This window comes from Protomyctophum parallelum (assembly GCF_964188405.1).
Source record: "Protomyctophum parallelum genome assembly, chromosome: 5".
Classification (NCBI taxonomy): domain Eukaryota; kingdom Metazoa; phylum Chordata; class Actinopteri; order Myctophiformes; family Myctophidae; genus Protomyctophum; species Protomyctophum parallelum.
In genome coordinates, this window is record NC_139702.1 from 25,781,073 (window position 1) to 25,925,251 (window position 144,179).

Below are 144,179 nucleotides of genomic sequence, written 5' to 3' on the forward strand. Positions count from 1 at the left end.
GAACAATGACACCTGAGTTAAATGTGTTTTTGTATGTGTTTATGTATTTTGAATTTGTTTGTTTTTTCTTTATGGCTCTTTGTACATTTGTTTTAATAATTGCACTGTCATTTTCTGCCATAAGCAATTAAGGGGCTGGTGTAAGAGCCATACGGTGACTACTGATTTAAGTGATTTTAATGGTGTGTGTATATGTATGTATTGATGACATCACAGCAGGGCATGGGCGAGGCCAGGGTTGCCATGGTTACCCAGGGTATTTAAGCCTGGTCCCTGATTGAGCACAGGTGTTGCTGATTGGCAGAGGCACACAGTTTTCAACTGTGCTCTTGGAGCTGTGGTCTGAGTATGTGTATTGTGTAGCGTTTGACCGTTTATTTATTGTATTTATTGTGCTGAAGTATAGGACAACGGCGTAAATAAATATATTGTATTAACTCAACAACGGACAACGTTTTGACTTCAGTTCATTTGATCACACGTCTGAACAACCTCCTTGCCATCAGTTAACCAGTGTCCAAGCATAGGGCTTGGACACTACATATATTATAGCTATTTTTATATAGCATTGCTGGGATGCTCCCTGGCTATATTTGTTCCATGATGGAACTGAACAATAGCACCTATCACACCGGCTCTAGTGATTTCTTAAGGCTCAAGACAGCTTTTTTGGTCAATGGCCCAGCAACTTGGTGGAATGAACTCCAAAACTCTTTCAAACTGAGCTCCCTGCCATCCTTCGGTCAGTTCAATAAAGGAATGCTCCAGAAGCCCATGCGGTGGCGTAACCGTCTGGGCACCCGACTGGTAATCCAGTCGCAGTGTGCCGCGGGTTCGACTCCCGAGCCCGACACGGCCTTTACTGCATGTCTTCCCCCATCTCTCTCCCGTTTCCTGTCAGCCTACTGTCTGTCCCTTCAAAAAAAAAAACAATAAAAGCGTAAGCCGCAAAAATAAATCAAAAAGAAAGAAAAAGGAATGCTCCAGAACATTTTTCACCATGATTGCTCAACTGTATTCCATAAATAAAGGTGATGATGATCAGAGCCGAAGAGTTTTGATCAATCCTCAAGGGGGCCCGTCCGTTCCCCCCCCCCGCAGCCCCGCCTCCCCGCACCCCCCCCCCCCCCCCCCCCCCCCCCCCCCGCCGCAGCGCGGAAAAAAATAAGTTGTTTTCGCTGGTACTTTTAAAGCAGCTTCTATAGGCCAATGTCCAAGCCAAGGTGAGGACTTTCAGGACTATATTATTATTATTATGAGAGAGAGAGAGAGAGAGGGAGAGAGGGAGATATAGAGAGATACGGAGGGAGAGAGAGAGAGAGAGAGAGAGAGAGAGAGAGAGATCATAGGCGGCGGGTGCGTTTTACCTTTGGGTAGGCTACAGAATTGCGTTGGGGGGGATTGTCGCGGCCGAGCGAAGCGAGGCCGCCGCCGCGGATTTATTTATTTATTTATTTCCCAAATGGTCTAAAAATGAGTTCTTTAGCATACTTTTACCAATGAATTAGCCTATACACAGACAGCGACTGATCAGCCTATTTTGGACGATATGGGTCTTTTCTCGAGTCAGTGTGTAGTCTCACTAGTCTGTGGTTAGGTCTCTTACTCTCTTTGGTGAATTCTTGATCAGTGTTATGGGCGCGTTCGGAAATAGCGCACTGAGCCCACTGTGCAATGCAAACTAATAGGCGAGTGTGCTCCGGTGTGGTATTTCCGAACGCGCCCTTTATGTCACGCCTCAAGAACAACTACAAAAGAAACCCGATTAGCACTTTTTAACACCTCTTGGACGGCCGGTGTCTCTCAAGACAGACTGTTGCCTGAGGAACAACAGGGGAGGCGCTGTTTTCCCGAATATTTGACGATGGGATTCTCAGATTGCCGGCGGAGAGGTCCAAAATGTTCGGAATTCCCAGAAAATATGTAATGTAAATGTAAAATGTCCACGAAAATCTTCATGGGGACCGAAAGGGGCCCTAGGATTCTTCATGGGGGCCATGGCCCCGTGGCCCCCACAGACTCTACGTCGCTGGGGGCATCTAAAGAAGTCAAGAGACTAAAGTGATTTCACTTGCACCCATAAGGGGTACGTCACAAAAGTTACAAATCACTGTCAGGGTTACGAAAAACATCATTTATTTTTTCACCAAACTAAGCACACAATTTATTGGTCTTGTGCATCCTTCAAACAGGGTTTTGGGAGGGGAAAAGAACTGGTTGGAATAACGTGTTCCTTCCACGCGCTACGTCCAACCAGGGAAACTCCCCCCTGTCAGGCGTAAAGGAGCAACTTGGACGCTCAGGCATGAAAGAAGCATGAGTTCAAGTCCGTTGCTCTCCCCTTGTCCCCCATATATGGGGACTAGGTTGGTGGAGGGTGTAGAGCCCAGGATCACATTAGATGATTGACACTGGGGTGAAAAATGGGTTACAAAATCGTGGGATAAAAAAAAGAAAGAAAAAACAGGGTTTTGATTACAGCCTACACCCATTACAAAATGTGTGTCAGGCGAGTTTGCCTGTAATTGTATTCATGAATTTGTGGGCAGGGCCTATATTTCTTAAAATACAGCAAAATAAAATGTAAAATTGGAATAAGATGTTGAGGGACCTCCAAAGAGCACGCTGCCCATAGGGAGCACAACAAATGCGCAAACGTTGCTGTCGAGCAGAAACCTCTAATATCTCCACATTCTATAACCCTTTGTGTTTATTTTTCATAAATTAACTCCCTATACTTGATCATACTACAGCATGATACAAAGGCATCGTAAGTATAGCATATCTACAAGCTCCCCTCCCTCGCATCATAACGGCCTGAAACGCGCGGGACTTACACACATGGCCAGGCGAACCCAATATGTTCTGTGAAACACTTTCACAATGTACTGCCAAATGTTTCTCTTGTCTGTCGCAGCGGTAAAGCATTAAAGTTGATTAGAATGGACCCTTCACACGCATGTCATAGCAGGGTGAAGACAGCTGCAGATAATTAAAAAATAATGCCAAAGGAACAAGCACAATAGACAATAGGCAAGGATTCATTGATTTTATTTGACAGGTTTTTTAATATACATGGGCTGGATTTTGAAGATGCGTTTTACAATGGGGTAATACATACAGTTTTATGAGCTGGGGGCGTGTTGTATGTCAAAACGGCCTTGAATTAGTCATGGGTGTGTTTAAGGCGTGTTTGAGACGTACCCAATCAACATGTCCGTACTATTCTCTTTACCAGTCAGCTGATGTCACATACGGAATGCGCACTTTGGGGATCGTGGTATTACATTCAGGCTGGCACCATAGAAGACATGACATGACTTTGTCACATTTGGGTTAATTATTCCTATTGCACTGCATGCTGTCACCTTTATGCCTCAAAATAATTTGTTTCTATTGAAAAACACCAGTAAAATAACGTTTATTATATTTTATTTCATTCAAGTCATGATGAAGGAATGAGTTGAATGCTGCTGCTTAATGCTGTGCCTGTGGCCCCGATAGTATATGGTCTTCGCTCTTAGCATTTTATTGAAGAAGACTTGAATCTTCCCACGGATTATGGAGATGTTTTTATTTATTTTTAAGGTTGAGAAATGAAAGAATTATGGCCGTTTCTAATCTCAACATTTTACAAAAAAAAGAAAAGAGGCTGTTGCCATGTCTCATAGAAACAAGTAAATAGGTCTATAAAAATAAGCGCATATAACAGGGGTCTGCATGTAACCTATTTTAAATGAAGTGCCATGTTTTTATTTTCTAGATAGTGAGTCTGCCATATCCAGATTAATTTTAATGACACCACATTAAAATAAAATAAACATATTTTGATTGTCCACAAATATAAAGTTCTTCCTTCTTTTTAAATATGTTCTTGCACATTGTTATAATGATCATTATATATATCCCCCTGCAGTCAGAGTTCATAGTTTTAATGAATGAATGTGATGCATTGTGAGCTGGTATAGATCTGCTATTTTCAAAAGTAATCTTGGAAAAAATTAATTGGATTTTTTTGGTCCTTAGTTGGGCAAATGCATTCATCTGGGGATCCTTGACATGGGAATGTGCTGTGTGAGGATCACTGGTTTAAACAACATTAGGAGAAAAGCCCAAATAACCACTTTAGAAACAAGAAAAGCAACCACAAATAGTACAACTACCAATATTTACAAGCAACTTTACAGAAAAAGAAGCCGCTTATAATAAACAGACATGGCAACACTCTAGCAGCCTCCCAGAGCCGCTCAAGTGTAGGCTACAATCAAACAGTGCTTTTTGCGTTTATGAGGTGGTCAGACCCACGTCTAATCGTTATGCGCTGAGTGTTTTTAGGTCAAGGGGCTTAATAGCAAATTGCGCAAAGCGAAAATAATTAACATATGGACACTCCCACAATGCTAAAATATTCAGGAACGCCGTATGCCATATGTGTGTGCGTTCAACACGGGCCGATATGCCTTTCATTATACGAATGTGCGCAGAGCGAGGGCAATTTATGTATTACCCCATTGTAAAACGCATCTTCAAAATCCTAGCCCTTAGGCACCGCACCATTGCACAAACCATTCTCACACACGCACGCGCGCACGCGCGCACACGCACGCACGCACACACGCACGCACGCACGCACGCACGCACGCACGCACGCACGCACGCACACACACACACACACACACACACACACACACACACACACACACACACACACACACACACACACACACACACACTAACCTGCTATAAAGTGTAAATTAACTACATCTGTGTTTACACTGTTATGACAGTTTAACACATTTGTGAAGAGGGAGGAGAGAGAGAGAGAGAGAGAGAGAGAGAGAGAGAGAGAGAGAGAGAGAGAGAGAGGGAGAGAGAGACCACACCGACCACACTGAGCAATACCTACGTCCTACGGTATAATAAAGGGTGAAGACAGCTGCAGCTAATTAAAAATAATGCCAAAAGAACAAGCACAATAGACAATAGGCAAGGATTCATTGATTTTATTTGACAGGTTTTTTAATATACATAGAGTTGATAGCTCTTAGGCACCGCACCATTGCACCAACCATTCTCACACACGCACGCGCGCACACGCAAACACGCACGCACACGCACACACACACACACACACACACACGCACACACACACACACACACACACACACACACACACACACACACACACACACACACACACACACACACACACACACAGCAATTATCAAGGAATTGAAAACACAATAAAGTCATAATTGTCTCCACCAGGCCGAAGGCATGTGGGGAGAGTATGTTTTGCACTCCGTCCGTCCGCGTGTCCGTCCGTGTGTCCGTCCGTGTGTCCATGTGTCCGTGAACAGCTAATCTCGGCCACCGTTAACCCGGTCGATGCCATATTTTGCACACACACTCCCTGGATGCCAACCATGAACCTCTGCCCCAAACTTTCCAGAACGGCCTGTTATAGCGCCACCAGGAGGCCGCTTTGTGCAAAACAAGTTTTTCGATGCCATATTTTGCACACACACTCCCTGGATGCCAACCATGAACCTCTGCCCCAAACTTTCCAGAACGGCCTGTTATAGCGCCACCAGGAGGCCGCTTTGTGCAAAACAAGTTTTTGCACAGTACACCTACAGATTTTGTCCAAACATCACGCAAATTGGTACACAGTCTCTCTAGAGCCATTCAACGAAACAGGTCTTTCAGATTTATCAGACTCCATCCTGATTGTGCACCCACATTCCCACTAGGCCGAGGACGAAATGCCACATGAACAATTTCAACTCAGCCTCAAGGTGGCGCTATAACTGGTCGAAAAGTGTTTTTACCTCTAACTGCACGGATCTGTGGATAACCTGGTGGAGACCTGTGCCCGGAAGGGCACTTTTTCTAGTTATAGAATTATTTCCATTGCATTCCGTATTATTATTGTCAATGCTTGTTAACCGGTGAACCTAAATCAAATGTACCTGCTATAAAGTGTAAATTAACTACATCTGTGTTTACACTGTTATGACAGTTTAACACATTTGTGAAGAGGGAGGAGAGAGAGAGAGAGAGAGAGAGAGAGAGGGAGAGAGAGACCACACTGAGCAATACCTACGTCCTACGCTGTAGTGTAGACGGTATCATTTTGTGGAGGTCGGAAGTTGCGTGATTTTGGCGGAAGTATGCTGCTCAAGGAAATGACGTTGATGCTTTACAAATCAGTTCACATTCTCCGTGAATGAAACAAAAAAGTGTTGTGATTGGTCGGAATAATACTGTATCCGGGGAGAAATATATCTGACGGATGTTCTGGCCCGACACTTCCACCGATACCGTCTCTGCCCTACAGGGTCTCAGATTCACTTCCACCGATACCGTCTCTGCCCTACAGGGTCTCAGATTCACTTCCACCGATATCGTCTCTGCCCTACAGGGTCTCAGATTCACTTCCACCGATACCGTCTCTGCCCTACAGGGTCTCAGATTCACTTCCACCGATATCGTCTCTGCCCTACAGGGTCTCAGATTCACTTCCACCGATATCGTCTCTGCCCTACAGGGTCTCAGATTCACTTCCACCGATATCGTCTCTGCCCTACAGGGTCTCAGATGAGTAAGTACCGTCTCTGCCCTACAGGGTCTCAGATGAGTAAGTACCGTCTCTGCCCTACAGGGTCTCAGATGAGTTCCACCGATACCTGACTGCCGATATGTCGGAATAATGAGAGGTCGGAATTGTGAGCGGAGTGCCCTTGAGCAAGGCACTGTGGCATTTACAACTGGAGTTGGTCCCCGGCTCCCACTCCCGTCTTGTGTGAATAAAAGCCCTTTGAATTGGGTTCGTGTCTCAGTGTCTGCCTTTGGGGTTGCCAGTTTTACAGACTGTGACAAGACCGATTGGATTAATTGAAACAACTAAAAGCTTAAAAAAGCCACTGCAGTGGGTCGTCTGACAGTAGTTGTCGCTGATGACCTTTCAGGGGTGTCAACGGTCACATCTGCTCCCTGGGAGGGACATCACACTGAGGGGGGTGTGGCCCCCAAGGGCCTGTCGCCGTGAGTAAGTAAATCTTTTCATTGCGATCAAATAACACTGTCCTCTGAGGCCACACAGGGTTAGAGACACATGAACCCAATCTAATGGTGGTGGATGGATGGATGGATCATACATACTGTACATACATACATACATACATACATACATGATACATACATACATACATAGCCTATAGATACAGTACTGTCAGTACTGACTACTGTCAGTGTCCCGCATGAGGCTGAGGGGGACTCCCCTGCAAATATAGTTCATTGTGTTATTATTATGGGAATGTGTTTTGGGGGGAGGTATATGTGCTTTATGTCATGTCATTTATGACTTGCGTGTTTTGGTTACACCATGAGCCATGGGGGTGAGCGCAGGGAGCAACTCAGCACTCCATGCTGAGTTGCTTTTTGCCCTGTGAGTTGAGTGTTGCTGACGAAAGCCACATGGCTCTTCCTTCATAGCAGAAATCCCCAGCTCATTGCAGTGGCGTCAGGAGTGAAGGGGACGTAATGCACCACTGCAACTCGCGACTCCTTGCCATGAAACAGTTTTAACTTGTAAAGGCCAGCCCACACCGCGACCGACCGGACTTTTCCTATACACGATATCACACGCGATTGGCAACGCCCCCCCTTCTGTGCCTCTATTTACGTGTCACATTCCAGGAGGACCATCGTGGTGGAAATATTGCTCGTTGTTGGCATTGCCTTGGGTGTCCATCCATCCATCCATCCATCTTCAACCGCTTATCCGTAGTCGGGTCGCGGGGGGCTCCACCAGAGAGCTCCAGACTTCCCTCTCCAGAGCAACATTAGTGACTTCATCCTCTGGGATTCCAGAGGCGGTCCCAGCAGATATTGGAGATATATAAACCCTCCAACTCATCCTGGTCTTCTCCTGGACGTGCGAGACGCTCGAGAGGCAACCTAACCAGATGCCCGAACCACCATTGCCCTGTTGGGGGTGTAATAATGTACTATTCTGTGCCTATATACTATATATCGGGTCGCTCGTGGCTCAAGTTCAGGCGCAAGTGTGCGTGTGTGTGTGCGTGTGTGTGTGTTCATACATCCGTGCTCATACACACTGAGACACACACAGACAGACACACACACAAAGTCACGTAGGCCTAATAGGCGTGGCTAGCACCATACTCAAAAACAGGACAAGACAAAGAAGACCATAGACTATAGGACAAGAAGAACTCAGTCACAACGGGAGGGATTATTAGAGGCTACACACACACACACACACGCACACACGCACACATGCACGTCGCACGCACACAACACAGAACAAGTGAACCTATAGGAGTGAAAGGGGTTACGTCAGGTGAGTGGGTTACTGGGGACAGTAGGAGGAGGACCCCTCAGGTGGGGGCTGTTAGTGGCTGAGGGGGGATTCCCCAGCATGCCCCATGGAGCTGGGGGGGGGCAAACAACACCATTGCTGTTCATTAATTGTCATTGTCATTTACCATGGGAATGTGTTTGGGGGGGGGGGGGGGGGGGAGTTTATGTTCTTTATGTCATGTAATTTATGAGTGTACCCTCCCCTCAGAACCCCATGCTGAGACACCGTCATTACAATACTGTTAGATAGATGAATCCCATGAGTGCAATGTGTGTGTGTGTGTTGTGTGTGTGTGTGTGTGTGTGTGTGTGTGTGTGTGTGTGTGTGTGTGTGTGTGTGTGTGTGTGTGCGTGCGTGCGTGAGTGCGTGCGTGCGTGCGTGCGTGCGTGTGTGTGTGTGTGTGCGTGCGTGTTAAGGCAAAAAGAAAGAAACATGCAGGAGAAAAGGGAAAGCTTTGTGTTGACCGCTCCCCTGACATTCTGTCCCATTATGATGACATCATTGCTCCAGAGGTCGAATTACACACTCACACCAATAGAAGGCTAGAGCTAGGGGCAGGGAGTTGCCATGGTTACGTCTGTTGTGTATACTGACATTCAAACGCTCACATTTAAGCACACGCATGCACGCACAAACACACACATACAACAACATAGACACCCCCCCCGCCCCACCCCCCCCCCCCCCCCCCACACACACACACACACACACACACACACACACAAACACACACGTACAGATGCATGTAGAACACACATAGACACTCAAAGACAGGCATACAAGCACTGCAAAAAAACTGCAAAGAAAACTGCCACACACGCACGCACGCATGCATGCATGCACGCACGCACACGCACGCACACACACACACACACACACACACACACACACACACACACACACACACACACACACACACACACACACACACACAGTCAATCAATCAGTGTAATTTGGGGCCACAGCTGGACTGAAACACAGTCTCAGCATTTTCTAATTATTTCTTTATGCTCTGCCTTCCCCTCTCTCTCTCTCTCTCTCTCTCTCTCTCTCTCTCTCTCTCTCTCTCTCTCCCTCTCTCTCTCCCCCTATGGTCAGACAGTTAGTTGGTGAGAATTAAAGGCCTCCTGTGTTCATAAACACATTTTGTTCTCTTTTCTCTCTTTTCTTTGCTGATAACGGATGATTTCGCCTATCCAACAGAGATAACGGTCGAATCCGCTGTCTCTTTGCTCTGCTGCGGTTCCTCTGCACACACACACACACGCATGCACGCCCGCACGCACGCACACACGCACGCACGGCACACGCACACGCACTCGCAAACACACAGAGGACAGTAAGTGCTCACATATTTTGTTCTCACTCGTGGGAAACAACTTACCGCCAGCGCGGGTGGCCAACCGTCCCTTGAAATACGGAAATACGAAATACGGAACCTTATTTGGAAACGATTTGGAAAAGATGTGTGCCTTATTGAACTGATTAGGGACACACTTTGTTTCAAAGTTCAAACAGCTACACGTATAGGCTACTATTCAGGTTGTTAAACACTTAGACCTCTAGTCTAGACTTAGTAAACTGGACCTTTAGGGCATTCATTTACGGAAGTCACAAAAAAGTTCAAATATGGAGATGAGAGATTTCTGCCCCGACAGCAACGTCATAGAAACACTGTACATTGTACAGTGAGATTTTATTTTTCTGATTGTCCCCTTATTTTTCTTGTATGTCCCTTGTTTGAATTCCAGTCAGTGTGGCACCCGTCCCCTACAGCCAGCAGAGGAATAAAGAAGGTTTTATTTGGAGAATTGAGCATTGAACCTTCTGTACTATAAGACTATTTTTACGAGCCCCTGACTAGACACAGCCAACATACTATCAGTCAACGTTTTGGGCTGGTTTTTACGACATAGTACCTGAGACCCAGGGGGAAAGGCTCGTCTGGAACAGTTAGCTCTTGACTATACTAGCAAATTCCCAACAATCTTCAAGGACCATGCACCCCACAACAATTTACAGTGGTTCTCATGCACACTTTTGAATTTCAAGGACATGACTCTACCACCTGCACCTGGCTCGCTGATAACAAACTATCCTTACACCTGGGAAAAACTGAATCCATTCTCTTCGGATCAAATATAGTAATCTCAGCAAGGCAGATGGCTTCTTGGTTAGAGTGGGTGACAATATTATCACACGAAAAGATGAAATTACCTACCTAGGTTCCATCCTGGAGGCTAATCTTTCCGGTGATAAAATGGCCACCAACGTAATAAAAAAAGTCAATCAAAGAACAAGATTCCTTTACAGGATCTCCTCACTGGTCAACAAAAACACCTTGAAGACCTTAACAGGAGCCCTCGTACAAGGTTTCTTTGACTATGCATCCACCTCTTGGTACCACAGCACCTCAAAGGCCCTTAAAACAAGGCTCCAGACCTCCCAAAACAAACTGGTCAGGCTCCTACTTGGCCTCACCCCCCGAACCCACCTCACCCCTGCCCACTTTGACAGGCTGGAATGGCTTAGGGTCGACGACAGAGTACAGCATCTTGCAATGGGTCTGGTCCACAAGATTCGATACACCACCAAGATACCCATGTACCTGTCTAGATACTTCCTTAATGTTAACGAAGTCCACACCCACAACACCAGAGGGAGTGCAACAAACCATGTACAACCCAGATTCGGCACAAACAAGGCACTAAATTATTTTCGCTCCTATGCCACCAAAATGTGGAACGCCCTACCAACAGTCATTATGTCACGTGAATCCCTTGACTCCTTCAAAACCGCTCTCAAAGGGCACCTACGGACGGCTCCTTTATGATGAATTCCTGTTCTGTTCTGTTCTGTTCTTTGGCTATATAGAAGTGTCTATTTGTACGTCTCTAAATGTTTTGATGAATTGAACAAGGTGGACCCTCTTGTAAACAAGTGTAATGCTTTATTGGGTCGTCCACTCAGTCACAGTTAAGTCTTTTGTTTTGTTGAGTTGTGCTTGAAATGTACTGTAATTCTGCTGTTAATAAATATTTCAATCAATCAATCAATCAATCAATCAATCAATCACTCAAAAACCATTTGTTATTATAACGTTCTCATTTTGATCATGAGAATCAACTGCTGAATGTCAGTCTCCAGGTTTGCTTCAGAAAATGTATGACACTGATTTGTTATATTAAAACTACGTTTTATTGTCAAGGACCCACATAACTCTGAGAGTGTACACTGTATGGGTCCATTCGGTTCCATCTGTACACACTCAAAGTTACTCTGCTCCATACAATGCTCCATTTTGGACCACCTCAAAGAACTATATCTCGACCTGCTTTGAGAACCACTGCGCCGTATATATTTATAGGGCATATTTATATTTATTTGTGTGTTCCTGGTAACATTATTGTCCGGTCATTTGTATGTCAATGGCAAAAATATAATTTTGGCAAAAATGTCCACCGCAAAGCCAGCTTGGCAATGACACTTGCTTCCACCCACAACTTGGCTGACGTGCGTCGGACCTAGCAGAATGTTTCAGTACTTTGGTCAGCATAACTCATGTGTTAAGCTAAATGATGCTGAGTGCAGGAGTGGCGTGTGTTTCCCGGCCATTCTGCCAGCTTTTTTACCCTTTTTTTAAGGGTCTCATTGTGGTGTTTTCCATTCATTTGCAGATCATCACCGGGGATCTGCAGTCATCTAACTGGCTCCCCCTTTTTTAAAAGGCAGAACAGCTTTGTAATTACAGTGCTGGTTGGAGCTGGTAGTCCTTTGAAGGCCTTGCTCCATTCTGACTCCCTATTGTTATACCTCCAGGCACAGCATCTTTATGAGCCTTTCTCCACAATGACACTACTGACAGGACAGACAGGACAGACAGGACAGACAGACAGACAGACAGGACAGCAGGACAGACAGACAGACAGACAGGACAGACAGGCAGGACAGGCTGGAGAAGAGAGAGAAGAGAAGAGAAGAGAAGAGAAGAGAAGAGAAGAGAAGAGAAGAGAAGAGAAGAGAAGAGAAGAGAAGAGAAGAGAAGAGAGAAGAGAAGAGAAGAGAAGAGAAGAGAAGAGAAGAGAAGAGAAGAGAAGAGAAGAGAAGAGAAGAGAAGAGAAGAGAAGAGAAGAGAAGAGAAGAGAAGAGAAGAATATATTTTCTGCATCTCGGTTACAAAAAGACTGACAGATTGACAAGTGAGTGGCAGTGTGAAAGAGAGAGAAACAGACAGAGGAGAGTGAGAGAGAGAGAGAGAGAGAGAGAGAGAGAGAGAGAGAGAGAGTGCAGACTAGGAGAGAGAGAGAGTGCCATTTGTAGGGCTCATTAATCCACACACAACCGTCTCAGACTTACAACTGGATTCCAACTTAATGATTCGGAAGTGACTGTCAGAATTTAAATAAAAGTGAAAAAATCCTATAAATGGAAAAATAAACATACATACATACATACCCAAAAAAAATTACAAAAACTGTGACATGACGTAATGTCATGTAATGTGTGATGATGAGATGCAGAGATACTGGTGTAAACCCTCAACTCTCATGAATTATTGATGAACGGCGAACAGACAATTGGCTCTATTGTCCTCTCTGGGGGACCAGTGTGTTGGAGGACACTGCAGGGGTGGAGATCCTTGTGCATCCTTGTGTCAGTTTATGAAAGGCATTCAAGCCGTGAACCGCAGAGCTCTGATGTTCTCTCTGCGCTCGTTTGAATCGAAAGCGTGTACACACATGGTCATCGTGTTCTGAAGAGGTAGAGAGAGCGTGAAAGCGGCTATGCTCTCCAGAATGTCTAAATCACCCAAATGGGGTCAAGTAGCTCCATTCTTGGATTCCAGACACATTTGTATGGGTTGTGTGACTCACAAGTACCGGTACATACCGTTTTTTCTTTTTCCCTTCTAATTTATTTTTGCAATTCTTGTTTCACAAAACACTTAAAAAAGTATAATTCATACAATTCCAAAAAAAAAAACATAAGAAATTGCACATTTGCTAGCAGATTTACAAGCTCACAACACGTCACAATGTGGGCGGTATAACATGATCACGTTTTTAATTCATATTGTAAGTCTGGGTCCCGGGGAGATCGAGAGATATATCTTTAACGTTTGGGGAACCCCCTGTTCTAAATTACCTCGGCGCCAGCCAAACGTGAAGTTGATCAGTGTTTCCCTCGTTGCTGAAGAGAAAGCGCTGTGGCATAATATTGTGGTGGTTGCAGCTCTGTTATCTAACATCCTAAGCTGCTGTATACATGGTGTGGTGTGAGAGAACAATTTCTGAGGTCACATTTCAAGGAGGATGAAAATGTACAGCCTTCTGGCATGGTTTTGTTTGGAGCGCTGCCAGGATCCGCGCACGCACGCACGCACAGACACACACACACACACACACACACACACACACACACACACACACACACACACACACACACACACACACACACACACACACACACACACACAAACACACACACACACACACACACACACACACACACACACACACACGCACGCTGCTCTCCATGGCTCCATTCCCAGGCCTTGTCTCAGCCCTCTAATACATTTTTATTAGCAAGTATATACCACAACAAACCATCCAGAAATGTCCTCCAGTCACACAGACTGTTATAACTCCTCATTGAGTGTACAGAAGATCTCACCAACATCTGCAGTCTTACACAAACTCTGCTTGGTCGATACTCAATATAGATTGATTAGTTCTTGAGCGTGAACAGTATACTGTACTGTCTGACATGGTTTTGGATTATAATGCTGTATACTGTTGTTCATTGTTGTCTCCTGATTGGCTAAGATTGGCTTCCAAAGTTTGCAAGAGTGCTCCGTTTAGAACAAAATGTCTCAAATCATGAACACAGCATGCAATTTCCACTAAACGTTGCGTGTACATTCTCACTATAGGCAGATAGAAGAAATGCCACTTGAAAATGTTCTAGTCAGCCTCAATGTTTTTAGGGTTATAGGGTTAGCTTTTCTACCTTTCCATATATTTCATGTAGTGTATCTAACTCTTTTGTTATGATAATACATGACATGCATTGGAATACAATATACTGGAATATAATAGAGTAGACAAGAATCTACAATACACTTGTACAGCAGCATAATGTTGTGAGCTGGACTCTGGAGGAGTTGAGGATTGTGGCCACTGGGCACTGAGTTTATACAGTTTGTACATTTCCCTCACAGTACAGACAAAGCTTATTCTGCATGGACAAGTTTATAGCTTAGTTCTTCTGATGAGTCTTTCTAAATCAAAAGGCTCAGTGGTGGAATACAGCAACTTGTCAACAAGGGCAGACCTTGTTTAAAACACAGGGAAGCTAGTTTACCAAACATGACAATTGAAATACAGACTCAGCCGAATGAACTTCAGTGCAGGACGGACTATATTTCCAGTTCGAACCCGGGCTCCAGTCCCCAGAGTTAGTGTCAAAGTGTCCTTGAGCAAGACTCCGAGTCTGAATCCCTATATTGCTCCCGATGTGCAGGTTGGTGCCCTGCATGGTTTCCTCTGTCATCATCGGTGTGTGAATGTGTGAATGTAATGCACCTTGGATAAAGGCGCTATTATAGTATCTCTGATCTCCGCCCCCTCGTCGTGTCATGTGGCAAACTGAACCAGAGCTCAACTGTGTGAATGATAATTCACACGCTTTGCGTTTGTAAAATTACTCATTTTCCGACTAAAGATTGAACGGAAAACCAATGGAAAGGCGATGCTTACGCTCAACACACGTACAGCTATTAGGAAGAGAGCTTTATCTCAGCATGAACACACTCACATCACACAGAATGGAAAGATTATTTTGACAGCTACTGCCCCACTTTCAAGGCTATACAACAACTGATACCTCATTGAAGAAACAAACTATTATACATGTAATTGCTTAGCGAAACATCTGCAGAAATCTTTCATGCCCCATTTCAATGCACCATTTACCAATTACCATTAATATGATCCCAAAGAATACAGTATCCACTTGCCTATGTAGCCTAGGCTACAGTATATAAGTCAGAGCAGAAAGAGGCTCCAGGCCAGGGCAGGCTTCATGTCTCCAAACCTCTGCTTTGCTACTAATAAACTGTAGAGCCTTAATGTTCATGCATCGTGGATATTTGTACCGAAATTTAAGACAAAACTTTGATCTTTCTACTGGGGGGGGGGGGGGTACATGGCTTGATTCAAAATTGTAAGCCTAGTTGCTTATTTTGCTTTGTTTCCTAATGTTGTTTTAAAAAAAACAGTGGTTCTCAAACATCTCCATGTTATATGAATGTTATGTAATATTCATGTATGGCCTATACTATACATTCCCTTCTCTCTGGCTCATTTTCATAGACCTAATTTAGCTTACGGTATTTATTTATCTCGCAAAACACAGCTGTCTGTCTGTCTGTCTGTCTGTCTGTCTGTCTGTCTGTCTGTCTGTCTGTCTGTCTGTCTGTCTGTCTGTCTGTCTGTCTGTCTGTCTGTCTGTCTGTCTCATGAGTCATGACCATCTAGTCCATCTGAGAGGCTTGTGCAAAGCCAATTAAGCATCTGGAGCTGATTAAAGCCTGATTTATACGTCTTCATACGACAGTGAAGCTTCCTTTTTGGCTCCGCGCTGGGCTTGTTACTCTAGACTGACTGTTGTGTATACTGTACATTACATTACCTGGTGGTTCTCAGTGGGGTCTGGCCCATCTGATGGGGGTCCACAGTTAACCCATTTAGGCCTGACGTCAAAAAAATAATAAAACATTCGCTCTGAAAGAATATATATTCAAAGATTTGTGCCGCATTTTTACGATTTTTCAAAAATAGCAGACCTACAAGCTCGTATCGCGCCACTCGGTGGCGCGCTATGAGCTTGTAGATCTGCTATTTTTCAATAGCTAAAGTATTACATAATGCTTAGTTAAAACACCAAAAGGGGTTCCCGTCCAGAATGGGTCTAAATTATTGTCATTGATAGTAAAGGAACCAAATGGACTCTTACAGGTGTGTAACTCTGAGAGTGTAAAATGGAACAAAATTGAACCCTTACAAGTGTTTAACTCAGAGTGTACAAATGGAACCAAATGGACCCTTACAGGTCTGTAACTCTGAGAGTGTACAAAACTACAAATGGAACCAAATGGACCCTTAGGTGTGTGACTCTGGAACAAAACAAAGTACAAATGGAACCAAAAGCTGACTTCTACTGACCTTTCTTGACCAGCGTTAGATGGCATATAGTGTTTGTTAATGTTTAATCTCATAGCTTTCATTAACTGTTTCCTATACACACACACACACACACACACACACACACACACACACACACACACACACACACACACACACACACACACACACACACACACACACACACACACACACACACACACACACACACACACACACACACACACAGACACCTGGGAGCTCAGCTGACCAGTACAACCGCAGTCTTCTTCTGTCGATCATTGGGATCTGACCAGTACGACCACTGTTTAATACTGTTGTACTGGGATCTGACCAGTACAACCACTGTTTAATACTGTTGTACTGGGAGCTGACCAGTACGACCACTGTTTAATACTGTTGTACTGGGATTTGACCAGTACAACCACTGTTTAATACTGTTGTACTGGGATCTGACCAGTACAACCACTGTTTAATACTGTTGTACTGGGATCTGACCAGTACAAACCACTGTTTAATACTGTTGTACTGGGATCTGACCAGTACAACCACTGTTTAATACTGTTGTACTGGGAGCTGACCAGTACGACCACTGTTTAATACTGTTGTACTGGGATTTGACCAGTACAACCACTGTTTAATACTGTTGTACTGGGATTTGACCAGTACAACCACTGTTTAATACTGTTGTACTGGGATTTGACCAGTACAACCACTGTTTAATACTGTTGTACTGGGATCTGACCAGTACAACCACAGAGGTCTATACTGTTGACCAGTACAGTGTGGTTGTGCCAACTGCTGTCCACCAGTAGAGAACGTGACAAGTGATGATGAGTTTTGATTGACTGAGAAGAAAATACTGTGTTCACAGCCAGGCTCCATGAGGAGAGGTCAGAACCGCCTCTCCACCCCCCCCTCCGACCCCACCCTACAACACCCCTCCCCCCCTCTATTAGCGTCACAATGACAGGCAGAGCGGCCTGTCAACACCACACGTTGGAAGTCGAACGCAAACTGATTTGCAGACAATTCCTTATTCATTAAGGTCCAAGTTTAAATTCCTATACCCCGACCACACCACACACACACACACACACACACACACACGCACGCGCGAGCATGCACACACACTGTCAAAGTATGCCTTGAGCAAGACACTGAACCCCTTCACAGATGCCTACAGTATCTGCTGAGTGTGTGCGTGCGTGCGTACATGTGTGTGTGCATGTGTGCGTGTGTGTGTGCGCGTGTGTGTGTGTGTGCGTGTGTGTGTGTGTGTGTGTGTGTGTGTGTGTGTGTGTGTGTGTGTGTGTGTGTGTGTGTGTGTGTGTGTGTGTGTGTGTGTGTGTGTGCGTGTGTGTGTGTGTGTGCGTGCGTGTGTGTGTTGGGCATACGTGACAGTGACAGTGCCCAGGTACTCAACAGTCTATGGTCATCATTACACACAGTGAACCGTGGTTTGTAATTAGACTCTGTGTGGTTTTCATTAGTCTGCACTGTAGTGCTAGTCCAGGAGACATGTTCACATGACATGACTTCAAAATAAGATGGTATTATTAAGGAACACACATGTTCACAAGGCATGACTTCAAAATAAGATGTCGCTAAGGAACACACGTGTTCACATCATAGACATCTTCCGACTCTGTTCTCGAGACTTGAGAGGGGGAAAACATTTCCTGAGATTCCTTTGCGAAGCATGAGCGTGCGTCACAGAGCACCCCACCTCTGTGTTTACATTTGGGACCTGTATGTGACCCAGTGACTGGAGCGTGTCCTATATGTTACAGGGTTCCAATCCAGCAGAGCTTTAAAGATGGAGTGCCGTGATTTTTTCCCACCTAAAACATGATCATCAGGTCTTATTGTTATAAAAGGAGGTATCATTTTTCAAAAAAAGTGTACAGTATTTGTAAAAATTTAGTTTTTATGTGGACACGCCCACCAGTTCATTAGGTATGCCTGGTTTGCCTGGTGGGTGCGGTGATGGGTGGTGATCCACCTGAACTGAAGCCACACCCACAGCTGTAGTTGTATGATAAAGGGGGAGGGGTTAGGGGAGGGGCTGATAGTGTGATGTCACTATATTACTGTTTATTTCATTGGCCCGTTTGACTGCCAAGGGTTCAGCCTCCAGGAAGAAACCCTAAATACAAAGTTAATACACCATTGCACATAAAAACGACTCCAGAAGTCATCTCACATGAAAAACTGGAAAATACGAAAATTGTGGCACTCAAAATGACTATTTCTAAAGTAAATAAAATATTGAAGGTGTTTTACTTTTTAAATGGTATAGTTATATAGAGGGCAATTAATCGTAATGTTTTAAGGCATATGCTGTATAAGCAAAATTCAACCAAACATTACATCCTGTAACTAATGTGGTAACTATTCGGCAGTGTGCACAAGAATTATAAATAAAATAAAAACTTTACATAATAACATTACACAATATAAAGACTTTAAAGAGATGAACACATACATGGATAATTCCACTAACCCTCCAGGCTTTATCCAGTGTGTAATTGGATGCCATCGCTCCTGCAGGCCGTGTATAAAGGATGTGGTGGCGGCGGTTTCACACGACACTGTAGGCTTACTGTACATTCATGTGTTTGACACCATGCTACATTTAGCTACATATTGCTAACAATTGTTAACACTCAATGCAGCATGACTGTACTGTACTGTACTGTACTGTACTGTACTGTACTGTACTGTACTGTACTGTACTGTACTGTACTGTACTGTACTGTACTGTACTGTACTGTACTGTACTGTACTGTACTGTACTGTACTGCACACACGCACGCGCGCACACACACACACACAGCACATTTTAACAAGGGTTTTTTAACTGGGTTTTAACATAAAACAGTAAGCATTGAGATGTTAATACAGAGAATTATTAAGCCTCACTATGTAACTTTTTATGAATAAAAATGTCCAATCCAGTCCAATCTGTAGAGTATTCTAATACAATATAATGATAATGACAATGAATTTTAATTATATTATAGCACCTTACAAAACAATGTTCCAAAGGTGCCTCACAGAGCAAGGTTAAAAACAACATTTTGTCTTCCTGCTCTTAGACATTAAGATTGTGCCAAAGGCCATGCCTCACCTACACAGACACAGGATCTGACACAAATTGTGACCCGATGGTTAAGGTTCAATTTATCCCCTGAGCAAGCAGGCCGGCTCAATTTAGCTCAATGGTAAAAGTTCCAGCACTTGTGCAGTAAGCCAGGTTCAAATCCGGGTAGAAGAGAAAAGTTACATAATAGTTCTACTGCTTTAACCCATTTAGGCCTGAGGCTGATTCTAAAAAGGCCTTCTAAATCCTGACCTAGGTTTTCTGAAAAACCTCAAATATTTTACATTTTTGAATACTGTACATACTGTACAGAACCCCAAAATGGGTTCCTAGCCTGAAGGGGTAAAACACCAAAAGGAGTTCCCACCCCGACAATGAGACTGCAAAACAAACAGACATTCTGCCACCGTCTGTGTTTAAGTGATTAATTGCCACTATGAATACTTTAACGAGAGCAGTATCTCAGTGCGTGTGTTGTGGATGAAATCCTGACCGGAAGACATCAAAGTCGTTGATTATCGCTGAGAACTTGTTCAGATGTTGACATTATCAGTGATTTTAGTTACAAACAGGAAGTTAGATATGGGCCTAGTAGCTGTTTGTTGGTGATATATATGTCTTGGATAAAATAAAATAAAAATCACACCCGTGTGAAGTGAGGGGCGCTAATATCTTAAAGTCTAACTCATGTAGATAAGGTGATGTAATGGTGATGTAAAACAAACAGTGCCAACACAAACATTAAACGCCATTGACAATAAAGAGACAATAATTATGACGTAAATGACACATTATGACGTAAATAAAGACAAACATTAAACCTGTGTACAGGAGGGGCTTGATGACTGCAGTTTTTACGGCTTGTGGGAAGAAAAAAGAACCTGAGAGAAGAAGTTTGCTGGTATAATTTATAATCTGAGGCCATGCAATTTGAAACATGTATAGAAAAAAAGGCCTTGTTGGCAGAATATCAAGGCGGGCATGAGGAGGAGGGTTTCTCATGTTGTAATGTCCTCCGGGTTTTCATGGTTGGATCAGATAAAACAGATCTCATGATATCTGAATTAGCTTTAAGTGGACACGCATATCCTGTACCCGATATAGATGCACTGACTGCATGTCTAATTTTGTCTGAGTTTTGTCAGTTGAAGGAGGAGGCCCTGATGGATGAAAGTTCAGATGCTATAGGGACACAGGAGTGTTTGTTAGCCTGTTGACAGTAGAAATTGTGAATTATTCTTGTTTTTGTCAGTGATGTCATAGAAGGAAGACGGCCAGTCTTGCAAGTCTCTCTTTATAGATGTCAAAACATGGTTTTCGACACTCTCTTCACTTTTTGACACACGAGCGATTACACACGCACTCTCGCTCTTTTGCAAGTACACACGCATGCATGCATGCACGCATGCATGCATATATGCACATTGCACACAAACCCTCACACAGAAATGCATGCGCACAAGCACAGACTCACGCTCTTACACGTGCAAGTGCGCACACTTACGCAGTCTGCACACACAAACAAAAAACACACACTTGCACGCACACACACACACACACACACACACACACACACACACACACACACACACACACACACACACACACACACACACACACACACACACACACACACACACACACACACACACACACACACACACAGACACAGCCCTGATCTCATCTGAAAGAGTCCTATGTCACTAGCAGCTCTGGGAAAAGGGATTTAACAGCTTATTAAAACTCTATAAGTGTTTTATGGATTGCTGCTTGTAGCCATAATTGTTTACAGCACCATAACAAAGGAAGAGAATCCCAGCCAGTTTCACAAGCTTCAGCTCATTTTTCAAACCATGGAATTATGGGTGTTGTATTTTCTAAACTGGACCCTTGTCTGGTTCTGACAGACTGGTAGTGTGTGATAATCCGGTTGAAGTCGACTGCGGCGGCGGGCTCGGGAGAACAATAACGCGACACGAGACAGTATCACGCTAAAGGTTCACAAAGTTTATTACACACATACAGGAAATATATAGAGCTGGATCCTAATGACGTGACGACAAGATATGAGACATAATAACGTGACTACTGCAGCAAGGCTGACCTTGCTGGCGCTGAGATGTCTGTCGTAGCCTATCTATAAAGTATGCTACAGTATACAGGCAGTACACAATACATATCAAGTACACTGTATCTCAAGTTCAAGTACACAGACACAGTACATGGACAACTCATAACATAACAGTGGGTAGTCTTCAGTACACAGACACAGTACATGGACAACTCATAACATAACAGTGGGTAGTCTTCAGTACACAGACACAGTACATGGACAACTCATAACATAACAGTGGGTAGTCTTCACAAATCACAATGGATAATCAAAAGCTCTGCATTTCTCTACAGACTTCTCTATCATCCATTCACTCAATCAAATAACTTCTTCTTGGCACAACTTTGAAATAGACACATTACAAACCATAGGATATTCTTTTCATTCAATGCAACACCTCTATCAATGAATACAATGATAATGAATCCTAGTAGCTCAGTCCATATACTGTATTGATTGATATGGACTCCAGTATAAATGGTAAATGGTACATTTATACAGCACCTTTATCCAAGGCGCTTTACATAGATTGTGCATTACATTAACCCATTCACACACACATTCATACACCGATGGCAGCGGAAACCATGAAAGGCACCAACCAGCACATCGGGAGCAATTAGGGGTTCAGTGTCTTGCTCAAGGACACTTCGACACTAACTCTGGGGGAGTCTCCGGGATCAAACTGGCAACCTTGCGGTTACCATCCATCCAATCCAATCCAATCCACTTTATTTATATAGCACGTTTTAAAACTCAGAGTTTACAAAGTGCTGTACAGGAGAAAAAATAAAATAAAAACAAGTGCACTAAAGCTACCACACAGAAAAACAACAGCGAGAAAACAAAGTACAAACAGTGACAACAACTGAGACACATTACAGCAAACAACAGAAATAACAACAGCATCACAGTGAGACAAAACATATAAACAAGGACCAAAGGAACTCAAGCGGGGTCACTCCATCCCCTATGGATGGAGTGTGGATTGGCAGGAGAGGTGACGGTTCACTTTCTGGGCATCGATGCCTGTGAGCAAGGTGCACTGAACTCCTAAAACTCATCATGGACACCGCTACATACAGCCCATAAGTCCACCATATAGGTCCAGTGTATGCCTATGTCATCCACTTTATGTTGCCACATCACAGGTTAACAGGTGTAAAGAAGTAGTGGGTAAAATATGTTTTTGTTGTTTTCAGAAAGAAGGGGAAAAAAGAGAGAGTCAAACCGTAAAGAAAAATCACACTTGTGTGAAGTGGGCTCTTTAGCTCAAACCACACAAAGGGTCGAGACGGGACGCGACGGTTTTAGTGTTCCCAGCGGTGTGTGATATAGGTCCTGTTGCACGTCGACCCAAGTCGACACAAGTAGGAGTTGTATGGCAACCCATTGGTGTGGTTTGGGCTTTATCATCATACAGCACATCGTCAAATCACCATCATCGAGCACAGCCAATAAAATCAACACAAATGTGATACACATTCTGTGCTCACTGCAGTGCTCAGCCAATCAAATCATCACTATGTGGGACACACAAACACACACAGCTGGGCATAGGAGGCCCTCCAAAACATAGACATAAGGTGAGGTGTAACTCTTGGGTATGTCCACATTAGCACCATGTACAGTATACTGTACGTTCACTTTAGGTTAGATATAAAGGTGGTAACACTTCGGCATACTGTAGGACCACAAACTACACATGGGATTAGACATTAAGGTGCAAAAGAGTTGCAAAAGAGTTCACAACACATTGTACATGATGAGACTGATGAGGCGTGTCCATTCCAGTCATCTCCATCCTCGATCCATACATCTGGCTATAGGTCGGTGTCGCACAGCTTAAAAACACTGTTGTGCTGATCTACAAGCTCACACCACCGCAAATAAATGAAACCTAAACTAGAAAAAGTGCCCTTCTGGGCACAGGTCTCCACCAGGAGGATAGGAATATTTAGGAGTAATATAAACATGTTTTTTGTTTGTTTGTTCCAATCTTTGCCAATCAGGATGGAATAATATTCCATTTCCCATATTATGGGAAATGGTGCAGATCCGTGTTGATGGCACGCATGCACAATCCACCTGTTGGTGGCGCTATAACAGGGCAATGTGAAATGGGTGGGCTATATTCCTCAGCCTAGTAGGAAAGTGGGTGAAAGATTTCAGGTGAAATTGCACGCTGCGTTCATGATTTTTTGTTCAAAACAGGCCAATCCTGCAAAATTTGAAAGCCAATTTTAAGCCAATTAGGATGGAATATGAAATATCAGACACATCCGTCTTGAGCACATGACTATGGAGATACTGTGTAACGATTTGCGGGATTTTTGGACAAAATCTGTAGGTGTACTGTGCAAAAACTTGTTTTGCACAAAGCGGCCTCCTGGTGGCGCTATAACAGGCCGTTCTGGAAATTTTGGGGCAGAGGTTCATCGTTGGCATCCAGGGAGTGTGTGTGCAAAATGTGGCATCGACCGGGTTAACGGTGGCCGAGATTAGCTTGTCACGGACGGACGGACGGACACACGGACACACGGACACACGGACGGACGGAGTGCAAAACATACTCTCTCCCCATGCCTTCGGCCTGGTGGAGACAATGACTGCATTATGCGATATATATAACGTTGTGGGGAGGTGATGGTTGGCTGGGGTGGTCCTTGAGGATTGCTTGAAATAATAATAATATGCTAACGGTCCAGAGCAAATTAAGGGGCGGCCGGGGGGCGGGGGGTGTTGAGAACCACCGCTCTAATTCATTGTAACAGTGGAGTGAAAAGGCAGGCCCGTAAACCAGGAGAACAAATGGCCAAAAAATAGCCGAGGGAGCACGCCAGCGGATTATCGGCAGCTGCGGTGTCACACTCCTTCTCCACCACAGCCAGTGCATCTCGTCACATCAATCTCTAAACCGAGACTCCCTCCCCTTCCAAACAAAACGCTCACTAAAGGCTCATTTGTTGCCACTTGTCCACGCAGGGGCAATGGGGGTTACACTGCCGTGTTCCACAGAGCCCCCCGCGCTTTCAATAAAGGGATTATGAGGGCTTAATTGAGTGTGCTAAACGATGGTAGGCTCAATGGGGAGTGAATGGAACACGGGCAGATGTGCTGTGAAACCATTCTTATATAGAAACACAAACGGAGTCCATTCACGAGACTCTCTTCTGTGAGACTCAATGATCCTGTTCACGCTGCAGGAGGAGAGGCACAGATGGTTTCTGCGCTAAAGACACCTAAAGAGCTTTTTTTATGAGGGCATCGCTATGTTTGTTGTTCGTCCACGCCTGGGCCTCCTATTGGCTGATCATGACCGGCAGGGTGTGTTTGGGACAATGGCGGCCTGCCCTGAACGGTCATCATGAACGGGAATGAGAGAGGGAGCGGAAAGGAACCGTCCTCTACCGTGGTGTCCGTGACGCATGACACCGCCTGACGGCACACACACACACACACACACACACACTGTCACGCGCGCGCGCGCACACACACACACACACACACACACACACACACACACACACAGGGTGTCCTGAATTGATCGGTGAACCGTCTGCCGTTTGCCATTTCAAGGCGGCAGAACAATGATATCGCTCATTCACACACACACACACACACACACACACACACACACACACACACACACACACACACACACACACACACACACACACACACACACAGAGAGCTGCCTCCTTACCATAATCTTTATACTGGATATAGGCATGGAACAAATGGTCTTAAGAAACTTTACAGCCACAGACACAAAGGCAAGGAGGAGAGAGAGGAGAGGAAGAAACGAGGGGAGGACAGGATGAGGAGAGCAGGGGAAGGGATGTGGGGTTTTAGTCTGCCCATGAATATAAGGCCCTCTATTAGCCTTTATAAGCCCGCCATGTGTTGACCTCATGGTTCATTGTTTTGTTGTTAAGACTCCATTCAGCTCTCAGATGAATGCCACCTGTCAGCGGAGCCTTCAATAGCATTTCAATGAGAGTCAATGTGGCTAATTTATCCTTTCTCCAGCCTCTCCTTATAAACCCCTTAATTGACTTTAAGGACCGACCTCGGAGCTGCTTTTATATGGTTCTTGCAAACTCCCAACATAATGTCTTTATGTTGTCATAGAAACAAAAATCCATTGGTTTAATTTGTACTACAACAACAACAACAACAACAACAACTTTTCTATCAATCTGTGGTGTGCTTAAGATTGAACAGAGAGTTTCTTATTCCATGTCATTATGGAGCATGGAATCAGATAAGAATAAGTGAATAAGCTTGTAAAAATGTAACATTATTCATTTACAAGCAGAATGATGCGGGTGTTTAACAACAACATGTCAAAGAGAATTACGTTTTTTAATTTGTGGAGAATCTCCTTTTGAGAAGTGGAGGTGGAGCTCTTTAAAGGTCTGGATCAAGCATCAAACCCAAACCTACAGTATATAGCCCGGGTCGGTAACTGCAACTTTCAGACCCGACCCGATACTGCCACATTTTAAATTGGAATGGAACGTGACCTGTTTGTGATAGATGTCTCTATCATAATCAAACCACTGAATAACCTCTCACTTACAGTAAGCCTCTGTCACAGTCTCTCTTCCTCACAGAGCCTATATAAACACACTAAATATTATCTGGACCCCTTTCTTCAAGCTAATGTCAAGTTCAACCTCAAACTAAACTTCAAGATAGCATCAAACCACGTAAGTTAGATCCAACATTGAATTCAGTAAAGGCCAATCCACACCAATGCAACTCCTTGAACATGCAACTATACTTATCCCCAATTAATGGCAGTTACAAGGAGTTGCAAATTGGTGTGGACTGGCCTTAAAACTGTTTTGTTGCAAGCAGTTGCGTCTTTGCATTGGTGCGGTCTGGCCTTGACTTTAACAGTCTTCAACCACCATGATTTTGATCGCTGGCGAACAAATCCAAAGTCAATGTAATCTTTGGAAACAACCAGTCACTGAGCCATGTTTTCCTGCTCTGGGAAATGTTCTGCAGTGTATCGTTGCATCGCCTCCGTGTCTATTTAAGAGTCAAGACCTCTCTGTCTGTATATCAGTGTTAATGGTTCAATGGTATAGGTTCTTTGCACCACGTGCCGGAGGAGATTCCTCATACGATTCTGCCTGGTTGTGGATGTGGAACTAATCCCTACATGCTTTTGGAGAGCGTTGTGCCGCGTTTGGGCCTGTTGCTGGAGGAGCAGTTCATGTCCTTCAGGCAGAAACAAAGAGAAACCCCCAGTGTTACAATCACAATGACAGGCAGAGCGGCCTGTCAACGCCACACTGTGAGAACCAACACAAACTGATGTGGAAACAATTCCTTATTCATCAATCCAAGTTTGAATTCCTACCCTGACCACACCGCGCGCGCACACACGCACACACACACACACACACACACACACACACACACACACACACACACACACACACACACACACACACACACACACACGGGGAGGGAGGGGGAGAGAGTGCAAGAACTTATAACAGATTGTGTAACAGTGGATCTCCTGGGTAAATGTATACATTAATACATTATGCAACGTATAAATGATGACTGGTCAGGTAGAATAATGCATCATGATGTCTAAGAATCAGATTGCTGATCATAAAAGTGTCATGTAATCATGTCATTACGAGTCATTATTTATAACTATATATTATTATTTTATTATTATTATTATTATTATTTATATTTCAACCACAAAACCAAACCAATCCTGACGCAATTTGGAGAAAGGGGGAGGGGGGGTGCGCCCCATGATTGACACTGTACCACATGGTTACACCACATAGCACACACATTTCCCTCCCAACACTCACATTCCCCTGGTAAATAACATCATTGACAATAACGCAACAAAAAACTATGTGTGCACCCTGGGAGACATGCTGGGGAGTGGGGAATCCCCTTCTGTCAGTGTCCTGTGATGCTACACAGCCACCACCTGAGAGGTTGAACATCCATCCATCTTCAACTGCTTATCCGTAGTCGGGTCGCGGGGGCAACAGCTCCACCAGAGTGCTCCAGACTTCCCTCTCCAGAGCAACATTAGTGACTTCCTCCTGGGGGTTCCAAGGCCGGTGAGTCGATGGGTTTCCTCCAACTGTGTTTTGGTCTGCCCCGGGGTCTCCTCCCAGTGGGACGTGCGTTGAGGACCTCCCTATAGGGAGGCGCCCGAGAGGCATCCTAACCAGATGCCCAAACCACCTCAGCTGGCTCCTTTCCAGGCGAAGGAGCAGCGGTTCTACTCAGAGTCTCTCGTGTGACTGAACTTCTCACCCTATCTCTAAGGGATGCCAGCCACCCGTCGAAGAAAACTCATTTCGGCCGCTTGTATTCGCGACCTTATTCTTTCGGTCATGACCCACACTTCATGACCATAGGTGAGAGTAGGAACGAAGACTGTGTGCGGTACAGCGACTGCACTGAGAGGTTGAACAGTCTCTGGTATTTCTTTTTAATTAAATGTTTTATTTCTGTATTTCCAATTGTCAATATTTTTAATTCTACACCACTGCATCTCAGAAGGTAAATATTGTACATTGGTAACCATCTGACGCAACACAACAAGTCCTGGGAGCCTGCGGCAGCCGCCTTTCATGCTTCTCCATGGGCTGGAGGGAAATGGAAAAAGTACTCACCTTTTATGAGTAGCAACTAAGCGGCATGATGTGTGGTAAGCACTGCGAGCTGATAGTACTTTGGGTGCTCTATACGTCAACACTCCATCTTCCAGGGAGGGCCCTAGCATCGAAAGGGAGGTAGATTCTCAAGTACCTATTAATTAACTTGAGCATTCTGATGAAGAAACGTTAATCTACAGATTATAGATTAACTTGCTTTACAAAGTCACGCTGTAACTTTGAAAGCTCCCAGTCAAGGCTTTACAAAGTTACAGTGTGCGGACTCCTATATTATATATGCCTTATCCACTGTTTGGTCCTGCCCCAGCCATCCAGTAGATGTGCCAATACTCTCTCATTCTGTTATTCTCCCATGTTAATTTATTAAATTAACATTACAATATGAATGTGATTTGTGGGATCCCTGGGGTCCGGGGACCCCCAGGGGTCCTTGAGGGAGTTCCAGGGGTTCCCCAGCTAAATGATAGTTTGGAACCAAATGGACCTGTAACTATACAAATGGAACCAAATACGGGTCCATTTGGTTCCATTTGTACACTCTCAGAGTTAAAGGTATATTCAGTGATTTCACTTAATTCAAATATCACTTATTTTTTTGTTTTGTTGTGATAATCCTCCCTACTATAGAGTGTGCTGACCATATAAGGAGTTCCTCCCTGTCCCCAGTTAACCCCTGGGGGTCAAAAAACCTTAGGTTTCGTTTTTGACTCTCTATCCTGATTGGACGAAAGGCTGGGTCCCACAGCCAAAAACGAAACCTAAGGTTTTTTTTAGTGAAATCACTGAATATACCTTTAAATTAACATTGATTTTACAATATAAAGTGGGGGTAGAAATGCCATTAAATGGGGGTCCGTAGACTAATGCATGTCAAACTGGGGGTCCTTGAATTTAAACGGGTTGAAAATCACTGCTACAGCAGTGAAAATCTTCTCTTATGGGGGTCCCTGGCATATCTTTTCAAAAGGGGGTCCGTGGGCTAATTAGTGTCAATTTGGGGGTCTATGACATGAAAAGGTTTGAGAACCACTGCTCTATAACAATCTGAATTTGTTATAAAGATAAATCACCAGCTCCCCCTTGTGGACAACATCTGGAATACGTTTTGGTTCAGGAGTTATGATTAGTGATCGCCCATTCAGAGACTTGGCTGCTAAATGCCTAAACCGGAGTCCTGTCTTGTAAATTAAAATCAGCAGTAGCCTACGACGTACCTCACGTAACAAGTCATAGCCTCTATGTTAACATTTAAACAGAGAGTATAGAATGTCATGTTGTTTACTATTATGTAAACGACAAGGACATGACAGCAGCTTGTGAGTTAATTGTGACTAAAATGTGGATGACTCTCTGCCCTGCTGGTCTCGGACAGGGACAAATTAGCACCATATAATAATGAGCCATGATTAGACTGCGCAGGTTGAAAAGACCCTGCATGAACTCGGTAGATTCTGCACCTGGCTCGCTTATTATAACAAACTTTCATTACACCTGGGGAAAAAAAGACGAGAAGATTACCTACCTATAGATAGTGACAGAATTTGTTGAAGGAGGGGCACTTCAATATCAGCAACTGATTTGATTACCTTTACATAATTCTTTGTAGCTGCAATTGACACAACTTAGACCCTTTTTATACTTTACACAATTTTCAAGCTATCAATCCATAATACCATCACTATAGCTAATAAAACGGCATGGATTGATATTATTTACATTTATGAACAGGCATCATGCAGGGCCGCATATGTTGGACCCCGGAAGTGATTGAACAGAAACAGCTGACTGCTGAAGGTGAGAACAGTTTGTTCATTATGGCTTAGACTCGAGTAACATTAATTTAAATCCCTTCAGAAATGTAGATTTATTGTTATTTACTTATTTAGTGCAGACATGTAATTTTTCTTTATGCAGACGGGTGTAGAGCGCGCGCGCGCGTGTGTGTAGGGGGATTCCGATGACCATTAATGCATCAAAAGTAATATGAACAAACTATACTAGTACTATATAATAACATTAACTATATTAACTGTAATATAGTGGAACTTAGTGGACTCTTCGGGGTCACTCATGCCTCAGGCAAATCCTCTGTTCCCTCATCCCAAATTAAAATAGACCCTATATGTTCCCTCAGCAAAGCATCATATCATATCAGTTCCATTATCCATAATGTGCTGTTGGGGTCACCTGTTACAAGTTACAGCCTTTATAATGCATTATATAAAATATATAATGTGCTTGTTTGTGAGGTATGGAGGTAAATAACTATAACACTTGTTATAAAGGTTTATAACCATGTATGACAACTTAAAACAAGGTTTACAACCAAGTGCTGGTCATAATGCATTATAAGCTCAGTGGAACAGCACATTTTAAGTACTTTAACTTATACTTATGTATGTATTTATGTATGTATGTATGTATATGTGTGTGTGCGTGCGTGTGACGTGTGTGTGTGTGTGTATATATATATATATATATATAATTATATATAATGTGAGAGAGATTATCACGACTCCACATTACACTAAAGTTTCCTTTTATTTATATGCATAAACACAGGCTTTATGGTCCGTCAATTTCAGATAACTGATTGACAAATCATTATTTTATAGAAAACGTTAGTGGTAAGATATTGAGTTATTATAATGACTTACAACCTCATACAATGTTGAGACTATTTTGAACTAGACATTTGTCCAGATGTGCACACAGACACTCGGATAACCATCAGAATGCAGCGTTCACAAAATGTAGTGGCCCAACTGAATTTGGTCAACTTCAACTTCATTAAGTTAATTAGTTCTGGCCAAGTTGTTGTGAATTTGTTTAGAAGTTACTCACCTTTTTGTGATTTTGGCCTATTTGGCTAATACAATTTAATCAGTTCTTCCTTAGCCGATGACAAGCTCACACAAAGGTTTGCATACGATTTTTGTTTACTGTAGATATCTTGCAAAAAATATCTAACGGACAAGACAGACAGACAGACAGACAGACAGACAAGACAAGAGTCAAAACATTACATAGGGCTGATGGAACATGGGGTTTATTTTGGGATGAGGGAACATTTTTGTACACTCAGAGTTAAATAAACCAAATCAAAGTATTATCTTTGTGGAATAGGCTATTTCATATCAAACTGAGGGTCATAAAAAAAGGTAAAGACAAGTTGACAATCATTTACCATCATATCAGTTCAGCCCTAGACAAGAAGTAACTATATGCTCTTTGTTGTTGTTTTTGTATCATTGGTTGTGTAGCCGTGTCCTACCGCCATGCATCATGGGCTTCTGGCAGAACTATAAGGTGCTGATTGTTATGGGAACAAGTCTGGGTCTCATCCACCTGGGCTGGTACGCTCTGAAACTCAACCCTGAGCTATACAAGCACAAGCAGGACTACGTCCCCGAGCCGGGCATCGTGAGCTACGTGACCTCTGCCAAGGCAAAGTAGACTGGCGTCCAGTGTGAGTTTTTATCACCGGTATCATCATTTTTTTTTATTTTTTTTTATGGGCCAATAATATCAATATTATGATATGAGGCTAAGTATTGGATGGATATTGGAATATTCTGATATGACATGCATGTTTTTATTATTTATTTTTTTACTTATTTATTACTCTAAGGCTTAAGCCCTATTTTATACTTCAACTCTTAACGAGCTTACACTTAAGACGGAGGGTGGAGGTTGGAGGTGAGATTTATTGCAGATGAATTGATTACAGTATGGAGCTGGGATTGAGTGAATGGACAGAGAAGTGACTGACAGTATGATAACAGAATGATAACAGAATGATGACGGTACGAGGAGGAGACAGTGGAGGAGCTTTGGCGTGGGCCCCCTGGGGACGGACCAGAGCCTCGGTTCGGATCCTGCCTGGCGGAGGCAGGGGGGGCTCTTGAGCCTGCCCCCCTGGGGCCGACCTGGTGGAGCCTGCTGCTGGGCGGTCGTCGGGGAGGTGGCGGGTACCTGAACGGAAGCACAGATGAGCGAAGGGAAGTGAGGACCGTTTATAAAGGGTTGCGGACAAGGTAACGCAGATCTGATTGGAGCAGACGGATGATGGAGCATTACAGCTCTAAGTTGAACTAACGTTAACAACTAAAACTTCAACTCTTAACGAGCTTACACTTAAGACGGAGGGTGGAGGTTGGAGGTGAGATTTATTGCAGATGAATTGATTACAGTATGGAGCTGGGATTGAGTGAATGGACAGAGAAGTGACTGACAGTATGATAACAGAATGATAACAGAATGATGACGGTACGAGGAGGAGACAGTGGAGGAGCTTTGGCGTGGGCCCCCTGGGGACGGACCAGAGCCTCGGTTCGGATCCTGCCTGGCGGAGGCAGGGGGGGCTCTTGAGCCTGCCCCCCAAAAGGAATTTAAAGAACATACCTGGAGGTCGTTTACCGCTTGGGTTGCCCTAGGGCGCCATTGGACCGCCTGGGGCCTGGAGGAGAGAGAGAGGAGCCTGCGGAGATGGGACCTTGCAGAGGCGGATGGAAAAGAGAGAGTGGGGTTAGTAGCGTAGGAGTGGACGACCTCTCGGCAGAGGGTTGCGAGAAGGAGCAGTGGCGAGAACTTTGGTTCACCTGGCGATGGTGGTGAGACAGAGAGACTCCCGGCGGAGGAGGCCCGTGTGGCCGGAGGACGGGTCGACCGTCGTTTAGGAGGAAGTGAGTCATGGGCGTCCTGGAGAGGGAGAACATGTTTAGAAGTGGGCAGAAGAGGAGGTACCCGCCACCCGACACATCCACCAGTCAATGTAGGTACCGCGCTGGAGGACGCCATGGACTTCTGGGCATCGAGCACGGAGGCGGAGGAAGGTCTAACGTAGGAGGAGAAGGCGTTGGACGACCATCTGCCCAGGGCCCGCAGGGTCGGGACAGAGACGCCGCTGGCAGCAGCGGTGGTGGCGGCGCCGATCCTCAGAGAGTGGCTGGAGTAACGGTCAGGCGGGAGGCCACATCTTTGGAGCAGGGAGCGGAGGTGAGAGGTGAAGGCGTGCTGGTGGAGAGGGAGACCATTCGGGAGGCTGAAGAGAGGAAGGTGGCCGGAGGAGCGTTTTCTGGCGGAGAGGAAGCGCAGCATGGAGGAGAAGGGGCAGAAGCTGCCGGGGACCTTGGCCACCGAGACGAGGCAGCCTCTGTGGTCACGGTCGGCTTTTGAGTGTTTCAGAGATAGGTTGAAGCAGGTGGGGGTGAAGCGCAGGTCGGAGACGCAGACGTCTCTGGAGGGGTCGAACGCCGTGGACCTGGTTGTGAACTCGCCTACTCTAAGGAATCCATAGAAGGCGAGGAGAAGGGCGGCTTCGAGGAGGAGGTCTAAATACGGAGTGAAGACTCCTTTCCTGAGTTCCGAGACGAGGGAGTGGAGAATGTTTAGAGTAATGGGGAGACGCTGGTCTGGGGCGTGGCGTGACGATCGCTGAAAGCCCTTTAGGAGGAGTTTGATATATTGGTTGGTGAACAGGCTAGGGAAAAAGGGGTCATGAAGGCGGGCGTGGAACTGGACCCCTGCTAATAGGCTGTTCATATAGCTGTGGCTGAGGTGGTTAAACTTGAAATTAAAAGTGAGAAAAGGGGCGACGGTCGAGACTAGTACTGGGAAGAGGGGAATGGAGTGACAGGCGCAGAACTGACCGAACTTGCGCCAGGCCGAGGCATAGCAGGAAACAGTGGCGGGGGAGAAAGCGGATTTAATATAGATGTTGGTGAGAGCACGGAGGTGATGGATGTGGGGCATCAGGACAGAACCAGTTCTCGGTGCGCCGGGCAGATCAGGGGGAGTGGCTTGGCGGAAGGGCATCGCCGGTGGAACTCCTGGAGTTTGAAACGAGAGAGGCAGTCGGCGATATTGTTAAGGTGGCCGGGGACGTGAGCTGCGCGGACCGTGAAGTTGAGCATGACGGAGGACCAGGTGATGAATCTCATAAGGGGCATGATCTGATTGGAGGAGGAGCGGCCTTTATTTATGACGAAGACTGTGGCCTCATTGTCGCAGTTGAACACTATACGCTTGCGAGCCCAGCGGGACCCCCAGAGCTTGCAGGCTACGGCGATGGGGTACAGTTCGAAGTGGGCTATAGAAACCGGTGGCTGAGTTAGTTCGACGGGCCATCTGTCGGAGAACCATTCCCTTTGGAAGATCCCCCCAAAACCTGCAGAAGGCGCCGCGTCGGTGAATAAGTGCATTTCGTGAGCCGGAGTTACGGGGTCGTGATAGAAGAGGGAAATACCGTTCCAATCTTGCAATAACTTTGACCAAAATGAGAGATCGGACTGACAGCCTGCGTCTAGAACAACTACGTCGCTGAGGGAATCGACGCTGCTAGCCAGCTCCCGCAGCCGGGATATGAACGAGCGGCCCTGGGGAATTATTTTGATTGCATAATTAAAATGACCCAGAAGTGAAAGCAGCTGGCGCTTGGTGCGCGGTGAAGCGGCGCTCTGGATTAATTCTTTGACACGAGTTAGCTTTTCCAACGGGAGGGAAGCTTTCATTTCTACGGAGTCTAGGAGGATGCCGAGAAACTCGACGGACTTGGCCGGGCCGACTGTTTTTTCGGACGAGAGGGGAACCCCTAGGGCGTTAAACGTTTCTTTGAGTGAACGGAGGCTGGTGGGGGGGGACTGGGAGGGAAAATCTATTAACAGAAAGTCGTCGAGAAGGTGGAGGACGAAGGGTAGACGGTTAACGTTCAGCAGAACCCAGCAGAGCGCCTCCGAAAGCTGGTTAAAAATGTGGGGGCTGCTTCTACAGCCAAACGTTAAGCGAGTGGCGAAATAAAACAAGTTCTCCCATTTAACGCCGAAAAGGGACCACTGGGACGGATGGATTGGCATTACTTTAAAGGCGTCTGTGATATCTGCTTTTGCCAACCAAGCGCCTTGGCCTGCTATTTTAATGAGTTTTATTGCGTCGTCGATAGAAGCGTAATGCAGAGAAAAGTTTTCGAGCGGAATCATGAAGTTTACGCTGGGGCACAGGTCGTGACGGGGGGCTGACAGATCTATGATTAAACGTTTTTTCCCTGAATACTTTCGCGTAGCGATCCCGATGGGATTGCTGCGAAACGGATTGAAAGGCGGGGTGGGGTAGGGCCCTACCATGAAGCCTTTGAGAACCTCTTTCTCCAGGAGAGAAGCGACTATTTCTGGTTCTGACAGGGCAGATTGGAGATTAGGAAACACGTGAGAGTGAGTGAGGGGTGAGAGAACGCCGACGCGGAAACCTTGCGATAAGCCTGTGAGAAGATAGTCCGTGAATACTGGGTCGGGGTGAGATGATAGAGCGGCGGATAAAGCGTGAATGTGGATGGGGGTGGAGGGGTGGCTACTTAGAATGGTTTGGAGTATCGAGGAGTTTTGTGAGATGGACCCTCCCTGCTGGCATCCCTCGGAGGGCGGGTTCGCCTCGGGCACACGGACTTTGGGTGGGGGTCTTTGCAGTAGCTACAGACGTGAGAGAATTGGCATTTACCGAAAGTACAGACATTTTCGTTAAAGTTATTACATATGGGCATGTTGTTAAAGAAAGTCACCTCTCTTCCGCGGGAGTCCCTCTGGCCCGGGGGGGGCTGGTCCTGGGGGTAGGGATCTTGAGAATCGAAGGCGGAAGGATTCGAAGTTTTTGGGCGGTTTTCTTTTTTCACAGAGGGAGCGAGAAACACGGACTTGGGACATGATTCGGCGGAGTGATCTACTTGGTTGCACAGATGGCAGGTAAGGGCCCTGTGGCCGCCTACGTGCAGAATGAGCAGCTCTGTGTCTAGGCACGCCCAGTTGAGTCTAGAATTGAAGCGAGCGAGGAAGTTAGCCGCTTTAGCTGAGAAGGCTTTATGATAATCGTAAAACATGGGGCCGCCGTATCTACGTTTGATTTCGCTAATGAGAGCGAGGTAGGAGTCTAACTCGGATCTACGCTCTGGGAAGGCATCACACAGGGTGTCCCTAAACAGGCCGAAGGCTATGACGAAGTCGCAGAAGTCGAGGGAACGGTTAAGGCGGGGATCGGAGGCGCGGAACACGGCAGAGAGCTGGTCGGAGCCTACCAGCTTTCTGTCGCATTCGGGAGTGGGGAGGATGAGAGAGGCTAGGTTAACGTCCTTCCCTTCGGTTATTTGGGCTCTGAGGTGAGAGGAAATGGCGGAAAAGGGAGAAATGAAATAATTACCGGCAGGGGCAACTGGCTGGGCGGAGGAGAGTGTGAACCCGGACCGCGGGTGGGGTGGCACTGGGTTGTTTGGAGGAGGAAAAGAGGACGAGAGCGTGGCGCTGCCGGCCGCTGGAGGAGGGAGCACGGGCGCTTGCTGAGAGAGCCGTGATTCGAGTGCCCCGACTGCGCTGGCCAGGGTGGCCATGGCTGACAGCAGCAGGGCGGTGGAGTCGTGAGATGGCGGCGAATGCGGATCTTGAACGGGGCCAGCGTAGGCCTGGGAGCCGCCGGGTTCGTCCTGGGTGAGCTCGGCTGAACGCGGGGTTGCATTTTTCTTTTTACCCTTACTCTTGCCTTGGCTGGGGGACTCGTGCTGCTGAGTCTGCGAGGACTCGATGGTGGCGAGAAGGAGATCCACTAGCTGAGAGTGGGTTAGGCCCCGTTCGGGAACGATGCCGTGGCCGGAGAGCGCGGCGTAAATAAGTTCGTCTGGCCAGGAGACGTACTCGGCGGCAGCAAGCCTGGAGCTGCGGCGGTGAGAGGTGCTGTCATCTGGATCTGACATGATCGATGGGCGTTTACCTGACTACCTGAACGGAAGCACAGATGAGCGAAGGGAAGTGAGGACCGTTTATAAAGGGGTGCGGACAAGGTAACGCAGATCTGATTGGAGCAGACGGATGATGGAGCATTACAGCTCTAAGTTGAACTAACGTTAACAACTAAAACTTTAAAATGTCAAACGATTTGCAAAAGAATTGCAGAACTACAAGCTCCCAACTTGGAAAATGTAAGACAATCGATATTATCGTTACTAGGGTTAAATAAGTTACAGTGCAATATTTGGTCGAACTGTTTGTGATGTTGGATTTAGTCCGTTATTCTCCATAAGGCTCATTTGGCTCTAGAATTATAAACAAGGTGAGATGATCGAATACTGGAAAGCTCGCCTCAAAACACAGTCACCCCGGGCGCACAGCCGGCGGAGCGGCTCAGCCTCGTATTCCCAAACGTAACCTAAGTATACTATGCTTCAACAGTTAAACCAAACCTTATTCCTATAACCTTGTCCTTAACCTCAGTAAAACGGTGACTCAAACCTAACCCTATTCCTAAACTTAACCCCAGTAAAACTATGCCTAACCCTAAACTTATTCTCAGTAAAACAAACCCCCCCACCAAGTGCTCAGCGTGAGGTCGGCGAAAGAAGAAAAAAAACATCACCCAGAAGTCCCTGAGCAGGACACTTGACCCCTTGGACTGGAGAAATCTGAGAACGGTTGCCCATCGTCAAAACATACAGCACCGTCTTTTCCTTTGAATTTGGAGTCAACAGTCTGTCTTGAGAGACTAGGACTGCAGTACCGGATCTGAAATTGATATAAAGTGGATGTGACGCCGCCTCCTCCACACTTTAGTCTTTACAGTCGCGAAAATGTGTCCTAATAAATCAAAAGAATCAAAGTATATCTTATCTTGCTCCTCATCAGAAATATCTTTTCGTGAAGGAAATGACAGATGACAGCTTCCGTTCTTGGCTTTCGGGATGTGTAGTTCCAAACTCTATATAGCATTTGGAGTAGTCCCTACGGGTGAGGTAATATATGGGTAATTGTTACAAAGGCTCTCCACGTTGGGACCGACCTCTGAGACTACATTACCTGAATACCTATATATATATATATATATATATATATATATATATATGGGCAGACCAACACCGACATCATCATTTGGATCTCCAGATGGGAAAGGAAAGGAAAGGTACTATGTTTACCCAGGGTAACTGGACTAAGCTCAATAACCTGTTTACAGCCAGGCCCTGCTCATAGAACATTTCATGGTAGGGGTTCAATGCCTTGTCCAAAGGGCACTTCAGCGGTGGTAATTTTAATGTGCCGGTCCGGGGTATTTACAACCCAGATACCTTGCCACCACCAAGACCCATCGTTCCAATTACACGTGTTAAACATCCCGGTTTAAGTTCTAATCGGACACCACTGAGGCGAGCCCCTAACCTGACCTTTGAATAACAGTCCTTATCGATCTATATTCATCTTAAATAGAAAAGGGAGAAGCAATAAAGTGACACCGTTCTAGCTTATTGTTATCCTTACATAAATTAGATATTTAAAGCTAGGGGATTTATTTGAATTAATGAGTGTAATTTTAACCAATCTGTATAGCAGGGGTGCCCACACTTTTTTGACTTGAGAGCTACTTTCACAATGACCAGCTCAACAAGATCTACTCACCCAAAAAAGTATTATCCCATTGCTGAAAACAGCAGCACTGGCGTTACATACTATAAGACAAGGGAAATAGAATTCGTAGTTATTTGTATATGACTTTGTATTTGTATTGCATTTGTATTGTGTGTTTGAGCTGAAAGGCTCTTTTAATCAATCAGTTACCTTAATTCAAGTAGTTTTTTTAATGATATATATTCTGGGCCATGTCATGTGGTCTACCTGCAAAGCCTTTGTGATCTACTGGTAGATCGCAATCTACCTTCTGGGCACCCCTGCTGTATAGAGTATGTTAATACAATATAACTAGTACATGTGCAGTGGTTGGAGGTGGTCTCCACTGCATTTAGAACCATTTAGAATAATGCCAGGTACATTATTTGAAGCATACTACATTGAACCAGATTTAACCACTTAAATATGTCAACAAATCACAAAAAAGCTAATAAATGGGTGATCTACAAGCTCACAATGTGTCACAATGCATCATGAGCTTGTTGATACCATATATTCACAGCACTAGGAGTAGGGACACACTAGGGTTCATTTAGTTTGTACATCATTGCAATTACCTCTCTCCGTCACTAGAGGGGGACAAAGTCAATGAAATTAATGGAGTGTTGAGTCTTACAGTACTAGAGTCATGTACAAGCACTGGTTCTCACCTTGGGTCCTTTGATTGATTGAAATATTTATTAACAGTTTGTAGAATTTACAGTACATTTTAAGCACAAACTCAATACAAAGACTGTCAACTGTGAGTGGACGACCCAATTAAGCATTACACTTGTTTACAACAGGGTCCACATTGTTCAATTCATCAAAACATTTAAAGACATACAAACATTTAGAGACATACAAATAGACATTTCTATGTAGCTAAAGAACAGAACAGTAATTCATCATAATGGGAAGCAAAAAAGGGAAAAGATACAATATACAGTGAGAGAAAATGGGGTGGGAGCCCTGACAGGCCTTTAACTCTGAGATTGGCCCAGAGAGGGCTGAAAAGAAAATCACACCCATGTGAAGTGAGGGGCGCTATTATATTTAAGTCTAACTCGTGTTGATTAGGTGATGTAATGGTGATGTAAAACAAACGGTGCCAACACAAACAATACGCAACACGCAATTAATAATAAAGAGAGAATTTGACGCAATCAAACATTAATCCTGTGTATAGGAGGGGCTAGCGCCCCTCAAAAACAAGACAAACTTTAATAGCGGAAATAGCCAATATGTTATTTTCACTAATCTGCTATTTCCACTGTTTTTCAACATGGAATTGGAAATGATTATGATGATCATGATGTTTATGGAAAAGAGGAAAAAAAAGATGGGCCTAGGGGTCCGTGATCTAATGCATTCAAACTGTGGGTTGAGAATCACTGCATTTGAAGACCTACCTCTACACCAAATGTTTTTTATAATTTATTTACTTGACTGTACATATATATACAATATTGATACTGTATTTCTTACTGTATTTGCTTTTTTTAATTATTTTTTTTCTTTTTGACCTGCTCTGTGCAGCACTTATAAATAAAAAATCATTATATCATCATTCATCATTACACTGTTTAGATACTGTGGGCTGTATTTTGCGTGTCTTAAGTACCAGGTCTTATTACTTAACTTAAGACCTGGAGGCGTGGTCAATGCTCTTTGGCCACTCAGAATAGCCAAATGGCATTGATCACGCCTCTAGGTCTTAAATTAAGTAATAAGACCTGGTACTTAACCCATTTTGGGCGGGAACCCCTTTTGGTGTTAGCATTATGTTATGCTTTAGCTATTGAAAAATAGCAGATCTACAAGCTCATAGCACGCCACCGAGTCTGCTATTTTAGAAAAATCGAAGAACGACTGACATAGAAACATTCAGAAAACTGTCAGGATGTAGAAGACATTTTTAGAATCTGATCTCAGGTCAGAATGGTTAAGACACGCAAAATACAGCCCACAGTGTATGTGGTAGCAAAAGTAAAGTGATGGTCGTTTTATTGTGCTTCTCGTATAGAGACAACATGAAGTCTCAGAGCTGGATGAGGAAGAACTGGCTGTGGGTGGCCGGAGGGACGTTCCTGGCGGTCCACCTGGGCACCTGGCTCATGCAGAGGACCATGAAGAGTGTGGTCCGCTCTGAGGTGGCTACTGAAGGACAAAACACCTCAAGACTGACCCCAGGTCAGTCAGCGTTCTGGAAGGGTAACCAGAAGAGTGACAAAACACCTCAAGACTGACCCCAGGTCAGTCGGCGTATAACCGGAAGGGTAACCAGAAGAGTGACAAAACACCTCAAGACTGACCCCAGGTCAGTCGGCGTATAACTGGACTTTTCACCGGAAGAGTGAAAAGTCTGGTGCACCTTTTTCTTTTTTTTTGGTAAAATAGAAAATAAGGAATAAAATGTATGCTTTGGCTATTTTTGAATAGCCAACGCAGAAATGTAAAAATACACTGCCGCTTTCCCAGTTTTAATGGGTTATGCCTAATATTTCAACAATTGCTACAAAACCTGTGGATATGGTCGTTATGGCATAAACGATAAGCCGAAGGGTACATTTAGGTCTGGTTAATGAATGTACTTTGCATGTTCAAATCATGTGTACTTTACATTAGTTCAGACCATTTTCCAAAGCATACTTTTTATTCTTTATTTTCTCACATTTTTGGAAAGAAAATAGCCTATTTCACGTTGAGGTGGCCAAGACTTCTCTGGTGGCCCAATCTTGCTTGTATCATCCTGGACTGGAGAGCGGAGAGGACAGACTTCTGTGGCATAATACTGTCGATGTGTTTAGAGTTTTTATTAAGGGCCAACGTGCGGAAAACGATGTGCAGTATAATGCATTGTAAACACTTCAATGATCTGTCCGGTCATGACAAAGTAATTGCAAAAGTGAATATTTATTTTCAGTCAAGTTTATTTTTAAATGTTTTCAGCGGTATGACATTATCAATAATAAATGGTGATTAATAATCCACGGGCGGAAGCTTTGTTACTGGTCTGCTGTATTTTAAAATCATCACTTTTTCCTTACGAGTTTTATAGTTATTGATGGTAAAAGATTTTTTTCAATTATTTTAACTTGGGATTGAGGAAAATGAAAGACAACTGACTTTAAAAGTAAAAATCACACCTGTGTGAAGTGAGGGGCGCCCTTACCACTGTACATCATCATCACAGACTTCTTACTGACAGTTGAGAGTTGAAAGCCTCAACAACATAATATATTATTATATATGAATTGTGTTACGCAATGCTTTGTTTACACTATGACGTAAAATTGTCCATTGTCATTTTGTCAATGGGAATTTAATGTTTGTGTAGGACAACGTTTGTGCACACACACTAAAAGCTGGACATAGGCGCCCCTCAACACACACACACACACCCTCACACACACACACACACACACACACACACACACACACACACAGGGAGGGGGAGAGAGCGCACAAACTTATAACAGATTGTGTAACAGTGGAGTGGATCTCCTGGGTAAATTAATACATTATGCAACATATAAATGTTGACTGGTCAGGTGGAATAAAATAACAAGATTCAGATTGTGTAGGACAAAGTTTGTGCACACACACTAAAAGCTGGACATAGGCGCCCCTCAACACACACACACACAACACCACACCCATAAATATACATACACAAACAGTATATATAACCTTCAAATAAATACAAATATACACTTTGGTTATAACCAGCCTTGTTTTTGAAAGCCTAAAAACCTTACGAAGGGTGTGTCGTTGAAGGCTTTAATAAATAACTGCTTTTTAAGATAAGATAAACCTTTATTGATTCAGGTGGGGAAATTCAGACGTCGTGGCAGCTGTGAGTGATTGGGCCAGTCAGTCACCAATTTGACTTCTTAAGCCTACTTGTTTATTTATTTTCACTTAAAAAATAGGTACTGTATATACATTAGCCTTTTCGTATTAATTTTGTACTTTATTTATTTTTTAATATTTCTTTCCCCCACGATTTTGCAGCCCATTTTTTCACCCAGTGTGAATTATCTAATGTAATCCTGGGCGCTACACTTCCTCTGCCAACCTGTAGGGGCTGACCTCATGCTTCCTTCTATGCATGAGGAGTCCAACTGCTTCTTTTCACCTGACGGGGGATTTCCCCCCGGCCCGACGTAGCGCGTGGAAGGAACACGTTATTCTGACCAGTTCCTTTCCCCCTCCATCAGGCGCCCCGGCTGGCCAGGGGGGAGTGTTTTGTATACTTCTGTTAGGGAACCCTGCCCTCTTCCATTTGTGTTGTAGCCGTCGGATTGGAAGTTATTTGTGGACATATACTCGATGAAGCCGGTTGATAATGGCCAGCATTCCTTTCCTCTGAGGAGATGAAATCAGACACTCATATCGTTTGTCCCATCGGCGTACTGATGAAACCTATAAGCTGCCTTTCACACAAAGATTACTTTGATTTCATTAGAATAACGAGGGTTCAGCCACGTGATGATGCCTTGTATAGTATCGTCTGTTCACAGGAGAAAAGGAACAACCGCTTTTCTGGCCTTGGGATAATCCTCAAATTTGTGATGGTAGTCCCTAGAAGAGGAGAACACAACCGTTTCAGTTTATGCGACAATGTTTACAATTGAGAAAAGTAGAATAGGCACTCTAGTTACATGGGGAAAGAACGTCTCGACCCGAGTCTAGGGATCTCCTTCAGGTTAATATTGACTTGAAGACGACTAGGCATCTTCTTATTCAGAAGAAGATGATGCCTAGAGGGTGGACATGTTGTCGTGTTCTCTTTTCTTTACGGCCCAGCTAGCACCCATGGTCGAATCGGGTCGATGTGCGTAAATGGTAAATGGTGCATTTATATAGCTTTATCCAAGGCGCTTTACATAGATTGTGCAACATTCACCCACTGATGGCAGCGGAAACCATGCAAGGCACCGACCTGCACATCAGGAGCAATTAGGGGTTCAGTGTCTTGCTCAAGGACACTTCCACACTAACTCTGGGGGAGCCCGGGTTCGAACTGGCAACCTTGCGGTTACCATCCAGCCACTCTACCCCTGAGCCACCGCCGCCCCATGCGTATATCTAAAGCTCCACTATGTCACTTTCTTCTACCCCGGATTTGAACCCGGCTTCCTGCAGAGTGCTGACATTTATTTATTTTTACCATTGAACTGATAGAGCCTGCCTGCTTGCTCAGGGGGGAATCTTGACCTTAATCGAATCCTGAGCATCGGGTCAAAATGTGTATCAGATCCTGTGTCTAGGTGAGACATGATTTGACACGATCCACATACATTTCTCAATAAAAGAGCAGGGGATGTGAGGTTTCAATGAATGTGGTTTGATGTTAACCAAACTAAATTGCATTGTTAAATAAGTTATAAATCTGAACAACGGCGAAGAAAAACTACAGCACACGCGCACCATCTTAAAATGTAGAAATGGAGTTCAAATAGGAAATGCAATGGTTCAGTCCATGTTTCGTATCAAAATGTATTAAAAGTGACAAAATGGTGATGACTCACAAGTGATATATGGTAAAGATCATACACAGTTGTGTTTGAAAGAGATTTGGGGTTTTGGGAGCTCTATAAAAACCAAAAGGAGGAGTGTACCTTCTAAAAGAAATCACCATAAATAAATTCAGTCATCTATAACAGGGGTTCTCAACCCGTGGGTCGCGACCCCTCGGGGGGTCGCCAAATTATTTTGGGGGGTCCCCAAATTATTATTTTTCTTTATTTTATTTTTTTGCAACTGAAAGGCTGGAAAATGTAAATGAAGAGTTTATATATAGTACACATAGTACATGCATACACCTTCCATAATTATTATATCTGGTTTCAGTATTTATTTATGGTGTATTCTTGTCTCTATTATTATGGCTATTGAAGCAGTCAATTTATATTTGGGGGTCGGGAGGGGGCCCCGCCACGGGGGTCCCTGAGACATTGCCAAAAGCATTTCCGGGGGTCCCCGGCCCAAAAACGTTGAGAGCCCCTGATCTATAACGTCTATGACGTAGATGACTACAAATGTGTGTGCGCTTTCTGCGGGATCCAAGCGCCACAGCGTGCACGAGAAAGTTGCCGCTGATCAAGTGTGACAGTTTGCACGATTGGTTAAAGTTCTGACACACACTCGTATAGCTATAAGCCTCACATTTTTATACCGGTAATTGTTTATTGGATAGTGTCTATGATCTAGTATCCAAAATATAGAGACACCAGTAAGTACAGTGTCAGCCAGTGGGAACCCCTTTTGGTGTTTTAAACATTATGTTATAATTTAGCTATTGGAAAAATAGCAGACCTACAAGCTCGTAGCGCGCCACTCGGTGAAAAATCGTAAAAATGCGGCACAAATCTTTGAATATATATTCTTATTTCAAAGTGAATGTTTTTAACTCTGGTCTGTGGTTAACCATTTATTCCTAAACCACGACGTGATGAAGTAAGTTAGAAGGTTTACCTGTGATGGTGGTACGCTCGCGGTCCGATGGAACAGATGGTGAAGAGGGCAAAGGAGAAGGTCGGTAAGGACCACGTGGCTATGGCATATCCCACCCACTCCACCATCTCTCCGAAGAAGTTGGCACCAGAAACGTACTCAAACATCCCCCCTGAAGTCGAGAGGAAAAGTGTGAATTAATGTGTACGTTGTGACGACGTGTGGAATATTTTCTGTGTTGCTCTGGCGACTGTGGGGGCAAGGTTATAATAGTTTTGGTTTTTTCATTATAGTTTAGTTTTAGTTTTGACATATCTTTTTTTCTAATTCAGTTAGTTTTTAGAGCGGGTCTGCTGGTTTTTATTTAGTTTTTATTTTGGTGAAAATGCTTAGTTTTAATTTAGTTTAGTTTAGTTTAGTTTTAAGTTTTTTTGTTTTATTTGTGGTTTAGGATTAGCGTGGCTACATGCTGCCGTACGGTGCTGAAAACTTCCGTAAAACTTGTTGGAGAAATGAGGAAATGAATCTAATAAAAATATCCGAAAGGTAAAAAACTAAAACTAAGGGTATTTTTGTCTATAATTTCAGTTAGTTTTGAGGACACACAATACAGTTTCAGTTTAGTTATTGTTTTTTAATTTATTTTTAGTTTGTATTAGTTTCACTTAACTAAAATGTTTTTTTTTATTCTAGTTTTCGTTTTTTAGTTAGTTTTAGTTAACTATTATAAGTATAATCTTGCTGCGGGGGCTTGAACGGACTTGAACTCATGCTTCCAAGAAAAATCCAAGGCCACTGTGTGTTATTGAGGCGCTAGCCCCTCCTATATGTCCAGCTTTGAGTGTTTGTGTGAACGCAAACGTCGAAGACAAAAGTGTATAAACACAAACATTGTGTAAACACAAACATTGTGTAAACACAAACATTAAAGACGAAAGTGTGCAAACAAACATTGAAGACAAAAACCGAGGACGCAAATTGTGATTGGCCGGCGTAATGTTAGTTAGTTAGTTAGTTTAATGTATTGTCCACGTGTGGAAAATTGTCTTCGGTCTCAACAACAGCAACAACACTTCCACAATAGTTTTCTCATGGCAAAAAAGTGCAAGACAACAGTGGCAAATACATACAACAAATCTAGCGTGGTATCATTTAGTGCCTTAATGGCATTTGGGATGAAGGATTTAAATGTTACGGTTAGCTTTTGGTACTTTGTAACGTGGGCAGCATGTGTAATCGGTCCATCACTTCACGTTAAGGGAAACTTAACGTGATTCAACCCACAATGCTGGGTTGAAAACACAGGTAAAAATCAGTGATCAGTGAGTTTCACAGGCGCAAACGGCACTTCCGCATACTATGCGTCTATGACTTGGACAACTGAACCGCGCACAAAGTGTAGGCCTACTTAAAACCCATTTCGGCCTGACGTCGAAATAAAAAAAAACGTTCGCTCTGAAAGAATATATATTCAAAGATTTGTGCCGCATTTTCACGATTTTTAAAAAAACAGCAGACCTACAAGCTCGTAGTGGCGCGCTATGAGCTTGTAGATCTGCTATTTTTCAATAGCTAAAGTATAACATAATGCTGAGTTAAAACACCAAAAGGAGTTCCCGTCCAGAATGGGTTAACTCTTCTCAATTGTATATAACAATGCAATAGGAGCCACAATCTCATATGCCACAATGCACCACACTAAGTGAAACGGGATCAAGAGGGTGTGACATGTGTGCTGCTTGGCACAGGAGTTACATTTCACATGTTTAGAATGACTTGACCTAGAAACGTGTGTGAGACCAGGGGGGGAAACTACAGTTCACACACTGGCATATATACCCTAAGGACAGTCTCCAAGTCCCACAGCTCAGAACAAAGCCACTAGGAGGACACTAGGACAGTCCTTTGTGCTATAGTAGCCATCAGGCTCCACAACCAACTCTGTCTGAACCCCAGGCTGACCTGACCAACAGTTCTGTTCTTGGATACAGAGTCCCAGAGGTTGGGCACGAGTTAGTCCGACGTCCCGTCAGTCCGACATACATGCTGTTAGGTTAAGTTAGGGTTTGGGGTAGCTCTGGTCCATAGCCTTCTACTGCTTCTACGATTCTGCCCTGCAGTATAAGGCTATGGGACTTTCGGTTTTAAATCTCAAATCGAAATCAGACCAGCCTCTCCTCTTTAGCGTAAATAAAAAGAAAGTTTTTGCTACTCACCAAAACAAAGGCGGGTTGTGTCATTAGAAAGCCTACTTTCCTTAGTGGACGCACTCTGAGCCCCCCACCACACGTATAAACGGTACTTTTTGGCCAAAAGGGGATTTTGTTTCCACCGGGAAAATAATTATTTTAGTTACTCCAATGCTCCCTCTACCGATATTACCCAGAGAACTGAGAACTGAGAACTTTCACTCCGGTGAAAGAAAATCCCTTTCTGGCCAAAAAGTACCGTTTATACGTGTGGTGGGGGGCTCAGAGTGCTTCCACTAAGGAAAGTAGGCTTTCTAATGACACAACCCGCCTTTGTTTTGGTGAGTAGCAAAAACGTTCTTTTTATTTACGCTAAAGAGGAGAGGCTGGTCTGATTTCGATTTGAGATTTAAAACCGAAAGTCCCATAGCCTTATATTGCAGGGCAGAGTCGTAGAAGCAGTAGAAGGCTATGGACCAGAGCTAGGTTTGGCGTTAGGGTTACTAGTGTCAAGACAGTCAGGATCTTCGGATCAAAGATACGCACCCGTGCCAGCCAGTATGTAAGTGTAATAGTGTATAACAGAATGGACTTATGTTTACATCCTAATTCTATGTGTGTAAAGGTTCCAGAACAACTGCTTTAGTGATAGACCATGTATAAATAGTAAATATTAATACTGTTCATTATACACCTACATACTGGCTGGTTGACACTGTACTTATAGTATATCAGTCTCATATCCACTGTTGCATAGATGTATATTCATGCTTATATTCACTTGATTAAGTGATAAACCACCTGCAGATGGCTATAGAGCGTCGCAGTCCCGCCCCCTCGAGAGACCCGGAAAAGAAATCACCGTTCATTTTCCTCATAGACTTTTGTTGTTTTTCTTCTTATAAATTATTTGATCGGCCCAAAACATTGTGTTCATTGTCATGATTTGTCACGATCCGAGTTGGCTTTGTCCGCGGCGTAACCGTCTTTAAATAAATACTTTAAGAAAAGCCTATGGAGAAAATGAATGGAGAACCATTTCCTGGGCCACTCGTTCTGAAAGAGGGAGGGACTGCGACGCTCTACAACACTTACTACTGAATTTATCCATGGGAATCAATACATTTTTATCTTAATTTTCCCTCATCTTATTTCCATACATTCCTTACCTTGGGGAATCCTGTAGACAATTTCTCCAGGTTTTCTCAACCTGCGAAGGATGTGGTCACTGTGGATGTTGATGGCCATTCCCACTAGAAACACCAGAGAACCTACAGCAACAAATGAGTTACAGTAGTTTACTGTATTTCTTTCCCTTTTCTGTATCAAGGCCCACTTGAAAATCTCGAAAGCATTCACGGATGTGACCACATGACATTATGTTGTGTTCAGATGGGTGGGCCGTTTTCAGGAAAGAAAAACATTATTTTATCATAATTGACCACTTAAGACCTATATACTTCGATATACTCAACTCATCACAACTCGTCGCAACACGTCAGCTTACAGATTTGCTATTTTTGCTGACTGTTCGGACACTATTTAATTGCAATTTTAACCACTAGACGTCTATGTGCCCGTCGCAGTCGGCCACCGGCCTACTTGGGAACGATGCAACTTGGGAACCTAATGATATACGTTGTCATGTAGGTGCCTGTGTGTGAAGACTGCAAACTGAAAAGTGTACTTGGCAATCAATTCGGCCCACTGGCAGAGCCTGATTGGTTGAGCCAGAGAGAAATAGCACAGGTGAAAGGAGTTGGCCTCATTAGGCCCTGCACTGGCAGAGCCTGACCAGAGCCTTTTGTGGTGGTTCTGGAGAACCGTGGGTCCGACCGACTCGATACCTGGCACTGCACTCCCTGTGGGGGTGTGGAACGCGTGTGTCGAATGTGAAGTATGTGGGTCAAACGGTTCTCGAGTTACGTGCGTTACAACCATACACGCACGTACGCACGCACACACGTACGCATTATATAGTAGATGCACGTTATGTATCATGCACCATACATGACCTCTTTTTCTGCTTCTTTCCTTATCTCCGTTCTTGAAACTGCGATGGTGGAGATTGTACGACAAAGTCTTTTACACCTGTAGACCTGTGACGTGACAACGTTGAGCGGAGGTGAGCTAGGGTTCACGTATAACAGGTTACGTGTGTGTGCTGCAGTTAGCAGGATGCTGATGACGCCTCGCATTCATCACGCGCTACGTCCTACCGGGGAAACTCCCCCCGTCTCATCATGCATTGAAGGAAGCATGAAGCTCAGTTTGGGGGCTCTCCCCAGGTTGGCAGAGAGGGAGAGTAAGTAAGTAGCCTTGCCGAGCCATGAGGCCCATAGGGGGCAGGAGCCTATCTCCTGTTTCTGTAGCTTGAGGCAGCTTGATGTACAAGTACACCCCCTGGACATGACGCTAGTATGTCGCAGGGACTTACCCCCAATCCAACCCTTGATGCTGAGTGTCAAGCAGGGAGGCATTGGGTCCCATTTTTACAGTCTTTGGTATGACCCGACCCGGATTGAACCCCCGACCTCCCAGTCTCGGGCGGACACTCTAACCACAAGGCCACTGAACTGGTAGAGAGGGAGAGTAGCGCCCAGGATTACAGCTGAGCTTATAGGCATTTGGCACCGGGTGAGAAATGTATTAAAAAAAGTGGGGTGAAAAAAAAGAAGGCAGATATATGTATGGACGCAAACGTGGAGACGTTATGTGATATCCGTGTGATTTATCACTGAGATAAAAGGTTATTTCAGGTCAGTGTGTGACGGTATAGGAAAGCTCCGGCTATCTTCAGCATTGTGATCTCACATTCTTATGAATGCAATCTGAGAACCCATCTGTAACGTGAGTCATGAACAGTCTGACTCTCGACAGACTATCGTGAACGTGATGCTGCGATCTTGTCAAGCCAGACAGTATATCTATCACTCGTCTCAATCTAGCGTTTATCAACAGAAACCATGAGCACTCAAGCAGAGTTGCAAAGTTGACCGACCCTTTCTGCTGAGAACTATTTGTAATCATAATGATATGGTAAATAGTGCATTTATATTACACCTTTATCCGAAGTGCATTATTACAGTCACAAACGCACATTGTCATTCACACACCGACAGCGGTGGAAATGTCAATCCTGAGCCACTATACCGCCCCATCTTCAAATTGGTTATTTTAACAAAAGATCTTTAAAATGTTTGAACATCTTAACTCCTACAAATCTTGTATGGGGGTCCTCCTCATGGCACTAAATCTTTTCTGATGGAGGTCTGCGGCCAAAAAAAATAAAAATAAATCCTTACTCTGAGAGTGTACAGATGGAATGTACACTCTCAGAGCCGCTATAATAGGAACAGTAATGTATTGTATAGACCCAACGTACCAGCGGCCAGTCGCGTGTAGGTCGTCCAGGAGTGCTGGTAGTGAACACAGTGCAGCAGGTAATGGCTCTGTAGGAAGGCGTTGACGGAGCAGAACGTGACGGAACTTGCCACGATGTGCAGCGGCGTCGGACGCCCTCTGGTCAGCAGGCCATACACGAATGTCCTGACAAGTGACAAACACACACACACACACAGTCTGTATGACGCCCTCTGGTCAGCAGGCCATACACAAATGTCCTGACAAACACACACACACAGTCTGTATGGTGCCATGTCATTAGTCAGAAGGTTCATTGAAATTACTATCCCTATCTCTAACCCTAACCTAAACCTAACCGCAAGCACGGGAGCAAACCTAAACCTAACCGCAAGCACGGGAGCAGTGCATGTTCGGACTAACGGGACTTCGGATCTATGGGTAGTTCCCGTCTGTATGACGCCCTCTGGTCAGCAGGCCGTACACGAATGTCCTGACAAACACACACACACACACACACACACACACACACACACACACACAGTCTGTATGACGCCCTCTGGTCAGCAGGCCATACATTATTTTCATAATCGATTCATCTGCCGATTATTTAAACGATTAATCGGATTATGACACTTATTTAGCTATCACCTTAAAATATATATTTGATGTTATTTTAGACATGTTCTAACTAACACAAAATATAATTAATTCAAAAATGATTGTCTAGTGGCTACGGGGTAAGTGCTATCTCTGAAGCGAGATGTTGAGCTCTTGATACTTCTATATCTCCTGCCTGATGGGAGGAGATTGAAGAGGTGATGTGCAGGATGGGAGTTGTCTGCAATGATTTTATTATTTGCCTTCCTAATTATTCTGGTGGAATAGAGTGAGGAAAGTGCAGTAGGGAGATCATTTTTGGGGTCCTTGACATGAAATATTGAGTGATATAGGCCTAGAAACATAGGTATTTCAGAGAACTGTCCCACTTGATCATGCTACTGCACCGTGCTACAGCAGATCTACAAGCTCGAAAAAACACGGCGTGAAGCGACAACTTTCGAGGTTTGAATCATGAAAAGTAACGGTTTTGGACATTATGTGGTTTTCACCCGACGATGTACAAATAGCATACGAACAATGTACACAGCAAAAGGTGTGAAAGAAGAGTCAGGTGGTTAGTGCCACCTGTTTCCTGTCTTTACACACTCCGTTTCCTGCAATGGTGGATGAAGACAAGTAGGCCTACTCAGATTTTTTGCAAAACAGCAACACCACAATGAAGACCTTGAGTGAACATTTTTGACTGTAAGTACAGTATACTAGAGAGACTTGTGGAAGAATGCGACCAAACGTGTCACAACTATAATGTAAACCTGCAGTACAGTACATGCATTAGTGCTCAGTGTGTGTGCTCAAACTGGGTGTGTGCGGCACCCACGCATGGGTGCGTTACTCCACAATCATCCACATTTGGACATCGATAATTAACTGGTATTAATGCATTCTGAACGGGAACCCATTTTGGTGTTAGCGTCATGTTATGCTTTAACTATTGAAAAATAGCAGACCTACAAGCTCGTAGCGCGCCACCGAGTGGCGCGCTACGAGCTTGTAGGTCTGCTATTTTTGAAAAATCGAAGAACGACTGACATTTTTAGAATCTGATCTCAGGTCAGAATGGGTTAATCAGACCAGTGTGTGTCCAGTGGAAACCTCGTATGAATCTGATCTCAGGTCAGAATGGTATTAAAGCAGCTTTTTCGAAGGCCTGGTGGTGCACGCTATACCTGAGCACGCGACAAGTACATTTGGGTCACGCAAGTCCTGCTGCCGGCTGCGTTGATTTGAACTCCAGGGAGATTAAATCAAAGTCTCACAAATGCCATCCATAATCTCATACCGTGCATTCCTGCAGGCTATGGTGTGTGTGTGTGTGTGTGAGAGAGAGAGAGAGAGAGAGAGAGAGAGAGAGAGAGAGAGAGAGAGAGAGAGAGAGAGTGTGTGTGTGGGGGGGGGGGGGGGGGGGTGTAAAAAGAGCAGACCAAGTACAGATGTTAAATAAATACATAGAAATAATGTGGTTCACTCACCACTCTCGACCACCCATTCATTACTGGGACAAGTTTCATCACTCCCTAATGTCAAAATTCATTAAGGGGCGGGCGGTGAAGTATAACCTTGTGTTTGTAGAGTTTAACAGGCTGTAAACCTGACATTCCAAAGGCATGTAATCATGGAACCATATTATGCTCCGTGGTCCTGTATAGTCCCTCAGCCGTGGTTTGGTTAAGACAACATAATCAGAGTGGCACATAATAATCCCTGTATGGCAGAGTGGTGAGCTATTTCTGTCAGTCTTGTTGCCTGCAGTCCCATAACTGCTAGTTTATGAACCTCCCCAACCTTTTTATATACCCCAGGGGGGGGGGGGGGGGGGTCTTCAACGTTTTTCAGGCTAACCTGGCTGGCCCTTTAGCAGAGAGAGAGAGAGAGAGAGAGAGAGAGAGAGAGAGATAAAGCAGGGACCCCCAATCTACATATTATTGTATGGAATTGTATGCAGAACAGATTCTACTTTTTCATAGATTTCATAGATAACTATAGCTTCACAGACTTGTTTTATCATCAGTGTTTAAATTAATGTCTTTTTTAGTTTGACACATCACCGTCTCTATTAATGATGGATTCATGTTAATGTGTATCTGCAGTTATTGAAACCACTTATATCCTCAATAGCTTAGTAAACTTGACCTTTGGCTGAGCTTACACTTACATAGGCAACCAGGCCTGGAGGATATAGGCAACCATAGGCCTGGTGAAGAAATGTTTCTATTTTGCCTGTGCAAAATTTGTGTGCATGTACAGTATGTGTGCATGCATGTTTGTGTGCAGGTACAGTACATGTGTGCGTGCATGTTTGTGTGCATGTTCAGTATGTGTGTGTGCGTGCATGTTTGTGTGCATGTACTGTATGTGTGTGTGCATGTGTGCATGTTCAGTATGTGTGTGTGCATGTTTGTGTGCATGTACAGTATGTGTGTGTGTGTGTGCATGTTTGTGTGCATGTTCAGTATGTGTGCGTGCGTGTTTGTGTGCATGTACTGTATGTGTGTGTGTGTGTGCATGTTTGTGTGCATGTTCAGTATGTGTGCGTGCGTGTTTGTGTGCATGTTCAGTATGTGTGCGTGCGTGTTTGTGTGCATGTACAGTATGTGTGTGTGTGTGTGCGTGTTTGTGTACATGTTCAGTATGTGTGCGTGCGTGTTTGTGTGCATGTTCAGTATGTGTGTGTGCATGTTTGTGTGCATGTACAGTATGTGTGTGTGCGTGCATGTACAGTATGTGTGTGTGCGTGCATGTTTGTGTGCATGTACAGTATGTGTGTGTGCGTGCATGTTTGTGTGCATGTTCAGTATGTGTGTGTGCATGTTTGTGTGCATGTACAGTATGTGTGTGTGCATGTTCAGTATGTGTGTGTGCGTGCATGTTTGTGTGCATTTTCAGTATGTGTGCGTGCATGTTTGTGTGCATGTTCAGTATGTGTGTGTGCATGTTTGTGTGCATGTTCGTTCCTGTCCTGGACGCCCACTTAACTCCCCTGGGTTGTGCACACCTGCCATCAATCAACTCAATCAACTGGATCAACTCTCCTGGATGGAAAACGCTGCTCTTCTTCATCACATGATTGTTTCAGCGTCAGTGGCGGTGTCATGCTTCACGACGCCTCCATAGTTTAGTCATAGTTCATGTTTAGATTCAGTGGCGGTGTCATGCTTCACCACGCCTCCATAGTTTAGTCATAGTTCATGTTTAGATTCCAAGTTTGAGAATAGTAGATCTACAAGCTCACAACATGTCGCTTTTCATGGGTCTATGTGTGAAAAAACACAATTTAGGGACACGCCACCGGGTTGAAAGTGGTCAACATGGACAGCTACTGTATGTGGCCAAGATACATGGTGCCAACAACCGTCGTAGTTGAGGTTGCTTTAATGTAATAAGTGCCTTCAAGTGAAGGTACAGTAATCTGATTAAATATTAATATCAGGTAAGCAACAACAAGTGGGTGTGAGTTCTATGTCATGTTTGCTCCGTTGTGGGAATATATTTGTACTGTCTGTAAAGCAAATGACTCCTAATAGAGGGTCCCTAATAGAAGTGAATGGTAAATTGAGTGGCAAAGTGAGTTTCACGTCGTTTAATACAATCAATCAGACGGACAGGACTTTTCTGTTTGGATGTAGGGGGTTATCATGACAGTCATGACGCAACTGCAGCCTGTTTTACGCGGTCGCTACATTTACAATCAAAACATATATATAAACATTCCGATTTCAAATATAAAGTACTCACAATTTGTCCCACGCGTGTTAGTTAGTTGCTGCACCAGCGATTAGCACTGCTGCATTCCGCGTTCTTTAATAAAAAGCATTTTTATCCGAGTGCCCCGGCTACTTTTCTCAAACGGGCTTCGTTTGGGAAATCCACAGTTGCACACCGGGAGCGCACTCGCCTATTAGTCTGTATTGGCAGGGCGGTCAGCGTACCTATATCGAACACACCGAGTGTTATTAAAGAACGCGGAATGCAGCAGTGCTAATCGCTGGTGCAGCAACTAACTAACACCCGTGGGACAAATTGTGAGTACTTTATATTTTAAATCGGAATGTTTATATATACGTTAGAATTGTAAATGTAGCAATCGCGTAAAACAGGCTGCAGTTGCGCCATGACTCTCGTATGAAATACGAGAATCATGAACCATGGCTACCAAAATGTAGGCCAAAGTGGTTTTCTTTGCAGTGGGCCGATGGTGATCCACACTGAATGTTGACGAGACCAGATCCCTTTCTGCGATAACCGTTTCCTGTTCATTTACTGATACAGATCGGTGCTTGCATGGCGCGCGGTGAAGAGGTTTCATATAGTCACTGTAGCAGGGGAAGAGGGGAGGGAGGTATATACACACATCTCTGCTCGTGGGGACATTTACGTTCTGCATTTGACCATCCTAACTGTTACACTTATTAAAGATGGAGTGCCACAATTTTTGTATTTTTCCAGTTTCTCATGTGTCTATGAGGTGACAGTACTTCATTAGACACCCTGGAGTCGGTTTTATGTGCAATGGTGTATATTAACTTTGTATTTAGGGTTTCTTCCTGGAGGCTGAACCCTTGACAGTCAAACGGGCCAATGAAATAAACAGTAATATAGTGACACCACACTAACCCCCTAACCCCTCCACCTTTATCATATACACAACTACAGCTGTGGGTGCGGCTTCAGTTCAGGTGGATCACCACCCACCAGGCAAACCAGGCATACTTAATGAACTGGTGGGCGTGGCCACATAAAAGCATGATTTTAACAAAATGTACACTTTTGGGAAAAAGGTCTTATATTGTAATAATACCTGATGATCATGTTTTAGGGTGGGGGAAAAATGGTGGTACTCCATCTTTAACCCATTTTGACCTGAGATCAGATTAAAAAAATGTCTGTTTGGAAATGACAGTTTTCTGAAAAAGCTATGTTTCTGTGTCAGTCGTTCTTCGATCTTTCAAAAAATAACAGACCTACAAGCTCGTAAGATCAGCTATTTTTCAATAGCTAAAGCATAACATAACGCTATCACCAAAAGGGGTTCCCGCCCCAAAATTAAGTGAATTTATAATTTGCCAATTGACAGGATAGCATGTTTGCTTTAATTTGTGCTTTTGTCACATTGCTGTATGTGGAAGATTGATTGCAAGATAATCGACAGGGTTCACATTTACAGTACCTTTACTGTATTTTGATGACAGATCATTGCATTGCGACATGAAAGAAAAACACAATAATGTTTTACAACAGTGCATATTGTAGCACGGAAATATAAACATGGGAAACAGCCCTTAGGGCGTTGGCAGAGAACTGCACATGCAGCTGTATACAAAGTTACAAAGAATGATTACAAGGTTACAAGGTTACAAAGTGAACTATGCTAGAGGACGCACTGAGCCAGGGCTGTGTCCTCTTGTGGTCTTCTAGTGGTCCTCAACCTGTATTTCAACGCCTCGTTGCGAGGCGTTGTGAGTGGCAAGCTTGTATTTTCACAAAATGTAACTGTGGAACCGAGTCAAACAAAATTGTCATGCCTCAACTCCTAGTCTCCTACAATTCCAAATGCTTGTCAGGATGGGGGTCCCCAGTTCAAATGTGATTATTTTGGGGGGTGGGGGGTCACGGCCTGAAAAGGTTGAGATTCGAACCACTAAAGGAGTGTTTACGCGCGATCCATACAAATTGGTCCGCCACCCACATACGGGTCTCGACTCTCGACAACACTGTTTGGGAAACAAATGTAAGTTATAGACGAAAGTTCAACTGAGAGGTTCAAACGAACAGCCACCACCCAACTCAGTTCCCCTTCACCCTTTCGGCCCTGCTCCAACCAGATCAGGTCCTACTTCCCTGTCTCACCTATGCCTTCCGTTCAGGTCAACCCGAACACCGCCCAGCAACGGGCACCACCAGGATGACCCCACGGGGGGACGGGAGGCTCCGGAGCCACTGCCTTCCATCAGGCAGGATCCGATTCGAGGCTCCCGACCGCAGATCCTCCGTTGGGGCCCGCGCCAAAGCACCTAATGTCATGCCAATACGACTGCATGACTTTATCATGTTCCATTTATTCTCAATGTAATCCCCTTCTCGTAAATAAACGTCAGTGCATTCATTCGGTCCTGTGTAGTGAAATCTGTCTTGAAATGGAGACTATAGAGGCTTTAAAGGGACACTTCACCCTTTTTTTTCCAAAAATATATATTATGTTAATGACGTTTAGAAGATTTAGAACACTTTCCTGCGGTCTTCATGTGTGTAATATGTGGTTTTAGATTATGTTAGATTTGAGCAGTGTCCATGATTTCACAGACACTGATCACTGACACTTCCTTCCTGGACTACAATTCCCATCATGCTTTGGTGCACTGACTGCTCCTTCTCGTGGATAGGGGGAGGGACGACTTGAGACAACAAAAGTAGTCCAGGAAGGAAGTGCAGAGACCGGTGTCTGTGACATCACGGGAACCCGTTTTATTGTTAGCATTATGTTATGCTTTAGCTATTGAAAAATAGCAGATCTACAAGCTCATAGCGCGCCATAGCGCTACGAGCTTGTAGGTCTGCTATTTTTGAAAAAAATTGACTGACATATAGAAACATGGCTTTTTCAGAAAACTGTCAGGATGTATAAAAGACATTTGTTTAGAAGCTGATCTCAGGTCAGAACGGGTTTTTTAAGTTGTTAAAAAGCCGTCATAATAGAAGCACCACAGACCTCTGGACGTAGTGCAGGCAGAAGGTCCAGAGCAGCACGTGTCTCCCCAGGCCGGGCCGCGTGTCGGTGGCGAGGAGCAGGAGCGCCGGCACCAGAACGCAGGGCGCCTCCTGGACGACCCAGGCCAGCTTAGCGGGGAGGGCGACCCCCCCCGGAGGCCGGAGGTCCACGTAGCGCCCGTACGGCGTGCGTTCCCCCCGGGTCTGCTTCAGGAGGTACGCCAGCGCGCACACGATGAAGCCCCAGCTGAGGTAGTGCACGACACCGACGCTGCACTCCATTCCTTTTCTCCTTTACAGGTGCTGTACTGTAAGTATAAGCGATATGTTTTTTGTTGTTAAGAATGAGTGTTAAATGTCTCTAGTAGTAGTAGTAATCAATAATGCTGCAGAGAGTTTGTTTGTTCGGTTACAGGGGTCTCCCCATATCTCTCCACCTCTTAACCCATTTAAACCGGAGTTAAAAACATTAACTTTGAAAGAATATATATTCAAAGATTTGCGCCACATTTTTTACGATTTTTCAGAAATAGCAGACCTACAAGCTCGTAGCGCGCCACTCGGTGGCACGCTATGAGCTTGTAAGATCTGCTATTTTTCAATAGCTAAATTTATAACATAATGTTAAAACCCCAAAATGGGTTAAGCCATTAAAGGACAATTCACTTTAAATAAACACATTCATGCCTTGGTTGTCCCATGCACATGAGCCACCACACAGTTAGCTTCTGTCCCAGCCTTATACTCATCTGCGAAGAGAAAAGCCTGGTCACAGACGGTATGTTGGCGGAAGTTTGGACCGGAAACATCCGTCAGATCCATGTACACTATAGTTTCATTCTCAGAGAATTTGTGAACTGATCTGTAAAGCGGCAACGTCATTTCCTTGAGCGGTATATACTTCCGCCAAAATCCCCCATTCCCCCCCCCCCCCCCCCCTACTGAATATGAAGGCAGCCTACTGGGGGGAAGCCACACTGTAATAGGCTCAATATGTCAGTTTGACACATTCAGTAGATCCCGTGATCTTTTGTGGCCAGATGTAATTTCTTGGGGTCTAGTAGGACTATAGTAAAGAATAAAAAATCGCTATAAAATGTTGTAAAGAAATACATATTTAGCCCCATGTTCGAATGCCCCCGCCCCCCTGTCATAAACAGCTAAAATCCCTAAAACAAAAGAAAGCAGCAAATTAAAAAAAAATAACACTCATCTTTTACTTTCTCTAATAACAAACTAAAACATGAACCTTAGTTGAAAAAAACTAAAGTTGTCCTTTAAGAGCTGAGGGACGATTCTACAAGCGTGGTTTTCTGAAAAAACTGTTGCTATAATATCAGTGGTTCTCGAAAATAGCAGATCTACAAGCTCATAATTATCACGGCACGAAGTGATGTGCTGAGCTTATCTGCTATTTTTGAATAGCCAAAGAAATGTAAAATGACACAGATTTGAATGGGTTTCGGGTCGGATACCAATTTCATCCAAGCAGGAGAGAGAAGTTACAGTAAATAACTGACATTGGGAGACTAATAAAATAGCAGACATGAAAGTGACTGGACTAATATAAATAACTGGACTAAATGTAACTATAATGGTTTCTCTCCCCTGATTGGATAAATTGGCAATCCACCTGGAAAATCTATATGTTCTGTTTATTAAAACAAATAATCTTTTTGTGTTAAGCCCAAATAAATATCACTTACAGCCCCTTTAATTGATGCCTCGCTTCTCCTTCATGCAGTATCGCTTCTTGCTTCCTTCTTGGTCCCTATAAACTATACAGCATGTGCCATTGTGTGTGGGAGTGTATTTACAATGTCTATTTGAGAGAGAGAGATAGAGAGAGAGAGAGAGAGAGAGAGAGAGAGAGAGAGAGAGAGAGAGAGAGAGAGAGAGAGAGAGAGATAATGGTGTGTACTGTGAATGAGAGTCAGTGTCGCCAGATTATGCAAGAGAAATAAGCAACCAGGTCTATGAAAACAAGCCCAAAAGAAGCAACTTACTAGAGCAATCATTCATGAGCACTTTAAAACTCATCAGCTACCGGTATTTGAAAATATCAGATATACAAGCTCACAGCAACCAAACGTGCATCCTGCCCACCCAATCAAAAGTTATGGAGAATATTTATTTCCTAGCCAATATAAATAATTCCTCAAAATATCTGTACCATTTATCATTTCTGATTGGGTGGGCAATGTTTGTCTGTGCAACGTGTAGGGCCCCATATACTGTAGTCGTCCTGTCGGGCAGGCTAGAATCGGCACCCTGTTTACAAGCAGCTTTACAGAAAAGCAAGCCCAAAGTCTCTTATAATAAGTGGACATGGCAACACTGATTGAAAGTCATAGCTCACCAGCACCTCCTTGTGATATAAATGGTAAAGTTCTATCAGGTGTGTGTGTGTGTGTGTGTGTGTGTGTGTGTGTGTGTGTGTGTGTGTGTGTGTGTGTGTGTGTGTGTGTGTGTGTGTGTGTGTGTGTGTGACCACAGGGCGTTTCAGCTGGTTGCATTGGAATGCAGGAGGAACCTCTGTGTATACCCTTCAATGGAAACTTCATTATCTCCATTCAGCATCATAAACATAATACCCTGTCATGACAACGCCTGGCCCAGGAAATGAATCCCAATGCATTTTTCCCATAGACATTTCAAAACGTATTTATTTAAAGACCTTTTAAGCGTCGTACGAAGCCAACTCTTGTCGTGACAAATCATGACAGCACACACAATATTTTGGACCAAACAAATAATTATAAAGAAGAAAAACAACAAAAAAAGTTTCACCCCGGTGTCGTCATCTAATGTGATCGTGGGCTCTACACACCCTCCGCCAACCTGGGGAGAGCAACGGACTTAACTCATGCTTCCTTCATGCCTGAGTGTCCAAGTTGCTCCTTTACACCTGACAGGGGAGGGTTTCCCTGGTTGGACGTAGCGCGTGGAAGGAAGATGTTATTCCAACCAGTTCCTTTCCCCTCCATCAGGCGCCCCGGCTGGCCAGGGGGAGGCAGTTTAGAGACCAGGATTACTGCATGTTTTTGTGAGGGTACCAACCCTAGGGGACACGGGGAGAACATGCAAACTCCACACAGAAAGGCCCTTTCGCCAACCCCGCCTTCGGGTATGGGCACTGATGACGCGGAGGAGAAAACACGCCGCCAGCACCCACAGCACCCCGAGCGGGAATCGAACCCAGGACCTTCTAGCTGTGAGGCGACAGCACTACCAACTGTGCCACCGTGCCCCTTTTTCTACTTTCTAATTCTTTGTTTGGACCGAAATTTTTTGTTTGTTGTCATGATTTGTCACGACAAGAGTTGGCTTTGTCCGCGGCGTAAACGTCTTTAAATAAATACTTTCTGATAAGTCTATGAGGAAAATGAACGGGGATTTCTTTTCCGGGTCTCTCGAGGGGGCGGGACTGCAACGCTCTATAGTCTCTCACTTTATTTAGGATTTAGCACTATTTCCCTCCCCACTCTTCACTCTCTCGTTCAATTTGTATTCACCTTTTTCCTGGGCTGTGTGTGCTCCACTTCCTGTCGATTTCATTGGATATCATTGGTCATCTGACCAGTTTCATTGGATTTCATTGGATCAAATCGACAGGAAGTGGAGCACACACAGCCCAGGAAAAAGGTGAATAGATCTTTCTCAAAATAACAAATGCAAATCACAGACAAATGACCGCAAGATCAACATAGTTGAACTCCAGTATCCCCCGCCTTGCCTTAATTTCACCCATCTTCCCCAATCACATCCTTTCCCGACCCTTCCTCCCGGTCCACCATCCTGTTCATCTGAGCATCACAACACATCCAGCGCATCAGAAGTCAGAAGATCTTTCAAGATCTTTCTTTTTGGTGCACCCTCCTACCCCCTCCAAATTGGTGCCCCAAAAGCTTGTGCATTAAGCCATATAGGCCTGAGTATGAAGAAAAAGCTTCACATGTATATACAGTAGTAGCCCCATGTACACCTGTCATTATGAACATTTATCATAACGTATCCTCAAGAGCTAGTTATATTTCCTTTTCAGGTGTTGTCAGCAGTGAGGCGGGTTCCTTGGTATTCACTTTTGGAATGTTTTCCATGATTGCGTGTTGAAAATGACCCGTGCAGTAGCCAATACTGTGTCATCCCCCGGTGAGCTTTTCAACAGCATATGCACAAGTGTGAGCAAGTCAAAAGCTCACATTCCATTTTTTGACAGCAATAATACCAGCATACTTTATTTTGTGTGTGTGTGGGTGGATGGGTGTGTGACACTGTGTGTGCGTGTGTGCGTTGTGCGTGCGTATCTGTTTTTACTTTTTTTGAGTGGTGCAACCACTCCTACAACCAGCAATGTCCGTGTACACCATAGACTGTAAAAAATATGGACAAAGCGTTCCCCGGGTCTAACATGAACCTAAAATGAAGCCTGTCAGTCCTTGTATTGTAAATCGCCATCTTTCTAGATCCGTTTGGGCCCAGCTGGCCCATTGGCTGGCCCAGACAACGAGGCGGGACTTCCCCCCTTCTTCTTAGTTGGTTTTTATTTTGACTCGAGTGGGAGGGGAATCCCGATCATAGACTGTAACGGTAGCCACGCCCCTCAGAACATACGCGACTTTATGGTAATTTCTTTAATAAATGGGACCATCATTTTCCAAAAAGAATATTATGACATTAGAAATGAGACTTTAAACTAGTGACTGGAAGCAGAAAGTATTCATGACCATGTTTATTAAGGTAATACAGTCTAGGTGAAGTTGGGCCCAAATACATGGACTTCTATGGGGCTATGGGTTTTTTTTGGGCCCAATGACAGCGCCACAACAGGCCATTATATGAACTTTCAGGAAATCCCGATTTCCTTGGTGGCTTCACAAAATATCTGTCTGACTGCCCCCCTGGTGTACACCTATGTAGTATCATAGTATGTACCCATGTGGTCATGTATGTATGTATGTGGTCATGAGCACCAGTATATGACTATAGGGTACCAGTAGCCGGCGCCAGAAACAGAGAGAGCGATATGCTGCAATGTTGCCTGCTAAAGAGAGAGAGAGAGAGAGAGAGAGAGAGAGAGAGAGAGAGAGAGAGAGAGAGAGAGTTGTGGTGGGGTGGGGGGACACACCAGTACCACTCATTTTAACTGGATCACCAGACAGAGTCATGACTTCAGTGGTTTGATGGGAGTGGCTACAGCTTCTAATTGATTGTTGGCCAACATACTGGCCAGCTGGCTACTACTTGGCCTCACTCCTGCAGCAACTACTGCACTGAGGTTCCCTGACTGAACTTGCTCTGCGCATGTCAGTGCCAGTGTGTTGTTTATCTTGCAGGAACAGAACAGGTACATGTATGACCACCAGCAGCTGCTGCATGCTCTCACTATACATATTCATATCATATATTCAATGTATTGTAGCCTAACTGTACGGTAACAAGACAACTCACCCCGTCCGTTTCTGTTTACCTCCCAGAATTTTCCCCAGTGAGGGGTGGGAGAGGCTGGACAGCAGACGGCTGGACTTTGAATTTCTCTAACTATAAAATTTCATGACAGCAGACAGCCTAAGTACAAATATGATTTATGAAAAGCTACTACAGTGAAGTCTGTTCACAGAAGTTGTTGTAGGATATGTGGGGATTATCTGACGAGGTACCATTTGAGTGGGCAAAACCTTACATATACTAAATAATACTAAATTGTTTATAGGGTCAATATAAGTAAAATAATATAGCCTTTCCACATGAGTATCTTTTTATTTTTCCAAAAAGAATACAAACAGCCAATAGCATATATTACAAAGTTATCCCCCTCACTGGTGAAAATTCCGGAAGGAAAAACGAGCAAGCACCGGGGTGAGTTGTCCAGTATTCAACTGTACAGATGAGCAGAGCACACACATCACCATGTTCCATCTCCACTACTTTATCTACTGCATCATGTCTCCCGTTTCTTCTGACAACAATGGAAGTGGCCAGGTGTCATTTCAGAGAAACCAATACAGTATTATGTAAGCTTGTAGATAGGGCTATTTTCACTATTTTTTAAAAATCATTATAACTTGGGTTGTCCCGATCGGATCGGGTGATTGGAAATCGGGGCCGATCACGTCAGCCAAAAAACGTAATCGGGACATCCCTATAGTATCAATATTATATCCATATGAACTACATTGTTATGTATTTCTAAGGGATACATAGCCCTAATTATGAAAATTTATATCCCCAACACCATAATGTCAGAGGCAGCACCCTAAAGCCGCTTTTAGAAACGATGTGGTTAAAGTGGATATACTGAGACCATTTCGGCATAGGCTACAAAGTTGTAAATTACTGAGATAACCTTTGAATTATAAACTAATAAATCGTCGGGACTCCGGTAGGAGACCCTGATACAGGAGAATTGTGAGAAATGTAATTGAGGAAAAGTACTCAAGTCAGAAAATACCTAATGTAAAGGACTGTAAAACCTTTTAAACAAGTGAATATTAAACTTTATCCTTAATGTTATACTGTTAAACTTAAATCCTATATTAATAACCTTTTAAGGAAAAATACTTTAGAGGAACAACTACAATACTAAAATGAGTAAAAGTCAAAGTATTACAGAGTATACCAGAATACCTTAAAATGAATTTGACAGACACAAGGAAGAGTCAGACAAGCAGAGCTAGAAGGATTTTCCATCAGATATATTACCCATTACACTGGGAGAGAAAATGTTAGGTCCGGACAGCATTCAAAAAGGTCTCTCCCCATGTCCAAAATGGACACGGTTAATATAGCATGATTGTAATCGTTACACAGACCAACGTGTCAAACAACAAGGCCAAAAAACATGTTTGTTTACAGAGGGGCAGATAATGCAAGACGTCACTGAATGCTAGATAGTGATACAGGCGATATCTCACGGGGCAGATACAGCCATGATATGTACATCAGTGCAGAGACATCCATGATCAGTGGGACACAGGGCACGAAGTGAGATGAAAACAGGGTGACAGGGCACATTCATTTTGTGAAATTCATTCACAAAATAACAGATCTACAAATGAGTCCCGAAATACCTATCAACTATGATATAACAATGAATAAAAAACACTGATGTTTCACTGACCACGGAGCTTCTTCTACTCATCACGCGGCTTTGCAGTTGTGTTGTTGTAACTGGACTGTAACGTGTCATTCTGTTTAGTCAGGGTGTCTGTAACAAACTCATAATCATTCTGTTCAGTCAGGTTGCCATATCTGGACTGTAACTCAACATTGAGTTTAGTCAGGTTGTCGGATCTGGACTGTAACTCAACATTGAGTTTAGTCAGGTTGTCGGATCTGGACTGTAACTCAACATTGAGTTTAGTCAGGTTGTCGGATCTGGACTGTAACTCAACATTGAGTTTAGTCATGTTGCCATATCTGGACTGTAACTCAACATTGAGTTTAGTCAGGTTGCCATATCTGGACTGTAACTCAACATTGAGTTTAGTCAGGTTGTCGGATCTGGACTGTAACATAACATTGTGTTGACTCAGTTTGTCAAATCTGGACTGTAACTCAACATTGTGTTGAATCAGGTTGTCAAATCTGGACTGTAACTCAACATTGTGTTTAGTCAGTTTGTCATATCTGGACTGTAACTCAACATAGTTTTGAATCAGATTGTCATATCTGGACTGTAACTCAACATTGTGTTTGCGATTGTCATATCTCTGAAGTCTGGACTGTAACTCAACATTGTGTTTAATCAGGTTGCTGTTCTCTTTAATCAGTTGAGAATCTGTAAAGGAGAATCAACAATTGATGAGTTTTGCATACAGCTTTGTTCTGACATATATACTGTACATATAGCCTATAAGGCACCATTTATAAGCTTTTCAGGAAGAAAAGTGGTTTAGAAGTAGTTCTCAAAAATAACACGTAGGCCTACAAGCTCACAGAGCCTTGCACTTATACTATATTTAATTCTAAAACATTATTATAATAAAGTAAATTGTTATGAAACTTGACTTACGCAGAGAGCATCTGAGGCCAATGTTGAGGAGAGCTTGAACAACACAGAGCAATCCAAATGCCAATCCAACCGGCCCGTAGTGGTCTACGAATGCGCACGCATGTGCATACACTGACACACAGACACACAGACACACAGACACACACACACACACACACACACACACACACACACACACACACACACACACACACACACGGAGGGGGGTATGAAAGAGGAGGGAGGGAGATCAGTTCAAATGTTTCATAAAGTTAGAAAGTTGTTTAAAGCAGTAGTTCACCTAGCTCTGGTCCATAGCTGTAATGCGTTTCATTTAGAGCTATGTTACTCTCAACTTCTGCCGCTCACATAAATGCAGACCAGCCTCTACTCTTTAGCGTAAATAAAAAGAACGTTTTTGCTACTCACCAAAACAAAGGCTAGTTGTGTCATTAGAAAGCCTACTTTCCTTAGTGGAAGCACTCTGAGCTCCCCAACACACGTATAAACTGTACTTTTTGGCCAGAAAGGGATTTTTTTTCACCGGAGGAAAAATATTCTCTATGAGGCAGTTCTCTGGGTAACTAAAAGTATTTTGTACCCGGTGAAAACAAAATCCCCTTTTGGCCAAAAATTACAGTTTATACTATTTATACTATTTATACTACTAAAAAGTCTAGTCATAATGACCTTCATGTATAGTTGTAGTTGTAAATACACAGGTAACAAACAAAAAAAACGTAATCTCTAATACCAATTTATGTGAATTAATGCCAGCCTCCCATGTCTTTGGACATTTTAGAATAGGCGCTGCACAGACGAAAATCATATTACTGCCTATGGGTGGGAATTGTGAACAATATAATACCCAGGTATGGTGCATGGATATCTCTTCCCTGATGATTTAATGGGGAGGCATACTGATACTATGGTCCGACGGAGCATTGGTTGGAAGGAGCATTGGTCCATGGTGCGTTGGGGGTCGGGAGAGGGTTGGGGTTAGGTTTAGGTGTGCTGCCCCGGGGGAGGTCAGGGTTAGGGTGAGGGTTTACTCCACTACAATTATTTGATAGCTTTTGTTACTAGACATTTGTAGATTTTGATTATTACATTAACCACTTCAGCCATATTTAAGCTTCGGCTATATATATATATATATATATATATATATATATATATATATATATAATAAGACAAAAAGGGACTCCTGCACATCCAAAAAGACCCGTAGGAGGTGCAAGTCTAGTTAGCAGGCATAGACATAAAAAAAGAGAAAAACCTTCCAAGGAAGGGACTGCACACTCCAGGGAACAGAGACGGACAACTTACTGCATCAAACTTATTTATTAGCACTAGTAAGTTGTCCGTCTCTGTTCTCTGGAGTGTGCAGTCCCTTCCTTGGAAGGCTTTTCTCTTTTTTGAGATATATATATATATATATATATATATATATATATATATATATATATATAATTTACACGTAATATGATAATTTGTGAAACGGTGAAACATTCTGCATAATCAGTACTTACTTTTGGTAGGCTAGTATAAATATACTATATATTTTGATGCCAATACTTTGATTGTTATAACCAAGTATCTCATACTTTTTGTACTTGAAGTGAATTTTGATTACCGGACTTTTACTTGTAACAGACATTTTTCTACATTGCCATATTGATACTTAAGAAAAAATCGAAAAATACATATTTTAATAACATTAATAACTAACTAATTAATATCTCTTACCAGACTGCAGGCTCTGCGGAATCTTCCGTGCAGGACGTTTCTGCTCAGCTGTGGGCCTAGTCTTGGGCACAACATTAGCATAAATATCTTCCTCTAGTTCCTCAATTCGTCCAGGATCATAAGCCACAGCCATTTCTACGTTTATGACTTTAATTACTTACAGGTGTTTGATATTACTATCACCTCTTAGGCTCTTCAACACACTGAACAAAAGGGAAGTGGCCGTTCTTTTATCCCTCTTCTACGTGCCTCTCTTCTTCCTCTAATTTGATCAGATAAACGTTTCAAAATACTCTGTTGCAACAATGTATAGAAAAGTCATACTATACCAGGGAATATGGTGTATATATATCGCAATCGCATGTTGTTGGTTAATTATAATAACTATAGGTTCGGACCCTCCCATCTAGAGATCAGGTCCCACATTTATAATATAATAATATAAGTATAGGTTACTTTAAATAATCATGAACTTTATCATAACACATTATAAAGCTTATTTGGGATGCGTAGCAAGTGTTACCTAAATTTGTATTCATCTTTAGGGCCCCAAAGTACACCTTAGTCATATTTTGACGGCAGTAACTCCCTGTCATCATTTCACCCCCCTCCGTATTGAAGTATATTGGACAATATTAAGATGTTTATATTAATTTTGTATTCATCTTTACGGCCCCAAATCACACCTTAGAAAGCACGAGTGTCATTTCAAGTGTTTTTTGACAGCAGCAACTGCCTGTCATAATTTCACCCCCCTACCTATCTAATAATTGGACAATATAAATATGTTGATATTCATCTTTAGGGCCCCAAATCATACCATAGAAAGCACAAGTGTCTATTTCAAACAAAGTGTTTTTTGACTGTCATATTTTGACAGCAGCAACTGCCTGTCATCATTTCACCGCCCTCCCTATCTATATTATTGCACAATATAAAGATGTTGAAATTCATTTTGTATTCATCTGTATTCATCATATTTGGTACGAACTTTCTCAAAACTACTGAATATATTCCTCTCATAGAGATCTGAGAATTTGACAAGACCTTAATATCTTTCCACCGTTTCAAGGCCAAGTCTGACATAGAGGGAGGGGACAATTAAGTATGGGACAATTTATAGAGCCATCTTTAAATTTAAAGTGGGAACTGTGACCAAATCTTAATGGTGGCAATCACTACTGTGTTTTGGGTAAATTTAGATGGTGATAGAGGTAATTTAGAGTAGAGTACTATACTGGGAGAGACATTGAGTGGCATCATCACGGCTCCTCTGTAGAACAGCATTTTTTATTCTGGGCTGTTTACCTCCCCAAATAAATGCTGAAATCATCTGATCTAAAGATAGGATTGGCCCATTTTGAACAAAAAGCCTCAGATCATGAATGCAGCGTGCAATTTAGAGTGAACGGAGTGGGCACACAGAGTGGGCCCCTTTAACCCATTCATACGAGGTTTCCACTGGACACACACTGTTCTGATTAACCCCTTCTGACCCGAGATCAGATTCTAAAAAATGTCAGTCGTTCTTCGATTTAAAAAAAAAAAATCAATTGCTAAAGCATAACATAATGCTAACACCAGAATGGGTTAACCTTGCATGAACCCAGTAACAGTTTTGGACATATGAGGTTTCCACCCGACAGACAGTTATTGCGAATGCACTGAGCACTAACTATGAGACCCTGCAGATCATGTCTGTGTGTGTGTGTGTGTGTGTGTCTGTGTGTGTGTCTGTCTGTCCCGCAGTGACACCACCCGCCCGCCACCAGAGGGCGCAGCTGTAGCACGCACACACACACACACACACACACACACCAGAGGGCGCAGCTGTAGCACACACACACACACACACACACACACACACACACACACACACACACACACACACACAAACAACCACACACACACACACACTGCGTTCGCTTCCCGCGTTTGCGCGTCTTACTTGTGTTATCTCAAGGACAAGCTGCAGGAAGCACTGTCAAACACAGATAATTCTGCACTGCTCAGTCATTTCCATAAGCTCTGTAAAAACCAACGTTGCCACAGTTCCTCATTTTGGTTTCTCTGATTCTGACTTCTGATTGTGTTTCTCTGATTTAGCTCGAATATGTTTCCATATTTCGCTGATTCTCCTTCTACAGCACGGCCCTGTGCTGTAGAAGGAGAATTTAGTACCCATACAGTATTTGTTTTGAAAGTGAATCAATAAGATATATAAACAATCAAGCCAGTACTGGTGGCTTTTTCTGCATGTGGCATGATGCGTATTATTCCTCTCGATAGCCTATACCAGGGGTTTTCAACAGGTGGTCCGTGGACCACTGGTGGTCCGTGGAGGTATGGCATGTGGTCCCTGACCATGCATTTAGTACGTAGGAAAGTATTCTGTAGGCCGTACGATGACACGTCAATGTTGTCAGTTACTGGGAAGTCGGACGCCGAGAATTACTTCCACAGAAAAGGGAGTTAGAATTTCAAGGGAAAGTACATAGGTATACCGGATTGCCTGGTTGAGTCACCATTATAAAGAAATATGCCCATACTCAATGTAATGTCTGCTCACTGCTCGTCATGCATAAGTTGCAATGAACAGCATCATGAGTTTAATATGGAAGGTTAATTTCCCCCCACACCCCCACGCCCATATCCTCCTCCCAACACAACAGTGGTCCCCAGGTTGATTCTCAGTCAGGGTGGTGGTCCCATAATCAGTTGAAAACCCCTGGCCTATATACCACTGACTGCAATGTCAACTAAATTATATTTAAAATTAAATATAATAACCTGACGGAGTTGACAGAGACGTGGGACACACATTTGATATGAGATATGTATTGGAAAATATAAATTAAAATTAACTGTGTATATTGTTTGCTGTGTTGTTGTTGTGACAGTAGGCCTATTAGACACTTTTTTGGCAGTTTGAAATTGTGACCACTTGCTGGGGACAGGCTAAATACAGGCATTTTTGGGTACAGAGCCTGCTTTGAACTAATTCGAAAAAAATGTATAATGAAATTAATGTCATAAGAATACACAACTGTATTACATATAACTTTGCAATTGCTTTTATTTTTATGAATTAATTAATTTTTAACATAAATAAGGCTCTTATGTGTGGGACATGTTTTTTCCACTTTTGTCCCTCATCTCAAGAATGAGTGAATTAATTAATTACATTCTCATACAATATACAACTCATGGTATCACCCCAACAATGTTGAATCTGTTCCGTACGCATGCTTTTGCATCGAGGGAATGACTGTTTCAGTGGACAGTCCACGGCAATACGGCTGCGCTCCTCCATTATGGGGTGGAGGTTGATGCTGCAAAGTGCAAACAGTATACTATTAGAGCAGGGGGTTCCCAAAACCTTTTAGCCTGTGTGACGACCTTAAAGAGAAATTAGATGTTTCCCCCGAGACCCAAACTATAGTGAAAATAAAAGATCTACAAGCTCACAACACGTCACTTTGCATTGCGTTGTTATAGCCTTTGGGACGGAGACAACAGACCGGCTATTATGTGTCGATGATCTTCGTTCATTCATTCATTCATTCATTCGACTTAATTCTATGCATTCAAGTCTACTATACTTATAAAGTTACAAAATTCATCCATAGGCCAAAAACGAACAACCCCAACCCTGCAGATCTGCAGCATAAAGGCCACATATCCTGTTGACGATGACATGGAAAATAACGTGTTCTTAATTCCTCTTAATTCTTACACAATGTGTTGTTTGTTCACATACACATTATGCACACGCAGTATGAACAAACAAAACCATCATGTTGTGTTGACAAACTATATTATTGTGGAATTAGGAATTACAGTACTCAGTACAGTATAACCTTTACATTGTATTGTTATAATTACATTGCATACAGCTCCACGGTGAAAGCAAGGAGCCTGGCTTGGCCCGAAAGTTCCTAAAAAGTCCATTGACTTGGCCACACACATGACATCACATTGGAGGGGCTAGCCCCCTTTCGCCCCTCAAAGAAATAATGAGTATTAGTGCTTCTATGTAAATCAACCACCTAGTTTCCAGTATAATAAAAGTTCTGAACAACAGATTTAAGAAAGAAGATGACTTGGTAGATGAACAATGGTAGAACAATGTATTTCAAAAAGTTAAACACAATAAGCTATCTTCTAACAAATAAAAAAAACTAAACTAAAATTGCACACAAGTAGAAATTAATAAATTACACAGCCGAGGTCACATTTTACAAATCATGGGTCAACTCAAACAACTCAACTCAAATTAAGCAAGGGGTATTCCGGACCTCTGATGACTCGATGTGTAGATTCAAACCTGGACTCCCCTCATGAGAAAGAAAACCTCTACCACTAGGTCAAGAGGAAATCTCCTTGACCTGGAGAGGATAGAAGGCCTTTGGCTTCAGATCAGACTGATGCTACTCTGCAACAGATCCAGTAAATCAAAAGTCTTGTGTCCCATATAGATTTCTTTTTAATGCATTAATGTTTAATGCTTATTTCTTCTTCTTCTTTCTCAGCTAATTCCAATCGGTGGATCAGCAGATCATCCGTTTCTATCTGGTTCTGTCTTCTGCGTCATCCTCGGGCACTCCTGCATGACCTCTCCCACCCTATGACTAATAGTCAGAGGACTTATTTCGGGGCCGGTACCATGTCGTCGATGCACCCGCCTGCCTCCAGCTTCTTCTCCATTTCAACCAGCAGCTTGACTCCGTCTATCACCGTCTGCACCAGCTCCACCTCAGAGAAGCCCAGTCTGTCGGCATTGGAGATGTCAAACACGCCGCCCGAAGCAGCCGTGTCAACACCACCGGTTCCGCGTTTCTGGAGCCTTAGGTTCGTGAGAACCTCCTCAAATTTGCAATGTTCGCTCATTTTGGGCAGCTTGACATGCACTCCTGCACGCAGGCCGGTTCCCAGGTTAGAGGGGCAGGTCAACACGTAGCCCAGATGCTCGTTCCACATGAAATCATTTCCTTTTGCTTTGAACAGCTCTTCAATCTTGGTGAGGCCGGTGCAGAAGCGGTTGAAGACCACCTTCATGTTTCCTCCATTCTCCATGGAGATGACGCGCAGGTGGTCCTCCTCGTTGACCCACACCAGGAACGTCTTGTTGTCATTATGCCAGATGCCCCTGGCATCGGGCCAGTCGCGGCCCATCCCAGCGGACAGCAGCAGAGGAGAGACTGGCTTGTCGAAAAGGAAGTGGTCGTCGATGAGCTGCTGTTGCTCGGCATCGGTCATGTCCTTCAGTGCAAAGTATTTCCCCTTCAGATCACCTGTCAGAGATGCCAGAGCGTCAATCGAAAGTTTCTCCACACTCCGCCTCTCTCCACGGGTGCAGTGTGGAGGCAGGGAGAGCCCACGAATGCTCCTGCCAGTTCGGACACGGGAGCTCAGGACATAGGCAGGGTCAAGGTCATCTCCACCCTTCAGGTTGTCAGGGTTGATGTCGGTCTTGTGTTTGTCCGTGGGTTTGTAGCCTCCATGCCTGTCCTCGATCACGGGGTCCAGCAGCTCCTTGAAGACCTCATACGTCTCCTCGTCTCCGGCCACACAGCCCACTGTCATAATGAACGGATGGCCAGGATTGTCAACCCCCGTTTGAATGACATCATCGACGGTGTATCCGCTGGGGGTGACGCGCTCCCGCAGTGTCTTGTACATGTCCTTGGTGAGGACCTTGGCCATGTGGTTGTTGTGCTTGCTTAGATCTGGGTATTCATCCTCAGCCGTCATTCCCCTGAGGTTCATTTTAGCCATATGGGCAGCTAGAGTGTCCACGTCTGCCATTTTGCTCAGGGTCAGAATCAGGACCAGAATCAGAATAAATCTATCAATAGTTGATTATTTCCAGTCAAGAGAATTCACAAATTCCTAATTATCTTGGTGTTTCTACAACTGAAGACATTTCCATCTACAACACCTTATGTTATGCAGACCAAGCTCTAGTCTGACGTCACATGTTTAATTGATCAACAGTGGGGCTGGCACCTTTACTTGGGGATAAACAAAATGCACGTAATCATGCCTCTTGTTAAGGGTCGTTCACACCGGCCTATGCCGTCCTAACGGTCCAGGCACCAGCCTAAAAGCATGTCATATCTGTGTGTCTCCCCCATAGACTCTCCGCCCTCCACGTCAACCTACCTGTCCCCATTTATACCTTCCCAGTACCACCCAGAATCCTCCGTGTTTCGCCCGCCTCGCTGCGTCGCACACTATAGCCGCCTTCCTACAGGCTTCTCGCAACCCACCCCCACCCCTTCACCTCCATAGCAGCTCCTCTCCCCGCTCCCCCCCAAAGGAGCTTTTTCGGTACATTCACCTTGCCAAAAGTGGATCAAACGATTAAAACAAAACTCTCTCCTCTCCTTCTCAGGTTCCTGCTGGGGGATATTGTCCATGCGCACCGTAAGACGAACGCCTTACGACGAACACCATACGACCTCCTCCCCAAAGACTCCAGGGTCGGCGACCCCCCCCCCCCCCGGAACCTATACACATCTGCATTCATTCATCCTTCCCGCATCCCTCCATTTCCTCACTGTCAATAAATCCCTTAAACCTCCCCATGGTGTGTTTATTCCGACTAGTGAATTGAAGCAATGCATTGTTCTCTTTGCACTGTATGCAATCATACCATGTCGTTGGTTGATAGGGCCCACTATAGGGTTCTTGCCATTTAAACATTTTACACTTGTAAGCCGCTCTGGATAAGTATGCTAAATGCCTAAATCCTAAAAATATAGTATAATAATATATTACTTAAAAGAGAGAAATAAAAGGGCAAGAAGTAAAGCTGATTTGGTAGTCAGGTGATATAGCAGTGATAAAGAAAGAGAAAGTAAGCCATATAATAAAGCTTGTGAAAAAAATGATGTTTTTTTTTTTACCAGTCCTGGCTCCTGAGATGCACCCAGTCTGAATTTGGCTTTAGCTGCGGTGAAACCTGCACTACTCTGCACTACTTCCAAAGAATCTAAACATTATATGCAATTAACAGTTCTGTCAGATGATTAATTAAAACAAATTAAATAAATAGCAATAATAAAATGAAACATCAAGTCATTACAACAGGGATATGCTTATGACAACTTATAACAATGATAGCTGGATTGTATCCACTTGGAATGTCAAACTGAACTGTGTTAATAAAAAAAGGAATTAGACCTTTCAAAAAGGAACTATAAACAGAGCAGTTCCACTTTTATACACAAATAAGGAAAATAAAAAGGTGTGGTGCAATTGTTTCTACGTATAATCTATTAAAACATGGAGGTAGAATTGTCATTGAACAAATGAGAACATCTAGAAAATGAGAACAAACTAAATTAATTTAAACTTGGTTAGACTATACTTCCTAAGTAAACCAACAACACCGTAAGAGCTGTATAAAATAAACACACACACAAAAAAACAAAACATTTTTACAATATTTGATACATCATCATCATCCACCATCAAGTGTCATTTCAATATTAAGATAAGCAAAGTATGCTTATAACTCCTAACTGGGTTCTAAATACAAACATACCAGTGTAATTGCATGTGCACCAAGTCTGTGACTGGGAGTTATATCTAAAAACATTCCCAATATAGATCTTAGGAAAACAAATCTAAGATCTTGAGAATAAGAGCAAACATTTACTTAGACCACAAGTTCCTATAACACAATAAGAGCTATCTTCTAACCCCAAATGTCCATAAACGATCAACGTTCTGTATTTAAATAAAATAACTTAAGTACAATAATAAATACAAAAGATGAATAAACAAAAAGGATCAATCAACATCATAATGAACCAAAACAGGGGTGTTCTTCATCTAAAGTAAAAAAGCTCTTGTGTCCCAAATAGTCAAATAAAAATTTAATAAAATTAAGTACATACAATAATACTATCACCTTCATCATAACATGCCGCAGTGAAATAAAAGTTCTGAAAAATAAAGATGTGGACAATGGCCATTGGTTTTTATCTTTGAAAGAAATAAGCTACAAAAATGTGAAAATAATAGGAAATAAAAAATGACTTTACCAATGACGACTACAGATTCCCTAAACAAAATGAGATCCATCTTCTAACAAAATTAATGTCAACAATTAACCGTTTGTATAAAAAATATATGTAAAATTGGGGGAAAAAAAGTTGTAAAAAAAGATTACAAATCAAATTAAAAAATAATAATATTACACATCATAGGTCAATCTTATTTATCTGAAATCAAAATAGGGGGTATCCCCCGACCTCTGACAAGATGTATTACCAGTGATACCATAAAGAATAGTCCCCCATGTATCATAGACTAGAGGACTTATTTCGGGGCTGGTACCATGTCGTCGATGCACCCGCCTGCCTCCAGCTTCTTCTCCATTTCAACCAGCAGCTTGACTCCGTCTATCACCATCTGCACCAGCTCCACCTCAGAGAAGCCCAGTCTGTCAGCATTGGAGATGTCAAACACGCCGCCCGAAGCAGCCGTGTCAACACCACCGGTTCCGCGTTTCTGGAGCCTTAGGTTCGTGAGAACCTCCTCAAATTTGGGGTGTTCGCTCACTTTGGGCAGCTTGACGTGCACTCCTGCACGCAGGCCGGTTCCCAGGTTAGAGGGGCAGGTCAACACGTAGCCCAGATGCTCGTTCCACATGAATGGATGTCCGTTCGCTTTGAACAGCTCTTCAATCTTGGTGAGGCCGGTGCAGAAGCGGTTGAAGACCACCTTCATGTTTCCTCCATTCTCCATGGAGATGACGCGCAGGTGGTCCTCCTCGTTGACCCACACCAGGAACGTCTTGTTGTCATTATGCCAGATGCCCCTGGCATCGGGCCAGTCGCGGCCCATCCCAGCGGACAGCAGCAGAGGAGAGACTGGCTTGTCGAAAAGGAAGTGGTCGTCAATGAGCTGCTGTTGCTCGGCATCGGTCATGTCCTTCAGTGCGAAGTATTTCCCCTTCAGATCACCTGTCAGAGATGCCAGAGCCTCAATGGAAAGTTTCTCCACACTCCGCCTCTCTCCACGGGTGCAGTGTGGCGGCAGGGAGAGCCCACGAATGCTCCTGCCAGTTCGGACACGGGAGCTCAGGACATAGGCAGGATCAAGGTCATCTCCACCCTTCAGGTTGTCAGGGTTGATGTCGGTCTTGTGTTTGTCTGTGGGTTTGTAGCCTCCGTGCCTGTCCTCGATCACGGGGTCCAGCAGCTCCTTGAAGACCTCATACGTCTCCTCGTCTCCGGCCACACAGCCCACTGTCATAATGAACGGATGGCCAGGATTGTCAACCCCTGTTTGAATGACACCTTCAATGGTGTATCCGCTGGGGGTGACGCGCTCCCGCAGTGTCTTGTACATGTCCTTGGTGAGGACCTTGGCCATGTGGTTGTTGTGCTTGCTTAGATCTGGGTATTCATCCTCAGCCGTCAGTCCCCTGAGGTTCATTTTAGCCATATGGGCAGCTAGAGTCTCCACGTCTGCCATTTTGATCGGTTCTTATCGCAAGAATTCTCAAATTCTTATTCCTATTCCTCTATCTCTGTCTTTCTGTATCTTGAAGATATCCTCATCTGCTGCACCTTATATTAGGCTGACCGAACTCTTGTCTGACGCCATGCGTTACGTAACACAAACTGTGTCCTCACAGTCCTCAGTCTTGTCCTGAAGTTACAACTCTGTGTCAGAGACTTGCTGGCTCCAGCCCTGGGCTGAGGTCAGATAGCGTTCACTAAGGCAGCGGGATCCTGCGGGACCCCCAGGGGTAATTGAGGACAATGGGTCATATATTAAATTAGTTAATATAGCATTGAAATCAGTTAACCCACTTTATTACACAGCTCGGTTTTATGCTTGTTTGTGCATGGTCAATCGCTGAATTCAGCAGTGTGTTATTTGTTGATGTCGAAGTGTCTTTGGGCAAGACACTGAACCCCAAATTGCTCCCGATGTGCTGGTTGGTACCTTGCATGGCTTCCGCCGCAATCAAATCGGTGTATGAATGTGTGTGTGAATGGGTGAATGTAATGCACAATCTATGTAAAAGCGCCTTGGATAAAGGCGCTATATAAATGCACCATTTACCATTTTAGGTTTAGCCAGGGTTGGGTTTTGGGTGGGTGCCTGTGTTTGGTCCGACGACTCACAGTCCGACAGGCCAGGCCCAGCGGTACCACAGGGGTATACCAGAGGGGGCCTGGCACCCTCAGTTGAAAATTATGCCCCCTCAGTCTAAGTTTCATGTACATATTGTTTTACTATATAAAATGATGTGTGCCCCCTCGTCATTTTCAACTGCACCCTCATTTCATCCTGGAGCCCAGCCTGCGACAGGCATTAGTCCGACACATACCCTACCCAAAACCCAACCCTAAACCTAACCTCAGGATGCCACGGGTTAGTTTTAAAGACATACAAATAGGCCTATACACTTGCAAAAACCGAAATCATCATACAGTGAGAAAAAAAGGAGGCTATAAGCCACACTTTTCCCCTCACTGTATATGTTTCTTTTCCCTTTTTGCTTCCTTTATGATGAATTCCTGTTCTGTTCTTTAACTATATAAAAGTGTCTATTTGTATGTCTCTAAATGTTTTGATGAATTGAACAAGGTGGACCCTGTTGTAAACAAGTGTAATGCTTAATTGGGTCCACTCAGTTATCAGTCTTTGTATTGAGTTTGTGCTTGAAATGTACTGTAATTCTGCAAACTGTTAATAAATATTTCAATCAATCAATCAATAAAAATAAAGAGGGGGGCGGGGGATTTTGCAGGGGCCAGCCTTTGAGAAGGAGTCTCAGATTCACATTTCTTAATAACAGCTGTTGGTAGAGCGTTCCACATTTTCGTGGCATAGGAGCTAAATTAATTGTTTGAGCCAAATCTGGGTTGGACGTGGTTTATGGAACTCCCATGGTGTTGTGAAAATATTAGCCTATATCCTACAAAGTCAAACATATACACATCTGCCTTCCCCCAAACTCCAGTCCCCTTACCAAGGTCTCACCAATTAAAAACTGTGGTTTCGTGACAATCCATAATTTCATAATATTCATAATAACTAGGCTATGTCAAATGTTCATCTAGGCTACATTTTGGTCACCGTGCTAATTTATCTGATGGGACCTTCAGTTCATCTTTCTGCCTGCGTTTCTTCATTTAATCATAGATGCTTTGACAAGGTTTTCCACTACTTTGCCTGGTGGTTTAGAGAACATTATTCTTCTCTAGTTTGTTAGGTCAGTTAGTGTATAGAAAATTACACGACAAAACAAACATACAAATTAATTTGAAATAGATTGAGAATCAGTGACAAATCAGTGACATCAGTGACTCTTACTCTGTCACTTAGTGACAGAGTAAGTAGGCTACTATGTCATTTAAGTACTCTGTAAGTACTCTGTCATCTTACTCTGTCACTCTGTCACTTTCATCTTTCGCGCAGACGAAATGAAAGCCTGGGTATCGAGGCTACTCTGTCCTGTCACTGATCAGTGACATCTTACTCTGAAGCCCACTAATTACCGGATGCCCGGTGCTAACCTTTGCCTAGGCTGTGTAACAGCAAATGCAGTCCCTCCTCGCCAGCATCCTGGTGCAACAGTAAAAGCAGCCCGCCGCTAGCGGCAACCGGCCAGACAACAACAAAGCAGCATGTCTACAACCTCTAAAGTTGTACTGGGAGTGTCTGTGGTTCTAACACTAAGCACCGTGGTCGGGGTTCACGCCAAACAGAACTGGGACCGACAGGTAGGCAAATGACGCCAATATCACAAACAAATTAAGTGTCAACGTTAAAAGTAACTTTAGCGTCGAGCTAACGACGGCTAACGTTAGCCTGTGTCCTCTTGTGTCAGTAGGACACAAGAGATGAGTGGTGAGAGAGAAATACTGAGATGTTTTACTTACTTTAAATAAAAGTAGCAAGCAACACCACAATGTATAAATACTCTAATGACAACTATATAAAAAACATGCAACTTACAAGTAGCAAGCAACACCACAATGTATAAATACTCTAATGACAACTATATAAAAAACATGCAACTTACAAAAGTATTTCCATTAAAATATTCTGCAGAACATTCAAAATGTGTCCAAATCATTCAAAAGTTGCAGATCTACTAGCTCACACCTCGTTGCGTCACATGAGGCATTTTAGTATAAAATATGGCTCAATTGGTTAATGTAATATGCTTTGTAATAAGATGATACTACAAAGTAATTGAATGATCAGTCAGCTTGTATTTTACCTCAGCATTACAATACAACATCTGTTGCTTGCTGAGTTCCAAAACCTCGCCTGTCAAGCTCATTCAAAGTCTGGACCAGGGGTCTTCAACGTTTGTTCAGGCCATGGACACCGTAGCTGAGAGCGTATATGTCACTGTATATGTTTCTTTTCCCTTTTTGCTTCCTTTATGATGAATTCCTGTTCTGTTCTTTAACTATATAGAAGTGTCTATTTGTACGTCTCTAAATGTTTTGATGAATTGAACAAAGTGGACCCTGTTGTAAACAAGTGTAATGCTTAATTGGGTCGTCCACTCACAGTTAACAGTCTTTGTATTGAGTTTGTGCTTGAAATGTACTGTCATTCTGCAGAGGCTTCACGAGGGAGTGCTGAGAGACATTGAGCGTCTGGAGAGAAAGAGGGAGAACCTGCGACTGCTGGAGGAGCAGAGGAGTCTGACCAGACTGCTGGAGGAGGAGAGAGACCGGAGGGAGGAGGCGCAGCAACGCCGTCCTGACCAGCCTCAGGCCTAACACCGGTAACCATGTGTGGACTTATAGGCCTGAGATCAGATTCTAAAAAAAGTCTTCTACATCCAGACAGTTTTCTGAAAAAGCTATGTTTCTATGTCAGTCGATTTTTCAAAAATAGCAGACCTACAAGCTCGTAGCGCGCCACTCGGTGGCGCGCTATGAGCTTGTAGATCTGCTATTTTTCAATAGATAAAGCATAGCATAATACTAACACTGAGACCGATTCTACAAATGCCTCGTGAAGCCTCTGCAGAATTACAGTACATTTCAAGCACAAACTCAATACAAAGACTATTAACTGAGTGGACGACCCAATTAAGCATTACACTTGTTTACAACAGAGTCCACTTTGTTCAATTCATCAAAACATTTAGAGACATACAAATAGACACTTCTATATAGTTAAAGAGCTCAGACACGCACCCTCTGTAGACATTTTTAAATCTCAACTCAACTTCACTCTGGCTTTTAGTTGAGTTTTACTATGCACGTTCCTAACTTCCTACCCTGCCCTGACTGATTGCTGCATGTGGTGTTTTTATTTGTTTATATTTAACATTATTATTATATTATTATTATTATTATAACGTTTAAAAAAAAAAACCCTATGTTTCTGACAGTGGTTCTCTAACCTTTTCATGTCGAGAATCCGTAGAATGATATGGATTTGACCGCCGAACTCCATCTCAGAATATTCTTTTATACCAGGGACCCAAATATTTGAGTTAAAATGTGTTGTAAAGAATATATATTCAAAGATTTGATTTTCCACACGTTTTCACCATAAAAAAAATAAAAAAGGCAGATCTGCTATTTTTCAATAGGTAAAGTTTAAAATAATTGTTAGGAGTGGTCAAAAGACGAAGCGACAGATGCGTTTCAGGTCTAGAAATGTCTAAACTAGATGTTGTAAATGAGAAATGTTGATCCACGTTGAGCAACTACATAGCCTATTTCTTGTCTTGGCCCATTTTAGACCTGAGGCCGATTCTACAAATCTTGTCTTATAAATGCATTGCATTTTTATAGTGCTTTCTAGGTGCTTACTCAAAGCACTTTACAATGGTCCATTCATTCATAGTTTCATACATTAACCCATTTTGGTGTTTCAAGCATTCTGTTATACTTTAGCTATTGAAAAATAGCAGATCTACAAGCTCATAGTGCGCCACTCTATGAGCTTGTAGAAAAAATAGAAGAATGACACAGAAACATAGCTTTTTCAGAAAACTGTCAGGACATAGAAGACATTTGTAGAATCGTCCTCAGGTTTAAATGGGTTAAACATTATGTTATAATTTAGCTTTTGAAAAATAGCAGATCTACAAGCTCATAGCGCACCACTGAGTGGCACACTACGAGCTTGTAGGTCTGCTTTTTTTTTTTTTTATCGTAAAAATGTGTCACAAATCTTTGAATATATATTCTTTCAAAGTGAATGTTTTTAACTCAGGTCTAAATGGGTTAAGAGGTGAAGCAGGCGAACAGTCAACACCAGCGTCCTCACTTCCCCACTAAATCCTCCAACAGTGACGAATTCAAGTTTATTCATCGTTTATTATTTGACACTTGCTCCCTCCCAGGCGTTAACACACAGGCTCCGGCCTCCTCGATGGACAGCAGCAGCGAGGCGCTGGGCGGCGGCGGCGGGGGCGGTGCCGGCGGCGAGGACGAGGCCACGTGCACGACGTCGGCGTCGGAGGGCCTGGAGGAGGGCGAGGTGGAGGGCGAGACTCTGCTGATGGTGGAGTCCGAGGACCAGGCGGACTCGGTGGGGGACCTGTCCCACGACCAGAGCGGGGACTCTCTGAACAGCGACCTGGGCGAGGAGGGAGGGGGCGAGGGAGGGGGCGGTGGCGGCCACCACGCCCCCTGGGCCAACGACGACATGACCTTCTACTGCAGTGACAAGTGTCAGAAATGGATCCCGGCTGGTAAAAAAAGCAAAAATCCTTTCTGTGTGGAGTTTGCATGTTCTCCCCGTGTCCCCTAGCGTAGGTATACCCTCACAAAAAACATGCAGTAATCCTGGTCACTAAACTGCCTCCCCCTGGGGCGCCTGATGGAGGGGAAAGGAACTGGTTCCTTCCACGCGCTACGTCCAACCAGGGAAACTCCCCCCTGTCAGGTGTAAAGGAGCAACTTGGACACTCAGGCATGAAGGAAGCATGAGTTCGTTACTCTCCCCTTGTCCCCCATATATGGGGACTAGGTTGGTGGAGGGTGTGTAAAGCCCAGGATCACATTAGATGATTGACACAGGGGTGAAAAATGGGTTACAAAATTGTGGGATAAAAAATATATTAAAAAAAAAAGCGAAAATATATATATATTTTTTTACGACCGCACGGAAATAGCCGATCTTGCTAAGCCCGAGCTTTGTTATAGGCTGGATTTGTTTTGTTGAGAGCCACGGCGCATTGTGAGCTTGCAGATCGTTATCGCTGTTTTCGAATAAGCCTTTCAAATATTACGCAAGAAAGAGACAGACATTGTGAAAGAGGCGTGTCGCGCGGCCTGAAAGGTTTGGAAACCTGTGCCGTATTGTAGAGTACTGCCATACATGATTTTGTGAATGTAACCTTACTTCACCTTTAATATTTGTGCCCTGGTACGCTTTCCTTTTATGTGGGCATGAAGAAGTTGTTAAGTGTGTGTGTGTGTGTGTGTGTGTGTGTGTGTGTGTGTGTGTGTGTGTGTGTGTGTGTGTGTGTGTGTGTGTGTGTGTGTGTGTGTGTGTGTGTGTGTGTGTGTGTGTGTGTGTGTGTGTGTGTGTGTGTGTGTGTGTGTGTGCGTTTTCAGCTCAGCTGCATGGAGAGCAGCCCAGCTATCTGAAGGGAGACAACTTCTTCAAGTTCACCTGCTATGACTGCTCTGACGATGGGAAGGAAACCTTCGAGAGGATGAGACTCACCTGGCAGCAGGCATGCTCTTTCCGCTTACACCTATCTGACTCATTATTATGAGTGAACTGTTTATTTTTTTAAACCTTACTGTTATGAACTTGTACAACTTCTAAATTAAACAGGTTACAGAGTGCTGGGAAAATGTACAGAAACTACCATTTTTAGAACAAGAGTATAACCTGTCTCTATGAATGCTAGCTGGTGGGATTTAGCCATGTATAACCTGTCTATGAATGTTAGGTGGTGATGCTTACCATGTATGACCTGTCTATGGATGCTAGGTGGTGATGCTAGCCATGTATGACCTGTCTATGGATGCTAGGTGGTGATGCTAGCTATGTATAACCTGTCTCTATGAATGCTAGGTGGTGAGATTTAACCATGTATAACCGGTCTATGAATGTTAGGTGGTGATGCTAACCATGTATGACCTGTCTATGGATGCTAGGTGGTGATGCTAGCTATGTATAACCTGTCTCTATGAATGCTAGGTGGTGAGATTTAACCATGTATGACCTGTCTATGGATGCTAGGTGGTGATGCTAGCCATGTATAACCTGTCTCTGGAGGGGACGGGTCGTCAGGGATACTTCAGATGGAAGGAGGACATCTGTGCCTTCATTGGACGACACTGGACCTTCCTACTGGGAACAAGGTCAGAGTTCAAAGGTTCCACATGGTGTCTGCCCTCAACTTTCAGGGGTAACATACATACTCGTTAAGTTATTTATCTTAATGTCAAAATATGCTTTCACAACAATCCCATATCTGAAATCGATCATTTCCGAATATGGGTATTACTCGGGCTACAAAATAAATGTGGACAAAACAACGGCTATGGACATTAGCAGTAAAATACCACAAACGGTTACAATTCAGAGTGAGTTTAGATGGCATTGAAGAGAGGGTATTAAATACCTCTGGATTTTTATTCCCCTATCTTTAGACAAATGATATGAGACCAATTACGAAAAATTAATTCTGACTATTAGTGAAGACTTAAACCGATGGTCAGCACTCCCCCTCTCTCTATTGGGTCGAATTGAGAGTATACGTATGAATGTTCTTCCCAGGCTGCTCTATCCATTTCAGATGCTACCTGTAGATATTCCTAAGACCATATTCGACAAATTGGACAGACTTCTTTCTAAATTCAAGCGTCCGAGAGTGAGGCTAAAAAGTAAAAACGTTCCAGCTATCCTAAGGAGGATACACATATTGGTTACATAAAGGAGCTCATACCAGCTCAATTGGATGTAAGATTCAGGAATAGAGGGTATGCGCATGCTTAAAGTGAATGGCAAAATCGAGTGGCAAAGCAACATGCAAAGTGAGTTTAACATTGTTTAACGTTGTTTAATGCAATCAGATTTTCTGTGTGGATGTCTGGGCTGTCGAGGCCAGAAAGTAGTTTTTTGCCACTCAGTAGGCGTTCCTGCATAACTTCCTGGTTTCTATATCAGTGGTGCTCAATATTTCATATTAAGGACCCCAACATTTTTATGTAATATGCCGCCGACCCCCATTTGAAAACATGTAGTTCCAGGGACGCCCCCGGAAGTAAAGATTTGAGTTAAAAACGTTGACTCTGTAATATATATTCAAATATGTGAGGCACATTTTCACGATAAAAAAAATATAGCAGACCTACAAGCTCGTAGTGCACCACTCAGTGGCGCGCTATGAGCTTGTAGATCTGCTATTTTTCAATAGCTAAATTATAACATAATGTTTAAAACACCAAAAGGGGTTCCCGCCCCAAAATGGGTTAAATGGAAAGTAATATCTAGATTTTTCAGGACGCCTCAAATAGTGGCCAAAATGGGTCCAAATCACTCAAATACATGCTGGAGGGGCCGTGGAGCTCATCATTGGGAATCATACTCGTATATTCTGGACATGCCCCAAATTGAGACCATTCTGGAGGGAGGTAATCTGAAGTTTTCGGTCAAAACATTCCGGAGGATCCCCGTAGTAATGTTGTTGGGAATGATACCGGAAGGTCTGGAGGGTAGAGTCAAAATATATTTATTACATGTGCTGCTCACAGCGGCCATCAAATGCATTACAATTAAATGGCTAAAACCAGCCCCACCAACATAATAGTATGTGGGTGGAAAGAATATGGGACATTTACCAGATGGAACAAATTACATATATGCCCTGCCTGAGGCTTCAACCAAACATATTTAGTAAAAGATGGAGTCCTGTATTGTCTCGCAGGTATCGGAATCTTGAGTAACAATTCACCAAACACACTTCTTTCTCCCCAGACCTTCTGGTGCGCTCATATGCTTTCCTCTTGTCTCCAGTCATGTCTTGTTCTCAGTATTGTTCACTTCCCATAGTTCTCTGTTGTTTTTGTCTCTCTACTTGCATTTTATTTCCTTGTTTTATGGTGGATACTTGTAGTATTTTATTTCCTTGTTTTATTGTGAATAATTATAAATGTATGAGTGTATAATATATATATATATATATATATATTATGTGAAAGTATGAAACAGCTGAGGTTGTGTGAAGGAGAAAAAAAAGCAGCTGTAAGAAATATGTATGCTTATAAATTCTGTGAAGTTGCCTAAACTGAAATAAAAACAAAGTATAAGGTATATATACTTTCACATTATAATTTGTTTGTACTTTGTAATCTTTCATCTCTTAATGGTTGGCCATTGTTTTGAATGATTGATTGATTGATTGAAAACAGTTTGCAAAAATACAGATGTACAGTTAAAACATCTCAGTGTTTAATTTACCCTATTACATATTCAACTCCCAACTGTTAATTTCACCGACTTAAACTGACGAAAAACCTTCGACTACCGTTTTTTTCAGTGACAAAAACCATATTCAAAACTAAGACTAAATATATTGACAATTTCGTCAACGAATGAAAACTTAAACGAAAATGGGAGAAGATGGTGGAGAAAGAGAGATCAAGCTAACAGGACGATCATTTTACGATTGGTTTTTTGCCTCTGGTGTTTGCGCTCTCAAAAAAAAAAGGCAGATCTACAAGCTCACAATGCGGATGTTGACACTGTGGTGGTGTATAGGAAGAAGACGTCGACATGGTGGAGCACGGTGGCGGGGTGTCTGTCGGTGGGCAGCCCCACCTTCTTCCGCTCGGGAGCTCAGGAGTTCGGGGAACCCGGCTGGTGGAAGCTGGTGCAGAATCGACCTCCGACGCTGCGTCCCCACGTGGACAAAGGCTCGGCCAAGTCCAAAGGTAAAACGTATACTTCACACGTAGGGGCCGGGGGTAATGAGGTTGGAGAGGTTTTTGGTGTTTTAAACATTGTTATAATTTAGCTATTGAAAAATAGCAGATCTACAAGCTCATAGCGCGCCACCGAGTGGCGCGCTACGAGCTTGTAGGTCTGCTATTTTTTTTAACATGTGGTGCAAAGCTTTGAATATATATTCTTTCAGAGTGAACGTTTTTAACTTGAATCTTTGCTTCTGGGGAGGTGGTCCCTGAAACGACACATTTTCAGATGGGGGGGGGGGGGGGGGGTCAGCGGCCAATTACATATATTTTTGGGGGTCCTTGACATGAAATATTGAGAACCACTGATATAGAAACATAAAAATCGACGTCAGGCTTAAATGGGTTAATCGTCAATCACGAAAGATGGAAGTAGAAAGAAGGAAGTAGGTCATCTGGCAATCTGGTACCAAATGACAAGTCATTGATTTGGTACCAGATTGCCTGATACCTACTTCCTAAGTAGAGTGTGTTGTAAGAGGTGCTTATTGCATCACTGCGTGCAAAGCATCTGCAGTGTTCATTGATCACTTCTCATGCTCTATAGACTAGGGCTTCTCTACCTTTTCATGTCGTGACCCTCCAAACTAATCATATTCGAACGGGGCGATGCAGTAGGCCTAATGGTATTTTTCTTATTTCACTTTAAAAGTTCTTAAATTGTCACTTCGCTGTCATCTGGGGACCCCCCCCCCCCAAAGTCATGTGATCCACAGGTTGAGAACCACTGCTCTGTAACGCTGCAGTAGATTTATCTGTAGTGCTCATTTTGCATTTGCTTTTAATAATAGCTACTACAAACATGCAATGTACTGATTCTCATTTTTCCCAAAATGCATGTTCATATCCCAACAGTGGGCGTTTCCAGGGATTACATTTTGGGCAGGCAAGAATTACATTTTGGGGCAGGCAATTTAATAATTAATTGTCGTCCCCACCGCGCATCAGTAACACTAAAGGTTTTCAAAGAGATATACCTGCCAGACAGTAGGATACAACGAGATATACCTGCCAGACAGTAGGATACAAAGAGATATACCTGCCAGACCGTAGGATACAACGAGATATACCTGCCAGACCGTAGGATACAACGAGATATACCTGCCAGACAGTAGGATACAAAGAGATATACCTGCCAGACAGTAGGATACAAAGAGATATACCTGCCAGACCGTAGGATACAACGAGATATACCTGCCAGACAGTAGGATACAAAGAGATATACCTGCCAGACAGTAGGATACAACGAGATATACCTGCCAGACCGTAGGATACAACGAGATATACCTGCCAGACCGTAGGATACAACGAGATATACCTGCCAGACCGTAGGATACAACGAGATATACCTGCCAGACAGTAGGATACAAAGAGATATACCTGCCAGACAGTAGGATACAAAGAGATATACCTGCCAGACCGTAGGATACAACGAGATATACCTGCCAGACAGTAGGATACAAAGAGATATACCTGCCAGACAGTAGGATACATGAGATATACCTGCCAGACCGTAGGATACAACGAGTTATACCTGCCAGACCGTAGGATACAAAGAGATATACCTGCCAGACCGTAGGATACAACGAGATATACCTGCCAGACAGTAGGATACAAAGAGATATACCTGCCAGACAGTAGGATACAACGAGATATACCTGCCAGACCGTAGGATACAACGAGATATACCTGCCAGACATTAGGATACAACGAGATATACCTGCCAGACCGTAGGATACAAAGAGATATACCTGCCAGACCGTAGGATACAACGAGATATACCTGCCAGACAGTAGGATACAAAGAGATATACCTGCCAGACCGTAGGATACAACGAGATATACCTGCCAGACCGTAGGATACAACGAGATATACCTGCCAGACAGTAGGATACAAAGGCTGAAAAGGCATGCTTTTCCATTCGAATGGGTGATTGCGGGTCACGCTATGTACGCGCAACGGCCAATCCGCTGTCCACTAATATTTCTCAGGTCTTGTTTTTGTCCTTGGGTGTATGGATCTTGGCCGCAGGCAGAAAATGGATTTGCATAGGCCTTATTGTAGATACGACCTCTGTATCCCAATGTTAATGTTTGTACCCAGCTTTGCTTTGCGGCTTATTGCCTCCTGAGTATGTCGGTACCGCATGTTTGTACTCTTATCTTGGCTTTCTTGTACTAATGAGGGGGGGGGAGGAACAACCCCTCTTAAAATGAGATGATGCATCTCAAAGGGTTTATCCTTATACCAAACGAAAGGAACTGGTTGGAATAACGTGTTCCTTCCGCGCACGCTACGTCCAACCAGGGAAACTCCCCCCTGTCAGGTGTAAAAGGAGCAACTTGGGACACTCATGCATGAAGGAAGCATGAGTTCAAGTCCGTTGCTCTCCCCTTGTTCCCATATATGGGGACTAGGTTGGTGGAGGGTGTAGAGCCCAGGATCACATTAGATGATTGACACAGGGGTAAAAAATGGGTTACAAAATCGTGGGATAAAAAATATATTAAAGAAAAAAAATATATATATTGGTCTCCTCCTCCAGGCTCTAAAGCCGCAGTGGACCCGGTCGTCACGGTCGAAGGCCTGAGGAAGCGAGGAGCCCGCAACCCCGCCGAGAACGCCATGCAGCTGAAGGAGAAGCGCTCGCGCACCCAGGAGGCCAAGGACATCCGCCGGGCCCAGAAGGCACGTTTTATTTAACCCATTTAACTATTGAAAAATAGCAGATCTACAAGCTCATGGCTGCTATTTTTGAAAAATCGTGAAAATGAGGCACAAACTTTTAAATATATATATTTCAGAGCAAACATTTTTAACTAAAACATTGGTTTCTGGAGGGGGGGGGGGGGTCTCTGGAACTACATATTTTGAGATGGGGGGGTCCGTGGCCCAATAGAGATAATTCTGGGGTTCCTTGACATGAAAAAGGTTGAGCACAACTGACATATAAATACGGCTTTTTCAGATTTTTTTTTGGATTTAGAAGCCTTTTTTTTTAAATCGACCTCAGTCCAACATGGGTTAGGTACACACCTGTCATGTCATGCTAATGTCATGTCACGCTAATGTAATGATGTTTACATCATTATGTATGTATATTACCTGTAGAGCTGACCCCGAAAAATGTAATATTCAAACTAAGCTTTGTTCCATTTGAACAGCTTGCCGTGTTTGTGTAAACAAACATTGAAGACAAAAGCAAAGACGCAAATTGTGATTGGCCCCGGAATGACATTTTGTGACGATTTGATTGGCTGGAGCACGGAAGGGGTTTCCGTGGAACCAGGGGGAACCCACAGCGAGCGACGTCAGGACTTTGGCTCCTCTATGCATTACACTATAGCATGGCATGTTGAGAGCTTGTAGATCTGCTATACCCTTCAAAGCCACGTGCTTGAGCTCCACAATAATGAACCATTGGTCGGGAACCCCTTTTTTGTGTTAGCATTATGTTATGCTTTAGCTATTGAAAAATAGCCAGATCTACAAGCTCGTAGCGCGCCACGAGCTTGTAGGTCTGGCTATTTTTGAAAAATCGAAGAACGACTGACACGGAAACACAGCTTTTTCAGAAAACTGTCAGGGACATTTGTAGAAGCGGGGTCCTCGGGTTACTGAAGGTGATTTAGATCATACATGGGGTCATGGGCAACTGGCGGCCCGGGGGCCACATGCGGCCCCCACCTTCACTTAATGTGGCCCTCAGGTTAATGTCAGCATACTGATATATTGGTTTCAGCTGTTACAATTCCAATCATGCAAACATGACCCGCTTTAATTACAGTCTAAATTAGTAGCTTTAATTACAGTCTAAATTAGTAGCTTTAATTACAGTCTAAATGAGTGGCTTGCTGAGTAGTATTACAAATAATGTAATTGTCTTTTTTATGTCCAATATATTTGTATTTAGTTAAAATGACTTTTCAGGATCCCAATTAAAAATAGCAAATACATTTGTATTTAGTTAAAATGACTTTTCAGGATCCCAATTCAAAATAGCAAATATATTTGTATTTAGTTAAAATGACTTTTCAGGATCCCAATTAAAAACAGCAAAAAGAAAATCTGGATTTCAATTCAAATATTGTAAAAAATAGCCGATCTACAAGTTCAAAACGCGTCGCAATGTGACGCGTTTTGAACTTGTAGATCGGATATTTTTGCATACAATGTGGCCCCTCTGGAGTGAGCATGGAAATAGAATGGCGCTCTCCATCGTCAAAGTTGCCCACACCTGATTTAGATTATTCTCATCCTTGCAGGAGGCTGCGGGCGGAGGAGGAGGAGGAGGAGGAGGAGGAGGAGGAGGAGCCTACACGGACCGCAGCAGCGCCTCCTCCACTCCCGTCAAACTGGGAGGAGGGGGAGGGGGAGGCCGCGGCGGTACCGCGGCCCGGCGGCCCGACCTGGTCCTGGAGAAGGGCGAGGTGATCGACTTCTCCTCGCTCAGCTCCTCGGACCGCACGCCCATGACCTCGCCGTCGCCCTCGCCCTCGCCCGACGTGGACTTCTCGGCGCCCGGCACGCCCGCCTCCCACTCGGCCACGCCCAGCCTGCTGTCGGAGGCCGACCTCATCCCGGACGTCATGCCGCCGCAGGCGCTGTTCCACGGTGAGTTGTTGTTTGTTTGTTTGTTTGTTATTAACCCCCGTTCTGACCTGAGATCAGATTCTAAAAAAAATCTTCTACATCCTGACAGTTTTCTGAAAAAGCTATGTTTCTTTGATTTTTCAAAAATAGCATTGATTGATTGATTGAAATATTTATTAACAGTTTGTAGAATTTACAGTACATTTTAAGCACAAACTCAATACAAAAGACTGTCAACTGTGAGTGGACGACCCAATTAAGCATTACACTTGTTTACAACAGGGTCCACATTGTTCAATTCATCAAAACATTTAGAGACATACAAATAGACACTTCTATGTAGCTAAAGAACAGAACAGGAATTCATCATATAGGAAGCAAAAAGGGAAAAGATACATATACAGTGAGGGGAAATGGGGTGGGGGGGGGGATTCAGTTTTTACAGAGGCCAGTTTCGAATTGCAGCCATCCGTAGGTGCCCTTTGAGAGCGGTTTTGAAGGAGTCAAGGGATTCACATGTCTTAATGACTGTTGGTAGGGCGTTCCACATTTTGGTGGCATAGGAGCGAAAAGAATTTAGTCCCTTGTTTGTGCCGAATCTGGGTTGTACATGGTTTGTTGCACTCCCTCTGGTGTTGTGGGTGTGGACTTCGCTTACATTAAGGAAGTATTTAGACAGGTACATGGGTATCTTGGTGGTGTATCGAATCTTGTGGACCAGACCCATTGCAAGATGCTGTACTCTGTCGTCGACCCTAAGCCATCCCAGCCTGTCAAAGTGGGCAGGGGTGAGGTGGGTTCGGGGGGTGAGGCCAATTAGGAGCCTGACCAGTTTGTTTTGGGAGGTCTGGAGCCTTGTTTTAAGGGCCTTTGAGGTGCTGTGGTACCAAGAGGTGGATGCATAGTCAAAGAAACCTTGTACGAGGGCTCCTGTTAAGGTCTTCAAGGTGTTTTTGCTGACCAGTGAGGAGATCCTGTAAAGGAATCTTGTTCTTTGATTGACTTTTTTGATTACGTTGGTGGCCATCTTATCACCGGAAAGATTGGCCTCCAGGATGGAACCTAGGTAGGTAATTTGATCTTTTCGTGTGATAATATTGTCACCCACTCTAACCAAGAAGCCATCTTGCTGAGATTACTATTTGATCCGAAGAGGATGGATTCAGTTTTTCCCAGGTGTAAGGATAGTTTGTTATCAGCGAGCCAGGTGCAGATTCTACTGAGTTCAGAGCTGAGGGTCTTTTCAACCTGCAGTTTGTTCCTGTCCGAGACCAGCAGTGCTGAGTCATCTGCGAACAGGAACAAGTTGCAGTCACAAGCTGAAGTCATGTCGTTAACATATATTAGGAACAGTAAAGGCCCCTGTATGCTTCCTTGTGGGACGCCACAGCTCACTGGGAGGGGAGGGGACAGTGTTCCGTTCACCTCCACCATCTGTTCTCTCCCCTCCAGGTAGGATTGCATCCAGCTCACTGATGTGCTATCAAAACCAATAGCTTTAAGCTTGTTAACCAGTATGGAGTGGTTCACGGTGTCAAAAGCCTTTTGGAGGTCCAGCATGACCATGCCGCAGTATTTTCCAGCGTCCACCTCGTGTTTGATGTGGTCGCTCAAATAGAGGAGGCATGTGTCAGTGGAGTGGGATGTTCTGAAACCAGATTGGAACTCGTACAGCAATTTATTAGTGGCAAGATACTTTTCAACCTGTTCATAGACTATTTTTTCCATCACTTTCGAGATGGAGCTTAGAATAGAAATAGGGCGGTAGTTGCCGGGTTCTAATTTACTCCCTTTTTTGTACAAGGGGGTTACTTTGGCCAGTTTAAAATCTTGGGGGACCTGTCCCTGTTTGATGGAGAGGTTAACTATGTGGGTGATGACTGGAGCTATGGAAAAGGCTGAGTCTCTGAGAAATTTGGAGGGGATATTGTCATGGCCAGTGGCCTTGTGGGGTTGGAGGGCACTCAGTTTTTTAAGTACCTCCTCGGTTGTTACCATTGCCATTTTGAAATCATCTTTACAAACACCAAGGTTTTTGTAGAAGGCTTTGATGTGCTCTACACCAAAACGCCCAGAGTGGGAGGGCAGTTTGCTAACCAGCTTTGTTGCAATGTTTGTAAAGAAGATGTTCAGGTGGTTGGCTACATCAAGCTTGTCAGTGATGAGGGTGTTATTCGATTTGATGTTTATGTTAGTAAACCTGGTTTTTAGTTTCTGACCACAGCCTAGTTGGTTGTTTAGTAACTTCCAGAGTTCCCGAGGATTGTTTTTGATTTCCTCTGCTTTATCATTGATAAAGTTACATTTGGCAGATTTGGCAATTACACCGTTTCTTAGCTTGTTACACTGGGTTTTTAGGTTGCACAGTTTGGTTTGGAGATTACTGTCGAAGCGCTTGGCTAGCATGGACTTGCATTTAAGAAGTTCAGAGCATTTGTTGTCTCTGGCTTTCATTGGCTTTTCATTGTATGTCCGAATTCATCCATGGCTCCGAGCGGGTTTTGACCCTGATGGTTCTCAAAGGAGCCATGATGTTTAGTACTGATGTAAATTTGGTTTTAAAGCCAAGCCATGCTTCTTCGACTAGTGAGCTCCTGAGCACATCGGACCAATCCAGACTCTCCAGTTCAAGGTTAAAGGCCTCACTAGAGTAGGTTTTGAGGTCCCTAGATATGACTGTTTTGTGACAGTCAAACTTTAGTTTTTGTATTTTGCGGGTACAGAAAATCATAAAATGATCACTGAGCCCACATACAATAACCCCTTTCTTGGAGATTCTGGATTTGTCCGAGGTCAGAATGAGATCAATGACAGTTTGAGTAGAATCACACACTCTTGTGGGTTGGGTAATTAGCTGACTGACACCATGCAGATCACAAAACCGACTAAATGACTTAAACACAGGTGCTTCCTTACGAAGCATATCCGTATTGCAGTCGCCAATCAGGATTTTCTCTACACATTCCTCCCCAGCTAAGCACCCCTCAAGTATATCATAAAACCCATTCTGATCGGGCGGTCTATAGACGGTGCCAACTAATACTGATTTAGCATTTTTGAAAATTAATTCAACCCACACAGTTTCAATTTCATCATGCTGTAAGTCAGTACGAGTAACATATTCAGTGTCTTTGTGAATATACATGCACACGCCACCGCCATGCCTGTTTCTGTCGTTCCTAATGATAGTATAGTTCTCTATTTCTATCTCTGGGTCCCTGGTGGACTCGTCCAGCTTTGTTTCAGAGAAACTTAGGATGTTTACCTTACCGCTTTGGAACACTTGTCTGACCTCAGCCAGTTTGGGTCCAAGGCTGTTGATGTTCAGGTGAAACAAATGGATTCCTTTGACACTGGCAATACTGTTAATGTCCTCCATGTTAAAATAGGGAGGTCCATTGTTGATGTCTGCAGTAGTTGCGGCCGCGGGTTGCCGTGGGGGGATGGTGGGGGGCGCCGGGAGTGGGGCTGCGGGTGGGGGGAGGGTGGGGGGTGCCGGGAGTTGGGCTGCGGGTGGGGGGAGGGGTCCCTCGTCAAAGTTTGAGGGCGTTGAGGGCTCTGGTGGGGTTGATTGAGCCATGGTCCCGACTGGAAAAAAAGCCGGGAAAGAACGCCGATGAGGCCGACAAGGTCCGTCTCCAGATGCGATGTCCCCCGTGGTTGGATGCGGGGACTACAAGCTCTACAAGCGGACTACAAGACTACAAGCTCGTAGCGCGCCACTCGGTGGCGCGCTATGAGCTTGTAGATTTAAAAAATAGCAGACCTAGCTTGTAGATCTGCTATTTTTCAATAGCTAAAGCACGACATGATGCTAACACCAAAATGGGTTCCCGCCCCCAAAATGGGTTATTATTAACCCCACAGGGAAATAAATAAATAATCCGTGTCATTGTAGATTTGAGCTAAAAAAAGCTCATATACCGAGTCACTTTATGCTGTGGAATGAGCTTGTAGATCTGCCATCTTTAAAAGATTGTGTGGATCTTTGACAACAGACCCTGACAACAGACCCTGTTGAAGACCTCCGGTGTAGAGCGAATGAGGAGGGGGCCTACATACTCTGGTCAACCACAGACATATAAGGCTTAGTAAACCTGTGATGTGACGATAAAACTGCCTCTGATTTACTGTAGTTGTACAAACGGTGTTGTGCAAAACTAGAAAATATTAATAATCACACGTCGTGATGTGGCGCGTGTGACCGCCGTGTATAGATCTGCTAATTTCACCGTTATCGAAAGATCTTGGAAATGTCTGCCGATTATAACCATGTCCAAAATAGGGATTGATTATTATTTGTTTGTTTTATTAAATTAACCCATTCTGGGCGGGAACCCCTTTTGGTGTTAGTATTATGTTATGCTTTAGCTGTTGAAAAATAGCAGATCTACAAGCTCATAGCTTGTAGGTCTGCTATTTTTGAAAAAGAACAACTGACATAGAAACACGTCCCCACAAAATGTCCGCAACACAAACATTAAATGCCATCGACAATGATGGGAGAATTTACGTCATCTTGTCCCCCACACGTTATAACGGTTACAATAATAACAATTAAATAAACCAATTATAGCAGAAATGAGGGAGGTGGTGGGTCAGTTCAGAATAGGAATCACTACAGAAATCAGTAAATAAGCGGTGATTTATTAACTCAAAACAAAATAAAGTTTTCAATAACAAAATAGTCACTTAATTAAATCAAAATAAAATAAACTGCCTCAAAAGGGATGGGTGTGAGGTTCAAGTGTCCTGGCACTGTCCAAAGCTAAACTTAAATGTCCAAAAAAGAAATCCAAAATGGAACCCAGTCAATGCTGTGTAGTGGTAAGTCTCCTCTTACCACCCTTCACACAGTTACGCAAAGTCCGTCCTCGATCGAAATCCAAACTCCCGGAATGGAAAGAAGGTATTCTTTTTTAATATATATATATATATATTTTATCCCACGATTTTGTAACCCATTTTTCACCCCTGTGTCAATCATCTAATGTGATCCTGGGCTCTACACACCCTCCGCCAACCTAGTCCCCATATATGGGGGACAAGGGGAGAGCAACGGACTTGAACTCATGCTTCCTTCATGCCTGAGTGTCCAAGTTTCTCCTTTCCACCTGACAGAGGGGAGTTTCCCTGGTTGAATGAATGAATTCGGCAATTCCCCCTTTGCACGATCTCGTATTTGCCGTCGACAATGATAAAGGAGAAATTAGGTCAATTAAATGTCCGCCAAATGTGACGTCAGTTTGTGGCAACGGGCATTCTGATTGGCCAGTATGAGATGATTCATGATGACGTACGATGACAAGAGCGCCCCTCACTTCACACAGGTGTGATTTTTAACCCATTTTGGGGCGGGAACCCCTTTTGGTGTTAGCATTACGCTATGCTTTTAGCTATTGAAAATAGCCTTGTAGGTCTGCTATTTTTGAAAAAAAGAAAGAACGACTGACATCGAAACGTAGCTTTTTCAGAAAACCGTCGGGATGTAGAAGACATTTTTTAAATCTGATCTCAGGTCAGAATGGGTTAAGGGGCGGCTAGCCTCTTCTATAAAATGCTTTTGTCCCCACACGTCTCAAAGATTTTTAACGTTTGTTTTTAAAGCCCAAAATGTGACCCGTCCCCTCCATATTTGGTGGAATTGATCAATCAATTCACGTTCGCTCAGCTCGGTCATTGGCGACTTTTAAATCCTCGCTGAAGACTCGTTTCTTTTCAATCGTGTTTCCTAAGTACGTTTACCGTGGCCTTTATAATAGCCTAACCTATGCACTATGTTCCCATGGACTTTATGGAATTGCCTTTTGTTTTTGATATATTCTGTTCTGACATTTTTTTATATAATGCTTTTCCTTCCTTTTATTTTTTTGCTTTAATTTATCTTCCTATCCTCTTCTTTTTGGCCTCGATGTATGTTCTTATGCTCTGTGATGTGAAGCACTTTGGTTCGACCTCGGTCGTTTGGAAATGTGCTTTACAAATAAAAGTTTGATTTGATTTGATTTGAAGATTTGCCATTGACAATGAAAGGGGAATTCAACCCCTTTTTGTGTTAGCCTTATGTTATGCTTTAGCTATTGAAAAATAGCAGATCTACAAGCTCATAGCGCGCCACCGAGTGGCGCGCTACGAGCTTGTAGGTCTGGCTATTTTTGAAAAATCAAAGAACGACTGACACAGAAACACAGCTTTCTCAGAAAACGGGATGTAGAAGAATTTTTTTTAGAATCTGATCTCGGGTCAAAATGGGTTAATAATATCTTTGCTTCTTGGGGGTCCCCCTGGAACAAAACATTATGAGATTGAAGATTTTGACAATGAAAAGGGGAATTCAGGTCAAATATCCGCTAAATCTGTTTTTATAATAAATCGATTACTGCTCTGGTCCTCCAGATGACGAGGAGATGGACGCGGAGGGGATGATCGACCCGGGCATGGAGTACCTCCCTCCTCCCAGCGGGGGCGCCGCCCTCCTCCTCCACCACCAGCAGCAGCGCAAGAAGCTCCGGCCCTCGGCGGCCCTCGGAGGAGGATCGGCGGCGATGCACATCAAGCGAGAGGCCGAGAGCGACGACGACGACGAGGAGGGGGGGGAGGATGGCGTGCGGCGGCGGTGCCGCGAGGACTTCGAAGAGCGGCGCCCCTCCCAGAAGCCGCTGGGAGGGGGGGGAGGAGCGACGGGGCGCGGCGGCCCCCTCCTCCTGTCCGCCGCGGGAGGAGGAGGGCGCCTTCTTGCGGCCGGAGGGGGAGGGGGAGGAGGAGCCGGAGCGGCGGCCTCCGCCGGAGCGGCGGGGGAGTTGATGATGAGGCGCGGCGGTGGGGGTGCCCCTCCCCTCGACAAAGGGGGGGAGGGGGGGAGGGGCGGCGGCGGCGCTCATCAGGGCGTCCCTCACTTTGTGCCGCTGAGCCTGTACGAGGAGAGGATGCTGCTGCGGCGGCTGGACATCTGTCCTCTGGCGCTGGCCGTCACCCCGCAGGTAACCCCATTCTGACCTGAGATCAGATTCTAAAAAATGTCTATTACATCCTGACAGTTTCATTATTAACCCATTCTGACCTGAGATCAGATTCTAAAAAATGTCTTCTAGATCCTGACAGTTTTCTGAAAAAGCTATGTTTCTATAATATTAATATATATATATTATAATATTATATTCAAAGATTTGTGCCGCGCGCTACGAGCTTGTAGATCTGCTATTTTTCAATAGCTAAAGTATATCATAATGCTTGCTTAGTTAAAACCCCAAATGGGTTGTGCTGAGTGCCGCGCTACGAGCCTGTAAATCTACTATTTTTGAAATAAATGTGAACTGTCATGATTTAGAAGACATCTTGTAGTATCTGTTCTCAGTCCTAAATGGGTTAAAATCATTGGATCTGTGTCGAGAGATAATATCCCGACAGGATGATTAACCCATTTTGGGGCGGGAGCCCCTTTTGGTGTTGCATTATGTAATACATTAACTATTGAAAAATAGCAGATCTACAAGCTCATAGCGCGCTTGTAGGTCTGCTATTTTTGAAGAATCGTGAAAAGTGACATGAAAGTGTTTGAGAACGACTGACATAGAAAAACATCGCTTTTTCAAGAAAACAGTCAGGATTTAGAAGAACATTTGCAGAATCGTTCCCAGGTCAGAATGGGTTAAAAACACTGAGACGAAGGCGAGGTGTTAGAGCCCTGCACGGGCCTAAAATATAGGAGTTAAGGCCCGTCCGGCCCTAAGCCCGTTGGTAAAGTCCAGAAACGGCCCGAGCCCGGCCCGACATATTTTTATTTAATATTTCAAGCATGTGTGCCGCCGCCGCGGTCCTCTATTGGTGCACGGACGCAGCAGCAGCAGCTACTGACTCACAGCTGCACTATATCGCTCTGATAAACCCACATTAAGGAACAAGAAGTCAATAACACACAGACGTCACACTAAAAAGTAGCCTACTTAAATATAATTTTATACAGTAGCTGCTGCACGTGCACTGTCAATCAGCGCAACGCGTTGTGAGCTTGCAGATTGGCTATCGCGGACTCACGCTGCATTATAAAACCCAGAGTAGACGGACAATAATAAGAACACTTACGTTATGTATCTGCAGTTTCTGCAATGTACAAATCCAACTTTGTTTAGTGTGGTAATAATGCTCCCGCAGTATTTAATGTTTTTATTACGGACTGCGGATCTCCTGAGATGAATTCTGTCAGAGAGCCGTAGCCTATAGGCTACTTATAGTACTCGGTGTGTGTGTGTGTGTGTGTGTGTGTGTGTGTGTGTGTGTGTGTGTGTGTGTGTGTGTGTGTGTGTGTGTGTGTGTGTGTGTGTGTGTGTGTGTGTGTGTGTGTGTGTGTGTGTGTGTGTGTGTGTGTGTGTGTGTGTGTGTGTGTGTGTGTGTACAGCTGCGCTGCACAATAATTAGGAGAGAGAGAGGACGAGAGTTTATAGGCGCAGAGCGAGAGAGATAGAATGTAAAACACGTTGTTTCAAAGTCTTTATAGTTTTGACCAGATTTTAGTGTGATTGCCTTGTGGCTTGTGTGTGTGCGGACACTGCGGAGGGGTTATTGTCACGTCACTATGGAGCATGCTGCCACGCTGCTGAAGCAAGTCCAGTCTGGGTGAAATTCACATTGGAAAAATTGGGCCCGTTGGGCAGTGACAAAGTCGGCCTGGGCCCGGCCCGTTTTGGTGGGCCCGGCCGGGCCCCGTCGGTACCCGACGGGCTTGCAGGTCTCTACGAGGTGTTCAATCATCCTGTTATTTCTCCATAATGACCGCCCTTTGACCCGTTTATTCTTAACATTTAACACCGTGCAGGCCAAGAGGCTGCACAGGAAGCTGCTCGTCCGACAGGCCAAGAGGCAGAGAGGGCTCCCCCTGCTGGACGTGGACAGGGCCGTCAACGCCACCCTCAGCCTGGTGGGCGGGATCTATGGGGCCCAGGGGGTGGGGGGGCTGCAGGGGGGAGGAGGAGGCACCGGCACCGCCCCCACCTCGCTGAAGTACTGCACGGACAGCCAGGACCTGCGCATCCTCGACCGCTTCCAGGTACAGTACAGCGCTCGGTGTTAGCATTATGCTATGCTTTAGCTATTTTTTTTTTAATCGAAGAACGACTGACATAGAAACATAGCTTTTTCAGAAAGCTGTCAGGATGTAGAAGACTTTTTTTAGAATCTGATCTCAGGTCAGAATGGGTTAAAACCCCCGCAGAGATGGAAAATAATGTTTGAGCCGCATATCCGTTGTCATAATGGAGACCTACCGTAGGTCCCTGTTCCCGAAAAAGTGGGTCGGGAGACTCTTGTTGACATTGTAGGTCACGGACACATTTCTTTTTTTTTTTTTTTTTTATTCAGGGAGAGGTACAAGGTTAGTTTTACATCGTTATTGTTATTGGTGACATTCACCTTTTTTTTCTCGTTTTTTTTACCCTTAGGTTGGGCAGAATGACCCTCCCGTTCACCCTCCCACCCTAACATGGGTCGTAGGGGAGGCAATGTAGTGTTAGTTCCACCCACTGACTAGTAACGTGACCCGTGGGTGTCTATTTAAGTGGGTGGATCACTGACATCTTGAATTTGACCAGATGAAGAGCCTTGGCTCTAAACGTCGTCAATAAAAGTTTTCTTTTGGAGCATACGAGTGTGCGGGTTCCCTTCTCTTTTCGTAGGGGAGGCAAAACACAAGAATTTAAATACATTTAAATACAACAAAATAAGGACAAATAAATAAGTAAAATAAAGTAAGATGAACAAAAAAAGAGAAAAATAAATGAATAAAAATAAACAAAAAGAAAAAAGGAAGCATGACATAAATGTAGAGATATAAACGGAGAATAAAACAAACGATTACAAAATAGACATTTGTATAATATAGCATTATACATTGAAATTGATGCTGAGTAGTTAAGTTAAATTACAACTGATCGCTCAGGAGTGTTTCCAAGTGTGATATGAAGGGTTGCCATCTAGCATGGAATTTCTCGATTGAGCCTCTAATTGTGAATTTAACTTTTTCACATGCACGCACGCACGCACACGTGTGGGGATTGAAAAACCATAAACCCTGGGTGATCTACTGTATGCTTGCTATCAAATTGTATGTTTATTCATGCAGCATAGTACCGGTACTGTACAGTATATGAATGATACATTCTCTGGCTGATTTTAGTTTCTACCCTTCTAAGGACCAGCTGAGACCCCAACTTTGAGAACCAATGGTGTAGTGACGGGCGGGAACCCCTTTTGGTGTTTTAAGAATGATGTTATACTTTAGCTATTGAAAAATAGCAGACCTACAAGCTCATAGCGCGGCACCGAGTGCCACACTACGAGCTCGTAGGTCTGCTATTTTTGAGAAATCGTGAAAATGTGGTGCAAATCTTTCAATATATATTCTGTCAGAGCGGACGTTTTTAACTTAATCTTTGCTTCATGGGTGGTCCCTGGAACAACATATTTTCAGATGGGGGTCGGCGGCCAATTACATATATTTTTGGGGTCCTTGACATGATAAACTTTAAGAACGACTGACATAGAAACATCAGAAAACTGTCTTCAGGTCTAAATGGGTCAAGAGCGTATCGGACCGCATCTCCATGATATGATCTACTGCACCACGGATATGTCAACATGAAGTCGAAATGAGTCATAGTTCTCTCTTTTTGTATCTTTTTTGTCATCGGTTTCCTCCTTTTAAGTGAAAGAAAAGTAGTGTCAAAATATCTTTTGTAAATTCGGTTTCAAAACAGGCCGTATGCGGGTACACCATAGTAGCTTTTCGTGCTGGGGCCATTTACTTTAGAATCATATGATAGACTGACTGATCAGCTGGTTATATGTTCTTTCACCACTTTATTATTTGTATATGTAACAATACATAACGTTATTTGAGAGCCGCTATAATTAAGATTTCCAGGGTGAATGCCTTAATGACTTAATTGGCCTAATTTTCTACAGTGCCACCCTGCTCTTTGGGCCCTGCAGGGCTTGTGCCCAGAATTTCCCATTCAGGAATCCAGCTCTGACGCATCCCCAAAGCTAGTTATTGTGGCAACCAGACTATTGTAATTGTAACACTTTATTATTATTATTGTCTCCACCAGGCCGAAGGCATGGGGGGAGAGTATGTTTTGCACTCCGTCCGTCCGTGTGTGTGTCCGTCCGTCCGTGTGTGTGTGTGTGTGTGTGTGTGTGTGTGTCCGTGAGCAGCTAATCTCGGCCACCGTTAACCCGGTCGATTTTGCACACACACTCCCTGGATGCCAACGATGAACCTCTGCCCCAAACTTTCCAGAACGGCCTGTTATAGCGCCACCAGGAGGCCGCTTTGTGCAAAACAAGTTTTTGCACAGTACACCTACAGATTTTGTCCAAACATCACGCAAATTGGTACACAGTCTCTCTAGAGCCATTCAACGAAACCGGTCTTTCAGATTTCTCAGACTCCATCCTGATTTACTTTTGTTGCCCTTTTATCCAACCACCAGATGAAGGCAAGCTGCAATGTCCTACATTCCTATCCTGGTGGAGACCTGTGCCCAGAAGGGCACTTTTTCTAGTTATTATTATTATTATTATTAGTGTGCAACCAGACTATTGTAATTGTAAACACTTGGTGTTACAATTGTGCTTGCTCATTGCTAAGATAAATGTTGTATAGTTTAATTGATATTAATTAATTAGTATTAGTGAATACATTTTCCCCATTCACTTAACATGGGAAGATCTAAAAGTCCAACTCAAGTATTGTTTTTCTCTGACACCATAACAGCTATAGTTACAAGACTTGGCAGGGAGGTTCATAATGATTATGAAAATTAATTATCATATAATTACTTCGGTCGGCCTCATGGTGGTGCTATAACAGCCCACTTTACGTTTTGGCTTATAACTCTTGAACCGTAGGTCGTAAAATCTAAATTTGTCCCTGGATTCCTTGGGTCATGACGCATCACGCCCATTTGCGTCATGATAGATTTTCCGCCATTATGAATTTTCTCAAACACACTTTTTGCTCCTCCTACAAACTTTGTCCAAATCGCACAAAAATCGGTAAACATGATCTCCGGACCTTTCTGTTTGTAATTAGCTGGCAATATTAGTGGGAGGGGCCTATGTAAGCGACTGGCAACCACACTTTGCAATTTAGAAAAATTGCGACCTTTCTAGTTGTATTTGTATTACTGTTGAGGGATGTAATGCCAATGTAAATCTTAGAGATGAGTGAGTTCTGATTGGGGTTAAGTTTTAGTAGTTCTTCCCATGGTTGGATAGTTGGTAACGATGGGAAGGAAGGGAATTGCGTGTCGCACCTGGAAATGACGAAACAGGTGTGAGCTTTGGAAGGTTGTATTTATTTGACAAAAATGTGAAGCTAGAAAATATGTGAAACTAGTGATTCCTTTTAGTTTCCACAGGACACGGGACACATTTTTATGGACCACAAGTAAATAAATATCCCTTTTCCTTGTTTCCTACATTTTGTTTATTATTTCGAAACATTTTTTTTTTAAATCAGGAAATCTGAAAAAATGATTAATGAATTGGAAACACATTGAATGATTTTTCAAATATGTCTCAAATAAAAAGACAAGAAATTCCATGACTTGTTTAACCCATTCTGGGCGGGAACCCCTTTTGGTGTTTTAAACCTTATGTTGTAATTTAGCTATTGAAAAATAGCAGATCTACAAGCTCATATCTACGAGCTTGCATGTCTGCTATTTTTGAAAAGTAGTGACAATGTGGTGCAAATCTTTGAATATATATTTCAGAGCGAACATTTTTAACTAAAATATTTGCTTCTGGGGGGGGGGGGTCCCTGGAACAACATTTTGAGATGGTTTCCGTGGCCCAATAGAGATAATTCTGGGGGTCCTTGACATGAAAAAGGTTGAGCACAACTGACATAGAAACATGGGTTTTTCAGATTTTTTAAAGGATTTAGAAGCCTTTTTTATAATCGCCATCAGTGAAAAATGGGGTGAACAAGTAGTTACTGTATATACAAAATGGCCGATGTTCAAGATAACTAATTTGGGTCCTGGGGAGTCAAAGTGTCTCATTTGGGTCTGGAGCTAAAAGGTTCAGGAACCAGTGCTGTTTGATAACGGATCAAATAGTTTGCGTCGCCTATTTTCTATATCAAAAGTCCTTACTTTCCTGTCCAAGAAAACAAACCAACATAAACTAAATCTTCAGATGGATGACATGGATTATTATCCCATTCTGAACGGGAACCCATTTTGGTGTTAGCATCATGTTATGCTTTAGCTATTGAAAAATAGCAGATCTACAAGCTCATAGCGCGCCACCGAGTGGCGCGCTACGAGCTTGTAGGTCTGCTATTTTTGAAAAATCGAAGAACGACTGACATTTTTAGAATCTGATCTCAGGTCAGAATGGGTTAATCAGACCAGTGTGTGTCCAGTGGAAACCTCGTATGAATCTGATCTCAGGTCAGAATGGGTTATGGGCTCAACCCTACAGTACCTACTGTACCTCGACGATGATAAAACGGTGTCTGGCTCTTTGGTTTATGGATATATCAGTGTTGTTTTCGTCGACTAAAACTAAGACGAAAGATGTTCGTCGACTACCTTTTTCCACTGAAGAAAACGAAATGGAAACTAAATAAAAACTATGCTATGGTGACTAAAACTAAGACTAAATATACTGACAATATAACAGGATAATGACAAACAAATAAAAACTAGACAAAAATGTTAGGAAGGGACTAGTGGACAACAGATCCAGTATAAGTCATTTTACCCTTATTTGCATGCTGAAAATAGCAGATCTAGCTCCCAACGCGACACGTTGTGAGCTTGTAGATCGGCTATTTTCAGCAAGTGTAAAATAAGTCATTATGACGGCAACAAGGCCCGCCAAAATACATTTTAGCCGACTAAATCACCTGTAGATTTAGTCGACTAAAATCTTATGACGTTTAGTCGACTAAAACTAGACTTTTTTTGCGGCTTACGCCTTTTATTGGTTTTTTGAAGGGACAGACAGTAGGCTGACAGGAAACGGCAGAGAGATGGGGGGAAGACATGCAGTAAAGGCCGTGTCGGGCTCGGGAGTCGAACCCGCGGCACACTGCGACTGGATTACCAGTCGGGTGCCCAGACGGTTACGCCACCGCCTGGGCCACTAAAACTAGACTTAACCCTAATACATTCCAGGTGACTAAAATGTGACTGAAAAACTAAGTGAAAGACTATGCAAGAGACTTTGACTAAAACTAAAATAGAAATTTGCTGCCAAAAACAACACTGATGGATATGTATCAGTTTACTGTGTTTGATGCTTTCAGACATCGCTGTCGAGCCGGAGAGGAGTCCGTCACGCCTCTGTGTCGTTCTGGCATCGACTGATGGGGTCTGACGCCGGTCAGGACCAACCCGTTAAGAGTCCTTACACCGCCCGCATGCTCAAACCCTTCATCAGGTATCCTATAATTATGATGATAATAATAAAATAAATATTTTCTTAACCCATTTTGGTAGTGGGAACCCCTTTTGGTGTTAGCATTATGTTATGCTTTATCTATTGAAAAATAGCTGATCTGCAAGCTCATAGCGCGCCACCGAGTGGCGCGCTACGAGCTTGTAGGTCTGCTATTTTTGAAAAATCAAAAGAACGACTGACATGGAAACATTTTTAGAATCTGATCTCAGGTCAGAATGGCCTTAAAATAGTCCTGTATTGTATGTTTCCAACAGTTGAATTGTGTTGATGCACCCTGTGCCAGCTCAGTGGCCTTGTGGTTAGAGTGTCCGCCCTGAGACTGGGAGGTCGGGGTTCAATCCCCGGCCGGGTCATACCAAAGACTGTAAAAATGGGACCCAGTGACTGCCTCCCTGCTTGACACTCAGCATCAAGGGTTGGATTGGGGGTAAGTCCCTTTGACATACTAGCGTCATGTCCAGGGGGTGTACTTGTACATCAAGCTGCCTCACGCTACAGAAACAGGGGCCTCATGGCTCGGCAAGGCTACTTACTTACTTACCCTGTGCTCTTGCAGGAGGGACTACGAGAACAAGCCTCTGAAGATGAGGCTGCTGGCAGAGATCCGGGCGTACGCCCACAGGAAGGACCCCGGCTGGAGGCCTCAGCCGGACGCCCCCATAGACTACTGCTACGCCCGCCACAACCACATCCCCACCGCCAACGCCATGTGCCACGACAGCTTCTGGCCAGGTTTGGTCGTTTTCTTTAGTTTTAACCCATTCTGACCTGAGATCAGATTTAAAAAAAAAATCTTCTACATCCTGACAGTTTTCTGAAAAAGCTGTTTCTATGTCAGTCATTCTTCGATTTTTCAAAAATAGCAGACCTACAAGCTCGTAGCGCGCCACACGGTGGTTGTTATGCTCGGCAGCACCAGCGGCCATGATGGTGAGGCACAAGATCCGCCTCCAAGAGGCGTTGTAGTCCAGACAAACCCCCCCCAGTTCACTTGCATTGGCCTCAATTTCCCAGAAGCCCTAGCAGCCCAGCGCATGGGTTGATTTCCGGTTTCGTCGTCATGACATGAAGTCACCAGCTCCGCGGCAAAGACGGAGTTTCTTTTTAATTATTAAAATACGGCGGATTAAACGCATGAAACAAATGTCGGTTATAGCGTATTAACCCATTTAGGCCTGACGTCGAAATAAAGATTTTTGACGAATTTTTAAGATTGTTATATTGATAGCAGACATATGAGCTTGTAGATCTTCTATTTTTGAATAGCCAAAATATAATGGTTGAAGTGGTTAGAATCTAAAGTGTGCGTGCGTGCTTGTGTGCGTGCGTGCGTTTGTTTTTGAGTGGTGCAACCACTCCTACAACCAGCAATGTCCGTGTACTATGTACCTATGTGTTCACCTATGTATGAGCACCAGTATGAGTACCAGTAGGGGCGCTGTTGTGCCATGCAGAAACAGACAGAGAGAGACAGTGCTGACAGACTGTTGCCTGCTAATGAGAGAGAGGGGGGGGGGGGGATTAACCGATTTTGGTGTTAGCATTATGCTATGCTTTAGCTATTGAAAAATAGCAGATCTACAAGCTCGTAGCGCGCCACTCGGTGGCGCGCTACGAGCTTGTAGGTCTGCTATTTTTGAAAAATCTAAGAAAAACGACTGCTATCTATAAAAATGACTGTGATTTTGTGTCTTCCAGGAGTGGACCTGTCGGAGTGCCTCCAGTACCCGGACTTCAGCGTAGTGGTTCTGTATAAGAAGGTGGTGATCGGCTTTGGCTTCATGGTCCCCGACGTGAAGTACAACGAGGCCTACATCTCCTTCCTGTTCGTCCACCCGGAGTGGAGGAGAGCGGGCATCGCTACCTTCATGATCTACCACCTCATCCAGGTACACGCGCACACACACACACACACACTTTTATCCAGGCGCACAACACCAGACACACCTTCACCACAGTTACGGCCGGTTTAGGGTGTTTTCGTCATGGTAGTTCCAAACGAACCAGAGAAGTTATTAAACCGTAAATCTGTGCCCATTCACTTCTATGTGAGACTCACTGCCAATCCAGTGGCTGGCAGCTTGCTCAAAGTTGCTTGGCCAGCACATACCGGTAATCCCTTCTTTACCCTTATGTTTGTTTTGTTGATGGTCACGTCGTCTCACATGTGCAGTAGTCGTGTCACCTCTGTGCGACCAGCCTGGGAGTTTTTTGAGCCCACCGGTCAAAACAAAAAACCCCACCTTCGCTCTGTTCATGTATCTGGCAACCAAGCTGTGGTAAACTGCACTTCCAGAGTCGGCTATATACCACGACACGACAGCCACGCTTCACTTAACGGTATCCCTCTCTGGGGGTTTTGGGGGGCTTTTGGGCCCTTTTTCACCCCCCTCAGGCCGTGACTCATAGATCTTACAGACCCTTTGTTTAACCCATTTTGGCCGGGAACCCCTTTTGGTGTTAGCATTATGTTATGCTTTAGCTATTGAAAAATAGCAGACCTACAAGCTCGTATACGAGCTTGTAGGTCTGCTATTTTTGAAAAGTCGTGAAAATGTGGCGCAAATCATTGAATGTATATTTCAGAGCGAACATGTTAAACTAAAATATTGGCTTCTGGGGGGCACCACTGACATAGAAACATGGGTTTTTCAGAAAAATGTTAGGATTTAGAAGCCTTTTTTTATCGACCTCAGTCCAACATGGCTTAAGAGGGAAATAAACAGGCTCTAACGGTATAAAAAATGACTACCGGGTATCAAGAATATTGTGTGTGTAATTTGTGTTGAAAACGGATTTCTTTATTCAAGTCTTTGTTTCCTTCTATGAGATTTACTGAAATCTCAAAAAGGTGGGCATAATTTAAGCTTCGGCTTCAGCCCTTTCCTTTTCGGTCAATATATCCTTTTCTTTGTAATAATGTTGGATAAACCATGACCGAGACAAATAAACCATCTTATCTATCTATCTATCTATCTATCTATCTATCTATCTATCTATCTATCTATCTATCTATCTGGGTGCAGTTTAGACAGTTTTTGGCTTAGGTGCTATTTACACGAGGATGGTGTTCATATAAAACGGCAAAATAAAGCATTGTTTGCTGCTGTCATTTAGATGAGAACGGTGTTCTCAGGAGGTGAAAACGCAACAAAGTGAAACCACCTTTTAACGCCATTTAAACGCCATTTTATCCCTTCTCCGTGTAAACAGGCAAAACGGTGAATCCGCAAAACTTATGACATCATGGCTCACGTTGGCTCACAGCGCATGTTTATTACATTGATGCAGAGCCATACATAGATATATATATGATATAATAGAGTTCCTAAACAAGCCTCCCTCCTCGCCTACAAAGTGCTGCTCATCAGCGATGGTGAATGTAAAACCATGATGTAAATAAAAAGCCTTGTGATAGGCGGCAGCAGCGTTTATGTAGCCTAATGTATTATAAAATATATAACCATCCCGTGGCGCGCTTTGCCTGCATGCTCTGGGCTGCCTGTCAGCCCAGAGCAGTGTTGCGCGGCACTGTTTTTTTTGGCAAATCTAAGCCAGCAAATGTAAGACGATCTCTTCAAAATAAGAGTACCCTAGAGTATTTAAAAAAAGTTATTTGCACATTAAAACTACAAATTAAGCATTTAAATGATGATATAAGACACACATTATGTTTCTGTGTCATTTAATTACTTATTTTTACACAGAAACATAATGTGTGTCTTTACAATAACTGTAATGTAATAATAATACTAATGTAATGTAATAATTATTTAATTAACAACACTTTTATTCTGAAAGCAACCAAATGTCTTAAATTTGCTAGCTCTCAAACAGGAAGTTCTAGATTTGCCAAAAAGACGGAGCCGTGTTGCGTGAAGGGGTTCTTCTTGTACGTGGGTGACTGGTCTATTTGGCAGCCCGTTATCGCCACCTAGCGACATTATAGCATAATAGCACATTATAGCATAACGTGTGCGTTCTCGTGTAAAGGGTCAAACAAAATGAGAACGCAACGGGACTTTGCAGTTTTATCTGAACACCATCCTTGTGTAAATAGCACCTTAGACTAGTCATTGGTTAGACCAGTCATTAGTCCTACTTCTACAACCTATCTCAAACCCTCACCCTAAACCTAACCTCCCACGGGGCAGCACACCTAAACCTAACCTTAACCCATGTCTAACCAATGACTAGTCTAGACTAAGTATGCACCCCATCTGTCCATGTGTTCCAGACATGTATGGGGAAAGACGTGACGCTGCACGTGTCCGCCAGTAACCCCGCCATGCTGCTGTACCAGAAGTTTGGCTTCAAGACGGAGGAGTACATCCTGGACTTCTACGACAAGTACTACCCCGTGGACAGCAACGAGTGTCGACACGCCTTCTTCCTGCGCCTCCGACGCTGAGCAGTGAGCGCACCAGTGTTGTTTTCGTCGACTAAGACTAAGACGAGAAATGTCCGTCGACTGCCTATTTTCTCTGACAAAAACGAATGGAAACTAAATGAAAACAAAGCTACGATGACTAAAACTATAAGACTAAATATACGGACAATTTCGTCGACAAATAAAAACTAGACTAAAATGTTAGGAAGGGGACTAGTGGACGAGATCCAGTGGAAGAGATCCAGTATAAGTCATTTTACACTTGCTGAAAATAGCCGATCTACAAGCTCACAATGCGTTGTGAGCTTGTAGATCGCCTATTTTCTTTTTGTTATTTGTAAAAACACTCATTACGACGGCATCAAGACCCGCCAAAATACATTTTAGTCGACTAAAATCTTATGACATTTAGTCGACTAACACTAAGACATTTCCAGGTGACTAAAATGTGACTAAAACTAAATGAAGTTTCAGTCCAAAGACTATGACTAAACTAAAATAGAAATTTGCTGCCAAAAACAACACTGGAGCGCACACACCAGAAGTTAATTTAGAATAGCCTATTTTTTATGTTTTTTACACCTTTTCTTTCTCTCCCTAATTTAGTCATTATTATGTTTGGGGATCCCCGGTGGAACTGGAGGAAACCAGAACTTTGGATGGTCACAATATTGAGTTAACCAGAATCAGTTTGGAACCGTTTCTGGAACCGGTTTTTATTCACCACTGTCAGAGCTGGTATGTGGACTTCATGTCTTCTATAGAGGGTATGTGCATGCATAAAGTGAGTGAAGTGGCAAAGTGAGTTTTAACGTTGTTTAATTCTTTCTCTGCTAGGTATATGTTAGGTATATATTCGTACCCCCTTCAGCTATGACGTTATGTGCTAGGTACGTATCGTATATATTTGTACCCCCCCCCCCCTCCATATATGAAGTTGTTGGGTTCTTTTGCTGCCTGTCTCTATAGCCCCTTGGGATGCTGCCGCCTAGCGCCACAGGACTTTTCTGTTTGCATGTAGGGGCTGTCAAGGCCAGAAAATAGTTTTTCTTTTTGCCAGTCAGTATAGGCGTGCCTGCATAACTTCGTGTATGATGACGATGATGTCAGTGTCACGCGCATACCCTCTATATATAATTACAATACTGATAGTTCTCAAAAAAAAAATTTAATTTTATTTCAAGGACCACCAGCGTACAAATGGACCCGTAAGGGTTCTCTTAACCCATTCTGAGCGGGAACCCCTTTTGGTGTTAGCATTACGTTATGCTTTAGCTATTGAAAAACAGCAGATCTACAAGCTCATAGCGCGCCACCGAGTGGCGCGCTACGAGCTTGTAGGTCTGCTATTTTTGAAAAATCGAAGAACGGCTGACATAGAAACATAGCTTTTTCAGAAAACTGTCATTTTCAATCAGACATTTTTAGAATCTGATCTCGGGTCAGAATGGGTTAAGAGTTCACTGTAAGAGTCCATTTGGAACCCCCCTATAGGAATCGTTAAAAAGGGGAAAACCGGAATCGTTAAAATCTTAAAGGATCCAAACCCCCCCTATAGTCGTCATGCCAATTCATTCATCCACGGCCCATTTCTGTGTGTCTGTCGCCTCCTACTGGCGGCTCACCTGCCAGCGAGGAGCCTCCTGCTATAAAGGAGGACGTGGGAACCTCCCTACTCTACTCCTCCCGTTCCACATTCCCCCCGCTGACAGGCTCCGCCACCCCCCGGCCCGTAGGAGGAGTACATTGTGCGGTCGGTGACAAAGTGTTTTGCGACATTGTGTTCGTGTAGACACTCAGCAAAGCCACATGCACCACCGCGGTGGACTGGACTTCATGGTGGTGGACTTCGTTGTTGTCGGGGTCCAAACCCTATACGTTATAGGCGTCTTGATCTGTACAAGCTTCTTTTGTTCCTTGAATGTGTGTGTGTGTTTTTTTAACACTTAATCATCCGGGGAAGAATAAACTCAATCAAACACAAAAAATAGACAATGTTGGTATGTTGTGTTTTTCTTCTGTAACCATGTGTTTAAAACCCATTTTGGGACGGGAACGCCTTCATGTTATGCTTTAGCTATTGAAAAATAGCAGACCTACAAGCTCGTAGCGCGCCACCGAGTGGCGTGCTACGAGCTTGTAGGTCTGCTATTTTGGAAAAGTCGAAGAACGACTGACATAGAAACGTAGCTTTTTCAGAAAACCGTCAGGATGTAGAAGACATTTTTTTTAATCTGATCTCAGGTCAAAATGGATTAATCAATGAAGGGTGGCTCCACTGCCCGCATTGCGTTGCGTGACTGCATTAAAATTGCCCCGGTTCGTTTTTTGATGCACGCGACAGACGCATGTTGAGACATGCGCTGCTCCCGTGCTTGAGGTTATGGTTCGGTTAGGGTTTGAGGTGGGTTGTCGTTTGTCGGACCAATGACTAGTAGTCTGAATCTGAACTAAGCCCTGCAGCCTTATATATTCAGGTGATTAACGATGCAAGCTCTACTCATTTTTTACTTTGAAAGGAAACGGATGAAACGTGTTGTATTTAACCAGGTGATTCTACAGAGTGTTTGAGTTTTATCTGACCAAAATGAAAACACATCACATACATTTGTTTTGATTGTAAAGCATATTTATGAGTACCTAGAAAAGCACTATAATTTTTGCTTTATTGTTTTAAACGAGTTATATCAAAGAACAAGATGATAGAATGTCATTCAAAAAAGATTCAGCTCTGATAAGACGCCGTCATCGTCTTTTTCTCCATCCAGCTTAACCCATTTTGGGCGGGAACCCCATTTGGTGTTGTAAACATTGTTATAATTTAGCTATTGAAAAATAGCAGACCTACAAGCTCATAGCTGCTATTTTTTTTATTGTGAAAATGTGGCACAAATCTTTGAATATATATTCTTTCAGAGCGAACATTTTTAACTCAAATTTACTTCTGGGGGGGGGGGTTCCTGGAATAACATATTTTCAGATGGGTGTCGGTGGCCAGTTAAATATCATTTTTGGGGTCCTTGACATGAAATATTGAGCACCACTGATACAGAAACATGAGGTATTTCAGAAAACTGTCAGGATTTAGAAGACTTTTTTTTATTTAGACGTCAGGCCTTTAAACAAGCTCAGAATGAATTTCATTAAACATCTGGAGGGAATTACAGTGAGGAACAGATTCTTCAAACGTGACCTTCCTGTTACTACTAGTAGGCCTACAGTGCCCACCATCCCTATACCGTATACTAGCTCAATGGTTCTTAAATAATGGCTCATTCCAAAAACATAATAGATTGTGATGTCGAAATATTTTTTAAATGTTCTAAAAGAAACTATTGCGATTTTCTCGGAAATTAACAAATAAGTATATTCAAGTAATTAATTCATGATGTATTTTTTTATAAGTTTTGGTCCCAGGAAGACATTTTAAAATTTAGTTTGGGGAAACCCTGCTGTATACAGTAGGTGAATGATTATGCTATCCCAGGAACCCGTAATGGGTCTGGTTGTGGTTCTTCTAGCCTGGAACTCACCTATGCTTTTTATGGCATAGGCAGTGGGAAACTATGCGCAGCTGCGCGACATGAGACTAATTACTTACGAGCGACAGAGAGAGAGAGAGAGAGGAGTGTGTGTGTGTGTGTGTGTGTACATCATGGGTTCCCAAAGTGGAACTTTGGGGGTACTTGAGGGAGTTCCAGGGGGTACCTAGCTCAATTAGAGATATAAGGAACCAAATGGACCCTTATGGGTCTGTAACTCTGAGAGTGAACACATGGTTCTCCATTTGGTTCCATTTGTTCACTCTCAGAGTTAAATCAACAGTGGTTTCACAATATAAATTGGGGTACCAGAGGTTGAAATGACATTAAATCGGGGGTCCGTAGCCCCTAAATGCGTGTGAAAATCACTGCTAGCGCTGTAATAATCCTCCCTTATCGGGGTCACTGGCACATGTTTTCAAATGGGGGGGGTCCGTGGCCTAATAAATGTTGATTTGGGGGTCAGGTTTGGGAACCACTGGTGTACATGATGTGTGCGCGTCAATTTAACAAAGGTGCAGACGCTCAGAAATCAGCAGAGAGTGAGCAATGTTTGCGCTATACTCTATGCCGAATTGGACTCAGACCGAGACTTTTTTTCTCTCTCCCTGGAAATAAAAACGTCTGGGTTTTCCGAGGCTTATAGGTTCTTCTGACCAGTGCTTCTTCTGACCAGCGTTCAGAACCTGTCTGAACCGGTCCTGGTCAGCGTGTCCAGCAGGCCCTGTCCCATCCGGGCCGCCAGCAGAGACACCATGGCCGCGCAGCCGCCGTCGGAGCTCACGGCCAGGTCGTACGGGCTCAGACCTCGCCGGTTCTTCCTCCTCAGGCTGGCGTTGCACCTGGAAAAAACCACCAAACGTTTTAAAACCCATTCTGACCTGAGATCAGATTCTAAAAAATGTCTTCTATACATCCTGACAGTTTTTCCATTCTGACCTGAGATCAGATTCTAAAAAATTGTCTTCTATGTCAGTCGCTCTTCGATTTTTCAAAAAATAGCAGACCTACAAGCTCGTAGTGCGCCACTCGGTGGCGCGCTAGAGGGTCATAGGACGGTGTCCGAGGGTCTTGTCCATCAGAGGATGCTGCCAGATGGAAATTGCACTTTTTGTTTTTTTAAACATATGTTTTGATTTTCTTTACAGTACAAAGAAGTATTTTCAAAACAATTGACATATATTTCCCCCCCCCCACATCCCCATGGCAGCACAAATACAAACAAAATCTTATCACAAAATGTTTTGACAACAATAAATACAGAACAAAAATAAATAAATAATAATGAATAAATGAAAATAAAACACATTACATACAGTTAAACAAACAAATGCACAGTTCCCTACCCCCACCCCAGCTGACTACCCCAATTAACCACTATACATCCAAATCCTCTTCAATATCACCTCGCTTAATGAAGTCCAAGAACTTCTCCCATATCTTATAGAATACCGCAGGTTTCTTCCTAATTACATATGTTAGTTTCTCATGTGCCAAACTGGTTGTTAAGTTCCTCAGCCAAAAGCCGATCGTAGGGGCAGGAAATTGCACATTTAACAAAAAGATAGGAAGGACATTTACATGAAATACTCTCTCCCCATGAAAATCTACAAAGTAACTAGTATAAACTAAAGTTTTAAAATAATTATAGTGGAGTAAAAGTACAATATTTGCCTATGAGATGCAGTGGAGTAGTACATACATGTGTTTGCATGTATTACATGTAAACAGTGCAAATTACAATTTGCCAGCTATAAGAATAGAGTAGTATAGAGTAAAGAGCTCTGGTCTGACACCTACTGTCCACCTACTGTATTACACAGTGGGTGAAAAAAAAACAAAGGTTAACAACTGGACTGTAGGCACTACAAAACATGTTTTTTAAGAAGGAGAGAGTGTTCTCACCCTAACAGGACCTCGGCACAGCGCAGTCCCTTCTCCCCCAGAGAAGCAGCCTCATGCAGAGCTGTGGTGTTCGCCCTGGGACAACAAACAGCCTCTCGTCACCTTTACATAGTCTTATTACGTTGATTTCACACACACTTCACTCTCACACCAGTGTAAAGTTTTTCCACAATATTTTTTATTTAGTCTTTAGTCTTTTGAATAACTAATAATAATTAGTCCTATTTAGTCTTCTGAAAAACCTTAGTCTTTAGTCTTAAGCCCAAGCCACACCAATGGGTCGGGTTGGGACAAAACGTTTTTTAACCCAGTTTGAGCAGGAACCTTTTATACTTTTATAACCCCCTTTATAATTTAGCTATTGGAAAATAGCAGATCTACAAGTTCATAGCGCTCAAATGCGTTAAAAATGCGCCTCAAAATTGTCATGATTTAGAAAATGTTTTTTTTGTGTGTGTGTGTGTGTGTGTGTGCGTGAGCGCTTACTGTCCATATTGCTGGTTGATGTCGGCGCCTCTCTGCACAAAGACAGGAAGTACATTGTGGTGTCCGTTCATCACGGCGACCACCAGGGCGGGGCGCCCGTCGCGGTCCTCACATGAAGGGTCCGCCCCCTGGTGGACAATTATCACTGATTAGACCAAACTATGATTAATATCAGAATATAAAATATCACTTACACTTTACACTTATTAGGGGCAGTGGTGGCCGAACGGTTTGCGGAGCGGTCTTGATATCGGAAGGTCGCTAGTTCATATCCCCGGACCGGCACGTTAAAAATGACCACCGCTGAAGTGCCCTTGAGCAAGGCATTGAACCTCTACCATGTTCTACCATGTTCTATGAGCAGGGCCTGGCTGTAAACAAGTTATTGAGCTTAGTCCAGTTACCCTGGGTAAACATAGTACCTTTCCTTTCCTTACACTACCTTTATTTGTTTTTATCCCATTTAGGCCTGACCTGAAAAAATGTCTTCTGAAAGAATATATATTCAAATATGTGTGCCGCATCTTCACGATTTTTCTAAAATTGTCACGTCCTGTCCTAGGACGTACCACGCCTGGACCGCCGTCCCTACCTTTGCCCCTCTGTTGTTTTTGAGGGGCACTAGACCCTCCAACGTCTTGTCTGGCTTTCGGAAATTACGCTAATACTTGGCTACTTTTTGAACAAATTATTTCGTAAATGTGGCATGGAGGTGATCAGTCTCTGGCACTGTTGAGGTGTTATGGAAGCCCAGGTTTGCTTTGAAAAACGGCCGTTAAATTAATTTGTATTGTTGAGTCTTATGTCTCGCACCTTCCTCTTGACGATACAACCTATTTTCTCTGTGGGGTTCAGGTCAGGCCAGGTTGGCTGGTCAGTTAAGCACAGTAATACCATATGGTCCGTACACCAGTTACAGGTCATTTTGGCTCTGTGTGGGGCAGGTGCCAAGTGCCGCCAGAAAAGGAAGATCAGCATCAACATGAAGCTTGTCAATGTACGGCTGTATAATATAATGGATGGTTGTGTTGAGACTCTGGACTTGACAAAACTTAGTGATGATTTTGGCCATGTTATCTGCATGGTGTTGATCCACTGACAGTGAAAACGTAACAATGGTTTCAACACAGCCATCTTTTTAGAGTACATTGTGCTTCAGTATGTTGACGAGCTTCATGGAGATGCTAATGCTAACCTTCAGCTCGATTTGGCACATGCCCACAGAGCCAAAACTACTAGTAACTGGTGTACTGACCATGGTATTACTGTGCTTAACCCATTTAGGCCTGACTTAAAGAAAGAAAGTCTCCTGAAAGAATATATAATATTCAAAGATGTGTGGCGCATTTTTACGATTTAAAAAAAATAGCAGACCTACCAGCTCGTAGCGCGCCACTCGGTGGCGCGCTATGAGCTTGTAGATCTGCTATTTTTCAATAGTTAAAACACCAAAAGGGGCCCAACATACATTATACTTTTCAGATGGTCGACATTTCTCGTTTAAAAAAACATTTTCTTTTAGTGGTCTCGTAAAATATCCTAATTTGTTGAGAAATATTTTCATGAGCTGTACGCCATAATCATCAAGATTTAAAAAAAGAGTTTTAAATACGTCACTTTATGCACAATGAACTGAGAATATATGAAAGTTTCACTTTTTGAATTATATTAGGGGGGAAAGAAATGAACTTTTACACAATATTCTAATTCATTGAGATGGAGCTGTAGACTTTTGAGTAACAAATGTGAACGGAAACACTTTTAAACAACAATGACACAACGGGAATCAGTCTTTTAAATGCATTTTCAAATATATATTCCTATTTCCTACTCGAGTATAGTTTATTTTTAAATGATTTTTATGCTTGTAGATTGCCTATTTAAGGCTAATTTTGTGAGACAAGTTAGGACATGAATGGCCATCATACGCATGATTTGGCCCATGATTGGCTGACCTCATCAAGCAGCTGTTGGACCATAGAGACTCTGCCCAGGCCCTCTGGCCCCACCTCCTTCAGCAGTTGTCTGTCTCTGAGCTACACACACACACACACACACACACACACACACACACACACACACACACACACACACACAGTTGGTATTACTATTTGTGGGGACGTCAAGGTCGCTGTACTTGCAGTGTATAGAAAAAGATGTCCGTTTCAGTTTCTCACCGGAGGTTTGATGACGGCTTCAAACGCCAGCTTCTGTTTGGGAGCTTTCCTCTGAAGCGCTGAACTCTCCCTTTCTGTCAACACACGCACGCACACGCACGCGCACACACACACACACACACACACACACACACACACACACACACACACATACACACACACACACACACGCACACACACACACACACACAGGACAGCTAAGCCATTGAGGCTTGAGCAGTCACATAGTCTATAAGACACACAATGGTACTATTCCAGTGGCGTGCACAGACCTTTAGAGGGGCAGGTGCTCAAGTGAAAAAAGGGCACCTTGTGCAGCGCGTGGAACCGGCCCGGTTGCCTTAATAGTGTGGGATTCATAGATTTTGGGGCCTAAATAATATATTAGAAGTTCTATCAAGAATTGATCAATGTCACCATGGCCCACATACTGTACAGAGTACACTGTACTGTGTACACTTTTTCAAAAGGGCACATTGCCAAACGGGCTCTAGCACCCCCTAGTGTCTATCTGTGCACACCACTGTTAGTATTCACAGACTGCCAGAAACACAGACGGACAGACGGATCTTACCCAGAGGTGTGTTGCTGTTCTTTCCCTCTGTAACGCTGCTCAGAGTCTGACCCTGACTGACCTTTACCACACTGGAGGTCTTACTGCTGTCATCGCTGCTCACCTGAACACAACAACGCACACAACGTAACACACATCATACACTGGAATTCAATTTACAATGTAGGCACTTAGCAGACACTCTTAATAGGGGCGGCGGTGGCTCAGGGGTAGAGTGGCTGGATGCTGGTAACTACAAGGTTGCCAGTTCGAACCCTGTGGGCTCCCCCAGAGTTAGTGTCGAAGTGTCCTTGAGCAAGACACTGACTGAACCCCTAATTGCTCCCGATGTGCTGGTTGGTGCCTTGCATGGTTTCCGCTGCCATCTGTGTATGAATGTGTGTGTGAATGGGTAAATGTAATGCACAATCTATGTAAAGCGCCTTGGATAAAGGCGCTAAATAAATGCACCATTTACCATTTAGTAAGCAAGGCAAACACAGTAATAATTGACATCAAATGCAAAGATGGTAAGAAGTGCCGTAGTAGCAAAACTGCAGACCTCTGGTCAGGTTACTACTACTAACTAGAACTCACCCGTATAACCCCTGCTCATTATGCTAGGTTGGGATGGCTCAGGGTAGACCCATTCTGACCTGAGATCAGATTCTAAAAATGTCTATTACATCCTGACAGTTTAATTATCAACCCATTGTGACCTGAGATCAGATTCTAAAAGTGTCTTCGATTTAAAAAAAATAGCAGACCTACAAGATCAACAAGCTCATAGCGCGCCACCGAGTGGCGCGCTATGAGCTTGTATGTCTGCTATTTTTCAATAGCTAAAGCACCGACCGAAATACAGCGGGTTCTCAATCTTTTCTGCACTCGAAAATCCGTTCACGGCCTATTGGTCAGATTCAGTTCATTTTAATAATACTCTTTCGAGGCTTTAAATATATGCCAGAGTCCACAGAGTCAACTTCCCATTTGTAGAGAATGTAGAGTCCATTTCAAAGAATTCAAAAGTTCTTCGTCATCCGTGGTGGAAGACGTCGGCTGCTCAGTTCGCTCTTCCGCCTCATCACCCATGGGCCCTTTGGAAGGCCTCTCCTCAGCTCTCTCCTCTCCACCCATGATGGGCCCTTTGGAAGCCCTTTCCTCAGCTCTCTCCTCTCCACCCATGACGGGCCCTTTGGAAGCCCTTTCCTCAGCTCTCTCCTCTCCACCCATGACGGGCCCTTTGGAAGCCCTTTCCTCAGCTCTCTCCTCTCCACCCATGGGCCCTTTGGAAGCCCTTTCCTCAGCTCTCTCCTCTCCACCCATGATGGGCCCTTTGGAAGGCGTCTCCTCTGCTCTCTCCTCTCCACCCATGACGGGCCCTTTGGAAGCCCTTTCCTCAGCTCTCTCCTCTTCACCCATGATGGGCCCTTTGGAAGCCCTTTCCTCAGCTCTCTCCTCTCCACCCATGATGGGCCCTTTGGAAGCCCTTTCCTCAGCTCTCTCCTCTCCACCCATGATGGGCCCTTTGGAAGCCCTTTCCTCAGCTCTCTCCTCTTCACCCATGATGGGCCCTTTGGAAGCCCTTTCCTCAGCTCTCTCCTCTCCACCCATGATGGGCCCTTTGGAAGCCCTTTCCTCAGCTCTCTCCTCTTCACCCATGACGGGCCCTTTGGAAGGCCTCTCCTCAGCTCTATCCTCTCCTTCACCCATGGGCCCTTTGGAAGGCCTCTCCTCAGCTCTCTCCTCTCCTTCACCCATGACGGGCCCTTTGGAAGCCCTTTCCTCAGCTCTCTCCTCTCCTTCACCCATGACGGGCCCTTTGGAAGGCCTCTCCTCAGCTCTCTCCTCTCCACCCATGACGGGCCCTTTGGAAGGCCTCTCCTCAGCTCTCTCCTCTCCTTCACCCATGACGGGCCCTTTGGAAGGCCTCTCCTCAGCTCTCTCCTCTCCTTCACCCATGACGGGCCCTTTGGAAGGCCTCTCCTCAGCTCTCTCCTCTCCTTCACCCACGACGGGCCCTTTGGAAGCCCTTTCCTCAGCTCTCTCCTCATCACCCATGACGGGCCCTTTGGAAGCCCTTTCCTCAGCTCTCTCCTCTTCACCCATGATGGGCCCTTTGGAAGCCCTTTCCTCAGCTCTCTCCTCTTCACCCATGATGGGCCCTTTGGAAGCCCTTTCCTCAGCTCTCTCCTCTTCACCCATGATGGGCCCTTTGGAAGCCCTTTCCTCAGCTCTCTCCTCTTCACCCATGATGGGCCCTTTGGAAGCCCTTTCCTCAGCTCTCTCCTCTCCACCCATGACGGGCCCTTTGGAAGGCCTCTCCTCAGCTCTCTCCTCTCCACCCATGACGGGCCCTTTGGAAGCCCTTTCCTCAGCTCTCTCCTCTTCACCCATGATGGGCCCTTTGGAAGCCCTTTCCTCAGCTCTCTCCTCTCCACCCATGATGGGCCCTTTGGAAGGCCTTTCCTCAGCTCTCTCCTCTCCACCCATGACGGGCCCTTTGGAAGCCCTTTCCTCAGCTCTCTCCTCTTCACCCATGATGGGCCCTTTGGAAGCCCTTTCCTCAGCTCTCTCCTCTTCACCCATGATGGGCCCTTTGGAAGCCCTTTCCTCAGCTCTCTCCTCTCCACCCATGACAGGCCCTTTGGAAGCCCTTTCCTCAGCTCTCTCCTCTCCACCCATGATGGGCCCTTTGGAAGCCCTTTCCTCAGCTCTCTCCTCTCCACCCATGACGGGCCCTTTGGAATCCCTTTCCTCAGCTCTCTCCTCTCCACCCATGGGCCCTTTGGAAGCCCTTTCCTCAGCTCTCTCCTCTTCACCCGTGGAGGTTTGCACTTCTTCCGTGGCGGTTGTTTGCTCCTCAGTTTGCTCCCCACCGGCGGTGGGCCCCGCAGCAGCAGAGGAAGCCCCGGGGGGAAGTACAGAGGAAGGTGCTTCAGATACAGGTCCTCGTCCCTCCGCAGGAACACGCAAGAAGACGACCCTGTCGAAGCGGTCGCGACGCTCGTCCAGGTATACTCCCGCACGGTCGCCTGCAGCGCCTCGCTCGCCGACACCGCGGGAGCGAAGAGGACGGGGATGCTTCTCAGCGGCGTGTACTTAGCCCATTCTGACCCCAGATCAGATTCATACCAGGTTTCCACACTGGACACACACTGGTCTGACTAATTGCTTTGATTCTGTCGGCAAGCGAGAGAGAGACTTCTCGTTGTATAGAGTGTTAAGTTTCGTTTCTCCTTTAGAGTGTGGCGCATGCAGCGACACTATAGACAAATCCACAGAGGGGTGCCCTGGGCGCGGCCATTACTGAGGTGTAATCCATGGAGCAGGTGCTCCGTAGGCCAGGTGTGGCTAATCAGTGCTGCTGTGCTTAATGGTACACCTCAGTAATGGCCGCACCCAGGAAACCCTCTGTGGATTTGTCTATAGCAGGACAGTCAGGGCAGCGCCAATTGATCCAACTGACAGGTGACCTTTCAGGAGCAATATATATAATGTGCATCAATGCCATGCCCCTGATACCAAAAATGGAAATCGGATTATAAGATCCATGTTGCTATTATGGGGGTCCGCTATAGGCCCTCCTATATACAGCTCTTTGTCCACACACACACGTCTCATATTTTTTTGCCATTGACAATGAAAAAGGAGAGATTACGTCAAATGTCTGCTAAATATGGCGTATAGATTTGTGGCATACACAAACATTAAATGTTATTGACAATGAAGGGAAGATTTACGTCATATATGCAGACGAGCAAATCGGCTAACCGATCACATGAGTTCGGTTGTTCACGAGATGATGTATAATGATAAGAGCGCCGCTCACTTCACGCGGGTGTGATTTTTAAACCCATTTAGGCCTGACGTCGGGGGAAAAAAATCGCTCTGAAAGAATATATATTCAAAGATTTGTGCCGCATTTCCACGATTTTTCGAAAATAGCAGACCTGCAAGCTCGTAGCGCGCCACTCGGTGGCGCGCTATGAGCTTGTAGATCTGCTATTTTCCAATAGCATATGTCCCCCCCCCCCCCCCCCCCCAAGTTGAGAATCACTGCAGTATTCCCAACATCATACACAGCAACATAATACACAACATCAAAGAATATGCACGCATACACAACTACACCTCACTGCTTATAGCAACACAAGGCTTACTTTAGCTTCCATTTCTTGTCCAGCAGAGACAAAGTTGATTCTCAGACTGACTTCAAAGTTGTCCTCGTGTACCGTCGCTGAGACCATCTGTAATGACACATATAGGAGACACCACCATGACGTCAGTACAGACACTTGACCCATTCTGACCTGAGATCAGATTCATACGAGGTTTCCACTGGACACACACTGGTCTGATGAACCCATTCTGATCTGAGATCAGATTCTAAAAATGTCAGTCGTTCTTCGATTTTTCAAAAAATAGCAGACCTACAAGCTCATAGCGCGCCACTCGGTGGCGCGCTATGAGCTTGTAGATCTGCTGTTTTTCAATAGCTAAAGCACGACATGATGCTAACACCAAAATGGGTTCCCGTTCAGAATGGGTTGACCCATTTAGGCCTGACGTCGAAATAATTTAAAAAAATATATATATTCTGTCTGTTTTCCGTTTTGTGTTTTCTTGTGAGGACTGCGGATGGAAATTAGCAACTGTGCTATGTCCGGTGGAGGGTTTAGAAGATTTTCTTTTTTCAATTTTGAGGTCAGGCCTAAATGGGTTAATATTGAATTATCCTACTCTACCATACAGATCGGTTAAAATAATGATAATTACACTAGGTTCCGACCGATCAAGTCAATTTGTATAAAGTCCTGTACATTTTGGATGTTTGGTTGAAAACCAGCAGTTGTGTAATCTCTACAGTACAGTATTATATTTGATGTGAGACGAGCGGAGGCGTGTGGGTTATATGGAGGTGACGTACGCGGCCCATGTGTGGCTCTCCTATCAGAGTCCTGAAGTCTGGCTGGTTCTGGGCGTAGCTCCTCAGATGAGCACACACGTGATCCAACTGCTGCCTCCAGTAACCTGCAAGAGGAGAGGAGAGAGAAGACACTTGACCCATTCTGACCTGAGATCAGATTCATACGAGGTTTCCACTGGACACACACTGGTCTGATTAACCCATTCTGACCTGAGATCAGATTCTAAAAATGTCAGTCGTTCTTTGATTTTTCAAAAATAGCAGACCTACAAGCTCGTAGCGCGCCACTCGGTGGCGCACTATGAGCTTGTAGATCTGCTATTTTTCAATAGCTAAAGCAAAATTTGGGTTCCCGTTCAGAATGGGTTAACCCATTTAGAGAGAAGAGAGGGGAGGAGAGTTTAGTTTATATCGGTGCAAATGGCCTGACGTCGAAATAAATAAATAATATGTTTTCAAAATCCTGACAGTTTTCTGAAAAACCTTATGTTTCTGTATCAGTGGTGCTCAACATGTCATGTCATTGTCAAGGACCCCACAAATTATATGTAATATGCCTCCGCCGCCCCCATCTGAAAATATGTAGTTCCAGGGACCTCCCCAGGAGCAAAGATTTGAGCTAAAATGTTCACTCTGTGATAATATATATTCAAAGATTTGAGGAACGTCTCCACGATTCTTCAAAATTAGCAGACCTATACAAGCTCGTAGCGCGGCATATATGACGTAACCCAGACATCTTGGTCTGGGCCGTGGGTGGCTCAGTGGTCCAGGCACCTTGGCTGGTGATCCAGTCTGGCAGTGTACGGCCGCGGGTTCGACTCCCGATCCCGACGGCCTTCACTGCATGTCACCCCCCAATCTCTCTCCCCATTTCCTGTCAGCCTACTGTCTGTCCCTCCATAAAAAATAAAAATAAAGGCGAAAGCCACAAAAAAACCATATACAAAATAAAAAATAAAACGGACATCTGACGTCATTTCTCCATTCACCAAAACGGGCGGGGACAAAATGTACATTCGACTGAAATTCTCTTACCGTGGTCAATGGCAAATCTTGAGACGTCTGTGAGGACAAAAGCTCTTTATAGAAGGGCCCCTTAAAAATCACACCCATGTGAACTGTGCAGTGAGGGGTGCTCTTATCATCGTATATCATCATACAGTACATCATCTCATTCCGGCAGAATTGGCACAGTATACCAGCAATATAGCCTACTGTATATACAACATATCAATGTTTGTGTTTACACAAACACTCAAAATTGCCCATTCATTGGCAATAATGGCATTTAATGTTTGTGTTAGGACAACATTTGGGTTACACACACCAAAAGCTAGGAGGGGCTAGCGCCCTTCAAAAACAGTATACTACTATATGTGCACACACAATAATATTAATTAAGCTTCCAGTTGTACACTCTCTCAGAGTTATACACATCTGTAAGGAGCCATTTGGAACCCCCTCAAGGGTGAAGCAGTCTATCCAGTGAGCCAACAACATGCGCAATATATCAGCACCCTGACTCCGTTTAAACCAGTAGTTAGAAAATAATGTTCCTGAAAAAACAGTGTGGGCTCGAGTAGCTCTATTGTCCCACTTGATGTCCCTCTGTCTTCCCATTGGTTGACCCACAGCCCAGCAGTTAAAGGACCACTTCACCACTTTTCAACCTATCTTCATATAATAGGTTCTCACTAATAATCATGAAAAAAAAAAAATTCTACTCAGTCTGTGTCTCATAGGAGGGCTGTGGGCAGTTCAGAAACCGTCCTCCAGTGACATCATCGATGGGGAATCCAAGCTAATAGAAACTGCAGGCTTTCTAGTCCTGAAAAGTTGCAATGCAAAAATGGAAGCCATATCGTTCTCACGATAATGAAAATCTAAACATTTTTGTAAAAAAGAATCCTGTTTAAATAAAAGTCTGTCTAATGATGATGTCACTGGAAGACGGTTTCTAAACTGCCCACAGCCCTACTATGAGACACAGACTGAGTAGAAAGAAATCGTGCCATTTTATCGTGATTATTAGTGAGGACCTATTATATGAAGATAGGTTGAAAAGTGGTGAAGTGGTCCTTTAATTAAACGGGCCGCAGCCCAGCAAGAGAAAAACTATAAAAATGTACGATAACAATAGCGGGCTTCGCTACTCGAGACCACACAGTTACCATCTCACCACACCTTTTCCTGGACTGACGGCGGTCAGTAGCGGCCGTGGGCGGTCCCTCATGGCCTCCTGTCTCTTGGTGTCTAGCGCCCCCTGCTGCTCTCTCTTGTGCATGTGAGCGGCAGACGGGTAGAACAGCCCCAGCGTCTGAGTCCCGCTGTCGGCCATGGTGGGCGGAGCCAAGGCCAGGCTGAGGGAGGGGCCAGAGGAGGAAGGGAGGGGCTTCCAGATAGCACTGTGGGAGATCTGAGATGAAATCTAACAATGAATTATAATAATTATTATTATAATAATGATAATAATAATAATAGGGCGGAGATCTCCACCGGGGCTTAACCCATTCTGACCTGAGATCAGATTATATAAACGTCTTCTACATCCTGACAGTTTTCTGATAAAGCTATGTTTCTATGTCGGTCGTTCTTCGATTTTTCAAAAATAGCAGACCTACAAGCTCGTATCGCGCCACTCGGTGGCGCGATATGAGCTTGTAGATCTGCTATTTTTAAATAGCTAAAGCACGACATGATGCTAACACCAAAATGGGTTCCCGTTCAGAATGGGTTAAAATAGAGTGTTTGCATTTGTGGAGCCCACTATAGGCAGAAGTCAAAAGGGCTATTTCTTTTTCTTTTTTTTATATAAAAAATGTTTGGAAAACTGAATAATTTCTGTAACACAAATGTTCTCTTCCTGGCGTCCCCCTGGAACAAAACATTTTCAGATGGGTCGTCCGTGGCCAAATACATTGACTTAACATTTTGACCTGAGATCAGATTCAAAAAATGTCTTCTATACATCCTGACAGTTTTCTGATAAAGCCTATGTTTCTATGCCAGTCGTTCTTCGATAAATAAATAAAATAGCAGACCTACAATAGCTAAAGCATAGCATAATGCTAACACCAAAACGGGTCCCCGCCCCAAATGGGTTTAAGTTGAAAGAGGTCTAGCCTATAGTGTTGTTCTATACTGTTTGTGTTGTATACCAGGTTCTGTTCCAGGTCCGTGGAGGTTGTTGTGGCGGTACCGTGGGGTTGGAACTGGCGGTCCGGCCCCTCCAGGAACACGCCACACGTACCACAGTAGCAGGCGTACGGGTGACTGCTGGCCCCACAACGGGAACACAACACATGGCGGGCTGGGTGGGCTGGCTGCATGAGGAGACAAAGCATATACACACTATTAACCCATTCTGACCTGAGATCAGATTCTCAAAATGTCTTCTACATCCTGACATTTTCCGATTCTGACCGGAGATCAGATTCTTAAAAATGTCTTCTACGTCAGTCGTTCATCGATTAAAAAAAAAATAGCAGATCTACAAGCTCATAGCGCGCCACTCGGTGGCGCGCTATGAGCTTGTAGATCTATTTTTCAATAGCTAAAGCATAACATAGTGCTAACACCCAAAATGGGTTAAAGGGCCACTTCACCCCTTTTTTCCAGTCAAAATACAGACTACGTTATGTTTCTGCCCATAGAGTGCAAATTTCAAATTGTGCTATACTGTTATCTACTACAAATGCTATTGACATTGAGTGACTGCAGTTTCTTCCAGCGGTGAAATGCCTGTAAGACCCGGATATAGTTCTACTTTGTACTACTAGGACTTATGTTAAAAGAATATGTTTAAAAAAGAAAAAAAATAGTTTGATGAAAATGTTATAATAATTATATAATACTATAATAAATTAAGTATTTGTATGCAAATAGCATGACCAATGGCATTGCAATGAACATCAATGATGACGTTTAGGTGAAAAAAGAACAGAAAAAGATAATAATAATTAAGTAATTAATTAAAATAAAAATGTTACCGAAAAGGGTCTTAGGCTACAGGGTTAAGCCCACTCCACACCAATGATGCAACTCCTTGAAATGTGCAAGCCCCCAGTATTATCCCCAATGACAGTAGCAAGGAGTTGCTTTGGTGCGGTTGACCTTAAAACTGTTTTGTTGCATGGAGTTGCAACTACTTGCATTGATGCTGTTTAGGTTTTGGATTGATGGATGGCTGGAGTGATAGATGGATGGATGGATGGATAGATAGATGGATGGATGGATAGATAGATGGATGGATGGATGGATGGATGTACAGTATGGGAGGATGGATAGATGGATGGATGGATGGATGGATGGATGGATGGATGGATGGATGGATGGGAGGATGGATAGATAGATAGATGGATGGATGGATGGATGGATGGATGGATGGATGGATGGATGGATGGATGGATGGGAGGATGGATAGATAGATAGATGGATGGATGGATGGATGGATGGATGGATGGATGGATGGATGGATGGATGGATGGATGGATGGATGGATGGATGGATAGATGGATGGATGCAGTGATGGAAGAAGTAATCATATGTTTTACTTAAGTAAAAGTACTCATTGTGCAGAATATCCCATTTCCCAAGTTCAAAATGCATTAAAAATCCTTTGCAAATAGCTGATCTTCAAGCTCACAATGTGATCATGTGACACATTGTGAGCTTGCTATTTTCAAATGGCCGGAATAAGGGCTGAAGTGCTTAGTGTGTTTACAATAATAGTCTAAATCTACAAAGTAATTAGAGACTAAAACGTTCCTATATTGGAGTGTAAAAGTGCAATCTTTGCCTCTGAGATGTAGTGGAGTAAAATTTGGAAATACTCCAGTAAAGTAAAAATACGTCAAAATGGTACTTGTGTTATGTACAGTTAGTACTTGAGTACATATACTGTATACAGATACTTTCCACCACTGGATGGATGGATGGATGGATGGATGGATGGATGGATGGATGGATGGATGGATGGATCAAGATGAAGAAAGCTTACCTTGGATCCACACCAGTCACAGAAGCGCGCGTCGGAGTGGTTGATTCGCTTACACTTGGAACAGGCCACCATCTTCTTGTTTTCTCCCGATGGAAGCGGGGGGGCGCTCTGACCACTGAACACCTCCTGGAAGACAGACAGACAGACAGACAGACAGACAGACAGACAGACAGACAGACAGACAGACAGACACGCCTTTAACCCAAAGTAAGGACGTGCGGTTACTGCGGTTAACCCAATCTCGGGGGCGGGAACCCCTTTTGGTGTTTTAAACATTATGTTATAATTTAGCTATTGAAAAATAGCAGACCTACAAGCTCATAGCTGATCTATTGAGCTTGCAAGGATCTGCTATATTTTCGGTGAATGTCCCCCAAAGACTAATGGATGCTGGAGTTCTAGTGGTTAAACGTATAAAGTATAAAGTTATTCTCAATCTGTCCTAAATCGAAATGGATATTCTCTCAAGTTTTCCATGTGACATGAACATATTTTAGGTACCATATAATATGACATATATTTATGTATTACTATAAGTAACAATATCATTCAGGGGGTGTCTTACCGTGGAGGTCTGTGGCAGTCTGGTCTCACAGGTCACACAGTTGAAGATATGCCCTGGGTTCCCTGTCCCACAAGATGGACACACCACCTTCGCCTATACCGCACCGCACCGGACCAGACAGGCACAACAATACCAAATATAACAGACACAGTGCTTTAGATTATAGGCTACAATTTAAATATGTCAAATCATACCGTATCTCATACAGTGTTGTTTTCGTCAACTAAAACTAAGACGAAAAATGTTCATCGACTACCTATTTTCACTGACAAAAACAAATGAAAACTAAGCTACGATGACTAAAACTAAGACTAAATATACTGACAATTTCGTCGACAAATAAAAACTAGACTAAAAATTAATGTTAGGATGGGACTAGTGGACAAGAGATCCAGTATAACTAATTTTACACCTGGTTGCATGCTGAAAATAGCTGATCTACAAGCGTTGCGACGTGTTGTGAGCTTGTAGATCGGCTATTTTCAGCAAGTGTAAAAACACTCATTACGACGGCAACAAGACCCGCCAAAAATTGTAGTCGACTAAATCAACTAGATTTAGTCGACTAAAATCTTATGACATTTAGTCGACTAAAACTAGACTAACACTAAGACATTTCCAGGTGACTAAAATGTGACTAAAACTAAATGACATTTCAGTCCAAAGACTATGACTAAACTAAAATAGAAATTTGCTGCCAAAAACAACACTGATCTCATACAGTATATTGTCACTGTTGGGTGGAAATCTTGTATGTCCAAAAGAAAACTTGTTACTTTTCAGGAAATGGAAAACAATGTGTTCCAATGGATCAAATGTAGTTATTATTTAGTCTCAATCTCTTTTAAATTTATTTTCTTTGGTTCAATATTTATAAAACTAGTTTCAAACGTTTTCAAAGATGGCAAAAAATACACTACGTGTCGTGTTTGTGAGATCTTTTGCATGACACTGTTCTTTATTGATGGTTCTTTTATTGCACATACTTTCTTTCCTTTGTATTAGTTTTACTTTTGTTGACTAAAAGACTAAGATTTTGATATCTAGTAGACTAAGACTAGACAACTTCCGATAATAGGGCTAAAACTAAATGTTGTGTTATTCAACATACTAAGACTAAATCAGAATTAACAGTGTATCTAATGGTGTATAATGTTGTGTTATTCAACATACTAAGATTAAATCAGAATTAACAGTGTATCTGGCAGTACTTTCCTTATATTCTGTATCTGTAACTTTGTAACTGTAACTGCTGTGTGTGCCAGTGTTGTTTTTGGCAGCAAATTCCTATTTTAGTCTAGTCATAGTCCTTGGAACGAAACTTAATTTAGTTTTACATTCAGTCTTAGTCTCAGTCATCATAGGTTAGTTTTCATTTAGTTTCCATTTAGTTTTCGTCAGTGAAAAAAGGTTTTTTCGTCTTAGTTTCAGTCGACAAAAACAACACTGGTGTCTTTTTACCTGTAGTTTTAAGCTGGCTTGAGGCTGTAGCTGGGGGTCGATGGGAGCCTCACAGATCACACAGCTTGCAGTGTTGAAGGGAACCATGGTGTTACAGTGGACACACAGCGCCATCTGGAGGACAATTCACATACAGCACAGTATTATGTTTCACAGTTTGTTCAGGGAATCAACCTGTGGACCCAGTACAGTACAGCGAAAGTATATCCGCTCTACAAGCTCACAGTTGTGAGTTTGTGACACACTGTGAGCTTGTAGATTGTCTAAATTCACTGTGCGACACCGCTGTATATGACAAACGTATAATGCATCATCGGATATAACCTGGGTTACAAAACCTGGGTTTAGGACAGTGGTTTCTCAAAGTGGGGTCCAGGGACCATCAGGGTTCCTGAGGGGGTTCCAAACAGTGTTGTTTTTGGCAGCAAATTTCTATTTTAGTTTTAGTCATAGTCTCTTGAATAGTTTTCACTTAGTTTCAGTCACATTTTAGTCACCTGGAATGTTCTAGTGTTTAGTCTAGTTTTAGTCGACTAAATGTCGTACGATTTTAGTCGACTAAATCTACAGTTGATTTAGTCGACTAAAATGTGTTTTGACAGGCCTTGATGTCGTTGTAATGACATATTTTACACTTTGGCTGCATGCTGAAAATAGCAGATATACAATCTGCGACGCGTTGTGAGATTGTATATCTATTTTCAGCATGCAACCCAGCATAAAACTGGATCTCTTGTCCACTAGTCCCTTCCTAACATTTTAGTCTAGTTTTTATTTGTTGACGAAATTGTCAGTATATTTAGTCTTAGTTTTAGTCATCATAGATTCGTTTTTATTTAGTTTTTATTTAGATTTAGTCAGTGAAAAAAGGTAGTCGACGAACATTTTTCGTCTTAGTTTTAGTCGACGAAAACAACACTGGTTCCAAATCGATACTTAACAGGTGTGTAACTTTTAAAGTGCACAAATTGATCCAAATGGATTAATAATGATGATTCAGTTTGTACACTCTTCAGTCTTCAGCCACTGGTTGAAGAGGTCGAAAAACATATTTCTGCTGTCGGGCAGAAACAAGCTATGTCCAAAAATATTAACTTTTCAGGAAATGACTAAAACATGTAACACAATAGCTGCCTCATCAAAGTTGGTATACGGTATACTTGAATGTCTCCCTATATTATCATCTCGACTTTACCCTAAATATAGCTCTGGTCCATAGCTCTAATGCGCGCATTAGAGCTATGTTACTCTCAACTTCCGCCGCTCGCATGAATGCAGACCAATGCAGACCAAATAACGTTTTTGCTACTCACCAAAACAAAGGCGAGTTGTGTCATTAGAAAGCCTACTTTCCTTAGTGGACGCACTCTGAGCCCCCCACCACACGTATAAACTGTACTTTTTGGGCAAAAGGGGATTTTGTTTCCACCGGAAAGAAATTATTTTTAGTTACTCCGCTGCGCCCTCTACTGATATTGCCCAGAGAACTGCCCCATAGAGAATATTTTTCCTCCGGTGAAAACAAATCCCTTTCTGGCCAAAAAGTACCGTTTATACGTGTGGTGGGGGGGCTCAGAGTGCGTCCACTAAGGAAAGTAGGCTTTCTAATGACACAACCTGCCTTTGTTTTGGTGAGTAGCAAAAACGTTCTTTTTATTTACGCCAAAGAGGAGAGGCTGGTCTGATTTCGATTTGAGATTTAAAACCGAAAGTCCCATAGCCTTACTGCAGGGCAGAGTCGTAGAAGCAGTAGAAGGCTATGGACCAGAGCTACCCTAAATACAGCTCAAGAGGAGTTTGACCATTATTACATTTTTTCCGTCTGACTTTGTCACACTAATCAATGATGGAAAAGGTGTGATATGCGATTCTGCGCCCTCCCAGCGCATGCATTCTGCATGCACCAACATGGTATAGGAGCAGACCTGTCCGCCCTCCGTGGGGGGTAAACTTCGCCCGGGTACAGGAGCCAATGGGAAGCCACAGTGCAGACAGAATCGGGCGAAGGGATCTGACGGACGGTGGTTCAGACACTGACCGCACCTGGAACACAGAATGACAGGGTTAGAATCGGTGTTGTTTTCGTCGACTAAAACTAAAGACGACAAATGTTCGTCGACTACCTTTTTTCACTGACTAAAACTAAATAAACACAAATCTATGATGACTAAAACTAAGACTAAATATACTGACAATTTCGTCAACAAATAAAAACTAGACATGCTGAAAATATTTTCAGCATGCAACCAAAGTGTAAAATATATATATATATTACAACGACATCAAGGCCTGTCAAAACACATTTTAGTCGACTAAATCAACTGTAGATTTAGTCCGACTAAAATCATATGACATTTAGTCGACTAAAACTAGACTAAACACTAGAACATTCCAGGTGACTAAAATGTGACTGAAACTAAGTGAAAACTATTCAAGAGACTATGGCTAAAACTAAAATAGAAATGTGCTGCCAAAAACAACACTGGTTACTTAGAAATAAACATTATGAACATTCGGCAGGTGGAGAGACGGTTCGGCCTGTACGACAATTAATCAATTCCATCCTCTGTTCAAATATTTAAAAAAGCAAAGAAGAGATACTATATCATCTACTGTAGGCTATACGATGGGGACTAAGATATTGTGATTTCACTGTTTTACTATTACTAATGCTAAACATGTCTGAGGAGGAGTCGCATATACAAAAGTGCATGTTATTGACCCAAAATGTAACAATAAACTGAATGATGTTATCGGTTTTCATTTTGGCTACCTGAGGAAGTCTGTGTCTCTGTGGATTCTGTTCCTCTGTGTGTTGGTCAGGCTCCTCAGAGGACTGTCCTGGGAAACCACCTTCGATTGACACAGGGGTGAAAAAAAACTAAAGGAACCCACCTTCTGATACACATGTGTACACACCATGACCATGAGGTCATGGTCATGGTGACAAAGGACTGTGTTTCTGTGACACACAAGTGCACGCATGCATACACACACGTGCACGTCACACACTTCACACACACACACACACACACACACACACACACACACACACACACACACACGCACACACACACACACACACACACACACACACACATGTTTTTCTTTTTTCTTTTTCATATGCAGACATGTGTGAATATATGTGAATATATCTATTTTTGTTATTTTGTAATGTTTAGTATTGTCTATTTGCTGTGAACACTTTGAGCTCAATTCTGTATTCAAGGTGATTCAAATTCAGTTTGTCATTACAGTATTTAAATGGATATCTCATTTAATGTAAATGTGTGTGCGCGCACCAGTAGTGTCTGAGAGCGATGAACGGAGTCGGCCTCCTCCATAGAGGTCCGAGGCGGGCCGCCAAGGCGACTGTTGAGAAAGCGACTAGGGCCCGGCCTCGGGGACCTGCTGGAAGAAGGGCTCCCCTGGACCTTCGGTACTATATGGTCAAAACAAAGAAAGAAATAAGCAAACAAACAAACATAATGAATACATAGAGTGGCCAATAAATGACCCCCCCCCCCCCCCCCCATTTTACAGCACTTTATTAGGACATTTATAGCACTTTGTAAGTACCACAGCACACACTAAACTACACACACACACACAACCCCCCCACACGCACACACGCACACACACACACACACACACACACACACACACACACACACACACACACACACACACACACACACACACACCTTGAAGCCATGATGAGTCACCACCAGAACTGATCTGTGAAGCCTCCTGTCAGGGAAGATAAAACACTCGCTCAGTTGAATTCAAATTCCATCTTTACATGCGTTTTATAATTATGCGTATAACAGCAACTTGAAACTTATTTTACTTTCAAAGACCCCCAAATTGATATGCATCAGGCCACGGAGACTTTTTATCTCTGGGACCCCCAGGGATAAGCGTCCATTTGGTTCCTATAACTATCAATTATTTAGCAGGGGAAAATCCATCCATGCATGGGAGAACTAATGATTTGTAATATATCAATATTTGTGCGTGGTGCAACCACTCCTACAACCAGCAATGTCCATGTGTCTACCTATGTGGCCATGAGCACGAGTATATGACTTATTAGTACCAGTAGGGGGTGCCAGAAACAGAGAGAGGAATAGTGCTGCTGCTAATGACAGAGAGAGAGAGAGAGAGAGAGAGAGAGAGAGAGAGGGGGGGGGGGGGGGGATTTCACCACTCAGTTCACATGGGTGTGATTTTTTCTCTTCACATGAGCGGTGACCACTTTAGGCTGCGTTCACACTGGCAGATACAAAGTCACACAGCATATTTGTAGCTTTGTATTTGAAGTTGAAACCAGCTCAATGTTTTTGTAGCTGTGTATAGCTGCTGAATTTGTAGCAGCTACAAACTTGGGATGTATCTTTCATTTTACTCATGTCGCTGGCTTCCATTGGACTAGTTAGAAGAGTGTGTGGGTGGTGCAGAACTAAGTAAAGCACAAATATAATAGTGATCATGGTAATTCAGTGTACTGTAACTGTACCTGTCTGGACTGCTCCTGTTCAGTGAGTTTCATGAAGTTCTCATCCTCCTTCCTGGATTTAGACTCCTTCAAGACCTCCGACGTCACCACAAAGACCTTTGTTACTGTTGCACTCTGTCTGCCATCACTGTTCAAGTGTTAGATAGATAGATAGATAGATAGATAGATAGATAGATAGATAGATAGATAGATAGATAGATAGATAGATAGATAGATAGATAGATAGATAGATAGATAGATAGATAGATAGATAGATAGATAGTATATTTACATTTCATCGGTCAAGCCTGGTGAATGTCTCTGCCATTCCTTGCCATGTTGGACTCATGTATTTTTTAACTGAACAGAGCGCCTCTATCTATTTTAAGTTAACCCCCAAATTTTTAACTTTTAAGTATGTCGACGGAAAACACAAGTTCAAAGTACGGTTGTAGTCCAGTTCTATAACCAGATTGGAGGGGTTTAAAGTGCTTAAAATTGCCCTCCTACCTGGTGATGGCCACAGCCCTGACAGACACCTTGCCCTGGGGTAGATGGATGGGTGCGCTGTATGTCAGGGTGCTGTTGGTACCTCGACAGCCTGCATTCTGCAGAACCTCAGGCTTACTGCCATCCACGGTGTACAAGATACTCACGTCTGCTGTGTCTGCATTGGATAAAAAACACCAAATCACACGTCAATGTTATCGCTGGCTGTTGGGTAGAAACCCTGTGTCTTTATTTTAATGTTTTTCATAAATTAATATGAATGACCTGATTTTATACTTCATCCACCTCTTCGGTACCAACACCACCAAGATTATTTTTTTGTCAACAAAAATCAACTGCAGATCATGTAATTGACAATTTACAATTTAGGCATTTAGCAGACGCAACAGAATATGGCAATACATCGCATACATAAAAAGTAGTTATCATGAAACATGCTTAAGCTAAGAACGTGACAAGCATCATGCTTAAAGACGCCTCAAGACGTATCTTTATTCTTTGACATTTCCAAGCATAGTATGAGCTGTTTTTTATGTTGAAAGTGACACTGTGTATCTTGTTTGTTTTTAAATGAATGTTGTGGTTTTTATTATTTAATTGTAAAGCACTTTGGTACAACTTTGTTGTTATATAAATGTAATATATAAATAAAGATGGTATGGTATGGTAACAATGGAATATCTATATAATGAAACTATATGCATATATACTTTAAAGTGCTATGTCTACATAAAATGCTATTCTATAGTGCTGTCTACATAGAATGCTATAGGTCTGCATACAATGCTATCTAAGTCTAAATAAAAGTGCTATCTAAGTTACATAAGTTGAGCCTTTGCATATGCCTGTAAGGTCGTCTAGGCTAGGGCTAGGGCTACGGGCCATGATGGAGTCTGAAGAGGTGGGTTTTCAGACTACGGCGGAAGATTGGGAGTGCAGTTCTGACTGTGATGGGAAGTGCATTCCATAGTTTTGGAGCCAGAACAGGGAGAAGAGTTTGCGACGTGTGGAGCTACTTGGAGGTACTTCCAGCTTCCCTGCGTTGGCTGATCCGAGCGAGTGGGAAGGTTTTGTAGGGTTTGATCATACTTGCAAGATACGGGGGAGCATCAGAGTTTTGTATTCTGTGTGGGCAGCGACCGGGAGCCACTAAAATCATATTCAAGTTCAAATAAAACTAAAACATTTCAGTCAGATTACTCAAATTTAAAGGAGAATTCCATGCTAGAAGGCTTTCTTACCTTTCTTTGTAGTTGTTACGTCCCCACCAAAGAGGTCCAGGTATTGTTTTTGCAAAAGCTCCTTAATGGCTATTTCCCCTACCATAAGCCCTAAATTAATTGCATTGAATTGAATGGGAATTGAATGGGGCTATGGGGTGTTGTGCTAATTCGCTTATTTCCATCGCACTTTATTTTTTATTTTTTTATATATATCCTCTCTTCATAATGTAAATAATATCCCAAGCGGCACACTTTACTACTTATTTCGATGGAAATAAGTGAATTAGCACAACACCCCATAGCCCCATTCAATTTCCATTCCATTCAATGCAATTCATTGAGGGCTTATGGTAGGGGAAATAGCCAATAAGGTTTTTGCAACAAAAACAAACCCATTTTGGTGTTAGCATCATGTTATGCTTTAGCTATTGAAAAATAGCAGATCTACAAGCTCACTACGAGCTTGTAGGTCTGCTATTTTTGAAAAATCGAAGAACGACTGACATTTTTAGAATCTGATCTCAGGTCAGAATGGGTTAATCAGACCAGTGTGTGTCCAGTGGAAACCTGATCTCAGGTCAGAATGGGTTAACAATGGACGTGTGTGTGAGAGAGGTACCAGATTTGAGCTCCACTGGAGTGGTGGTGCTGATCTCCTGCTTGCTCTGTCCATGTGAAGGGAGTCTGATGGGGATGATGAGAGGGGTGACCACACTGCCAGCTGTCATGATCTGCAAACCATACGGAACAAGACTTCAGCTACTTCTGACCATAGAGTACTTCTGACGCTCCTGACGCGTCTAGTGTGTTCACGGGGACATATGTTTAACTACACCAGTTTCATCCAATCAGGATCTATCAGCTTCTATTCAAGTGTTCCAGTTCCAAGGGCCTTCGTCAGCATTGAAAATGAAATGAAAAATGTTGTCTGTTTTTTTGTTTTTTTTAATCACTTCACTTCCTGTACCTAACATTCTATCTATCCTGATTGTACGACATTGCATCCCTGACCTGAAAATATATTTTCTGTTTACTAGAGAGCTGGAGAGACAGGAAACCTCCATTACTGAACAAAAATATGTAGAAAGCAAATGATGAACTACAGTATGGAGCTTTTAAACACTTTAATCACGTGAATCCTGTCCCTATCCAACACGTTGCTTAGATGTTCTAGCATGGGGACTCGGCTATCGAGACCCCTACTAACATGCAAGTAGGCCTAGTAAGTCATTTGTACACATAAGTTAAAAATGTCTCACCAACAAAGTGATGGGGTAAACTTGATTCAATTATTATGATGGTTACAATTAAAGACAACATCCATATTGACAATTTCAAAAAAATAAAACTTCACAAAGAACTTAAATGTAATTTAAATTAACTTAAATGTTATTGTAATATATAATTAAGGAAATGGATTACTGACTGTATATGCTCCTCTGTCCGGTCCCTCCTTGCAGCCGTGTAGCGTTTGCATTAAAGGTCTCCATAGCAACCGGTTTAGAGAGCATTGTGATTGGCTTGTTGTTGTCAAGGGAGACGGGCGAGGAGCAAACCATTGGTTAGTGAGGGTACTACACTCCTTGATTTGATTCATATATTTGTTTCAGAATATATATATATATATATATATATATATATATATATATATATATATATATATATATATATATATATTCTGAAACAAATTTACAGCGGTTGCCTGACAACCAACTAGCAAATCCGGACTATGGGATTTTATTTGGAAAACACCTTTCGTAAACGTAGGCTACGTCACTGAACCCTATATGAACTGAACCATGCAATCATGCATGCACTACTCTGCACTACAGTCTATGGTTTAAACTAAGCAACCAAAAAAGCTAACGGTTTACAAACGGTTTTGGTGCTTTAGCTATTGAAAAATAGCAGATCTACAAGCTCGAAGAACGACTGACATAGAAACATAGCTTTAGATTGTGGGGGCCTAAATAATATAGTAGAAGCGTTTTTTAATCAAGATTTGATCAATGTCACCATGGTCCACACACTACAAATTAAGAAAAAAGGAAAAAAAAAATCATTTTTTTTTTTAAAGCAAAATTGCCAAAAGGGCAGGGGGTGCTCTAGTACCCCCTAGTGTCTATCTGTGCACGCCACTGATGTCCCAGGTTTGTGACCTCTCGTCCGAGCGGCACAGTGAAGTCACAGAATTCGATAGGTCCTGACTCCTGACTCCTTACTACTGTAACACTGGAGTTGCCTTTTCTTTTTGATCAGGCAGATTTCGGGTCGCTCCGCCGTGCCAGTGCTGAGGCAACTTGTTTGAGGACCCAGAGAGCAGAGCATCTCTGTCATGCTGCTGTGATAGTTTAAACACCACCTTTAACTGGCTTAAACTTTAAACTTTTTATCACAATCATAATGACAGACGTCAAAGTGAAGCAGGAGTCAAATGCCCCCGATGTTGCGGAAATAGAAAACAGGTGGGTCCAATATTTTCACGTTATGTTGTTGGTTCATGTTAACACAGCTAACGGTGGCTATAAAGGCTATTAGCGACGCGTTTGTTTTGTTTACCTTCACTTCAGAATGTTTGTAGAAGATGTTCACACTTCACACTAAGACAAGGACGGACATGCAGTTGGCCGCGGACCCCCATCTGAAAATATTTCCGTACCAGGGACCCCCATAGAAAATACGGTTAAAGTGGTTAAACTGATTTTAATGCTTTCTGGGGAGTGGGGACCTGTGAGAATGTATAGCCCAACATTGCAACATGTGTAGCGGCTACACATGTTGCAATGTTGGGCTACATTCTGTTGGCTACACTGTAGCCATGTCAGAAGATTATGACAACTTTACAATGTCTGTTTGTAAATTAAGCTGGTGGTTTCCTAGCCCCTCTCGGAACCCTCCGTAAAGTTTGTTTACTTTACATAGGGTGCCTTTATTACATACCCTCGGAAAAGGCCGTGCTGCTGCAATCTGCAATGTCTATGATAGTGCATAGCCCTGGTCCAGTGCTTACAGTCAGTGAGAGACTCGCTGTAAGCACTGGACCAGGTTTATGATAGTCATTAGTCAGTGATAAATAATCTATCTATACAACATAGACTCACATACTGATCATACATGTAATCCTAAACTGGTGGTGGGTGATGATGTGTTGGCTGCTGGCACAAACCTCATCGTTGTTACAGAAATGATCTAGAATTCTAGATTCTAGAATATATAGCAGCTCTATTTTTGTTATCGTTTTTGTGTAATATTTTAGGAGGGCCAGATTTGCTAGATCGCCCTCGTCCTTATCCACTTTAATTTAAACTACAGTCAGGAAGTCAACATTTCTATGGTAAACGGTGCATTCTAAGTTCTTTACTCTTTCCAAAGCGCTTTTCATTAACACATTCACACACACATATATGAATATATATATGTATACACATCACACACCGAAACAATGGTTACAGGCAAGGTATCGGCCTGATCACCGGGAGCAGTTTATGGGGAGTTTTTGAGGACATTTTCCTCCTCCTCAAAATTCCTCACAAGTGAAAAGATTGTTTTATGGCAGTTCTAGTTATTTAGGGGTTATGGTTGGTGATCTGCCTGCTTGATACTTGATGTGCCATGTCGTGCCCTGAAAATAGCCTATTGAATCTTGTAGATTGGCCTTTTTAGGCATTACGTTTGGAGTCATAAATTTGCTTTCCTTGTGTGTGTGTGTGTGTGTGTGTGTGTGTGTGTGTGTGTCTGTGTGTGTAGGATAAAGGACCTGTGTCAGCAGTTTCCTCATGGAATCACAGACCAGGTGATCCAGAACGACATGCCTCATCTGGCTCCCCAGCAGAGGGCGATGGTGATCAACAGACTGCTATCGCTGGTCAGTCTCTCCAATCCTCCTGTAGACCAAAATCATCATGACATGAAACCTTAATTCTGGAAGAACAGGTCACCTAATATTGTTATTGACTATATCCGTCTATTCTAAATATCCACACGTTGACAAACTAGACATAGCTATTGTTCTGGACACTTTATTTTATATTGAGTAAATGTAAATGTAGACATTCTACCCCGAAATACCTCTCTACTTGTTTGTTTACAAACCTTCTGATCTGGTTTATATGATGCGCAGATTTTACTGAGCAAAATGTGAAAAGGGCTAATATCGAGATATGTAAAAAAAAGTCTTATACCTGCGACTGCGTATACCGTAGATTTGATTGGAGGAATCGCCTCACGGCGAGGCTCACAAGTGATTTATCAAGCGGTCGTATCCTGCCAATCACAGCGTAAGAATGGTCGGATGTTGATCCGCAAGCTTTTTGACACGAAGAAACGGAAGACGGGCAAAAAAGGAAAAAGCTCGTTGCGACGACGTCGTCGTTCGTCGAGGAATGATCTCGCTGTCTCTCAAATATTATCAATGGCGTTTTAAAAACAAACATTGAACTAAAAACAAAACCCTGTGTATAGGAGGGGTTGGTTGGCGCCCTTCAAAAATGTACTAATGTGTGCATGTTTGTGTTTTCAGGGTCAGCTGGACCTGCTCAGAAACAGCACTGGACTCATGTACCGCATGAAGGATGCACAGACAGCCAGGTTGAAGCTTACTCATTATATCATTATACCCCTGAGGCAACACATAAGATTTAGCTAAAATGTAAAAAATAAACGATAGCAGACGTACAAGCTTGCAGCGTGGCACGAAGTGACGCGTTGTGAGCTTGTAGATCTATTATTTTTGAGAACCACTGTTCTAAATCCTAAGAATTAAGTGTAAATTATGTTGAGATATATATATATATATATATATATATATATAGCTGAAATCTAAAATGACACGGGTGCTTTCCCGGTTTTAATGCGTTAAAACTGTAAAACATAGCTAATGGATATTCTGCTGTTTTGACTTTGGCGATTTAAACATTTGATTAGTTGAGGCATGTTTCATGTATTCATATTTTCACATTGTAAACAATGACACAGACACACATGTGCAGTATGTAGCCTTACTGGCTTGCGTTGTGTGTCTCCCAGTAAGATGAAAGGTTCCGACAACCAGGAGAAACTGGTTTACCAGGTCATAGAGGACGCAGGAAACAAAGGTAGGACCTGCACACACGTCCATTACATTATACTTTAAACCTACCGTGGGTGGTCTTTTACCCTGTGTTCATGTGTCAGGCAATGTCACCTGGAGCGGGGACGATGGGATGTTTCTTTTTTTTACCCTGCGTTTGTGTTGTAGGCCAGTGGTTCTCCACCTTTTTTGGGCCACAACCCACAAATAATCACATTTGAACTGGGGACCCCCCCCCACACACACACACACACACACCCTGACAAGCACTTGGAATTGTAGGATTTGAGGCATCGCATTTTGTTTGACATGGGGTGTTTTTTCTAACCATGTGTTTTGTTGTTGCAGGCATCTGGAGCAGGGACATCCGTTTTAAGAGCAACCTCCCTCTGACTGAGATCAACAAGATCCTCAAGAACCTGGAGAGCAAGAAACTCATCAAAGCCGTCAAATCTGTGGCTGTGAGTCCACTGGTTTTCTACTAAAAGCCACCGTTCTAGTACAGCATCTGAAATATATGGTTGCGAACTCAGTGAGCACTAACTATGAGACCTAGCAGAACATGTCTCTGTGTCCCGCTGTAACACCACCAGCCCGCCACCAGAGGGCGCAGCTGTATCACACAAAACACACATACACAAAAACTTAACTTAAAAAAAAAAGAAGAAAAAACGTAAAGAAAACGTACAAAAAAACACATGCACACACACAAAAAAAGCCTCCCGCGTTCGCGCGTCTTACTTGTGTAAATCCTGGGTCCTGGATGTAGTGCTGGCTGGGTCACAATATTTTTAACCAAATACTTTGATATTGTTATTGTGATGAACGTCTTGTATTGTAATGATACTCATTTTTCAAACATTTTCAAAAACTCAAAAAACTGTCTGACTAGATCGTCTGTTATTTACATTCATACATTAAAAGTTATGCAGAATTGCACAATATCAATATTGAGTTGTCGGGTAAACACATCCGTTTTGTTTGTCTTTGTCTTCCAGGCGTCTAAGAAGAAGGTGTACATGCTGTACAACCTGCAGCCGGACCGCTCAGTGACCGGAGGAGCCTGGTACAGCGACCAGGACTTTGAGTCGGAGTTCGTGGAGGTCCTCAACCAGCAGTGTTTTAAGTTCTTGCAGAGCAAGGTGACTTTTTTTTTTTCTAAACGACAATTACCCAAAAACAAAAAAACAAAAAACAACAGCACTACTCCTCTTCAGCTCCATCCATTAAATGTGACAAATTATTGTTCTTTATGTAACTTCTAAAACGTCACCCACACCTCCTGAAACTTTTCTTGTTTGTCCTTTTGAATGTATGCAATCCTTTCCAAAGGTAAACATAAAAGACAATTCCCTGAACCACTGTGTAATACTTGGGTTTGTCTGGCCTCTTCCAGCTGCTCCACGTTTTTTTGTGGATTTCGGATCTGAAAAAAGGAACGAAATAACGCGCTCTATGTGCAAACTCCTTTTAGGATTTTAAACATTCCGGTTCCTTCCTTTTGAGGTCAGGCCTAAATGGTTTAAGGCTTAAACCATTTAGGCCTGATCTCAACATTTTATAAAAAAATCTTCTAAATCCTCCAGTTTTCTGAAATAAATATTTTCACGATTTTTCAAAAAATAGCAGACCTACAAGCTCGTAGCGCGCCCACTATGAGCTTGTAGGTTGCTATTTTTCAATAGCTAAATTATAACACCAAAATGGGTTAAACGATTCCTATATGCAAATCTAATTTCGGCCCACCATTAAAAGTTTTGATAAACACTTTCACTCAGAGTGGCGGTAATGGTGGTCCTTGAAAGTAAAAAAGTTTGAGCAATACCGGTATTGTAATTTTATTGCCAATGTGATAAGGCCGGTTTCCCGGAAACGGT

At 43.5% G+C, this 144,179-nt stretch overlaps 6 protein-coding genes and 1 long non-coding RNA gene across 7 annotated transcripts in view; 3 read left to right on the forward strand and 4 right to left on the reverse strand.

Moving 5' to 3' along the window:
- Nucleotides 1-30,246: 30,246 nt before the first annotated feature.
- LOC310859587 lies at nucleotides 30,247-41,900 on the forward strand. Its single transcript, XR_014569318.1, has 3 exons — nucleotides 30,247-30,283; nucleotides 31,753-31,958; nucleotides 40,925-41,900. It is a non-coding gene; the product is annotated as an uncharacterized lncRNA (long non-coding RNA).
- A 1,182-nt stretch (nucleotides 41,901-43,082) lies between these two features.
- On the reverse strand, nucleotides 43,083-58,540 carry srd5a2a (steroid-5-alpha-reductase, alpha polypeptide 2a). The gene is made up of 5 exons (XM_083765074.1): nucleotides 58,240-58,540; nucleotides 50,935-51,098; nucleotides 48,719-48,820; nucleotides 45,382-45,532; nucleotides 43,083-43,485 (listed from the first exon to the last, which is right to left on the reverse strand). Exons 1-5 carry the CDS (start codon nucleotides 58,518-58,520, stop codon nucleotides 43,419-43,421), a joined length of 765 nt encoding a protein of 254 aa, XP_083621200.1. The 5' UTR covers nucleotides 58,521-58,540; the 3' UTR covers nucleotides 43,083-43,418.
- A 14,087-nt stretch (nucleotides 58,541-72,627) lies between these two features.
- Nucleotides 72,628-73,758, reverse strand: LOC310858812 (creatine kinase, testis isozyme-like; the record flags this gene model as incomplete). Its single annotated transcript, XM_083765096.1, has 1 exon — nucleotides 72,628-73,758. One exon carries the CDS (start codon nucleotides 73,756-73,758, stop codon nucleotides 72,628-72,630), a length of 1,131 nt encoding a protein of 376 aa, XP_083621222.1.
- Nucleotides 73,759-76,311: 2,553 nt separating this feature from the next.
- LOC310858568 (creatine kinase, testis isozyme-like) lies at nucleotides 76,312-77,442 on the reverse strand (the record flags this gene model as incomplete). The annotated part of the gene is made up of 1 exon (XM_083764735.1): nucleotides 76,312-77,442. The coding sequence occupies one exon, from the start codon at nucleotides 77,440-77,442 to the stop codon at nucleotides 76,312-76,314; it is 1,131 nt and encodes a 376-aa protein (XP_083620861.1).
- Nucleotides 77,443-80,617: 3,175 nt separating this feature from the next.
- On the forward strand, nucleotides 80,618-110,403 carry kat14 (lysine acetyltransferase 14; the record flags this gene model as incomplete). Its single annotated transcript, XM_083764390.1, has 13 exons — nucleotides 80,618-80,758; nucleotides 82,337-82,687; nucleotides 83,556-83,677; nucleotides 84,193-84,314; nucleotides 86,716-86,888; nucleotides 89,473-89,619; nucleotides 91,221-91,541; nucleotides 97,917-98,500; nucleotides 100,333-100,563; nucleotides 105,838-105,971; nucleotides 106,549-106,724; nucleotides 107,691-107,881; nucleotides 110,230-110,403. The coding sequence occupies exons 2-13, from the start codon at nucleotides 82,366-82,368 to the stop codon at nucleotides 110,401-110,403; spliced, it is 2,697 nt and encodes an 898-aa protein (XP_083620516.1). The 5' UTR covers nucleotides 80,618-80,758; nucleotides 82,337-82,365.
- Nucleotides 110,404-137,747: 27,344 nt separating this feature from the next.
- rbbp9 (retinoblastoma binding protein 9) overlaps nucleotides 137,748-144,179 on the reverse strand; it is a 14,939-nt gene continuing 8,507 nt past the window's right edge. The window contains exon 6 of the mRNA XM_083765076.1: nucleotides 137,748-137,801. The gene's annotated coding sequence lies outside the window, so the exon portion shown is untranslated. The remainder of the gene's footprint in view (nucleotides 137,802-144,179) is intronic.
- polr3f (polymerase (RNA) III (DNA directed) polypeptide F) overlaps nucleotides 139,544-144,179 on the forward strand; it is an 8,110-nt gene continuing 3,474 nt past the window's right edge. The window contains exons 1-6 of the mRNA XM_083765949.1: nucleotides 139,544-139,699; nucleotides 140,982-141,099; nucleotides 141,754-141,821; nucleotides 142,260-142,327; nucleotides 142,651-142,763; nucleotides 143,301-143,444. Coding sequence (XP_083622075.1) covers nucleotides 139,638-139,699; nucleotides 140,982-141,099; nucleotides 141,754-141,821; nucleotides 142,260-142,327; nucleotides 142,651-142,763; nucleotides 143,301-143,444 — 573 coding nt within the window. The 5' untranslated portion in view covers nucleotides 139,544-139,637. The remainder of the gene's footprint in view (nucleotides 139,700-140,981; nucleotides 141,100-141,753; nucleotides 141,822-142,259; nucleotides 142,328-142,650; nucleotides 142,764-143,300; nucleotides 143,445-144,179) is intronic.

Excerpts from the sequence above, each read along its gene's own strand:
- srd5a2a (XM_083765074.1), bottom strand. The coding sequence starts at position 58,520 with ATGGAGTGCAGCGTCGGTGTCGTGCACTACCTCAGCTGGGGCTTCATC. Across the intron at positions 48,821-50,934 it reads CTACACGCGACTGGCCGCTG|GTTCTCTGGTGTTTCTAGTG; the intron begins GTACGTTGGGTC and ends TTGTTGCTGTAG. Across the intron at positions 43,486-45,381 it reads CGAGCGTACCACCATCACAG|GGACTACCATCACAAATTTG; the intron begins GTAAACCTTCTA and ends CTCCTCTTCTAG.